Below are 144179 nucleotides of genomic sequence, written 5' to 3'. Positions count from 1 at the left end.
GTAGAGGGCCTTTAACTTTATAGAAACCAAATCTTTCATCATATGGAGATTACAGCTCCTTGTTTTGCTTTGAATCTCTTCTTTTTTCTCAGTTTACAACTGAAAATATTAGAAAATGTCAATGGTAGAAAAGCAATAGTATATTGCCTACAAGGTGTGTAGAAATACAAGAAACCCACAGAGAACTGTTTCCTGGTGGAATCCTTCCTCAGGGAGACAGCAGCAAAGACCATTGGTTGCATTCAACTGTCAGCAGTCTGAACAGAAAGAGAATAGAGGCTCTCTTTTGGGAGTCCTGAATAAAATACTTTACTTAGTCATTTTCATCTTTGTTATGACCAATACTGAAAGGAAGAATATAAAAGAAGACAGACTTAACTTTTTCAGTTTTACTATATTTGTTGCATCGTGGTAAGGAAGGTACAAAAAAAAAAAAAAAAACAGCTCACTTTACAGCAAGGTAGCCAGGAGACCAACCCAGTCTGCTGGCACTTGGATGGCTTTATCCTTATTCTCCTTTTATTTTGCCCAGGTCTACAGCTTATAAGATGCTGTCACCCATGTTAAGAATATGCCATCTCTCCTCAAGTATTCCTCTCTGAATACAGGTTCTGAGTATTTCTCCTAGATCTATTCAGAGATGTCTCTCAATAACTTAGATGGCGCTGAATCCATTCAATTTGTTCTCTAGGATTAATACATGCATGCCACTTCACCATTAAATCTGGTAGATATGTACCTGGCATCTATTCTTCCTTGGAGCAGAGACCAGTTCAGCTTCTTGTAATTTATGTGTTCATGGAGATAGAACTAGAGAGAAGTAGATTCCCAATAATATACTTGGGTACTGTTAGCAAAGCAAGAGATAATGACTCCATGCAAACAAAATGCAAAGACCTCTTTTCTTCTCTGTACCTCACTATTCAGTCATCTCTCTAACTTTTCTTTTATATCTTCTCCCTTCAAGTTCCTGTAGCTCTAATGTAGTTATATACAAAGACATAACCATGAGTATATTCCAGTAGAAAGACTAAAATGTTCTTTTCTCAACTAGGGAACCCTTCTCTAGATAGCTCTGGTATGTTATCTCCTTCTCAAATCTAGATTTTCCTCTTTTTGCTTTGCATTATAGGAATCTAGTTATATAAAAATCCAGTCTGGGGGTCCCTCTGAGAAATCTCATCTATTGTTCTCTGCATGCCATATATATATATATATGGCATATATATACATATATATGCCATATATATATATATATTTCCTATCATAACTAACAATAATAATGATTGAACAATTATCAGGCCAGATGTTCAGAATCATGGATTTCTCTTCTTGTTTTTACCACATACTGTTTGGGCCACCTTGAACAAATCTATTAATCTTTCTGAGACCCTAATCTTTCACTGTGTGAAACTGTGTCCTCCTCCGTACGTGGTTACTGAGAAAATGTATGTGAAATTATTCTAAAAATGTAAAGCACCCTAACAATTAATGAATTTTTTCTAATTAGCAAGTGAACCATTTATGTTATATGATTTCAATGTGTTTAGGTTTCACAGAACAGTTATTATAAAATGGTAAGTAGATATGATTTTAGGAATACCTGCTATAATTATGCATGTGCAGAAATATTCACATCTTGGTGACTTCTAATTCCTCCATCTATATGTAAATTTTAACTTTAGGACTTTTCACCTCCACATAAATTATCGATAATACAATAAGCCATTATGTTAGTAAATTCATAATATTGTATTAATTGCTTGATCAGCAAAAGGGGGTTTCCAGAAAATATTTGCAAGGAAAAGAAACAGAAGTATATGATAAAGTCTTAACATAAACTAGCCTGAGAAGTAATTGAAAAGGGAACAGATTAGCAAGAAAAAAATTACTTTTGTAGAGATACTAAGCCATTGCCAAATTTACTTCCAGCTTTACTTGGAACTAATTTCATAGCACACATCGATTTTATTACATCTATTTTTATTAATTCTCTATTTTCACATTCAAATTAAGATATAAAACCAGGCATTAAAAAATAGTGTATTTGTTCACATAATTGTTTCCTATCTGAAATGCGGGAAAAAGAAAGAAGTCCATGACTCTTTGAAGCTTCACTTCTGCTATATTAACAATTAAATGGTTCACATATATTTTTGGTAGAATTACTTTAAAACATGGTTTGACTCCCTAATTTATCTAGAATCTCTTAACTCTTATGTTAAAAAATACCTCTGTGAAAGTTGTTTGATTTTTTTTAATCCCGAAATATATGTTTCTATCTTCTATCATTTGGTTTTCTATCTTGGCCTTTCTGATTGGGAACATAAAATATAACAATTGTGTAAATTTGCATTTACCTCAAATCTAAAGATATTGAACATGTTAAGTGTTTCTTAGCCAGTTGTGCTTTATTATTTGAGAACTTTTTATGTAGTTCATGCCCTACTTTTTAATTGAGTTGTTTGGTTGTAAAGAATGTAATTCTTTACATTCTTGCTCAAAGATTCTAAAAATGAGTTATAGCTTTCCAAGAATAAATTTTAAGCATAAATTTACTGGACGGAGGCATGCCAAAAGAGTTGACAAAGGCCCATTTCTGTACAAGTTTCTGAGGGTACCTTCAGAAAATATTGACATGAGCTGGTAAACTAAGGAAGAGCCATTCTCCTTGTACATGCATACACAATAATCGTCTGGAGAGAGGTGGAACAAACAGGTGAAGAGAAGAGGATTCTCTCTCCCCACTGCCATAAGGCATCCTTCTTGTCCATCCTTAGACTCCTGGTTCTTCAGACTTTAAGCTCTAAGACTTGTGTGAACATTCTCCTGGGGTTTTAGGTCTTCAGCCCAGTGTACTGATGCTATTGACATCTTTGATTCTGATGCTTTTGAATTTGAACTGAGTCATGATATTCATATTATACAGTCTCCAGCTTACAAAACACCTTGAGAGAGCTTTGCAACTTGCATAGCTCCCTAACTCAACTGTTCTAGTAGACTACACACACACACACACACACACACACACACACACACACACACACACACACACACACCAGCTAGAGACAGAACAGGGAGAGACAGAGATCTCCCAACCTACGATGACTTAACTTTTCTTTGCTCTATGAGAGGTTTATCAGATGTTAAGTGCATCTTTGACTTGTGGAGATTATTTGCTTGTTTACAGTTGGATTATCCTGTTATAATCTCAAAACTCAAGGAGCAAAGGATCATCTGCCTTCCTCTATGTTATATGTCTCTGCTCTCCCTCTTGTTCTCTGCACTTGCTCCACACAGCCAACAAACATTCCATTGGCTTCATGTCTCTAAAAAACTCATGAATAGAAGAAACTAATCTCTGTTTCTCCACTCCCATAAAGTTACTGCTGTTAATAAACTGGAACAAAAACACGTTCATAGACCCATGCCAGGATATTTCACAGGCAACCACAAACAGCACATGGTCATCAGATTGCAGGAGAACATTGGGTAGCCCCTATCCAGAAGGGATATTTTTGTTGCACTGCTATTAAAGAAAGAAAAATGTGTTCTCATCCCTTTTGATGAAATTAATTTTAGCTATATTTGAAAAGGGAAAATATGAATCTTTTAAAATCCAGGATTGTGTGTTTTTAAAGTTGTTCTCCCATGTTATATTAAACTGGAGCTCCAAATCTCTGAAAACAATAAAGAGAAATTGTCATTCAGATTTGACTGTAAGTCTTCTTATATAGGGAGGTCCTTGTATGCACTGACGAAAACATTATTTATGACAGAGTTGGCCTACTATCCTACCAGGATTATACTTCCACAAAGAAAGATTATGCCTAGAAAAGGACTACCCAATTTAGTTTATATTTCCCAAAAGGAAGATTATGTCACACAATGTAGAGATATTGAGACAAGTCCCATTGTTGTTTAAATATTATTGGTGTTGTTTCTGTGTATAGGTGCATGATGAATGGGTATGAATGGCTGTGCACAATCCATGTGTAGATCTCAGAGGCCAACTTTGCAAGATTTTTCCCTGCCTACCCTTCCTTCTCATCTAATAATAGGTTACACCTTATCCTGCAACCACCTTGCTGCATAATGACATCATCCTACAAATACCAAGAGTAATTTCATTCAAGTGCTGCAGTGTCCCAAAGAAAATGGGTGTAGATAGCAAACTGAGTTTATAGGGCGTCTGGGAATTTGCTGAAGAAACAGAGAAGCAGCATCATGTTCTGTACATCTGATATTATCAAAGATCTAAAGGCAGACCTGGCAAAGCTAACAACATTTTTAGTGGTGTCAAAATATTCTTTATACTTCATTGAGAACTTATGGGGTTCCATGTATAGGATGATGTCATTACGCAGCAAGGCAGGTCCAGGATAAGGTGAAGCCTGTCATTGGATGAGAAGGAAGAGTAGATAGAGAAAGTCTAGGATGGAGGGAGAGGAACAAACAGGAGAAAATGGAGGCAGAGGAGGAGGACTCCAATCCGGATGGTATAGGTCAATTTTATCTTGTCTAGGTGGGCAGTTTCTATCTTTACCAATTTGCAGTGAGTTTATTCTGTAGATGTGGATTGAATATTTCACATATAAATATGATTGTTGGGTTAGGGTTTGTTGAGTCTTGATATTACTGGGTAGCTGGGACCAGAGTTTCTGGCTGGCCAGGGCAACTAGCAAAGGGAGCAGAGAGACTGTTGGGGCTAGAAGACAGCTGGGCTAACGTGTCATGGTGCCACACTGGAACTAGCCATTGCTGAGACAAATGAATAAATTAATGTTCATTCTGTATGGCCCTACGGTGCCAGAACTAATGCCAGAGAGTGACTGCCCGGGTCCAAGAGAACATGGAGCAGTGATGCGCAGGTACCAGTCACGTCTATTTATTAATTTTTACCTCAACATCCATGAACATGCAAGTCAGACATAAAGCTAAAGAAAATGAGGCTAAGAAAGCATTTTCAGCTTGGAAAATTTAGGGTTACATTTCAAGAAAATAAGACAGTCCTCAACTTTACAAAACATTAAACAACAGACAAGCAGAAAAGGAGAAATCATAATCACAACAATATAGAAGTAGAAATTTCTACTTATGTTAAACAATTCTATAGTTTTCTATCTTGTGATCTTATGAACTTTACAGGTTGACCATCATCTTTAATTTAGGATTAAAACAATTCAGTATTATCTCACATTCAAAACTGAGAAGCATGAAGCAGAATGGTGATCTCTGTCTGCAGATGAACGACAGAGCCTGGGGATTTAGTGTTTAAGGCATGCGGCCATACTCACTGCAACCACAGGCAGCGTTCAGGGCACATGTAGTCTGCCAGGCAGTGAAGGAATGAAACAGGATAAAAATAAAAATAAGATGACTGTGTCAGGCCAGAAAGGTATAACGTCAACTCTTTTGAATTTCATAGCAGGTAAGAATAGGTTTAATATTGGAATTAATTAATTAATCAAAATATATTTAAAAATAATAAAGAGCATATTGAGGGAAAAACCAATTCTAACTGTCTAACATTAAGTAATATAATAGTTAAAGTAAACCAGAGGGGACATAGGAGCAATTAAAACGCAGAAGACTGCAGAATCAAGCTATAAAGTTGATAAATTTTTTAAAGGAATACATAAAAGTTTAGTCAGTAAGTGATTGTACCTTTAATACATGGATAGTTGTGGGTCAGTGCAATCAAGGCTCAGGATCAGAAATTATTCTTTGGCATAATACAATTTTACAGAATTTTAAAAACTAAGATAAAGCTGCATACACTAGAAAATAAATATCTCCACAACATGAGTTGTAAAGCATAAATCTATTGTATATATTTGTATTCTTAGGATGAAAACGTTTTTAGGGTTAATTCATATGGGGGAAATACCAGCTGTGATGTATGTTCTCAGTTGTCAACATGACTACATCTGGAATTACCTAAAACCCAAACTAAAAGGTACACTTGTGAGAGGTGTTTCTTTTTCTTTTCTTTTTTCCTTTCTTTCTTTTTTTGCCACTTTAAGCTACAATTTTAAGTTTAATTTTGCTATGCAGCAGTATTTAACAAATACAGTGTCCAAATCAACTAAATATTGCTTAATGGTATTTTCTCCCTTCCCAGTTTCCCCTCCACAAATCCCCATGCACCCCCCACTTCTATTACAGTGCTCATTCACCCACTCCTCACTCCTCCCCACCCTAGCATTCTCCTACACTGGGGCATCTAGCCTTCACAGGACCAAGCCCCCACCCCCACCCCGAAATCGATGCAAGATAAGGCAATCCTCTGTAGCTGGAACCATGTGTCATCTATGCGCACTCTTTGGTTGGCGGTTTAGTCCTTGGGAATTCTAGGGGGTCTGGTTGGTTGGTATTGTTGTTCTTCCTATGGGGTTACAAATCACTTTAGCTCCTCCTGTCCTTTCCCTAACTCTTCCCTTGGAGTACCCATGCTCAGTCTTATGGTTGGCTACGAACGTCTGCATCTGTATTGGTCAGGGTCTGGCACAGACTCTCAGGGGACAGCTATTCCAGGTTCCTATCAGCAAGCACTTCTTGGCATTAGCAATAGTGCTTGGGCTTGGCGGCTGCATATGCGATGGATTCCTAGGTGGGGCAGTCTCTGGATGGCCTTTCCTTCAGTCTCTGCTCCATTCTTTGTCTTTGTATTTCCTTTAGATAGGTGCAATTCTGGGTTAAAATTTTCGAGATGTGTGGGTGACCCCATCCCTCAACTGGGGGCCAAACCTAACCTCTGAATATGGTCTCTGTACAGGTTCTCTCTCCCCTTTGTTGGGTATTTCAGTTGGGTATTCCTTCCCATTGTGTCCTGGAAGCCTCTTGCTTTCCTGACATCTGGGAATTTCTGGTGGCTATCCCCAGTTTCCCATCCCCTACTGCTACACACCTCTGTTCATTTTCCTGACCCTCTATACCTCTCCCTGGTCTCCTCTCATACTTGATTCAGCCCCAATTTTTGCCCTCCCCTTCATCTCTCCCTCCCAGGTCCCTTCCTCCTTCTATATCCAGTGATCACTTTGTTCCCCTTTCTAAGTAGGACTGAAGCATCCACACTTTGGTCTTCTTTCTTTTTGAGCTTTATATGGTCTGTAAGTTGTACCACGGGTATCCTGATATCCACTTATCAGTGAGTACATACCGTGTGTGTTCTTTTGTGACTAGGTTACCTCACTCAGGAAATTTCCTGAACAGAACACCAATGGCCCAGGCTCAAAAATCAACTATAAACAAATGAGATTTCATAAAATTAAAAAGCTTCTGTAGGGCAAAGAATACTGTCATTAGAACAAAACAGCAACTACATATTGGGAAAAGATCTTTATCAATCCTACATTCAATAGAGGACTAATATCCAATATATACAAAGAACTCAAGAAGTGAGACTCCAGAGAACCAAATAATCCCATTAAAAATGGGATACAAAGCTAAACAAAAGATTTTCAACTGAGGAATATCAAATGGCTGAGAAGCACCTAAAGAAATGGTCAACCTAAAGAAATATTCAACATCTTTAGTCATAAGGGAAATGCAAATCAATACAGCCCTGAGATTTCACCTCACACCAGTGAGAATGGCTAAGATCAAAAACTCAGATGACAGCAGATGCTGGCGAGGATGCGGAGAAAGAGGAACACTCCTCCATTGTTGGTGGGATTGCAGACTGCTACAACCATTCTGGAAATCAGTCTGGAGGTTCCTCAGAAAATTGGATATTGAACTGCCTGAGGATCCAGCTATACCTCTCTTGAGCATACACCCAAAAGATGCCCCAACATATAAAAAAAACACGTGCTCCACTATGTTCATAGCAGCCTTATTTATAATAGCCAGAAGCTGGAAAGAACCCAGATGCCCTTCAACAGAGGAATGGATATAGAAAATGTGGTACATCTACACAATGGAATATTACTCAGCTATCAAAAACAATGACTTTATGAAATTCGTAGGCAAATGGTTGGAACTGGAAAATATCATCCTGAGTGAGCTAACCCAATCACAGAAAGACATACATGATATGCACTCATTGATAAGTGGCTATTAGCCCAAATGCTTGAATTACCCTAGATGCCTAGAACAAATGAAACTCAAGACGGATGATCAAAATGTGAATGCTTCACTCCTTCTTTAAAAGGGGAATAAGAATACCCGTGGCAGGGAATAGAGAGGCAAAGATTAAAACATAGACAGAAGGAACACCCATTCAGAGCCTGCCCCACATGTGGCCCACACATATACAGCCATACAATTAGACAAGATAGATGAAGCAAAGAAGTGCAGGCCGACAGGAGCCAGATGTAGATCTCTCCTGAGAGACACAGCCAGAATACAGCAAATACAGAGGCGAATGCCAACAGCAAACCACTGAACTGAGAATAGGACCCCTGTTGAAGGAATCAGAGAAAGAACTGGAAGAGCTTGAAGGGGCTTGAGACCCCATATGTACAACAATGCCAAGCAACCAGAGCTTCCAGGGACTAAGCCACTACCTAAAGACTATACATGGACTGACCCTGGACTCTGATCACATAGGTAGCAATGAATATCCTAGTAAGAGCACCAGTGGAAGGGGAAGCCCTGGGTCCTGCTAAGACTGAACCCCCAGTGAACAGATTGTTGGCGGGAGGGCGGCAATGGGGGGAGGGTGGGGAGGGGGAGGGATTAGGGGGATGTTTGCCCGGAAACCGGGAAAGGGAATAACACTCCAAATGTATATAAGAAATACTCAAGTTAATAAAAAAAAAGAAAGAAAGAAAGAAAGAAAGAAAGAAAGAAAGAAAGAAAGAAAGAAAGAAATGTTCAACATCCTTACTCAACAGGGAAATGCAAATCAAAACAAACATGAGATTTCTATTTCACATCAGTTAGAGTGGCTAAGATCCAAAACTCAGGTAACAGCAGATGCTTGCAAGGACGTAGAAAAAGAGAACACTTCTCCATTGCTGGTGGTATTGTAAGCTGGTTACAACCATTCTGGAAATAGATCTGGTGATTCCTCAGAAAATTGGTCATAGCACTACCTGAGGACCCAGCTATACCACTTGTGAGAATATACCCAAAAACGTTCCAACATGTAACAAGGACACATGCCCCACTATGTTCATAGCAGTTTTATTTATAATAACCAGAAGCTGGAAACAACCCAATTGTACCTCAACATAGGAATGGATTCTATGGAAATGTGGTCCATTTACACAATGGAGTACTACTCAGCTATTAAAAACAATGACTTCATGAATTTTGCAGACAAATGGATGGAGAGATTTTTCTTGATTGAATCATCTGAGGTAGGAAGACCTACCTTAAATCTGAGCAAGACCTTCTGATGGTAGATTATATAAAGGGTGTGGGAAAAGTAAGCTCCTTCTCTCTCTGCCTACTAGCCCTCCTTCTCATTAGAAAGTTTACTCCTTCACTGTATTGTAGTCTACTTCTTTAGAATTCTAGTACATACTGGAGACTACCTGAGAGATCCAGTTTCTTGGACCAAACGACCATTGGGTTCTTGACTTTCTGATGGGAGATAAATATTGTTGGAATAGTCAGATCACAAAGCATAAGGCATTCTAATAAATCCTATTTAGATGTATAGATAGCTTTATACATAGATAGATAGATAGATATATGATATGATATATGATATGATATAGATGAGTGACTGATAGATATTCTAACAATAATTGCTAGATGAAAGTTAGATCAATGCTAGATAGATAGATGGTAGATATAATATGATAGAAAGAAATGATAGACTGATAGATATTATATCAATACCAATATTCTTCTGTTACTTTAGTGTAGAATTAACAATATTGTAAATATGCAATAATATGCATACACAACATTTGTTTCTGGTATAACCACTCAATATTGTTTTCTGTTATTTTAAAATACAATTCACAATATTTTCCTTCTACTATGCAATAAAACATCAGAATTTGTTCCTTGCAATTATAATTTCTATCATTTAATATCTCTCTCTTCCTCTCCCCTTTCCCTTGCCCCCTCCCCTTCACCCTCCTCCCTCCCAATCTATCTCTCTCTCTCTCTCTCTCTCTCCCCCTTTCTCTGAAAGTGTGTGGGTGTGTCTCCTTTGTAGTCTCAGTAACCATTTTTTTCCCTGTTAGGATTTTGTCTAAGCTCTGGCCCACAGTTTTCTGGCAATAGCCAGGTATGCCTGACTCACTATGAAAGGGGCTACTTGCCCCCTCCACCCTCTCTTGCTATTGCTGTTGCCTTCCTGCTCCTGCTCTGTCCCCTTGCCCCTTCCCACCTCTCTTCCCATTCCCTTCCCCCATCTCTCTTCATGTGCTCATTACAGGCCTCTACTCCTTTACTTCTCTATTCTCTCTCTCTCTCTCTCTCTCTCTCTGACTTTTTCTGTCTATACCCTCTCAATTCCCCTCTCCATGCCCTGAATAAACTCTATCTTTGTGTGACTGACCCACATGTTAGCATGGACCCACAGTGGTAACCCCCTTCTACCCCCCCTCACCACACCTCCACCAAAACATATCCCACCTCTGTTTATCTTTTAGTAAACATATCACTGCTTCTAGAACATGTTTTAGATTTCTCATGAGTGAGATCACATGCTATTTATCTATTTGTCCTTGGGCTTTCCATTAGATATTACAACCTCCAATTTCAGCCATATTGTCAACAAATGTGAGATTTTATTCAGTGTTTTCATTGTTGAATGGGACCCATTCTATGCATTCTTCATCTATTTGTCTCTTGATGAGTACACAGGTTGATTCTCTATCTTAGTTTGTTGTAGTGTTACAACAGACACAGAAATTCTTTGACATATTAATGTAATCTCCATTAGATGTATTGCCCAGTAGTGGGTGGGTACATCACATGATGGCTCTTACTCTTTATTTCTTAAAACCACTCTGCTGTTTTCATAATAGATGTACTAGTTTCTACTCCAGCCATAACTACATGCCCTATGCTACTTTCTTTGTGTCTTCCCCAGCCCTTGTTATTCTTTGTCTATGTAGTAACATATTCCATTCTAACTACAGCAAGTGAAGGGCAACCTGTGCAGTTTTTATTTGCATTACTTCAGGAATTATTGAGGTTGGGAAATTTTTCATGTATCTGCCAGCCATTTGTATGTCTTCTTTGGAGAAATTTCTATAAAGATCTTTTGCCCAACTTAAACAAGCTATTTATATCTTGCTATATAAAGACCGAATGCCAGATGTATAGCTTTCAATTATTTTCTCCCATTTTGAAAGAAAGCTTTGCTTATAGACAGCAGTTAACTGTCCTATGAAAATAAGAATTATCAATCATAAGGCTTCCAAGTATTTTTTAATTAAAATTATTTCAAAACCTTGTAATTAAATATTTAAAACAGCAAATCATATAAGCCTTTGTGACACTGTCCAATAAACCTGTTGATACTGTCCTATATTTCAGTCATTAAGCATGCAAACACAAGGCAGACTATAATTAAAGAGATAAATGCCAAAAGCATTTTTGGTATCATTGTGAAGAATTTTCTGAAGGATGAATTCTTTGAGGTTTTCTGAATGAATAAGAGTCATCATCCCCTTTTAAAGAAGGAGGGGAAACGGCGGCGCAGATCTTCCTGGTTGCTGCCCCCGCAGAGAGCTCGTGGAACTTGAGCCTTGGAACCACAGGTAAGACCAACCTTTCTGCTTCGAGTGACCTGCCTGGTGAGCTCGGGACACACAGAGGCAGAATTCCTTTAGGACCGGGCACTCCCTGTGTTTACCGGGAGTCCCACACCCGTGGATCCCGGCCTGCAGCAGCTCTCTGCTCCCAGACCCCGTGGGAGAGAGACCTCACCACCTGGTCAGGTGGGCACTCCTGAGGCTGCAGAGCGGAAGAGACCACCAACACTGCCCACCCCTGCCAACATCCCTGGCCCAAGAGGAAACTGTATAAGGCCTCTGGGTTCCCGTGGGGGAAGGCTCAGGAGCTGCAGGACCCCTGCGCCTGAGACACCCCCGGAACCTGAAGGAACAGACCTGATAAACAGTTCTCTGCACCCAAATCCCATGGGAGGGAGAGCTAAACCTTCAGAGAGGCAGACACGCCTGGGAAACCAGAAGAGACTGCACGCTGCACACATTACTGATTCCAGAGGAAAACACCAAACGCCATCTGGAACCCTGGTGCACTGAAGCACCCAGAAACGGTAGCGCAGATCTTCCTGGTTGCTGCCGCCACAGAGAGCTCGTGGGCAGCACCCCACGAGCAAACTTGAGCCTTGGGACCACAGGTAAGACCAAATTTTTTGCTGAAAGTGACCTGTCTGGTGAACTCAAGACACAGGCCCACAGGAACAGCTGAAGACCTGTAGAGAGGAAAAACTACACGCCCGAAAGCAGAACACTTTGTCCCCATAACAGGCTGAAAGAAAACAGGAAAACAGGTCAACAGCACTCCTGACACACAGGCTTATAGGACAGTCTAGCCACTGTCAGGAATAGCAAAACAAAGCAACACTAGAGATAATCTGATGGCGTGAGGCAAGCGCAGGAACACAAGCAACAGAAACCAAGACTACATGGCACCATCGGAGCCCAATTCTCCAATCAAAACAAACATGGGATATCCAAACACACCAGAAAAGCAAGATCTAGTTTCAAAATCATATTTGATCATGATGCTGGAGGACTTCAAGAAAGACGTGAAGAACTCACTTAGAGAAAAAGTAGAAGCCTACAGAGAGGAATTGCAAAAATCCCTGAAAGAATTCCAGGAAATCATAAATAAACAAGTAGAAGCCCATAGAGAGGAGTCACAAAAATCCCTGAAAGAATTCCAGGAAATCATAAATAAACAAGTAGAAGCCCATAGAGAGGAGTCACAAAAATCCCTGAAAGAATTCCAGGAAAACACAATCAAACAGTTGAAGGAATTAAAAATGGAAATAGAAGCAATCAAGAAAGAATACATGGAAACAACCCTGGATATAGAAAACCAAAAGAAGAGACAAGGAGCTGTACATACGAGCTTCACCAACAGAATACAAGAGATGGAAGAAAGAATCTCAGGAGCAGAAGATTCCATAGAAATCATTGACTCAACTATCAAAGATAATGTAAAGCGGAAAAAGCTACTGGTCCAAAACATACAGGAAATCCAGGACTCAATGAGAAGATCAAACCTAAGGATAATAGGTATAGAAGAGAGTGAAGTCTCCCAGCTCAAAGGACTAGTAAATATCTTCAACAAAATGATAGAAGAAAACTTTCCTAACCTAAAAGAAGAGATACCCATAGGCATACAAGAAGCCTACAGAACTCCAAATAGATTGGACCAGAAAAGAAACACCTCCCGTCACATAATAGTCAAAACACCAAACGCACAAAATAAAGAAAGAATATTAAAAGCATTAAGGGAAAAAGGTCAAGTAACATATAAAGGCAGACCTATCAGAATCACACCAGACTTTTCTCCAGAAACTATGAAGGCCAGAAGATCCTGGACTGATGTCATACAGACCCTAAGAGAACACAAATGCCAGCCCAGGTTACTGTATCCTGCAAAACTATCAATTAACATTGATGGAGAAACCAAGATATTCCATGACAAAACCAAATGTACACAATATCTTTCTACAAATCCAGCAATACAAAGGATAATAAATGGTAAAGCCCAACATAAGGAGGCAAGCTATACCCTAGAAGAACCAAGAAACTAATCGTCTTGGCAACAAAACAAAGAGAAGAAAAGCACACAAACATAAGCTCACATCCAAATATGAATATAACAGGAAGCAATAATCACTATTCCTTAATATCTCTCAACATCAATGACCTCTACTCCCCAATAAAAAGACATAGATTAACAAACTGGATACGCAACGAGGACCCTGCATTCTGCTGCCTACAGGAAACACACCTCAGAGACAAAGACCGACACTACCTCAGAGTGAAAGGCTGGAAAACAACTTTCCAAACAAATGGTCGGAAGAAGCAAGCTGGAGTAGCAATTCTAATATCAAATAAAATCAATTTTCAACTAAAAGTCATCAAAAAAGATAAGGAAGGACCCTTCATATTCATCAAAGGAAAAATCCACCAAGATGAACTCTCAATCCTAAATATCTGTGCCCCAAATTCAAGGGCACCTACATACATAAAAGAAACCTTACTAAAGCTCAAAACACACATTGCACCTCACACAATAGGAGATTTCAACACCCCACTCTCATCAATGGACAGATCATGGAAACAGAAATTAAACAGAGACGTAGACAGACTAAGAGAAGTCATGAGCCAAATGGACTTAACAGATATTTATAGAACATTCTATCCTAAAGCAAAAGGATATACCTTCTTCTCAGCTCCTCATGGCACTTTCTCCAAAACTGACCATATAATTGGTCGAAAAACAGGCCTCAAAAGATACAGAAAGATAGAAATAATCCCATGCGTGCTATCAGACCACCACGGCCTAAAACTGGTCTTCAATAACAATAAGGGAAGAATGCCCACATATACGTGGAAATTGAACAATGCTCTACTCAATGATAACCTGGTCAAGGAAGAAATAAAGAAAGAAATTAAAAACTTTTTAGAATTTAATGAAAATGAAGGTACAACATACCCAAACTTATGGGACACAATGAAAGCTGTGCTAAGAGGAAAACTCATAGTGCTGAGTGCCTGCAGAAAGAAACAGGAAAGAGCATATGTCAGCAGCTTGACAGCACACCTAAAAGCTCTAGAACAAAAAGAAGCAAATACACCCAGGAGGAGTAGAAGGCAGGAAATAATCAAACTCAGAGCTGAAATCAACCAAGTAGAAACAAAAAGGACCATAGAAAGAATCAACAGAACCAAAAGTTGGTTCTTTGAGAAAATCAACAAGATAGATAAACCCTTAGCCAGACTAATGAGAGGACACAGAGAGTGTGTCCAAATTAACAAAATCAGAAATGAAAAGGGAGACATAACTACAGATTCAGAGGAAATTCAAAAAATCATCAGATCTTACTATAAAAGGCGATATTCAACAAAACTTGAAAATCTGCAGGAAATGGACAATTTCCTAGACAGATACCAGGTACCGAAGTTAAATCAGGAACAGATAAACCAGTTAAACAACCCCATAACTCCTAAGGAAATAGAAGCAGTCATTAACGGTCTCCCAAACAAAAAGAGCCCAGGTCCATACGGGTTTAGTGCAGAATTCTATCAGACCTTCATAGAAGACCTCATACCAATATTATCCAAACTATTGCACAAAATTGAAACAGATGGAGCACTACCGAATTCCTTCTATGAAGCCACAATTACTCTTATACCTAAACCACACAAAGACACAACAAAGAAAGAGAACTTCAGATCAATTTCCCTTATGAATATCAACGCAAAAAGACTCAATAAAATTCTGGCAAACCGAATCCAAGAGCACATCAAAACAATCATCCACCATGATCAAGTAGGCTTCATCCCAGGCATGCAGGGATGGTTTAATATACGGAAAACCATCAATGTGATCCATTATATAAACAAACTGAAAGAACAAAACCACATGATCATTTCATTAGATGCTGAGAAAGCATTTCACAAAATTCAATACCCCTTCTTGATAAAAGTCCTGGAACAAATAGGAATTCAAGGCCCATACCTAAACTTAGTAAAAGCCATATACAGCAAACCAGTTGCTAACATTAAACCAAATGGAGAGAAACTTGAAGCAATCCCACTAAAATCAGGGACTAGACAAGGCTGCCCACTCTCTCCCTACTTATTCAATATAGTTCTTGAAGTTCTAGCCATAGCAATCAGACAACAAAAGGAGGTCAAGGGGATACAGATCGGAAAAGAAGAAGTCAAAATATCACTATTTGCAGATGATATGATAGTATATTTAAGTGATCCCAAAAGTTCCACCAGAGAACTACTAAAGCTGATAAACAACTTCAGCAAAGTGGCTGGGTATAAAATTAACTCAAATAAATCAGTAGCCTTCCTCTACACAAAAGAGAAACTAGCCGAGAAAGAAATTAGGGAAACGACACCCTTCATAATAGACCCAAGTAATGTAAAGTACCTCGGTGTGACTTTAACCAAGCAAGTAAAAGATTTGTACAATAAGAACTTCAAGACACTGAAGAAAGAAATTGAAGAAGACCTCAGAAGATGGAAAGATCTCCCATGCTCATGGATTGGCAAGATTAATATAGTAAAAATGGCCATTTTACCAAAAGCAATCTATAGATTCAATGCAATCCCCATCAAAATACCAATCCAATTCTTCAAAGAGTTAGACAGAACAATTTGCAAATTCATCTGGAATAACAAAAAACCCAGGATAGCTAAAACCATCCTCAACAATAAAAGGACTTCAGGGGGAATCACAATCCCTGAACTCAAGCAGTATTACAGAGCAATAGTGATAAAAACTGCATGGTGTTGGTACAGAGACAAACAGATAGACCAATGGAACAGAATTGAAGACCCAGAAATGAACCCACACACCTATGGTCACTTGATTTTTGACAAAGGAGCCAAAACCATCAAATGGAAAAAAGATACCATTTTCAGCAAATGGTGCTGGTTCAACTGGAGGTCAACATGTAGAAGAATGTAGATCGATCCATGCTTATCACCCTGTACAAAGCTTAAGTCCAAGTGGATCAAGGACCTCCACATCAAACCAGACACACTCAAACTAATAGAAGAAAAACTAGGGAAGCATCTGGAACACATGGGCACTGGAAAAATTTTCCTGAACAAAACCCCAATGGCTTATGCTCTAAGATCAAGAATCGACAAATGGGATCTCATAAAACTGCAAAGCTTCTGTAAGGCAAACGACACTGTGGTTAGGACAAAACGGCAACCAACAGATTGAGAAAAGATCTTTACCAATCCTACAACAGATAGAGGCCTCATGTCCAAAATATACAAAGAACTCAAGAAATAAGACCGCAGGGAGACAAATAACCTTATTAAAAAATGGGGTTCAGAGCTAAACAAAGAATTCACAGCTGAGGAATGCCGAATGGCTGAGAAACACCTAAAGAAATGTTCAACATCTTTAGTCATAAGGGAAATGCAAATCAAAACAACCCTGAGATTTCACCTCACACCAGTGAGAATGGCTAAGATCAAAAACTCAGGTGACAGCACATGCTGGTGAGGATGCAGAGAAAGAGGAACACTCCTCCATTGTTGGTGGCGTTGCAGACTGCTACAACCATTCTGGAAATCAGTCTGGAGGTTCCTCAGAAAATTGGATATTGAACTGCCTGAGGATCCAGCTATACCTCTCTTGGGTATATACCCAAAAGATGCCCCAACATATAAAAAAGACACGTGCTCCACTATGTTCATCGCAGCCTTATTTATAATAGCCAAGAGCTGGAAAGAACACAGATGCCCTTCAACAGAGGAATGGATACTGAAAATGTGGTACATCTACACAATGGAATATTACTCAGCTATCAAAAACAATGACTTTATGAAATTCGTAGGCAAATGGTTGGAACTGGAAAATATCATCCTGAGTGAGCTAACCCAATTACAGAAAGACATACATGGTATGCACTCATTGATAAGTGGCTATTAGCCCAAATGCTTGAATTACCCTAGATGCCTAGAACAAATGAAACTCAAGACGGATGATCAAAATGTGAATGCTTCACTCCTTCTTTAAAAGGGGAACAAGAATACCCTTGGCAGGGAATAGAGAGGCAAAGATTAAAACAGAGACTGGAGGAACACCCACTCAGAGCCTGCCCCACATGTGGCCCATACATATACAGCCACCCATATAGACAAGATGGATGAAGCAAAGAAGTGCAGGCCAACAGGAGCTGGATGTAGATCGCTCCTGAGAGACACAGCCAGAATACAGCAAATACAGAGGCGAATGCCAGCAGCAAACCACTGAACTGAGAATAGGACCCCCGTTGAAGGAATTAGAGAAAGAACTGGAAGAGCTTGAAGGGGCTCGAGACCCCATATGTACAACAATGCCAAGCAACCAGAACTTCCAGGGACTAAGCCACTACCTAAAGACTATACATGGACTGACCCTGGACTTTGACCTCATAGGTAGCAATGAATATCCTAGTAAGAGCACCAGTGGAAGGGGAAGCCCTGGGTCCTGCTAAGACTGAACCCCCAGTGAACTAGACTGTTGGCGGGAGGGTGGCAATGGGGGGAGGGTGGGGAGGGGAACACCCATAAGAAACGGGAGGGGGAGGGAGATGTTTGCCCGGAAACCGGGAAAGGGAATAACACTCGAAATGTATATAAGAAATACTCAAGTTAATAAAAAAACAAGAGTCATCATGATGCTTTGAATAATTGTAAAATATAAAATCCCAAATTTATTCAAAGCGTTATAGAACCTAACCTTTTACAATTCTAGGATAAACACTACAGGACTTTTCTCCAGACCTGGGTGTAGTTCTGTGATGAAGCATTTGCTGAGCATATGCAACAAAATCTTGATCAACCCTCAGCATCTAAAGAAAAGTAGCTTTATGATAAAGGATAAAAAGAAGTGTACTAATGCCTAAAGAAAAATGACAGAACTTTGATTGTCTTCTTGCTAAATGATTCTACTTGGTAGGAGTGTCTATAAAAACACATTGAAGTGCCACCATTGGTCTTGCCATGTGTGAACAATTTCTTAGAAATTCTGATCCTTGGTGGTGAGGACTGAGTGGTACAGGCTATAGGAGACACTCATTTTTGACTGTTGATTCAAATCAGCAAAGGGGAAGAAAAAGGAGAGTTGGTATGGAAACCGGCAACAGTGAAATTTAGAAATTAAAAAAAAATTCTGCCTGCCATTCCTTTTATTGATAAGACGTCCTGAAGTAAATATGAGCGACAAAATATAAAGTCTCAGTTACCACCTGCCACTCACAATGTGAGCATCTTACTCCTGAATGACTGATGTTGTAAATGTATGACAACTGAGCACAAGTCACTGTCTTCATCCTACTCTCACTTGATTAATAGCAGCCTAGAAGACAGTCTGTGTTGCATTTTGTTAAAGATAATAAATTTATGTTCCAATGTGATGCCTTTGTAATAGGACTTTTCAAGGGTGATATTGTCCTATATGACTCTCACTTACAAGAATGTATAATCCATGTGGCCACTGGATAAAGGTCTGTTAGGAAAGAAATCCATGTTCTTAGTGTCCAAATTCATGTTTGATTTCATAGGTCACCATATACACATAGGCAAAGTTAGTAGGTTATAGCTTCTGCCAGATACTTTAAATTCTCATTCTTTTATCTATGTCTGTTGAGTATTGTTAATATCTTTAGTACACCAAACAAATTTTGAAAAGACCAAAACATTTTACCATTAAGACTAGCCTTTCCTTGCCTGGGAGGATGCTGCATTTGATCTCAGAACAATTCTTGACGTGTATAAAGTGTATGCAAAATGATATTTGTCAGTGTCTCCACTATTTAGTTCTATTGGTAGACTGTCAAGATGAGACATTTGAGTATTTCCTTCTAGATTGTTTTCTTGCTAAACATGACTAGCAACTCTGTACAAATGAACTGGGTTAAAAAAGAGCATTCGGATGAATATGCTCTATGTGATGTAAGAGAATGTGTGCATAGAGTGAAAGGAATTGCCTGCATAATTCAAGGCAAAGCTCACCCTTATCTCAATGATCTGGATCGTGGAGTAGGAAAAATACAGTAAATTACTAAGATCATTGTATTATTTCTTCAACTCATTGCCCCTTCATCCTCAATGGCAAGTAGTCTCTTATTTTCATTTTACAAGCAACTCAGTTTCTAAACTAAATTGAAATAAATAAGAAAACTAATGAGAGCATTATCATTCAAATAAAGATTTGATGACCTAGAGAAATATATTGTCCCAATAGCAAAATGATATTTTGCTTTGCATTGCTGTTGTATCACAATATCATTTAATTGTTATTCAAGAGCATGCAAAGCCATGCAACTTCCTCATAAACTGAAGTGGAAAATGTTGAAGTGGAGGAGAAAAACCAGAATGCATAAATAAAATATGAAAACTTTTGTCATGTTCTATTAGGAGTTTTTGTGTTAGCATCCTATTACATTAGTACTTGTTTTCACTAATATGGTATGAAAATTGCTGCAATGACTGCACAGTCATATCTTGTTAGGCAACTCAAACTCTTAAATTATATGATTCTAATATAAAATGAAAGGAAATTCTTAAATTATGAGAAATTTCTAATGAGATGTGAAGACCTAGCTGTAAAAAGTTTACGCTGTTTTGGTGTGATTTCTTCAAAGTATTTTCATTGGAGGAGCTGGGTGGTTACAAATAAGAGGAAACTGGGCCTGAAATCACTTCTGTTGAACTATGTACTAAAAGGTAAGTTTCAAAAATATATATGAATCAATCAGTAGTATGAGTACTAGCCACATTAAGATAGGTAGCTATACTTGTTCTGGCTTTCTGTAAGAGCCACTCTGTGTAACATTTCTCTTCATAGATTGTTCTCGAATGAAAGTTACTTTTTTTTTTTTTCACTTTTTTTTTTTTTATTAACTTGAGTTTTTCTTATATACATTTCGAGTGTTATTCCCTTTCCCGGTTTCCGGGCAAACATCCCCCTCCCCCCTCCCCTTCCTTATGGGTGTTCCCCTCCCAACCCTCCCACCATTGCCGCCCTCCCCCCATAGACTAGTTCACTGGGGGTTCAGTCTTAGCAGGACCCAGGGCTTCCCCTTCCACTGGTGCTCTTACTAGGATATTCATTGCTACCTATGGGGTCAGAGTCCAGGGTCAGTCCATGTATAGTCTTTAGGTAGTGGCTTAGTCCCTGGAAGCTCTGGTTGCTTGGCATTGTTGTACTTTTGGGGTCTCGAGCCCCTTCAAGCTCTTCCAGTTCTTTCTCTGATTCCTTCAATAGGGGACCTATTCTCAGTTCAGTGGTTTGCTGCTGGCATTCGCCTCTGTATTTGCTGTATTCTGGCTGTGTCTCTCAGGAGCGATCTACATCCGGCTCCTGTCGGTCTGCACTTCTTTGCTTCATCCATCTAGTCCAATTGGGTGGCTGTATATGTATGGGCCAAATGTGGGACAGGCTCTGAATGGGTGTTCCTTCAGTCTCTGTTTTAATCTTTGCCTCTCCCTTCCCTGCCAAGGGTATTCTTTTTCCTCATTTAAAGAAGGAGTGAAGCATTCACATTTTGATCATCCGTCTTGAGTTTCGTTTGTTCTAGGGATCTAGGGTAATTCAAGCATTTGGGCTAATAGCCACTTATCAATGAGTGCATACCATGTATGTCTTTCTGTGATTGGGTTAGTTCACTCAGGATGATATTTTCCAGTTCCAACCATTTGCCTACGAATTTCATAAACTCGTTGTTTTTGATAGCTGAGTAGTATTCCATTGTGTAGATGTACCACATTTTCTGTATCCATTCCTCTGTTGAAGGGCATCTGGGTTCTTTCCATTTTCTGGCTATTATAAATAAGGCTGCGATGAACATAGTGGAGCACGTGTCTCTTTTATATGTTGAGGCATCTTTTGGGTATATGCCCAAGAGAGGTATAGCTGGATCCTCAGGCAGTTCAATGTCCAATTTTCTGAGGAACCTCCAGACTGATTTCCAGAATGGTTTTACCAGTCTGCAATCCCACCAACAATGGAGGAGTGTTCCTCTTTCTCCACAACCTCGCCAGCATCTGCTGTCACCTGAGTTTTTGATCTTAGCCAATCGCACTGGTGTGAGGTGAAATCTCAGGGTTGTTTTGATTTGCATTTCCCTTATGACTAAAGATGTTGAACATTTCTTTAGGTGTTTCTCAGCCATTCGGCATTCCTCAGCTGTGAATTCTTTGTTTAGCTCTGAACCCCAATTTTTAATAGGGTTATTTGTTTCCCTGCGGTCTAACTTCTTGAGTTCTTTGTATATTTTGGATATAAGGCCTCTATCTGTTGTAGGGTTGGTAAAGATCTTTTCCCAATCTGTTGGTTGCCGTTTTGTCCTAACCACAGTGTCCTTTGCCTTACAGAAGCTTTGCAGTTTTATGAGATCCCATTTGTCAATTCTTGATCTTAGAGCATAAGCCATTGGTGTTTTGTTCAGGAAATTTTTTCCAGTGCCCATGTGTTCCAGATGCTTCCCTAGTTTTTCTTCTATTAGTTTGAGTGTGTCTGGTTTGATGTGGAGGTCCTTGATCCACTTCGACTTAAGCTTTGTACAGGGTGATAAGCATGGATCGATCTGCATTCTTCTACATGTTGCCCTCCAGTTGAACCAGCACCATTTGCTGAAAATGCTATCTTTTTTCCATTGGATGGTTTTGGCTCCTTTGTCAAAAATCAAGTGACCATAGGTGTGTGGGTTCATTTCTGGGTCTTCAATTCTATTCCATTTGTCTATCTGTCTGTCTCTGTACCAATACCATGCAGTTTTTATCACTATTGCTCTGTAATACTGCTTGAGTTCAGGGATAGTGATTCCCCCTGAAGTCCTTTTATTGTTGAGGATAGCTTTAGCTATCCTGGGTTTTTTGTTATTCCAGATGAATTTGCAAATTGTTCTGTCTAACTCTTTGAAGAATTGGATTGGTATTTTGATGGGGATTGCATTGAATCTGTAGATTGCTTTTGGTAAAATGGCCATTTTTACTATATTAATCCTGCCAATCCATGAGCATGGGAGATCTTTCCATCTTCTGAGGTCTTCTTCAATTTCTTTCTTCAGTGACTTGAAGTTCTTATTGTACAGATCTTTTACTTGCTTGGTTAAAGTCACACCGAGGTACTTTATATTATTTGGGTCTATTATGAAGGGTGTCGTTTCCCTAATTTCTTTCTCGGCTTGTTTCTCTTTTGTATAGAGGAAGGCAACTGATTTATTTGAGTTAATTTTATACCCAGCCACTTTGCTGAAGTTGTTTATCAGCTTTAGTAGTTCTCTGGTGGAACTTTTGGGATCACTTAAATATACTATCATATCATCTGCAAATAGTGATATTTTGACCTCTTCTTTTCCGATCTGTATCCCTTTGATCTCCTTTTGTTGTCTGATTGCTCTGGCTAGAACTTCAAGAACTATATTGAATAAGGAGGGAGAGAGTGGGCAGCCTTGTCTAGTCCCTTATTTTAGTGGGATTGCTTCAAGTTTCTCTCCATTTAGTTTAATGTTAGCAACTGGTTTGCTGTATATGGCTTTTACTATGTTTAGGTATGGGCCTTGAATTCCTATTCTTTCCAGGACTTTTATCATGAAGGGGTGTTGAATTTTGTCAAATGCTTTCTCAGCATCTAATGAAATGATCATGTGGTTCTGTTCTTTCAGTTTGTTTATATAATGGATCACGTTGATGGTTTTCCGTATATTAAACCATCCCTGCATGCCTGGGATGAAGCCTACTTGATCATGGTGGATGATTGTTTTGATGTGCTCTTGAATTCGGTTTGCCAGAATTTTATTGAGTATTTTTGCGTCGATATTCATAAGGGAAATTGGTCTGAAGTTCTCTTTCTTTGTTGTGTCTTTGTGTGGTTTAGGTATAAGAGTAATTGTAGATTCGTAGAAGGAATTCGGTAGGGCTCCATCTGTTTCAATTTTGTGGAATAGTTTGGATAATATTGGTATGAGGTCTTCTATGAAGGTTTGATAGAATTCTGCACTAAACCCATCTGGACCTGGGCTCTTTTTGGTTGGGAGACCTTTAATGACTGCTTCTATTTCCTTAGGAGTTATGGGGTTGTTTAACTGGTTTATCTGTTCCTGATTTAACTTTGATACCTGGTATCTGTCTAGGAAATAATCCATTTCCTGAAGATTTTCAAATTTTGTTGAATATAGGTTTTTATAGTAAGATCTGATGATTTTTTGAATTTCCTCTGAATCTGTAGTTATGTCTCCCTTTTCATTTCTGATTTTGTTAATTTGGACGCATTCTCTGTGTCCTCTCGTTAGTCTGGCTAAGGGTTTATCTATCTTGTTGATTTTCTCAAAGAACCAACTTTTGGTCCTGTTGATTCTTTCTATGGTCCTTTTTGTTTCTACTTGGTTGATTTCAGCTCTGAGTTTGATTATTTCCTGCCTTCTACTCCTCCTGGGTGTATTTGCTTCTTTTTGTTCTAGAGCTTTTAGGTGTGCTGTCAAGCTGCTGACATATGCTCTTTCCTGTTTCTTTCTGCAGGCACTCAGCGCTATGAGTTTTCCTCTTAGCACAGCTTTCATTGTGTCCCATAAGTTTGAGTATGTTGTATCTTCATTTTCATTAAATTCTAAGAAGTTTTTAATTTCTTTCTTTATTTCTTCCTTGACCAGGTTATCATTGAGTAGAGCATTGTTCAATTTCCACGTATATGTGGGCATTCTTCCCTTATTGTTATTGAAGACCAGTTTTAGGCCGTGGTGGTCCGATAGCACGCATGGGATTATTTCTATCTTTCTGTACCTGTTGAGGCCCGTTTTTTGACCAATTATATGGTCAATTTTGGAGAAAGTACCATGAGGAGCTGAGAAGAAGGTATATCCTTTTGCTTTAGGATAGAATGTTCTATAAATATCCGTTAAGTCCATTTGGCTCATGACTTCTCTTAGTCTGTCGACATCACTGTTTAATTTCTGTTTCCATGATCTGTCCATTGATGAGAGTGGGGTGTTGAAATCTCCCACTATTATTGTGTGAGGTGCAATGTGTGTTTTGAGCTTTAGTAAGGTTTCTTTTACGTATGTAGGTGCCCTTGTATTTGGGGCATAGATATTTAGGATTGAGAGTTCATCTTGGTGGATTTTTCCTTTGATGAATATGAAGTGTCCTTCCTTATCTTTTTTGATGACTTTTAGTTGGAAATTGATTTTATTTGATATTAGAATGGCTACTCCAGCTTGCTTCTTCTGACCATTTGCTTGGAAAGTTGTTTTCCAGCCTTTCACTCTGAGGTAGTGTCTGTCTTTGTCTCTGAGGTGTGTTTCCTGTAGGCAGCAGAATGCAGGGTCCTCGTTGCGTATCCAGTTTGTTAATCTATGTCTTTTTATTGGGGAGTTGAGGCCATTGATATTGAGAGATATTAAGGAATAGTGATTATTGTTTCCCTTTATATTCATATTTGGATGTGAGGTTATGTTTGTGTGCTTTCATTCTCTTTGTTTTGTTGCCAAGACGATTAGTTTCTTGCTTCTTCTAGGGTATAGCTTGCCTCCTTATGTTGGGCTTTACCATTTATTATCCTTTGTAGTGCTGGATTTGTAGAAAGATATTGTGTAAATTTGGTTTTGTCATGGAATATCTTGGTTTCTCCATCAATGTTAATTGAGAGTTTTGCTGGATACAGTAACCTGGGCTGGCATTTGTGTTCTCTTAGGGTCTGTATGACATCAGTCCAGGATCTTCTGGCCTTCATAGTTTCTGGCGAGAAGTCTGGTGTGATTCTGATAGGTCTCCCTTTATATGTTACTTGACCTTTTTCCCTTACTGCTTTTAATATTCTTTCTTTATTTTGTGCGTTTGGTGTTTTGACAATTATGTGACGGGAGGTGTTTCTTTTCTGGTCCAATCTATTTGGAGTTCTGTAGGCTTCTTGTATGCCTATGGGTCTCTTTTTTTAGGTTAGGGAAGTTTTCTTCTATGATTTTGTTGAAGATATTTACTGGTCCTTTGAGCTGGGAGTCTTCACTCTCTTCTATACCTATTATCCTTAGGTTTGATCTTCTCATTGAGTCCTGGATTTCCTGTATGTTTTGGACCAGTAGCTTTTTCCGCTTTACATTATCTTTGACAGTTGAGTCAATGATTTCTATGGAATCTTCCGCTCCTGAGATTCTCTCTTCCATCTCTTGTATTCTGTTGGTGAAGCTTGTATCTACAGCTCCTTGTCTCTTCTTTTGGTTTTCTATATCCAGGGTTGTTTCCATGTGTTCTTTCTTGATTGCTTCTATTTCCATTTTTAATTCCTTCATCTGTTTGATTGTGTTTTCCTGGAATTCTTTCAGGGATTTTTGCCATTCCTCTCTGTAGGCCTCTACTTGTTTATTAATGATTTCCTGTGTTTCCCTAAGTGTGTTCATGTCTTTCTTGAAGTCCTCCAGCATCATGATCAAATATGATTTTGAAACTAGATCTTGCTTTTCTGGTGTGTTTGGATATTCCATGTTTGTTTTGGCGGGAGAATTGGGCTCCGATGATGGCATGCAGTCTTGGTTTCTGTTGCTTGGGTTCCTGCGCTTGCCTCTCGCCATCAGATTATCTCTAGTGTTACTTTGTTCTGCTATTTCTGACAGTGGCTAGACTGACCTATAAGCCTGTGTGTCAGGAGTGCTGTAGACCTGTTTTCCTCTCTTTCAGTCAGTTATGGGGACAGTGTGTTCTGCTTTCCGGCGTGTAGTTTTTCCTCTCTACAGGTCTTCAGCTGTTCTTGTGGGCCTGTGTCTTGAGTTCACCAGGCAGCTTTCTTGCAGCAGAAAATTTGGTCTTACCTGTGGTCCCGAGGCTCAGGTTCGCTCGTGGGGTGCTGCCCAGGGGCTCTCTGCAGCGGCAGCAACCAGGAAGACCTGTGCCGCCCCTTCCGGGAGCTTCAGTGCACCAGGGTTCCAGATGGTCTTTGGCTTTTTCCTCTGGCGTCCGAGATGTGTGTGCAGGGAGCAGTCTCTTCTGGTTTCCCAGGCTTGTCTGCCTCTCTGAAGGTTTAGCTCTCCCTCCCACGGGATTTGGGTGCAGAGAACTGTTTATCCGGTCTGTTTCCTTCAGGGTCCGGCGGTGTCTCCGGCAGGGGTCCTGCCGCTCCTGGGCCCTCCCCCACGGGAGCCCAGAGGCCTTATACAGTTTCCTCTTGGGCCAGGGATGTGGGCAGGGGTGAGCAGTGTTGGTGGTCTCTTCCGCTCTGCAGCCTCAGGAGTGCCCACCTGACCAGGCGGTTGGGTCTCTCTCTCACCGGGTCTGGGAGCAGAGAGCTGCTGCGGGCCGGGATCCGCGGGTGTGGGACTTCCGGTAAACACAGACCGTGCCCGGTCCTAGAGAAATTCTGCTTCCGTGTCCTAAGCTCACCAGGCAGCTTTCTTGCAGCAGAAAGTTTGGTCTTACCTGTGGTCCCGAGGCTCAGGTTCGCTCGTGGGGTGCTGCCCAGGGGCTCTCTGCAGCGGCAGCAACCAGGGAGACCTGTGCCGCCCCTTCCGGGAGCTTCAGTGCACCCGAAAGTTACTTTTAATGTGTGGTTTAAAGAACTAGAAGTCAGATGTTATTTTTACTTTAAATTTACTGCAAAACCACATGCTTGACATAGACTTTGTGGTAATAAACATGGCGTATGAGAAGAGGTTCTTAAAAAAATGACTAACTTAAAGTATTTCTAATGCAATAATATATCCCTCAGTAACCTAATTTATTAAAATACTGTGGATTCATCTGGAAGGCCATTTCCAGTCTGGGAATGTAAGTGTTCTTGGGGGTATGAGAACTAGTGCTGTAACAAGTGTATGTTGATATCACATAAATTTCTTTATCAACAATGTGTTTTATCTTATAGAACCCTAACAGAAATACCAAATTGAGAGATAAAGGAAATATTGGAGAAAAATTTTAAATGATTACAAAAGATATTTGCCCTTTGAAAAATAATGATTTCAAAATTCTATAAGTTGACTTATTAAATACTATGTTTGAGAAAGGACCATCACATTTTCACATGTATCTTACTATAACATTTTATACACTCTTTTTTAACGCAAGCAATAACATTATCAGTGGTGTGCCAAATAATGGTGGCTGTTTACAGGCCTTTGCTTAGATGATCTTGTTCTAACATCTATCACTTTTGCAAAAATATAAATTTATCTAAACTGGTTCTTCATAGAAGATGAAAAAGGAAACCATTTAATATTAGCTGATGAACATAGAAATGGTATTAGCTGAATTAGAATATGTTTTATAGGAATAAACTAAATAGCCTGGTTTAGGGACAGAGCAACTTTTATTTATCTATTTTTTTATTTTAAGTATTGTATAAGTTGCTCAGAGCCAGGACACTCCTACCTTTCGCACTTTATACTCTAACTCCAGGAGTCTCAGACTAATGTTCTGAATCCTCTAATGACGTTCATGAGAACCATTTCAATGTAAATAGCTATAAGACCTATGCAGTTCTGTGCACAGACCTGAAGTTCTGTGCAGAATCACTGAAACAAATTAGCAAGAGTAGCAGATGAACTAATATTAGAATATTTAAAATGATACAGGTTGAATTCAGTGCTCTTGGACTTAATCACATGCTATCCCACCTTGGCCATGCAGTTCTAGTTGGTACCTCTTCGCTTGACCCAGGAAAACAACTGGGGTATTTCTGAGGCTAGTAAGAAGAATTGGACCATTTCCAGAACTCTGTCTGATCAAAAGATTAGATTGATCTTGAGGGAATAAAACCAGTGTATCCTATCCATGAAGAGTAGCAACGTGAAGGGCTGCAACCTGATTATCTTTCATACAATATAGACTTCTTCATTTTTATGCACCACTGTTCTTCACTGCTATGACTTTTATTCTGATCTGTGATACAATTATCACAGACAATGTAGTTCATCCTAAAGTTAAGCTTTAGCCTGGGTGAATTTTCTCTTGTTTGCACTAAGTTTCTTTAAATCGTCCACACAGTGGAAATATAACGAGTACCTGAGGCCCTAGTCTTTATTCTAACCTAGTAGTAGTAGAAACCACAAAACTTGCACTGTATTATCTCCTTCAGTGAGAACACAGCCAGTCCAAACCAAATGCTTTCTTTCCTCAAAGCCTCAGCCATGCTTCCCTCTCTCATAAATTAGCTGTGTTTAGAAGAAGGCTTGGCCACATTCTATAGATTATCTTGAGGAAAGGCTCCATCATCCATAATACATTTAGGCTCTTTCTAGTGGAAGATTTATATATTTTTTTATTGATGGGTTATGAATATTGACACAGAAGATATTCATTGTTTATTGAAGGCTTGTTTACATAAAAGATCTTCACAGGCTACCCCCTAAGTCTAGAGGTCCTACACCAGTGTCAGGGAGCTGTCTGGGTATTTTTTCCCACGTATTGCACTGCCATTCTATCAACAATAGAGGCCCATTAACGTTTGGCCCTTCAAGTTACTGCAGCCCAAGCCTCAGTGGCAGGACGTCTGCCCAATATGTAAAATAACGGAATGAATGGATTCCTTGGAAACAATGATAACAAGACCTGGCTGAGCTAACTGTGACAGCATGTGGTAATTTTCCAGCCCGCTGGCCCTGTAAAGGAAACTGGAACACAAAGCGTAGACTGCGGGGCGGGCCAGCCTGAATAGCTGCAAACAAGTGCAGAATATCTGATGATGTCATACGCACAGTTTGACAGATGGGGCTGGACAATTTTTCCCCCTTCAAACGTGTTCTTAACTGTTTGTATTCCATTGGCTTTCTCACTTGAGAAGTTCAATTCTGTAATCACCTGCTTGAAAGACTAAACAAACCTTAACTGTCATGTGCTTGATTCAAGTACTACCAGTTTTATGAAGAAAAATGATATCCATTATTAGTGGCTGAATGCTGAGGGGAACAGTGGGGGAGAGGGTGTTGCTTTGGATTAATGCATCATCTCTGCTTTCAGCTGTGGGCCAGGTTTTCAGTCTAGCTCTGACTGAATCCTGCCATACATTTTGAATAGCATAATGAAGTATTGTTGTTGCCCCAGTCTAGTCATTACATCAGGGAAACAGACATCTAAAGTTATCAAAACTGATTACTAGCTGAGCTTTTGTGTCTATAAAATAAATGCATTAAAGGAAGGTTTTTTTTCCTGTCTTACGGGTGTTCTATTGGAGTCAGATGTTTTAATGTTTATAGCATTATATGTCACTGTGTATAACTTGGATTCAGGGTATATGGACAGACAGTACTCTCTCCAAATGGGTTGATATGGAGATCTCTCTCTCTCTCTCTCTCTCTCTCTCTCTCTCTCTCTCTCTCTCTCTCTGTGTGTGTGTGTGTGTGTGTGTGTGTGTGTATGTGTGTGTGTTTAGGTTGATACATGGGAGACAGAGAAAATGAAGATTGACAACATTTATAAAAATGAGACACAACTCAATTAAAATTCACCTAAAATAGTAAATGAACTGGGGTCCTTGGTTTAATTGTAATGACCCAGGCTGACTTCTTTCCATCCTTTGTGGAGGTAGCTGCCTTGGATCTCAAATGTCCTCAGCACTTTATTCATGTAGCTCTTATTTACTTGCCAAGGAATTTATGTAAATATATGTGGGCTACAGAATAGGCCTCAGATCCAGCTCCATTCTTTAATCTTTTCATCAAATAGCTGACTAAAGAGAAATAGCCAAAGGACTTTGTTTATGGAGAAGTAATATCAGCTCTCCCCCCCCCCAAAAGAGTGTGGCACACGGCCGGGCCCACAGAAACAAGCATTGAAATAGCACAGGAATAAAAATTAATGTTAAGATCTACAGAAATATCTTTCACTCTGGGAAAGCACTCCACACAAAACTACTCTCTCCGAGCTGTCCAGATTATTGAAACCTAACTGAAAACTATCCCAAATTCAACATCTCCCTCTTAGCTAAGCCAGACAGGAGTAAGGGAATATAAGCAAAAAAATGTGTTACTAACAATATTGAAAATATGTGACATCCAACTTGAACACTATCCCCAACAAATATGCTTATCTTTTAGATATGAATAGGGAATTTTATCCTGGATACTCTTGACATTATTGATCAGTTCAACCAGTAACAATTGTATTTCACACACTTATTCAATAATTATTACCTACTATATGCTTGACACTAGACTATCAATTTATTTTATTCAGATACTGAGACTAGAATTTATACTTTAAAGTTAGCATAATTCTTTATACGAAGCACACTTGTAGCAGGTTCTCCTTTTCTCAGGTTTCTGGTTCATGATTCCTACCATCCTTTGCAAGGTCATAGCTAGGTGTGAGGACCTACATAGCTGCTATAATCTGTACAGATTAATAAGCTCAGCACAGGTCACGCTGCGTACGAAGAGCAGTTCATCCCTGCCTCCCCAACTCCCCACTAACTAGCACCAAGGGCATCCCTCTACATGCTTACACCAGATGGAAGCCCCCATCTGCTACAAAAAGCCAAATTGTTTTATTAGTAGCTGTGGTGCTTACATCCCTCCAGGAGGCTAAGAAGGTGAGAGGAATGAAACAAAAGGTGGGGACAGGAAACATGAGCCCTGGCACTCACAAATCATAACCTGAATCTAGCCACAAGCTGTTCCTTACACCTACTTCTGATCCATCTATGTCAACAGCTTAGGTGGGACTCCCTGGGACCACAGCCAAGGAATTTAGTTGAGTAATTTTAGTTGAGTGTGATACTAGGTTTAAAAAAACATGAAGAATACCAAATCATCACCATTAACACTAGTTTCACCTTTACTAGTGTTAACACATTTACTTTCTCAAAGTCCTCATTGAGGTTAGCCAAATTAAGATTAGCTAAAATGACAAACAAAATAGTGTTTCACAATAAGTATATTTGAAATTTGAATATTTGAAAGAAATTAAGTTTCTGGGCTCACTTGGGATGATATAAAAATATCAGTAACAGTAATGTCATAGTGAGTCAGAACAACTTTCACACAAGCCAATACTCGGTGATGGATGAATGAAGATAGAGAAACATCAAGTTTTCCAGCAAACATACTTCATTCCTGTAAATGTGCCTGTGCCTTAGACTTTAAACTCTAGCACTACCAGAATTGAATCTGTTGAGAATTTAAACTTATTGTCAATAAGATTCATAAACACACTAACCAATATAGCTGCAAGTTACAACTCAATTCAGCTAAATATTTACTAAGAATTTACCTATAAGTACTAAAATACCTATTTTGTGTTGCAAACAGCCAACTACCTACAATAATCATGCATGTAGGAAGCATGTCATACATGTATGTATATGTGTGTTCTGCATATAAAATCTAAAGGAAATAACTACTAGAGAGAATTCTGGGATTTTGAAGAGTATGTGCTGATTCTGAGCTTTGGTTGAAATGTGAACCAACCCTTAGTGCCTTCATTGTCTGACAATCAAGCCAAATTATTTCTTACAATTTATCTGCCTTAGAATAGATCCCTTAGCTCTAAGTTTTCAGTGGCTGTTCTCTGTACATTCTTGAATTTCAGGACGTGCTTTCTCACTTCCCTTAGGTGTTTTAAAATATAAATAGACTTTTGCGTTTGGTCATTTGAAAAATAGAAAAGTTTGTTAAGTCTACAACCCAAATAGTGTAAACCAAACTATGGAAACCAAGTCACACATAATTGAAACAAAGTAATAATCTCTATTGGTCCTAGAGAGCAGTTCAGGAAAAAAAATCAGGGAAAGAAACTCAAAGACAGAAGCATAGTTTCATTCAATTCTTATTAGCTGTTTAGCATAAGTATTTGAGGGGGCTATAAGCAATCAGAATGCTTAAGTTTCCTTTTAACTGTGGCACAGTAGTTAATGTGGGCAGAAGTAGTGTACGTGTTAAAGAGACCTGAGAGAGTTGGAGAGCAGCAAATTTGTGCAGATTTCTAAGTTTGTTTGAAGACTCAGTAGCATGTTCTGCCTCTTGTTTATTTATAAAATATAAATATTATCAATATTACAAAATTCTCATTGTAACAACTAGAATGTGTTAAACTTAATAAACTATATCCTGCTTTTAACAACAATAAAAATAATAAAATTTTTCTTTCCTCAACTGCAAAATAAAATGTCTTGCTTTCATAATTCCTTTTACCCACGAAGTGCTGGTTTTATAAAGGTCCAATATTCAAACGTACCAATATTTCTTTTGCTTATTTACACAAAATATCAATAACCTGAAAGGCAAAGTTGAGGCATGGATGAAACTGTGGGGTGGATCTGATCTACTAGCCTCATGTTCAGCTCCGATTTTGTTCTGTTCTTGTTTAGTGCCCTCAAGTAAGGCAAAGGGCTTTGCTCAAGCTGCTCAGAGAAAGGGATGGCTAAGTATTTCCTCAGAGTTAAAGTCCTCTGTCAACTTCAAAGTGTCACACCATTGTTAGTCATCATTACCTTAGAAGACTGAGTTTTCAGAGAGAAACTACAGGCCCCAAAATATCTGAAATAAAAATATTTTAGATGTTTATGGCTATTAATAACCAAAGTTAAAAGCCATTAATAATCAACTTTTAACGTATTTTATTCAAAAAACATGGCCAATTTTTACAAGTCTATTCAAAATCTCTTAGAAATTCCTCTTTTGAAGAATTTATCTATAGTTTTGGTTTGTTTGTTTTATTAATCCATGTGATACATGGTGCCAGTACCCTGAGTGAACTTACTGATATCACTGCATATTCATATGCTTCTCAGACAAATTAGAAAAGCTAGAGAACAAGTCTAAGTTTACAAAGTTTATTAAACATATTCTTGCAAATCCATATGTCATTTTCAAAAGACAAACATAGAGACAAGACTGCATGCCCATAACCCCATGAGACTACAAGGCAGTAACCTATAGAAGGGAGGCACAAATGTTGAACAGAGAGGACAGGATAGGCTCTACTTGAGAAACAAAAGCGAAGTTTCATGAAAGAAGAGAAAAAATATATATTTCACCTGGATAATAATTCAATTTGCAATTAGAAAAATTCTCTTCAGGATGAGTCTACGCATAGCTTGTAAATTAAAGACCTGGATGGTTTATAATTATAGTGCAGCAAGACCCATTTATAGAAGTTTCATTTCATATAATGTGGTTTAAATAGCAATATGAGAAAAATATTTAGTGAAAGTGAATGTGAATGCTTTCTTTGCAAAAAATTTTCACTGCTGTCGTTTCTTTTTTTTTTTATTTAGTAGCTATAATGGAATCATGGTCACTTCTTCAAAATATGAAATACATGTGTGAATATATAAGATAAATTTAAAAAAAGATCTATTTGTTTCAGCTGGACACAATGTAAGTTCCCTGTAGCATTTTGGCAGGTGTGTTAACTCAACCATTAGGGACCCTCAGGTTCATGCAGAACTCCAGGGAAGGACATAACTCCTAAAGAGCCTCCTTCCCAGGACACCATTCTTTGGAGTCTTAGTGGCCCTCTTTAAAGGATGAGGTCCCTCACCCTTACCCCTCTGCCCTCCCCAGTCTGGGTCTGGGCACCATTAGTGCACTGGAGCAGTAATTTCACTAAATTGTACCTTACTGGCCCCCTATTACGAAAGGAAGTGTGAATACTGCCAAAGCCCTTTCGTAACTGGCAATGGAATCACAGGTCAGAAAACATCTTTAGCAAGCATAAATTATTAGGCGCACTATAAAAGAGAGCTGACAGATGAAACAGGCATTTCCATGAGTGAACAATGCAGCTTCAATTCAAAGACTACTGATTGGGTGTTCAGCCTCCCAGTATAAACAGCTATTCAAATTTTAAACTGTAACCATCTGAATAAAGAGAAGGATTGCCACGGACACCTCGGGTTCTTCTGAGCGCTTCAACAAGGGATGTGATATAAATAAAACGTCAACCCGTAGGTTGAGTATTTCTTCTTCCCAAGGGTACTTCATAGCCAGTGAAACAGAAGGCCAGTGTTTCAGACCACAGGCCACCCCAGGATCATGGAGGGCCTAGTTCCCTTATTGGTGCCCCAGAGCTTTGCTAGGAGATGGTCACTGAGCACATCAACCTCCCTCTCCACCCACCCTGTCTGTCTGAGTTCTCCCCAGTCTTCCCTTTTGTAAGATGTTATCTGTATTCATGGGGCGAGGCTGGTGGGGATGGAGTCACAAATGTGTAATTATAAACCTCGGAACAATGCAATGCATTCTACTCATAAGAAAAGTAGACATTGCCAGCTTCTTGTGGAGACACCACAAAGGAAGAGTGCCTCCCCCCCCCCCAACTCCCCGAGATAATGGAAGATTCAGCTAAAGAGAACAGCACTGTATCTGCTATGCTGAAAGACTCAAATCCTTGAGGTTTTAAGCCTCCTAGAATCTGTTGAGAAACTGATAAGAACCTGAGACCATGTGCAGTCTTTGGTTGTTTGTAAATCTGATTCAGTTGCAGGCATTGGCCTCTGAATAATGATGAGAGACACGAGAATATCTAGTGCATGCTTAGAGAAAAGCTTAGCTCTCAAACAAACAGGACACATTAGATAATAGTTTAGATATTAAACACATCGACTTACATTGGGACTCCTTGAGTCTGGGAAGATCCAAAAAGTAGTTTTAAGTATAAATTACAGAGAGTTATCTATTCTACTGGCCTGAAGGACCTCAGGTTTGTGCCTACTCAGAAGACCTACATGCTAAGCCCTCTACCCACAACCTATCTTTTAGGTACCAGTTTGGGTCTCATTTTCTATGTTAGAGGAAACCTGTTGCCACAGAACTTTTACTTGTCAGCAGTAGCTTCGCGATTAAGTTTCTAGTATTTGACCCTGCAAAGTCTACCAACGCTAATGTTATCCACCCTTACATCTTCCAGATCTGTGGAGAGCCAATTGTCTTTAATGAAAGTACACAAGCAATTCATTTACACTGAAGACCTAGGCAGGAGAAGTTAAATTGTAGCATGCTTTTTTCTCATCTTGATGTGTTTGTTTCACATAATTGTGAAAGACATTGTAAGTGGAAAAGCTTGCTATTTGAAAAATCTGCCCTCACAGATTTCTCTATATTGATTCACGTTATAAAAGCAAATGAACCTCTCTGCCAAGAAGCGCAGTTTTCTAACTTCCATGCCTCCTCAAGGATGTTGGTTACACTGATTTTATGTGCTAAGAAAAAAATCCGCTGTGTATTAATAAGCAAAGAGTCCTGCTGCTGAGAACTACTGTGAAGTGTGACACTAAAGGCGGGGGGATTTTTAAGAAGGAGAAAAGTGAATACATGTGCAATTAGATATGCTTTTAATGACCTGTGATCTCAGGCTGAGCTGGCTTCATTCAGTCTCCTTCCCATAACTACAGTTGCAGTAAGAGTCTATATGAATTAAAGAGCAGCTCTGGGCCACCATTGAGAACTATTGGAGAGAAGTCACAACATGTTTGAGTCCTTTGTTATTAAAAGCACTCAGGCATCAGTCTATGATAGTGATAGCTAAAATCCAGCCTGCAGCTGGCCAGAATAGGCTGAGTCTAATGCCAACTTCAGTCCAGCTATTGACATTTTGATGAGAAATTATCAATTTTTTTAATGTCTTCAAATAGATGAAATTTTCTAAACCAGTGATTTCTGTTTTAAATCCAAAAGCAAAAAAAAAAGGTAGTTCATTCCTTACCATAGTAGAGTTGCTATACTAAATTTCTTTCTGCTACATATATTCAAATATACCAATAGGTAGATGTTCTTATCTAGAAGATTTTTCAGAAAAATTGATGATCTAAACAATTGATTTTACAGACAAGGCAATTATATAATAAGTTTTTATACCAAAATGTAACTTTAATTCTTTATTAAAATAGCTTTAAATCAGCTGCATTTTTCTCTGCCCTAAATTATTTGTATCAAGTCTCTGTAGGGGCTTGTCTATGATGCCCCAAACTTCCACTGTACTTTGTCAGAATGATTATCATTGTTGCATTATAGACACTCGGTATTTTCTCCTTTCTTCATCAGTAGTTCTTAACTCTGAGCAAACAAAATTTAGAGTGTGGCAGAATATACACATAAGCCACATTCTTGTGAGGCTGAAGCAGGAGGATGCAATTTTGAGGCCAGGCTGAGATAAATGAGTAGGCTCTAAACAAAATACTTTTTCTATGAAGTTGAAAAACACCTGCTCCAAGCCACTATCACTTAAAGCTCTTTGCATTCGCAAATGTTCTAGAGGTGTGAAAAAAATGGCTCTAGTTGGATACTGGTAGTTCCCCAGTACTTAGCTCTACTGTAAACAAGCCTATACTCCTCTTTGTTGTTTCATGTAAAATAATAGTACTTCAAATTCACAATGAACAAATAAGTGATCTGCATACTATTGTCATGGGCGGTATTTGACTTTGCCAACAGACATTACAAAGGGGTTCCAGAACCCTTCCTCCTTTGAAGTTAACCCTGGACAATCAGTTTCTCAAAGCTGATAAAATTCTGGAATTAGTTCAGTCTTTCTTTGTAAATATAAAGCATTTTACTTAACTTCTCCAAAACACCACCTGAAATCCTTTAAAACCTGAGTGCATTCAGAGGGCAAGCTGATGTGACCTCCTACTTTCCTGGTCAACAGCACAAAATTGTTCATGGATAAAGTTTATCTCACAAACAGGGAAATGTTGACTTTTGAATTAGCTCATAGGATAAATATTTTTCTGTCTTAGCAAAATTATTTATTTCCCTCTTAGATTAAAAAGAGCACTTGGGTATCTCTAAGGATTATTATTTCAATTTCAGATCTCTAGTAGAAAATCAGAGACATTATTTTGATCAGTACCAATATTAAAATCAAAGTTCCACATGTGATTGTAACACCATTTAAATGCTATTTACATATCAGTGATAATCACATTGGATTATTGCAAGCATGTAAATGTGTTCTTCCTTTCTTTCAAGACTTCAAGGCAAGTTTCTTTCAGTTAAAGACAGAATTCACAGAACACATTGGCACTTTCTTAATAGGAACTATTGATGATTATTACCAGCTGCAGTCTTGTGCCTGTTCATCTTCTCCAGGTAGGAACCAGGATTTTCAACCTACTCTAAAAGGACAAGACACCCAGCTTTCTAAGCCTTTTAATTCTTTTTTCTAGAAGTGTACTCTGCTGGGATTTAGAATTCATACACAGCTTATGTGGTTTCCCACAGCTTTCTACTTTTTTACACTCCCCTTTATTCCTAATAAAACTTTGGTTCTAAGTATGAAGGTATTTAAGTGCTTCTGGTTCTTTATTCCCAACCTCACTGTTTCTCCTTGAATCATATCTGTTTGAAAGTCACTGGATATTTTCTGGACATCCACATCTTTATGGTAAGACTTTTGCCCACTTCTTGAAGTTATTCTACTTTCAGGATCTCAGGATCTGTCTCTCTCTCTCTCTCTCTCTCTCTCTCTCTCTCTCTCTCTCTCTCATTCTCTCACTTTCTAATGCATTTTATACTTTCTTTCTTCTCTTGGTAAATGTCTTCCAACCCTTCCTTCCCTTCCCACTATTTCCTGAAGAAATTAATAAATATCTATATACTCCCTTTGTTAGCCTTCCATCATCTCATGCCTACTCCTCACCCCAGCCATGGTTACACATTTCCTGAAGTAAATTGGATTACTCACTGTATCCAATTGTCATTGACAGACATTCAAGTTCATATCCCCTCAAGCCTGTTTTAATATATTGGCTTGAATTTCAACTTTCAGAATTTCATTTGACAAGCCACTATTTAAATCCTTATGGATGATAATAATCCTAGAAATAACTCCTACTTAAAGTATATTTCATTTACGGGGAATATATTATCTAAATAAAAAGTGCATTAATTTTTCTAACTCTTTTATGACCCCACAAAAAACATAATTATTCCCATTTTGCATATAAAGTCATTGAGGTAAGACAACGACTACTTTCCTTGTGACAAAATAGAGCAGGGAAGAAATAAATGTCTAATTCCCAGTTATTTGCTGAACCATGATAAAAGAGAAAAGTACTTAAAGTCAAGAAATTCAGTAACCCTTTATGCAATGACTTACCATTTCCTTCCTTGAAGTGATTATCGTGAATATTTATTCAAAAAATTCTAAGACATCTTATGTATGTCATGCTACCCAAAGGAAGAAATGTCAAAGGATAGAGAATAAGAAAAATGCCATGAAGAACAGGATCCACTGAGGTAATTAAAATGGAGTTTATCCATTTAGATGTAAAATTTAAATGGAAATTTTTGACATAATGCAACCTAAGGATGAAGACTCTCTGGAGATGCTTCTAAGATCTGAATCTGTGCTTTTTGAGAGCACGAAGATCTGGATGAACTTTCTTTCACCCCTTTCCTCAGTACTGGTCCTTCCTTGAGAGGTTATGTCATAAGAGGAGAAAAGAAAAAAGGAATAAAACACAAATATTCATATTTGATTCAGGAACTTGTGAATGGAGGAGTTGACAGTGATTCTTCAGTTAGCTATATAGCATCACAAATAATGTATGTTTGCATATAGTAAAGAAAAAATACAAACAACCTTTCAGCTAGAAACAGCTTTGGTTATAGTTTATGATCATTGTAACACTCAGCATTCAGGAAGGAAAGCTCTAGAAACATCTCTTACTTCAGTAGACATTGATACTTAGTACACAATGATATTTGCTTTGGTTTCATGCTCTCTTGACCATTTGAAACACATTAAATAATTGTTTCCACAGCCTTCTCCTGATAAGTAGCCTGTTCCCTTCCAAAAGAGATTTCCTCATTTCTAGATACTGTCTATAGCCACAGATTTGCTTATAGTTCCCACTCATGAATATGTAAAATATTCATACTGTCTCAATGAAAATTCTTATTTTTCCTATTCTTATTAGAATTTTCAATATCATTGTTATCATTATCATTTTATCATTATTATTGTTAATCATTATTACCTACATCAATGTGTCACTGAAATCATAGAAGTCTTATTTCTTTCTCAAGGCCAATAGACATTCACCCCATCTTTGACATCTGATACCATATCATGTTCAACTTCTGTGACACAGTAAAGAAAATCTGAGTGCCCATTCTGCCATGTTGCATTCAGTTCTTGTATAAGTCAACATGATATTCTCCTGAGTTTCTCTCCATACACCTAGGAAGCCTTATTAATAAAAATCCTGGAGCTACAAAGATTGCCCAGTAGGTAAAGTACTTTGCATACAAGCATAAGGATCCAAATTTGAATCTCCATCAATCACATAAAAGCTAAGGAAAACACTGTGAATTTGTACCATAGTACTGCAGAGAGACAGAGACAGAGACAGGAATAACCCATGGGCTTGAAGCTCATCAGTTCTAGCCTAAATAGCATACTTCAAGTTCAATAAAATATCTTATTCAAAAAATAAGATAGAAAAGTAACCAAGGAGATACCAGTGGTTAACCTCTGTTCTGTATATAAGTTCAAATGTTATATTAATTTTTAATAAATCCCAGCACAGGATTGCTAACTCTCAATGGTTTATTTTCTATAATGAAAGACATACACATAGACTTTATATTTTAATATGCCTTAAGCAGCACAAGAACTGAGCAACTGCCTAGCCTCCATTCTGCTAGATAATTCCAGTTACTATTTACCAATTTCTATGTTCCATCTTGGCTGCTCTTATCTCCAATTAGTCAACCATCTGGTCTATGTTTTCTTGGCCCAGAGCCCTGGGGAGCTTTCCTTGCTTCTCTGCCCCATAGGGATCTCTGTGTCTTTCCTCACTCCACACTCTCCTAAATCATGGAAGATAGATCTCTCTCTCTCTCTCTCTCTCTCTCTCTCTCTCTCTCTCTCTCTCTCTCTCTCCTCCTTCCTTGCACCGGAGACAGGAAACCCTAAATCCCCCCTCTGTCCCTTCTTCCCAGCCAGTTATTGGCTTCTGGCATTTTTGTTTACCAATAAGAATTAACTGGAGACAGGTTTTTATAAGTTATATGTAAAACCTTTCACACTGTTTTGGGGGACCCAATGATCATTTGAATACAAGAACCTACATTTCACCCTTTTCTCCAATTAAAAAGGCTCATTTTGTTTCCAGTTTGCATCTGTGCGCCAGAGATAATCCTGTACCACAGCTCTCTGTACCCATATCCTGAATGGAAAGAGTTGCTCTCCCAGAAGTGCTGCCACACCTAAGTTCACAGGTAAGATCGCCACTACTGCTCCAATACTTGGCCTAAGTGGGACCCACTTGAGACCGCAGGACACAGGAACCACAAAACAGCTGGGGACAGGATCCTTCCAGTTTCCATCTGTGCCTTAGAGCTAACCTAGTGCCACAGATCTCCTGTCCAAGTGGTGCCCAGGGAGAGCTAGGCTCCCAGGAGTTCTGACATACCTGAGATCACAGGCTCACAGGCTCACAGGCTCACAGGCTCACAGGCTCATAGGAGGGACAAAATATAGTCAGAGACAGCAAGACCAGCTAACACTGGAGATAACCAGATGACAGTAGGCAAGCTAAAGAACATAAACAACAGAAATCATGGCTACTTGGCATCATCAGAACTGAGTTCCACCACTAAAGCAAGCTCAGGATACCCCAACATTTTGAAAAAGCAAGATTCTTGATTTAAAATCAAATCTCATGATGACAGATTTTAATAAGGACTTAATAAATCCCTTAAAGAAATACAGAAGAACACAAATATACAGGTAGAAGCCCTTAAAGAGGAAACACAAAAATTGCTTTAAAATATACAAGAAAACACAACTAAATATCTTCAACAAAATTATAGAAGAAAACTTCCCTAACCTAAACAAAGGATGTCCATGAACATACAAGAAGACTACAGATTGCACAAGAAAAAACTTCCTCCTGTCAAAGCACCAAATGCACAAAACAAAAAAAGAATATTAAAAGCAGTAAGGGAAAAAGGTTAAGTAACATATAAAGGCAGACCTGTCAGAATTACACCAGCATTCTCCACAAAGACTGCAAAAGCCAGAAGATCCTGGGCAGATGTCATACAGACTCTAAGAGAACAGAAATGCCAGCCCAGGCTACTATATCCAGCAAAACTACCAAAAATAGAAAAACCAAGATATTCCATGACAAAACCAAATTTACACAATATCTTTCCACAAATACAGCATTACAAAGTATGAAAAACTCTAACACTGTTGGGAGCGATGCCCTTAAAAGCCTCCATTATTAATGCTAATACTATAGTTAGAGTTAAGTATGACTGAGTTCGTGGAAAATCCCCAGCCAGCTGCAGAAGACTAATAATAATAATCTGGTGGTCAGGATGCCTAGTGATATGACAAACTTGTGACCTTTCTGAGAAACCAACATCCCGTTGACTTCAGCTGACCACAGGAGCCAGTGTCCTTGGCCTGAGTAAATGTTTCCCACTTCCCCCCACCCCCTGTTACCCCTGCTAGGGTATAAACTCAGCCTTGGGAGAAAATAAAGTTTGTCACCTTGATCAGACTATTGTTTTGGCATCCTTCTTCTCATCTCTTGTTTTCCATTCTCTCCTAGGTAGTCACCAACCTCCTCTGACTGCCCTGTGAGCAGGGACAAACTGGCTCCCAAGGTGGGGCAGTTTGGGAGTTTCCTGGTGAAGACCATCATCCCTGCGAACAGACAGGCCTGTCTTCTCTTCCCTCAGTGTGGGAGGGGGTTGCTCCCCCTCTGGCTATCAGAGCCTTTGTTCCCCCTTCTGGCTACTGTGGACTGCCTGACCTTGGTTCAGCCACTTGGTGTGTTTCTCCCTGGGCGATGCAGATCTCAGTGAGTGATCTCAGTGGTGAGTGATGGGACAAGCATTCTACAGTCACCTTTTATGACATGACTCAAAGGAGTCACTCAAGACACAAGGAATAGGGTTAAGAAAAAAAAAAGGAAATTTAAAGAAATTCTTAGACTTGGTGGGAAATATTTGTTCATGATTCCCACAGGAGAAATGCAAAAAGATAGCACAGAGTTAGTGACTGTTTTAAAGACTATTATGAACCTTTTGGCCCTGAAAAAAATTCCAGTTGCTGTCTTCAATTACTGGGCTCTTATTAATGATATCCTTAGGACTATAGCTGCAGCAGTCAGTTCCTGCCCCTGTGGTCAAAATGCCCCAGGTTATGGGGCAGGGGAGCCCATAAAGTAGTTCCAGAAAGAGTCTGCAGCAGACTGCAAGGAACTTTGTTTTGCCAGACAGAATTCAGAACAGGATTTGGCTATGTTTATGCTAGGATAATATCAAGAGAAAGTCTTGGCTCGGGCTCTTCAGCTACTCCAACTGGAGGCTGTGGCCAAGGTCAGGGTCAATGTTTTCTTTTCCATGGACCTCTAACCAGTGAGACAGCTTGGTGAAGGGCTGGGGACTGCGACTGCAGTCCTGGAAATCAGAGACATGAGGAGGGCTGTAATTCTTTTAAAGATCAGTATTCCAGTGTTAGCAGTCTCTTTATTGGATGTAAGAGGCAAGAAGCCCAGCTCAACTGTGACTCCTGCCTCAGGAATGGCAGCAGAAAGAGTCCTTATAGCCCCAGGCAAGTCAGTTATCTCTGACTATAGCTTACTCTCTGATACCTGAGGCTTCAATAAGATCACAACCCACTGGGCGAGTCTCCCTTCAATACTCTAGAGGCTCAGATGCTATTTTCTCCTGGTCTCCTGACTCAAGTTCACCAGGCATTTCTGACAGCCTGGAAGAAACTTCCCCACTAAATCTAGCTTTTCTTCCATGCTCACCAAGGTGCTCCAGGGAGCTGATAAACCATATAATTCTTTTGTAAGTCACTTGGCATCTAGCACACAGATCTTAACCATCTCTTTTTGTTATTAGTTCTTACTAGAAGCCTAGCGTCATTTAGAGGCTGGGTCTCTTGAGAGGCAGAGCCACCAAGCTGACACTGAAGTGAGGTACTCCTTAAAGGGGAATCTAAGTCCAGAGAGACAGCCGGTAAAAGACTCCAGCTGCCCCTCTGTTCGACTTTCTGTTTCACAGGCACAAAGTTTGTGTTTATTTTTACACTGGCCTTTTCGTCACAAGAAAGCTTCCTCATTGAGCTGTGTGACTAAATGCTATTTGTCACTTGATCTGGTTGTTCCACCAGCTCTCACTGGGCCACCCCCTAGCTTTCTTTCCTGGCTCCTTTCCCCTGTTCTTAAGAATTTTATTACCTAATACACTGAGTCATTTGACTTCTCATACCTCCCATCCTACTAATATGCATGTTCCAGTTTCCCATTGAGAAGGTACTAATACTAAAACAAGGGGGTGGTACATCCTCCTAAATATAAAATTTACCTCCGTGGGTCGAAACCAGGATTGGACACATGGATGTATTTGAGGCCTTAGAATGTTTCAGTCAGGTGCTGATATGGGGATTATATTTACCATAAAATTGTTAAAAGAGCCTGTGCATTCCTACTCCCGGTTTCTGGGCACTCACCCCAAGAAGGAGCCAAAACGGCACAGGGCAGACATGACTTCATCTACAGCCTGCACTCCACTGAGAGGAGCTGCTGGTTTAAAGAGCTGCACTGCTTTGAGTCCATTGCCATCACACAAGAAAAATTGGAAGCTCTACCACCCACTCCAGGACAGCTGAGATATGTATTCTTCCACAAAGTGATACCTTTCATAGGGTTCGACTTTTTGGATAATGCAATTATGATTGTTGCAGGAACTCAAATTGAATTGTCTATTGAAATTATTTGGGAGAATTTCAACAATGGCAGTCAACATGTTATCTTTTCCTTCTATGTATCAACATATTATTTAACTTTCATTCATTGATACTGTACTGTACTGACTTGGAAGGTTTGCTTAACATAACATGCACGAGATACCTATTTATGTCTTTATTTTTTTTGTGACAGTTATAATTCAGTGCTGAGATTTCTCCAAATTATTTAAGATGTTTAATATCAGTTAAAGTTTTAATTTCCGGTCTGGTGGCATCCCTTCTGTGATATTTCATTTACAATCATATAAATTCATTCAATTTTTAAACTTCCACATCTATCCAAAATGGATCAGTGTTTTAAGTATATCTGACTATTTTAATTTTGACCCACACTGTCTTTAAGAGTCAGAGGTTAATCAGAAAGAACAAGTGTCTGGCTCCCATTTTACATAAACCATACATGCTAACAAGTGTACTTATTTCTGATTGGCTTTTTACCTTTAATTTCCCAACTTTGAGCAATCAAAGTGAATTCTGGTTTATGAAAGAAAGGCAGTGCTTGGAAACTTCCTGTGTCTTAGGAATGGTTAAAGAGAGCATGTAAAATGTCAGAGAAGGCTTAGAAAAGAGAAAGCGAGAAAGAGAAAAAGCTGAGAGCCGGTATCAACATTGGTTCTCCACCTGCCCTTGGTTGTCAACCCTGCTTCCCTCCTTGTCTGTCCCCCTAGTAGGCCTTCTTTTGCTTATATCTTTTGGTCCTTGGGCATTTAATCATTGAACCAGCTTTGTTAAACAACAGGTAGATAATATAGCAGCAAAACCTATTCAGGTATATTATCATTGGCTAGCCATGGAGAATGCCTTTGATGAGGACCAAGCTCACCTACACATCTCCTCGAAGCCCAGGCAAGGACCTTTTTGTCCTTGAGCCAAATGAGGCCAATATTCTTTTCTTGCTTGTTGTCCTGATACCTTTGCTGAAACACCCCTGCATGCTGAGCTGGACAGTCAATAACGCGTAAGACAGTGATATACTCAGGAATAAAGGGCTTAAGATGGGGTTCCACCATTAGCTGCTGCCTTATCCCATGATAGACTCTGGCCACGAGATCCTTTTGGCCATGTGACAAATATCACTCCAATCTAAGACAGACACAGCTCCTGAGGGACTCATTTCAGGACAGCACAGCCATTGGTCACCTTTTCATTTGATTATAAGGAAGGGGGAGACATTGGGAGCGATGCCCTTAAGACCCTCCATTATTGATGTTAATATTATAGTTAGAGTTAAGTATGATTGGATTCATAAAAAATCTCCAGCCAGCTGCAGAAGACTACTACAAATCTGGTGGTCAGGATGCCTACTTTTGACCTTTCTGAGAAATCAACATCCTGTTGACTTCAACTGACCACAGGAGCCAGTGACCTTGGCCTGAGTAAATGATTCCCACTTTACCCACTCTGTTTCCCCTGCTAGGGAATAAATTCAGCCTTGTGAAAAAAATTGTCACCTTGATCAGACTCTTGTCTTGGCATCCTTCTTCGAATTTCTTGTCCCCAACCTCTGCTGACTGCTCTGCAGTCTGGGGCACAACACAAGAAGGGAAAGTACACACAAGAAAAACAAAAAAAAATATTCTTAAAGAAACTAGCCACACAAACATAATTCCATCTCTAACAAGGAAAATAAAAGGAAGCGACAATCACTGGTCTTTAATATTTCTTTACATCAATTGACTTAATTTCCCAATAAAAAGATATAGACTAACAGACTGGATATGTAAACAGGACCCAACATTTTGTGACATACAGGGAAGGTACCTCAATGACAAAGATAGACACTAACTACCTCAGAGTAAAAGGCTGGAGAACAATTTTCCAAGCAAATGGTCCCAAGAAACAAGCTGGAATAGCCATTCTAATATCGAATAAAATGGACATTCAAACAAAAGATATTTTTAAAAAAAGGTGAAGATATGCATCAAAAAAAATCTAGGAAGATGAACTCTCAATTCTGACCATCTATGCTCCAAATGCTAGAGCAACCACATGCATAAAAGAAACGTTACTAAAGATCAAAGGACATATTGCACCTTACACAATCGGAGTGGGAGACTTCAACACACCACTCTCATCAATGGACAGATCATGGAAACAGAAACTAAACAGAACCACAGTGAAACTAACAGAAGTTATGAACCAAAGGGACTTAATAGATATTTATAGAACATTCCATCCTAAAACCAAAGAATATACATTCTTCTCAGCACCTTATTGTACCTTCTCAAAATTGCCCATATAATTGGTCACAAAACAGTCTTCAACAGATTCAAGAAGATCGAAATAACCCCATGCATCTTATCAGATCACCATGAAATAAAGCTGGTCTTCAAAAACAGCAAAGAGCACACATACACATGAAAGCTGAACAATGCTCTACTCAATGATAACTTGGTCAAGGAAGAAATAAAGACAAAATAAAGACTTTTGAAAATGTAATGAAAATGAAGGCACAATACACCCAAACATGGGACACAAGGAACACAGTGCTAAGAGGAAAACTCAGAGTTCTGAGTGCCTCCAAAAAGAAACTGAGCATAAACAGCTTGACAGCACAGCTGAAAGCTCTAGAACAAAAAGAAGCAAATACAATGAAGAGGATTAGATGGCAGGAAATAGTCAAACTTAGGGCTGAAATCAACCAAGTAGAAACAAAGAGAACTATACAAAGAATCAACAAAATCAAGAATTGTTTCTTTGAGAAAATCAACAAGATATATAAACATTTAGCCAGACTAACCAGAGGCTACAGAGAGTATATCCAAATTAATAAAATAAAAAATGAAAAGGGAGACATAATAACAGAAACCAAGGAAATTAAAAAATCCTCAGATCCTACTACAAAAGCCTATACTCAACAAAACTGGAAAATCTGGATGAAATTTTTAGACAGATACTAGGCACCAAAGTTAAATGAAGATCAGATAAACCATCTAAACAGTCCCATAACCCTAAAGAAATAGAAGCAATCATTAAAAGTGTCCCAACGAAAAAAATGCCCAGGACCATATGGGTTTAGTGCAGAATTCTATGAGACCTTCAAAGAAGACCTAATACCAGTACTGTCCAAACTACTCCACAAAATAGAAACAGAGGGAACACTACCCAATTCCTTCCATGAAGCCTCAATTACACTTACACCTAAACCACACAAAGACACTACAAAGAAAGAGAACTTCACTCAAATTTCCCCAATGAATATCGACGTAAAAATACTCAATTAACTTCTTACAAAACGAATCCAAGAACACATCAAAATGATCATTCACCATAGTCAAGGAGCGTTCATCCGAAGGATGCAGAGATAATTCAATACATTGAAATCCATCAACATAATCCACTATATAAAGAAGCTCAAACAAAAAAAACACCTGATCATTTCATTAGATGCTGGGAAAATATTTGAATAAATTCAAGACCCTTTTCATATTAAAAGTCCCGGAAAGATCAAGAATTCAAGCACACCAATAGCCAACAAAAAACTAAATGGAGAGAAATTTGAAGCAATCTCACTAAAATCAGGGACTAGACAAAGCTGCCTACTCTCTCCCTAGCTATTCAACATAGTACTTAGTGTCCTAGCCAGAGCAATTCCACAACAAAAAGAAACCAAAAGGATACAAATTGGAAAGGAAGAAATCAACATATCACTATTTGCAGATGATTTGATAGCATACTTAAGAGACCCCCAAATTCCACCAGAGAACAACTAAACCTGATAAACACCTTCAGCAAAGTGGCTGAATATAAAAGTAATTCAAACAAATCAGTAGCCTTCCTCTACTCAAAGGATAAACAGGCTGAGGAAAAAGACACCCTGCACAGTAGTCACAAATAATATAAAATACCTTGTTGTGACTCTAACCAAGCAAGTGAAAGATCTGTATGACAAGAACTTCAAGTGTCTGAAGAAAAAAAATTGAAGACGATCTCAGAAGGTGGAAAGATTTCCCATGCTCATGGAATGGCCGGAGTAATATAGGAAAAATGGCCAGCTTACCAAAAGCAATAACAAAAAAAAAAAAAAAAAAAAAAAAGAAAAGAAAAGGATAGCGTAAACTATTTTCAACAGTAAAAGAATTTCAGAGAATCATCACCCCTGACCTCAAGCTGTATAATAGAACAATCATGGTATAAAACAGCATTTTATTCATACAGAGACAGCCAGGTAGAATTGGAATAGAATTGAAGTGAACCCACACACCTGTGATCATTTGATCTTTGACAAAGAAGCTGAAACCAAGCAATGGAAAAAAAAAAACAACAGCAGCATTTTCAACAAATGGTGCTGTTTCAACTGGCAGTCAGCATGTAGAAGAATGCAAATCAATCCAAAGCTCAAGTGCAGGTGGATCAAGGACCTCCACATAAAACCAGATACACTCAAACTAAGAGCAGAAAAAGTGTGGAAGACCCTCAGACACATGGGTACAGGGGAACATTTTCTGAACAGAACACTAATGACTTATACTCTATGATCAAAAATCAACATATGAAATAAAAGGTGGTGGGGAGAATCAACAAATGGGACTTCATAAAATTGCAAAACTTCTGTAAGGCAAAGGACACTGGCCAATAGGACAAAACAACCAACACACTGGGAAAAGATCTTTTCCAATTGTACACCCAAAAGATATTTACAAAGAACTCAAGAAGTTAGACTCCATAGAACCAAATAATCCTATTAAAAATCCGGTACAGAGCTAAACAAATAATTCTCAACTGAGGAATATTGAATGTCCAAGAAGCAACTAAAGAAATGTTCTACATCCTTAGGCATCAGGGAAATGCAAATCAAAACAACATTGAGATTCTGCCTCACACCAGTCAGAATAGCTAAGATCAAAAACTCAGGTGACAGCAAATGCAGGCAAGGATGTGCAGAAATAGGAACACTCCTCTCCATTGTTGGTTGGATTGCAAGCCAGTACAACCACTGTGGAATCCAGTTTGGTGGTTTCTCAGAAAATGGATGTAGTGGTACCTGAAGACATAAGTATACCACTCCTGGGCCTATACCCAAAACATGTGCCAACATATAACAAGAATACATGCTCAACTATGTTCATAGAAGCCTTATTCATAATATTCAGAAGCTAGAAATAACCTAGTTGTCCTTCAACAGAGAAATGGATACAGAAAATGTGGTAAATTTACACAATGAAATATATTACTCAGCTATTAAAAATAATGACTTCATGAAATTCATAGGCAAATGGATGGAACTAGAAAATAACATCCTGAGTGAGGTAACCCTGTCACAAAAGTACACACATGGTATGCATTCACTGATAGTTGGATATTAACCCAAGAGCTTAGAATACCCAAGATACAATTCACAGACCCTATGAAGATGAAGGAGAAGGAAGACCAAAATGTAAATGCATCAGTCCTTCTTAGAAGGGGAAACAAAATGTTCATGGGAGAAAATACAGTGGAAAACAGTGGTGTAGGGAATGAAGGATAGGTCATCCAGTGACTGCCCCACCTCAGGAACCATCCCATATGCAACTACCAAGCCCAGTAACTATTGCTGATGCCAAGAAGTGCTTGCTGACTGGAGCCTGATATGGATGTTTCCTGAGAGGCTCTACCACAGCCTTACTGATACAGATAAGATGCTTGCAGCTAACCCTCAGACTTAGCACTGAGATCCCTGTGGAGGAGGAAAAAATGGTCTGAAGGAGCTGAAGGCATTTGCAATCCCATAGAAAGAACAACATTGACCAACCAGACTTCCCAGAGCACCCAGGGATTAAACTACCAACCAAAAAGTACACGTGGTAGGGACCCCTGACTCCAGCCATATATGTAGCAGAGGACGGCATAGTCTGATATTAATGAAGGAGAAGTACTTGGTCCTGTGAAGGCTCCATTCCCCATGTAGGAGAAGGCCAGGGCAGTAATGTCATAATGGATGGGTGTGAGGGGGAGACCCCTCATAGAAGAAGGGGGAAGAGAATGGGAGAGTGGGGAAGGAAACAGGAAAGAGGATAAAAATTAAATTATAAATACATAAATTATGCAATAAAAAATCAAAAATGAAAGAAAGAAGAGAGAGAGAAAGAAAGAAAGAGAGAAAGAAAGAAATGAAGAAAGAAAGGAAGAAAGAAAGGAAGAGAGAAAAAGAGAGAGAAGCAGTCTTTAAAAGTCTCCAGACCAAAAAGATAAGCCCAGGAACAGAAGGTTTTAGTTCAGAACTCTATCAGACTTTCAAAGGAGTCCTAATACCAATACTCTTTAAACTATTCTGCAAAATAAAAATAGAAAGAACACTACCAAACTCATTTTATGAAACCACAGTTACTCTTATAACTAAACCAAACAAAGCACCAACAAAGAGAACTTCATGCCAATTTCCCTTATGAATATTGATGAAAAATATTGAATAACATTCTTACAAAACAAATCCAAGAAAACATCAAAGTGATCATTCAAGATGATCAAATAGGCTTTATCCCAGATATGCACTATAAAAAATCCATCAGCATAATCCACTATATAAACAAACTCAAAAGACAAAAAACATATGGTCATCTCATTAGATGTTGAAAAAGAATTCAAATAAATTCAACACCCCTTCATATTAAAAGTTAAGAAATGAGCAGGAATTCAAGGCCCATATCTAAGCATAGTAAAAACAATATATAGAAAATCAGTAGTCAACATCAAACTAAATGGAGAGAAACTTGAAGCAATCCCACTAAAATTAGGGACTAGGCAATGTTGCCTACTCTCTCCCTATCTATTCAGTATAATACTCGAATTTCTATTCAGAGAATTACAAAATGAAAAGATGTCAAAGGGGTATAAATTGGAAAGGAAAAAGTCAAAATATCACTATTTGGATATGATATGATAGTATACTTGAGTGACCCAAAAATTTCCACAGAGAACTCAGAACTGATAAATAACTTCAGCAATGTGGCTGGATATAAAATTAACTCAAACAAATCATTACTCTTCATTAACTGAAAGAATAAATAGCCTGAGAAAGAAATTAAGGAAGTGACACTCTTCACAATAATAACAAATAATATAAAATACCTTCGTGTAATTCTAACCAAGCAAGTTAGAAAGCTGTATGACAAGAACTTCAAGCCTCTTAAGAAAGAAATTAAAGAAGACATTAGAACATGGAAAGATCTCCCGTCTCATTGATTGTTAGTATTAATATAGTAAAAATGGCCATCTTGCAGAAAGCAATCCACAGATTCAATGCAATCCCCATCAGAATTCCAGCTCAATTCTTTATAGAATTAGAAAAAGCAATTTGCACACTCATTTGGAATAACCAAAAAACAAGGATATTGATAATTATTCTCTACGATAGTAGAACTTCTTGGGAGGAACACCATCTCTGACCTCAAGCTGTATTACAGAGCAATCATGACAAAAAAAAATGCATGGTATTGTTACAGAAACAGGTACATGGATCAGTGGAATAGAATTGAAGACCCAGAAATGAATCCACGTAACTATGGTCACTTGATTTTTGACAAAGAAACTAAAACCATCCAGTGGAAGAAAGGAAACATATTCATCAAGTGATGCTGGCTCAAGTGGTGTTGAGTATGTAGAAGAATGCAAAATGATCTGTTCTTATCTTCTTGCACAAAGCTCAAGTCCAAGATCAAGGACCTCCATATAAAACCAGATACACTGAAACTAACAAAAGAGAAAGTGGGGAAGAGTCTCAAACACATGGCTACAGGGGAAATTTTCTTGAATAGAACACCCATGGTTCAGGCTCTAAGATCAACAATGGGCAAATAGAACTTCACAAAATTTCAATGCTTCTGTAAGGCAAAAGATACTGTCAATAGGACAAAATGGCAACCAACATATTGGGAAAAGATCTTTTCCAATCCTATATCCACTAGAGGGCTAATATTGAATATATACAAAGAATTAATGTTAGATTCCACTAAATAGAGAATTCACGACAGAGGAATATTGAATGGCCAAGAAGCACCTAAGAAAATATTTAACATCCTTAGTCATCACGGAAATACAAATCAAAATGACCTTAAGATTACACCTCAGACTAGTCAGAATGACTAAGATCAAAAATTCAGTTTACAGACGATGCTAACAAGGATGTGGAGGAGAAGAAACATTCCTCCATTGCTGGTGGGATTCCAAGCTAATAAAACTAGTCTGGCAGTTCCTCATAAAGTTGAAAATAGTTCTACAAGAGTACTCTGCTATACTACTACTGTAGATGCTCCAACATATAACAAGGACACATGCCCCAGTATGTTCATAGCAGCCTTATAGTAGTCAGAAACTGGAAACAATCTAGATGTCCCTCAACAAAGGAGTGGATACAGATAATTTGGTACATTTTCACATTAGAGTACTACTCAGCAATTAAAAACAATGACTTTTTGAAAATTTTAGGCAAATTGATGGAACTAGAAAATACCATTCTGAGTGAGATAACCCAGTCACAAAAGAGCACACACTGTATATACTCACTGATAAGTGTAAATTAGGCAAAATGCTCAGAATACCCATGATACAACTCATAAACCATATGAAACTCAAGAAGAAGAAAGATCAAAATGGCGATGCTCCTGTCCTATTTAGAAGGAAGAACAAAATAATCACAGGAGGTCAAAGGCGGGAGGGACTTGGGATTAAGAGAGGAAAGGGAGGGTGGAAAGCAGGGGCAGTTCAGGTATGGAAAGAAATTGGTGTGATGAACAAAGGGTCACCAAATTGAACAGAGGTATGTAGCAATGGGGGATGTGAATCTGGTGGTAGCCACCAGAAAATTCCTGATGCCAGGAAAGCAAGAGGCTCCCAGGACCCAACAAGGAGGACATTAGCTTAAAAACCCAACAAGAGAGAGAGAACCTGTAGAAATCATATCCCCAGGTTAGGCTTGGCCCCACTCATCTCCAAAATTTCAAGCAGAATTATTCCTATCTAAATAAAATATAGGGACAAGAGTGGAGCAGAGACTGAAGTAAAGGCCAGTCAGAGACTGCCCTACCAGGAGATTCATTCTATATACAGATACCAAACCCAGACACTACTGGTGATGCCAAGAAGTGCTTGCTGACAGGAACCTGATATAGCTGTCTCCTGAGAGGGTCTACCATAGTTTGAAGAATACAGTAGAGGATGCTCACAGCCAATCATCAGACCAAGCATGGCGACCCCAATGGAGGAGTCAGGGAAAGGACTATAGGCACTGAACGGGCCTTCAACCCCATAGGAAGAATAATAATATCAACCAACCAGATTCCCCAGATTTCCCACAGACTAAACCATTAACATGGAGGGACCCCTGGCTCCTGTTGTATATGTAGCAGAGGATTGTCTTATCTAGCATCAGTGGGTGGGGAGGCCCTTAGTCCTGTGAAGACTCAATGCCCCCATGTAGGGGAATGCTAGGGCGGTGAGGTGAGAGTGTGTGGAATTGGAGAGCACTATCAAAGAAGCAGGGGGAAGAGAGGTGGGATAGGGGATTTGTGGAGAGGAAACTGGTAAAGGGTATAACATTTGAAATATAAATAAATAAAATATCCAATAAAAAAAGAAAAAGGTTTCAGGTTAGCAGGAAAAGGGGAGCACTTTTTTCTCAGATAAAAATCGAACACAATTATAACAATTACATAAGTTATAAGGTATGATATACACCTAAAACATCTAGTCCATCATATTTGCCAATATAGAGTATTCTTTTGTTTATCCTAACTTAAAGTGTTTAAAATTCTGTGGATCTCTGATTTTTTAAGACCATCTATAACTGAATTGTTAAACATTCATTATGCTAACTATTGCTATTAGAATAATCTTGAAAACTTTTTATTGTAATTAAATCAGAATCTAATATTACCAAGAGTTTACTATCTGACCTTTAGTTTGTATTACTTAATTAGCCTTAATAGTTTGGGATAGCAACTATTAGGTCTGGGTCTAAGCCTGGTATTCTTAAATAAGTAGAATAGGCACAATGCCTATCTAAGAATAACAAAATTAATTTTATATATGAAGATTTATGTACATGAAAACCTTAAATCTGTATCAATATTTAATTTTGTACCAATGTAAGAAAATAGAACTTCAAATCTGCATCAAAATATAAAGATGTCTTTCAATGTAAGATTACGGCTATAAAATGTTTTGTTTAAGACTACACTCAGTAATCCATCCCCATATATCTAATTTCTTATAATATTACTGTATCCACATCTTTTCTTTGCAACCCCCATCCCTTTACCTAAGAAAAAAGGACAGAAAAGAGGAAAGGAAAAATAGAAATTCCAAGTTTAATTTTTCTATTTAACTTTCTCCGTCTGAAATTATGACCATTTCCAAATTATCTCTTAAAATGACAACTTATCTATAATTAAAAAAATAACCAGACACCCAAACCCAAGGAATTAGAATGACAACTCTCTACAACTTCTTCCTACTGCGCTAGAAGAAAGAATTTTTTAGGGGGTTGGGAGGAGTAGAAAATTTGAAAATTTTGTTAGACATAAGAAAGCTAGCTTTAGCATTTGTTATCTAGTCTTTATATGCTTAGACAGTTCAGGGCTTAACTGAAGTCCTGAGTAGATAAATCTAAAAGGTTGAATGAGCCAAGGTCATCAGGAATCAGTAGCTACTCCCAAAGCTGTTCTGGGAATAAGTCTCTGGAAACAGCTTCAGGTGAGGTAGGATCAGGCTGGGAGCTGAAACAGTAGGTCATTCTAGCATTCCTGAGAATGAATCCTGTCAAAGCTGAATCTTGGTGTTTCTGCAATATATGAATCTTACACCTAAAATTTTAGTTCTATAAAATATGTGTATGGATTGTGCAAATACATGCATACACAATACAAACACACAGGGACAGGCACATAGTTAAACTTAAAACAAAATCCAAATTGTCATAAGAAGCATTTTTCTGAGTGTCTGATAAATTGTGTTACCTTTAATAAATGAAAGGAAGACAGCACAGAGAATGGAATTTTAGATAAAAATAATATATTCCTAGTGTGGAAACAGGAGTGTAGTGGTCAGATATATTTTTTCAAAATTTCTCAAGATTCAAGCGTTAAATAAAATAGATCAAATTGATTCAGGACTCTCTTACATTTCACTTCCCAATTCTCATTTTCTCAGAACACTTTTAAAATTATTTGGCCTTAATACCTACTCTGATACAATTATATCCTTTATAGTCATTAAGAATTCTCTTGGATCAAGAATCGACAAATGGGATCTCATAAAACTGCAAAGCTTCTGTAAGGCAAAGGACACTGTTGTTAGGACAAAACGACAACCAATAGATTGGGAAAAGATCTTTACCAGTCCTACAACTGATAGAGGGCTTATATCCAAAATATATAAAGAATTCATGAAGTTAGACTGCAGGGACACAAATAACCCTATTAAAAAATGGGATTCAGAGCTAAACAAAGAATTCGGAGCTGAGGAATGTCGAATACCTGAGAAGCACCTAAAGAAATGTTCAACATCTTTAGTCATAAGGGAAATGCAAATCAAAACAACCCTGAGATTCCACCTCACACCAGTCAGAATGGCTAAGATAAAAAACTCAGGTGACAGCAGATGCTGCCGAGGATGTGAAGAAAGAGAAACACTCCTCCATTGTTGGTGGGATTGCAGACTGGTACAACCATTCTGGAAATCAGTCTGGAGGTTCCTCAGAAAATTGAACATTGCACTACCTGAGGACCCAGCTATACCTCTCTTGGGCACATACCCACAAGATGCCCCAACATATAACAAAGACACATGCTCCACTATGTTCATAGCACCCTTATTTATAATAGCCAGAAGATGGAAAGAACCCAGATGCCCTTCAATAGAGGAATGGATACAGAAAATGTGGTACATCTACACAATGGAATATTACTCAGCTATCAAAAACAATGACTTTATGAAATTCATAGGCAAATGGACGGAACTGGAAAATATCATCCTGAGTCAGGTAACCCAATCACAGAAAAACACACATGGTATGCACTCATTGATAAATGGATATTAGCCCAAATGATCGAATTACCCTAGATGCACAGAACACATGAAACTCAAGAAGGATGACCAAAATGCGAATGCTTCACTCCTTCTTTAAAAGGGGAACAAGAATACCTTTGGGAGGGAATAGGGAGGTAAAGTTTAGAACAGAGGCAGAAGGAACGCCCATTCAGAGCCTGCCCCACATGTGGCCCATTCATATACAGCCACCAAACTAGATAAGATGGATGAAGCAAAGAAGTGCAGGCTGACAGGAACTGGATGTAGATCTCTCCTGAGAGACAGAGCCAAAATATGGGAAATACAGAGGCGAATGCCAGCAGCAAACCACTGAACTGAGAACAGAACCCCCGTTGAAGGGATCAGAGAAAGGACTGAAAGAGCTTGAGGGGCTTGAGACCCTATATGAACAACAATGCCAAGCAACCAGAGCTTCCAGGGACTAAGTCACTACCCAAAGCCCATACATGGACTGACCCTGGGCTCCAACTGCAAAGGTAGCAATGAATAGCGTAATAAGGGCACCAGTGGAAGGGGAAGACCTTGGTCCTGCCAAGACTGCAACCCTGGTGAATGTTGGGGGTGAATGTGATTGTTGGGGGGAGGGCAGTAATGTGGGGAGGATGGGAAGTGGGAAGGGTTAGTGGGATGTTTGCCAGGAAACCGGGAAAGGGAATAACAACTGAAATGTAAATAAGAAATAACCAAGTTAAAAAAGATGGAGGACAAAAAATAAAAGAAAAAAGAATTCTCTTGGGATTGGATTGGTTGAAAAGAAAAAAATCTTGTCTAACAGTATATGCATATATTTTGTGCAAACATGTAGGTCCTTCTTGCAAAGTAAGAACAAAAGATAAAACAGAGGAGAACTTTTTATATCTGCTTGACAAGAAACCATTTCATTAGTTTTCTGTTGAGATATCATCTAAATTCCACTCCACGTGTAGACACTCATAGCTTTTTGCTATGAACATAAAAATCCATTAGTGCTGTCGGGCTGATCACATCCCCAAAAGGTCAAGCTCCACTGGAGAGTGGTTTTCTGCATCATTTGTCATTTTCTTAGGGTCCCTCTCACCTCATCCTCAGCATATGTGTCCCTCATATTGGACTTGACATCGACTCTGAAAGCATGTTTACCCCTGTCTCTCTAAATATATACAATAACTTAACTTGCTTTGAATAATTAAAAACAGTTTTTTTATGAAGAGAAATGCCTGTGATTTTAAATTGTATCAATATTTAGTTTTTCTTCCATATCATTTGTAATTTCTTTCCAAATGTGTCTAAGCAAAAATGGGCCAATATCATTAATCTTTAATGAGGTAAAAATGGAAAGTTCTCAATAATCTCCTTTTAAAAGAATGTGAGAGCTAGAAGACTGACCTTAAAGAGTTCTTTGAAAATGAACACTACTGCCACTCAGTTACATCTAGTGTCTTCTTAATTTTAGTCAATGCCTAAAGAACACAGTGGTAGGGCCCATGAATGAATAGCTTCAAATTATGTTATGACACTTCCTCCATTTTGTTTCAAGAAAGTTGTATTTTATTAATTGAAGGGAGTTGATGGCTGAGTGAATGCAATTACCCCTTCTTTATCTCCATTGTCTTTGGGTTTCATAACTTCCTACCCAAACTAAGTGCTCACCATTTCCCAATAATGCTTTGTTTTTTCTATTTCCAGATCTCAACTTTCTGTCTAGATCATTGCAGATACTCGGGGTGTAATTCAAAGAGCTAATTTTTTTTAGAAAGTTTTTATTCATGTAAGTCCGTCTATAAGAATAAAAACACTCTGTAACTTTCCAAATATCCTCCTTTACAATCATGTACATCTCCAGGCTAAGAAGCCTCTTGTCCTGGTCGGGTTTTGTTTGTTTATTTGTTTGTTTCATTGATAGATTTGTTTGTTGTTTTGTATTATTTTTATAGAATAGCTAGAGATTTAGAAGCATAATTCCAGCTTTTTACAACTTCAAGACAATTCCTTTGAACCTTATCCATAGTGGATTGTCCTAATGTTCTTATTGGATTTTGGTGGAAATTGTTTTCCTACTGTTATTTTTAATAAAAATGCATAAATTGCTTTCCTCCTTATGGCAAAGCGTTCTCAGTGGTCACAAGACACTCAGGAACAAGATTGGAACAGACACCATCAGACCCTGAAAACCTTATCTGCTTTAGAGTCTATGTCCTAAACCTTCTTTTAAGGTTTGGGAAGCACATGAGATATCAATGACTGTATTTGCTTTTTAGAAATATCTCCACCTTGAGCCTTCGAGAGGACTTGTCAGATAAAGGTATATGTTTCTAAGCCTGAGAGTTTATTTGTGAAATGGGATGATCATGTCGCCTAATGTAATTTTTTTAATATTAAAGGAGATCTCAAATAGGGGATGTTTAGTGCAGTCCCTAAAACAAATATGTGGCAGAGAGTGTCATTTGGTGCTTAGGGAGTTCAGAACCCCCACAGTAGAATGACAGAACAGAGTCCTGCAAGTTGTCCTCTGACCTCTACACATACATTGTGGCATATTCACCTGCACTTGAGCATTTGCACACACACACACACACACACACACACACACACACACACACACACGCATGAATAAACAAATTTGAAAAATTAAATCCCTGCTTTAGCATGGCAAATGATGGGCTATGGTAGAAATGGACTTTACCATCCAAAGCTGTTTCCAGCAACTCCATTTTCTAAGCTTATGAACAGTGTGGCTAAAATGACTTTCCTGTCACTGCTTGTGAAATAAACACAAGAAAGGGTTCCTGAAATGTATCCCAGGATTACTCACATCTTCAAGGAACACTAGCTGCCATTCCCTCACTCTGTTAAAGCATGCTATTTTAACAAGTTGACATTTCAAAATGTCCAAAATTTATCATTTTAATGGCATTAGCCATCAAGTCCCATGTCCAGCTTCCCAAGACACAATTCAGAAAATCATCAAAACATAACCATTCACACAGTTCGGTTTTCTGACTCACAAATGAGAATGTCAAAGTCAAATACAATGGCACTGCCATTCCCCTGTGAAATTCTAAAACATAGCTGTTCTTAAAACAGAGAGTGCTTAGAATCCCTCTAAATTTGTTGACCAGGCAGGAAGCACTAACCCAGATCTTTCTGAATGAAGAATTACTACTGCTTTGTAAAATCAGCATGTCTCTTGCGTGACACTGATGACCAGCTTGTCTGAACAGTCCCTTAGAGCTCTAGATAACGTGTTCTGTGTGGTTGTCAATCTCCCACTCACTTACTGTCTGCTTGTCACTCCAGCTCTACCATGGTCCCTATGCACCAAGTAATGCTGCACATTCTGCTTCAAGAACTACAGTAAACATCCCACATTCATTAATTAACCTATTCATACTTTTATAGTCAATTAGACAACATCATTAAAGATTAAAAACAAACAAACAAACAAACAAACCTAATAACCTGAGCTCCTTGACCTTAAATTTGAACGTCCAGGTGATTAGGCAGAGATAGGTTTGAAGAATGTTTGCTGCTTAGTAAACAATAAGTACTAAGTGATCCAATACATCCCAATCTTTCTCCTCCTACTTAATCACTTTTAAAGTGTAAGTGAATTTGCCAATCTTCATCAAGGAGCTCTGTGTTCCTAGAGAGCCAAAAGCTTTGTATTCGCATGATCTAACATTTTTGGTGTTTAGCAGCAGAATAAATGAATAACTGAGTCCTACTAAAATTCACAATTAGAAAGTACATTTGTTTGTACTAGCCTGCTCCATTGACTGGTTTTGTGTAAACTTGACACAAGCTAGAGTCATCAAAGAGAAAGGAGCCTCAGTTGAAAAAAACGCCTCCATGAGATCCAGCAGTAGGGTATTTTCTCAATTAGTGACCAATGGCGTAGGGCCCAGCCAACAGTGTATTGGGTATCCCTGGGCTAGCAGTCCTGGGTTCTATAAGAAATCAGGCTGAAAAAGTCTTGAGAAGCAAGCCAATAAGTAAGCACCCCTCTATGGCCTCTGCATCACTCCTGCTTTCAACTTTGGCTCTATTTGAATTCCTGTCGTGAATCTCTTCTATGTGAAAGACCCCCGAAGTGGGGAGACCCTCACTCAAGTCTCAGGATGACGCAACCCCCCAAGAACTCATGAGAGACCGATCTTGATGCAATCAACAAGAGGTTTATTGAAAGGGACGACAGAAACCAGTGCACTGGGGTTGAGACTCATATCCCATGCAGGGGTAGAGGAGTTCGACCTTGAATGGTTGGAAGAAGGTGTATTTAAAGGAAAAACCATACCGAATCACAAGGAAGAACCTCCTGTTTCTCATGATTGTTCTTTAAGATTTTAATCTAACTTTATGGTTAATCAGTTCCTGTTATTATGGTCAGCTAGTTCCTATAACAAAGTGGCTGAACCAGCTGGTACAATTACTCTTTCTGTGATCAGCTAGTTTCTGGAACAGGTAGTTCCAGGACCCACTTTTGGCTTCAACTTTTGTCTAGGGGGCAATTTTAAGCTTTTTCCTTTCATATGTTAAACAATAATATGGAAGTTGAGCCAAATGAACCCTTTCCTCCCCAACTTGCTTATTTTGTCATGCTATTTCTTTACAACAATAGAGACCCTAAGTCACCTGTGATTGTACAAAGTCACCAATTGAGTGGTTTGAACAGTAAATGTATTGACTCATAGCTCTGTAAGCAGGTTGATGACATTCTAACCTCTGAGAACTGTAAGAGAAGAATCTTGCTTTCTTCCCACTTTAGCCATTCCTATCTGTTTCATTGCTTCTCTTGGTGGATGCTTCTAGGTCCAACTTAAATTAAATACATTTTGTACTGGATTATCTCAGTAAAGAATCTGCCTCCAAGTGATAGCAAGATCCCTAACCAAAGGTAACTAAGGTGCTTCTCACACAGGACACTGCTGGCCCATACCATAGTTCATCTTTGGAAGGGCTTCATCTGACAAAGGCAATACACTGAGAATAGAAGTGGATGGGCATGATAGGAGTCCAGAAAGGTAGATTTTCTGTTCCTGACATGTGACCTCACCTCACATATTCAGGAAGTTAAATCCACTAGAAATGGCATCATTTCTACACGACACTCAGAACTCTAGACCGCACCCTACCAAAGTAGGCCTTCAATAGTCACAAGTAGAAAAATATCCTGGCATCATATTTATAACTGTTTTAATAACACCACCTTTGAGAATCCATCAAGAATATTTTCTGTCCCCCTCAATTATTCTGTCCAGATCCTATTTGCCTTGAAAACTTGGCTTCCATTCACAGGACAACTCAGTTCAATGATTCCTAAACTTGAGAAGGGAGAAAATTGTAAGACTCCAGTGTCTTTTTCTGCCTGGACCACTCACTGGCCTTGTTATTAAAGAATAACTTTATATGACTTTAAAACTTTTTTCTTTCCCCCACTTGCTTTTTAAGTTTTGAAACAGAACATGACATTGTAGTCCAGGCTGGTCTGGAACTTACTACGTAGCCAAGGCTGTTCTTAGACCTATGGTTTTCTTCTCAAGTTCTGGGATAAAATATATGCAACACCATGTAGATAAACAATTGCTTCCTAGTGGGCAGAATAAAAAAATCTTCTATAATATCAGTTATAACAACACTATGAGGGGGAAATATACATAATAATTCCCAGGCTTCTAGGCTTAGTCACAAATGGCTCTCACACCAATAGAAGAGCTGTCATTATCTACCTTGCAGATGTCCATGCTGTCTTATAAAGGCATGGTCTCCGTTCCTTACTTTCCACCATGGAAGAAAGAAGACTTCTGCATGTCATGGATTGAGCCATTTCTGGTGCCCTGCTCACCTCTGTCTTTGTCTCTCTGACTGTCTCTGTCTCTTTGTGTCTGTGTCTTTTGCACTGTCTCTCTGTCTCTCTGTCTCTCTGTCTCTCTGTCTCTCTGTCTGTCTCTCTCTCTCTCTCTCTCTCTCTCTCTCTCTCTCTCTCTCTCCTACATCATGAGTACCTGTCAAGAACATTAGCACAATTATGGATGCATACATCATAATGGAAGCCTAGAAGAGATTCAAGTGGGTCAACTTATCCACATCATTTTTTGTGAAGCAGCAGCATCAAATTTTCAATTGATTTGGATCCCATAATCTCTTCTACAAATTGGTTTCATTCCCCAGTCGATCTTGCTGTTAATTTTTCTCCAATCTTTCATATGCTTCTTGTTCAAATTTAAATCCAATATTTCTATTCTTATCTTTCCTAGCTAATGACAATTGTCTCTTCCTCTTTGGGAGACTCCCAAGGTGTGTATAGAACAGCATTCACATTTTCATATGTTTTCTGTGATATATTAAAAATTTATCACAGATTCTAAAGAAGACAACCTGATTTTAATTTAAATACACATACAATTTAGTTCTGCCTCAGGAATACCTTGGATGTTTATTTTCAATATTTATCTTCTATGGGGAAATGTAAAAGTGTTTCTTGAATACTACTTCAAAAATGTGTGTTATCAAAACTATATCACTAGCCTTCTATGGAATAACTTGACTGTGGAAATTAAAGCCATGTAGCCAGCAAAGAGATTATTCAACTACTCCAATACGTCCCAGGATGACATAGCTCCAAACTTCCATGTCCTTTAATAAATTACTGTAACTTGATCTGCCTTCATCTGTACAGTATGAATAGAAAATTCTGTTTTCCATGTTGTCAATAATTGCAAAAGTCAGAGCTCTCAGTTTCATCCACAATACAACCAGCCAGTTAGCAGATATTTATCAAGAATTTACGGTGTAAACAACACTGCTAGAGACAAAATGGAGGTCTAACAAAAAAAATACATTTTCACATTTTCCTTTCCTATTTCCATAATTCCAGAATAATTTCAGTGACTAATGTCTCCACTAGTTCTTTTTCTGATCCCTTAAATTCATATCATATTCACCCTAAATCAATTCTTATATCAAATAAACACATTGAAATCCATAGGAAATTTCTCCTGGGTAAGGAGAATGATCTTGGATCCTTTGCTTCCTATGTCTCCCCCCACACTCCTATCTGTCGTTCTCATGGTATAAATGGAAAATTTACCCACAGAATTATCCAACACACCAACTCACTGCTGAACTGTGACAAGTCTCTGTTATCTCACCTGACCATCCAGAAAACTCCAGGAGATATTCCAGTCCCTTCACAGTACAGCTTGAACTTTGTTATCCAGAGAACCATTAGCTTACAATTCCACATCAACATATATTAGATAAATAAGATGTCTCAGGAATTGAGGGATATATAGTTAGTGTCCCTTAAAGAAGCCAATTTTCCTGATCTGTTTCTTCCCTTTTAAATCTGTTTCTTTTTTCCCTTACTTTCTTTTTATATTTTGTATTAAGTTTGTTTTTAAAATTTGCATACATATACATTATGTATTCTGAGGCCTCTCTGAACCAACCATATATTAATAAGCATACTTAGGAGACAGTTTGACCCAATATCAATTTAGCTAAACGATCATGTTTAATTACTACTTATGATATATGCAACCATGGTTTTTTGATCAAGAACCTCAGACAGGAAGTCCTTCTTGTAGAAAGACCTTCATATCCAGTTGAAGAGCAGTTGGTTACCTCCATACTGCACAGTTGATGCACTAGCAAAAAAGACTTTAAATGAAAATAATTGATAGAAAAATAAACATAATTAATACTTGCTGAGTAACAGGGAAGACATTTTGGTGACAAAATAAAATATAACAAGATAAAACTATCACATCAACTTTGGACAAGGCAACCCAAAAGAAGTAAAATATCCCCATGAGCAGGTATAAGAATCAGGGAACTGCTTGCTCACATACCCAGGAGACCCATAAAAACTCTAAACTGAAAGGTATAATATATATGAGAAGGACCTACCTGGTAGAGGATAGTGTAGGCCCTGTGTGTGTTGCTTCAGTCTCTGTGTTTATGAGCTTTGCTTAGTTCATTCAGACAGCCTTGCTCTCTTGGTGCCCTTCCTCTCCTCTGGCTCTTACATTGTTTCTGCCTCCACTTCTTCTGGGTTCCCTGAGCTCTGAGGCTCTGAGGGGAGAGATTTGATAGAAACATACTATTTGTAATGATATGTTCCAAGGAGAGTCTCTCTCTCTCTCTCTCTCTCTCTCTCTCTCTCTCTCTCTCTCTCTCTCTCTCTCCACATAACGCATGGCTTTGAGTCTCTACATCTGTTCCTGTCTGCTTCAGGAGGAAGTTTCTCTGATATTCACTGAATAAGGCACTGATTGGTCTTAGTCTCTAAGAACTAAGAAGTGCAGGGTATGGGTTCCATTTCATGGATTTGGCCTTAAGTCAAATCACACACTGGCTGGCTAGTCCCAAAAGTTCTGTACCACCATTTCCTAGCATATTTTGCAGACAGGACAGATTGTAGGTCAAAGATTTTGTGGCTGTTTTGGTGTTTACATTTCTCTTGTGATAGCCTGAAGAGTACCTTCCCACACCAAAGACACTATAACACAGGGTGAAGGCACCACCTACACAACAGCTTTACTTCTTCATGTTCAGTGAACTGTGTGGCCGCTGTCCTCAACAACAGAGACCCTTGGTCAGTTTGCAGAGTACAAGCCATTGTCTTTGAAATAGCCTGGGATTTTGAGAATTTCCATGGGACTCCCTTGGGCAAAAAAAAACTTTTTGGTTACATCACTCAGGATAATTTTGTCTAGTTCCACCCATTTGCATGCCACTTTCATGATGTCATTCTCTTAACTATATTGTGTAAATGTAGCACTTTTTTTCATCCATTCTTCTGTTGAGGGCCATCTAGGTTGTTTCCAGTTTCTGGCTATTATGACTAGAGCAACAGTGAACATGGTTAAGTAAGTGTCCTTGTGGTAGTATGAAACATCCTTTTGCTATTTACCCAAAAATGATATAAATAGTTTATGAGCAAGATAAATTCCAGCTCTCTGAAGAATGACATATTAATGGGTAATACTATTTATGCTCAGAAAAACTCTGTCACTGGGGGAGAAGGGTTATTTTACAAATTCTTTTACACATCTCTTTTCTGAACACAAACAGAACAATGGCAAAGTATTAGCAATCATTCTAGTATTTTGACAACAGTTCAGATCGTCTCAGATAATTGTGAAAGATTATTGTTAAAAGAAACAACAAAAAAAGCCTCTCCCTTTCTTCTGCAGTTTATTTTAGGCTATGTCCACAGTGGAATCAATTTCCTATTGAACGGTCTTCTAGTCATTACTATGTGTCTCAAAGAAAGTACCAAAAGAGATGGTTTTAAATGTGTTTCTAATAAAAATTACTAAATAAAAATCCCTAATGCTTAATAATTTTATAAAATATATAATATACTTATATATTTTGTATTAATAATAATGCACTGCAGTGGAAATTTTTAAGACAGAATATAGTCATCACAAAATAATCAAGTTTTTTATTTCAGTTATAAAGATTTGTGAGCATAAAGTAGAAATATAGCTCCAAGGATATGCAAAAAATATATTAAGATGGAATTGAGATATTGTCAATTATATTTATTTACTTGATATTTATTTAAATATGGTATCTACAAAATATGAGTTTAAAGAACTACAAAAATAATTGTTGTCCAAAATTGACCATTTTAATTCCCCTTAAATAGAGTGTGTTTGGTAAATTCTATACAAATATAATCATGTACTATATGATTTTTAATTTTCTTTCACACAGCAATACATTTGTCAAAACATATAGATTTATATAGTATGTAAAGTGCCAAGATACATATTAAAATTTGATTTGAAATTCTGATTTTTATAGTATAAGGGAAATGCTATAATTAAATCTAAAGATGTAAAGGAGAATTTGAATATCAACATAAAATCACACAAGATTTGTTATCTCAGTCCCTAGACTTCAGTTTAACCACACATAAGATAGTTAAAAATCTCTTGTTCTTATAGGAATACATGCAGCTATACAGAAAGTATCACCAGATCTCCTGTCACCCACACATGCAGTCATTGCCACAACTGACTTCCAAGTGGCCATATTCATTGTCACAATATCCTCTGAAATTTCTTCTCCACATGGATTAAAGTTTGAAACCCAATCAAATAAATGAATATGTATCCCAGATGCTTCTATATATAAGTTTATCTTGCTTTAGCTTGTTGTCAGAGTATGTGATCTCAGCACTCATCGATTACTAGAAATAATGTCCCACCACCAGACTCCTATCCAACTCTGTAATTTAAGGTTGCCCTTAACATTTTTACCCTCAGAAAAAATGAAGGGGGAAAATTTATTTTAGAATTCTTTTATACATCTTTTTTTCTGAACACAAAAAGAACGATGACAGAGTGTTATTATTATTATTATTATTATTATTATTATTATTATTATTCATTACCAGACTGAGGAAAAATACCCTAAAAAAGAAGAAAGTAGTTTTTGAAAAAGAGGTTTTGTGTGTGTGTGTGTGTCTGTGTGTGTGTGTGTGTGTGTGTGTGTGTTATTAGGTTGAATAATGTGCCTTATACATGCATGGAAGAAACACAAAGAGGGTAGACAACTAGATATCATGAATCTGTTAATGACATACAGACTATCATAAACAATCCTGATCACCATTTCCTAGCCAGGTAGGCTGAATTAGCATGAGTGAAATAAATTGTATACATGATTTAATCCTATTTTCAGATAATGAGCTGAAGTCTCAGGAGATTAAGTGATTTGTCCAAGGATTTTGGGAGAATTCTTCCAGAACTTCTATTCTGACATGAATTAGTCTGATTCCACAGCCATCTTGCTCTATTCCATTGTCTCTTTAACATATTCTAATCTTATTATGATATCTCAAATATGCTTTCTTCCTAAGAAGAAATAATTTCCTATTTTAGCTTCCCCGAGCCTTGGGATCTATACTGTAAATTTGAATTGATAATAATCATTTACTTTTAAATGAGTCAATGAAGAGAAAGTGCTTGGAGCAACAGTCAATAAGTGTCATTTTGTTGTTGTAATTTTAAACCACTCATTCATTGATTTGTGATACAAAGAGAAATTCAGCATGTGACAGGTAGAGCAGTGTGTCAGGGGAGTATCATCCCTTATGAGTAAGGAACGTATTGATACCTCCCTTTTATCATCATTACCATTGCTCCTTGTCATTCCTAAGAACTTAACTCCCTCCCCACCAAAAAAAGACAATTCAGAAAGAAATACTAATCATAAATTAGGGCCTTTTTTATTTTAGTCTTTAAAAAGCTTATTAAAAACCTGTAGAGTCATGACACATCTCAAGAAAAAAAAAAAAAAAGAACAAGAAATCACCTGTGTTTTCCATGGTTCAACTACTTTTTCATCAAATAAATGTCTCACAGTATCCTATGTGAAAAGAACCAACTTTTTCCTACAGTTGCTTAAGTTGTCAAATCTATTAAAATTATAAATATTTTCCATTGCCTTAGCAATAATATCTGACACCCTCCAACTTACACTGTGCACACAATTACTAGCATCTTTAATTTACTAGTGCATATTTGTTCATTAGGCCTATGTTACATAATAAAGTTGTCACATTCATGATAAGGAAGAAAGGTTCACCTCAAAGGACAAAGGTAAACATCTTGATCTTCATAGTTGGAAGAGGAAGAACTTCCCCAGGAACATGAAGTACCACCCAGTAGAAATTAATTAAATTTGCTATATCCAGAGTGAATTGGAAGAAAGAACTATGATAGAATATTAATATAGATTTGTGCTATGGAAACACCTACCACAAAGATTAAGAAGAAAGCAAAACCCACACATATGCACATGTTAACATGCCTCTCACCAAAATATGTAGACATCACATAAAGTAACCACATAAGATAGGTGAAAATGTCTACTTTGCTGAAATGAAATATTTATATTCCCAAGATGTATGGTCTATATAACTAAAGCAAAGGATAGATTCCAAACCAATTACTAATTTACAAGAAAAAAATTATGTAGTCATGAGAAAGGACATTGGACTTAGCTTTATGGGGCCTGAATGCTCACAATGTTATTCAAAGAATGAGAGCACAAGTATCTCTTAAAAATTCAATCTGAGGACCCAAAGTAGAATAACTAATTCATATAAGATTTGTGGTTCTATTTGTAGCAGGGTGTGTCTGTGTAAGTAGAAGGTCCAGTGTTCTCCATTTGTTCAGTGCCTTAGAAATACCAGGGAACATACCTAAACATTATAAAAGTAATACTCCTTCCACCTGGTCCTTTCTGCTGGGACAGACTGCTAGCTAGTATGCTCCCTGGAAGACACCATATCCTGAGGCATACCAAAAGATCTGCTGCACTAAAAGCATTTGATGCCAAATCCTAAGGCATCCCAGGAACAGCTGCAATCAGGGCATCTGACACCACAGCCAGAGACATCCCTGGAGAGCCACACTATTTGGGACACCACAACTTGAAGGTATCCCAGGAGTTCCTCTGTACCTAGGGCAACTGAACAGCCAGTACCATGATCTGAAGAATGTGGCATGAAGGGAAACTGAACCAAAAATCTGAAAGACTCCATGCAGTTCTGCTGCACACAAGGAAATAGAAATCACAGTCCATAGCACCCCCGGAAGAACAGTTTCACACAGAACAACAGCTTGACTGCTCCTTTGAAGACCCAACAGTCTGAAGGCCTTCCAGGAGATCTACTGCAGACAGGGTGATAGATTAGCAGCTTCTCTGCACCTCTGAAGACCATTCAGTTGGAAGGCCTCACAGAGGGTCTGATACAGTCAGGGACACAGGCCTACCAAGAGACCTGAAACAACCCAGGAACAAACAAGGCAGACTCCAGACAAAGTCACCCAGACCAGCAAACACCAGGGATAAGCCAATAGTGAGAGACAAGCACAAGACCATAAACAATGAAGACAATATACATGGGCATCATCAGAACCCAGTTCTCCTACTACAACAAGTCCTGAATAGACCAACACACCAAAAATCCGGAGGCTGACCTTCTATTATCTCATGAATATAATAGAGTACTTTAAGAAGGATATAAATAACTCACTGAAAGAAATACAGGAAAACAGGTAAACAGGTAGAAGCCCTTAAAGAGGGAACAAATAAATCCCTTCAAGAAATAAAGCAAAACACATTAAAAACAGGTGAAGGAATTGCATGAAGTAGTCCAAGACCTAAAAGTAGAAATAGAAACAATAAAGGAAACACAAAAGGAGGCAAACTTGGAAACAAAAACCTAAGAATGAGGTCAAGAATTACATATGTAAGTATCAACATCATAATACAAGAAATAGGAAAGAGAATCTCAGGTGTAGAAGATACTATAGAAAAGATTAAAACAACTGTCAAAAAAATTCAAAACATAAAAACCTCCTAAAGGAAAACATTCAGGAAATTCGGGTCACAATGAAAACACAAAGTCTAAAAATAATTGGAATAAAGGAGAGTGAAGATTCCCAGCTCAAAGGACCTGAAAACATCTTCAACAAAATCATAGAAGAAAAATTCCCCAACCTAAAGAAAGGTACAAAAAGCCTATAGAAACCAAACAAAAGGGACCAGGAAAGAAAATACACCTGTCACATAATTATCAAAACACTAAACACACAGGAGAAAGAATATTAAAAGCTACAAAGTGAAAGGACCAAGTAACATACTAAGGTAGACCTTTCATAATTGCACCAGACATCTCAAACAGAGACTATGAAAGTCAGAAGATCCTGGTCAGAAGTTAGGCAAACTCTAATAGAACACAAATGCCAGCCCAGGCTACTATACCCAGCAAAATTCTCAATCAACATAAATGGAGAAAACAAAATATTCTAGGACAAAACCAAAGTCAAGCAGTACCTATCTACCAATCCAGTCCTACAGAGGATCCTAGAAGAAAAACTCCAACACAAGGAAGGTACCTATACCTAAGAAAAGACAAGATATTAAGCATCTCACAACAAAGTCAAAAGAAGAAAACCACAAGCACACAAAGCCACCCACAAAAACAAATATAACAGGAACCAACAGTCATCTGTCTTTAAAATCTCCCAATATTAATAGACTCAACTCACCTATAAAAGACATAAGCTAACGGACTGGTTATGCATTTTGCTGCATATGAGAAACACACCTCTATAACAAAGACAGCCACTATCTCAGAATAAAAGGATGGAAAACAGTCTTCCAAGCAAAAGGTCCCAAGAAACAAGCTGGAGTTGCTATCCTAAAATCCAATAAAATAGACTTTCAGCCAAAAGTTATCAAGTGTGATGAGAAAGGACATATCATATTCATCAAGGGGAAAATCCACCAAGAAAATGTCTCAATTGTGAACCCCAAATGCAAAGGGACCCACATTCATAAAAGGAACTTTAATAAATCTCAAAACACACATTAAACCCCATACAATAATAGTGTAAGACTTCAACACCCCACTCTCAACCAATGGACAGGTTATAGAGATGGAAACTAATCAGAGACACAGTGAAACTAATAGAGGTTATGAACCAAATGAATTTAACAGATATCTACAGAACATTTTACCCTGAAACAAAAGAATACACCTTCTTCTCAGCAACTCATGTTTCCTTCTCCAAAACTGATCATATAATTGGTCATAATATAGGCCTCAAAAGATACAAGAAGAATGAAATAATCACACGCAACCTATCAGATCAACACAGACTAAGGCAGGTCTTCAATAACAATAAAAACAACAGAAAGCCCATATACACATGGAAACTGAACAGCTATTTACTTAATAAGAACTTTGGTCAGGGAAGAAATAAAGCAATTAAAGACTTCATGAAATTTAATCTACATCATAGCCAAACTTATGGGACACAATGAAACCAATGCTAAGAGGAAAATTCATAGTACTAAGTGCCTTGTTAAAGAAACTGAAGAGATCTTACACTAGCAAATTAACAGCATACCTGAGAGCTCTATAACAAAAGAAGCAAACTCACCTAAGAAGGGTAGGCATCAGGAAATAGTCAAACTCAGGGCTAAAATCAACCAAATACACACAGAGCAAATAATACAAAGAATCAACAAAACCAAAAGCTGGTTCTTTAAGATAATCAACAAGATAGATAAATCCTACCCAAACTAACTAAAAGACCCAGAGGCAGTATTCAAATTCACAAAATCAGAAATGAAAAGAGAGACATATCAATAGAAACTGGGGAAACACAAAAAGTCATCTGATCTTACTATAAAAGCCTATAGTCAACAAAACTGGCAAAATCAAAAATGAGTGCTTTTCTAGACAGATACCACATACCAAGGTTAAAAACAAGAGCAGGTAAACCATCTAAATAGGTCCATTTCCCATAAGGAAATGAAGATGCTATTAAAAAACTCCTGAACAACAACAACAACAAATGTCCAGGGCCAGATAGATTTAGTGCAGAATTCTACCAGAACATCAATGAAGACCTCACACCAATATTCCTCAAAATATTCCATAAAATAGAAACAGAAGGAACACTACCTACTTGATTCTATGAAGCCGCAATTACTGTGATACCTAAGCCACACAAGGACCCAATCCAAAAGGGGAGCTTCAGACCAATCTTGCTTAGGAATACTGATGCAAAAATACACAATAAAAGTCTTGCAAATTGAACCCAAGAACACATCAAAAGCATTAGTCACCATGATCAAGTAGGCTTCACCCCAGGGATGTTCAATAAATGAAAATCTATTAATGTAATTCACTATATAAACAAAATCAAAGAAAAAATCACACGATCATCTCCTTAGATGCAAAAAAAGCATTTTGACAAAATACAACACCCCTTCATGTTAAAGGATTGGAGTCATGAATTTAAGGTCTATACCTAAACATAATAAAAATAGTTTACTACAAACCAATAGCCAATATCAAATTAAATTGAGAGATACTTGAAACAATTCCATTAAAATTGGGGAAAAGACAAGGATGCCCACTGTCCCCATATCTATTGTATATAGTACTTGAAATTCTAACTAGAATAATAAGACAGCAAAAGAGATCAGAGTGATTCAAATTAGCAAATATGAAATAAAGGCATCACTATTTGCAGATTTGATATGATAGTATACACAAGAAACCCCCAAAATTCTACCAGAGAACTTCTCCAGGTGATAAACAACATCAGCAATGTAGGTGTATATAAAATTAACTCAAATCAGTTGCCTTCCTTTATACAAATGATAAATAGGCTGAGAAAGAAATTAGGGAAACAATTCCCTTCACAATGGCCACAAATAATATAAAATATCTTGTGGTAACTCTAAGGAAACAAGTGAAAGATCTGCATAACAATAACTTCAAGTCTTTCAAGAAAGAAATTGAAAATCTCAGAAAATGGAGCGATCTCCATGCTCATGGATTGGCAGAATTAAAATAGTAAAAATGGCCATCCTACCAAAGGGAATCAACAGATTCAATGCCATCCCCATTAAAATGTGAGCACAATTCTTCAAAGACACAGAAAAAGCAATTCTCAAATTCATCTGAAAGGGCAAAAAACCCAGAATAGCAAAAGCAATTCTTATTTTTTTATTGGATATTTTCTTTTTATTTACATTTCAAATGTTATCCCCTTTCCTGGTTTCCCCTCCAAAAACCCACTATCCTGTCTCCACTTCACCTGTTTCTATGAGGCTGGTCCCCCACTGAACAACTCACTCCCTCCAGCCTGCCATTCCCCTACACTGGAGGATCAAGCCTTCACAGGACCAGGGCCTTGCCTCTGATTGATGTCATACAAAGACAATGCTCTGTTACATATGTGCTGGAGCAATATATCCATCCCTATGTACTCTTGGGGTGATGGTTTAGTCTGAGAGCTCTTGTTGGTCTGTGAGATCTTGTTGGTTGATATTGTTGTTGTTATGGGATTGCAATGCCCTTCAGCTCCTTCAGACCTTTAACTCCTCCATTAGGAGGAGTACAATGGTTCTCAGTACAATGGTTGGCTGAAAGCGTCTGACTTTGTATTTGTCAGGCTCTGGGAGAGCCTCTCAGGAAACTGCTTTATCAGCCTCCTGTCAACAAACACTTCTTGGCATCTGCAATAGTGTCTAGGTTTGGTGTCTGTATATGGGATGGATCCCCAGGTGGGTCAGTCTCTGGCCTTTCCTTCAGTCTCTGTTCTACACTTTGTCTCTGTATTTCATACTGAGTAGTTTTGTTCCCCCTTCTAAGAAGGACTGAAGCATCCGCACTTTGGTCTTTCTTCTTCTTGAGTCTGTGGTCTGTGAGTTGTATTTTGGATATTCCAAGCTTTTGGGCTAATAGCCATATATCACTGAATGCTGATATACATCATGTGTGGTTTTTGTGATTGGGTTACTTCACTCAAAATGATATTTTCAAATTCCATCCATTTGCCTAAGAATTTCATGAAGTCATTGTTTTTCATAGCTGAGAAGCATTCTATTGTGTAAATGTACCACATTTTCTGTATCCATTCCTCTGCTGAAGGACGTTTGGGTTCTTTAAATCTTAGCACTACTATAAGGCATGTGTCATTATTATTATATGTTGGAGCATTTTTTGGGTATATGCCCAGGAGTAGTATAGCTAGGTCCTCAAGTAGCACTATGTCATATTTTCTGAGGAGCCTACAGACTAATATCTAGAGTGGTCGTAGCAGCTTGCAATTTCACTAACAATGGAGGAGTGTTTCTTTTTCTAGACATCCTCACCAGTATCTACTCCCACCTCAGTTTTTGATCTTAATCATTCTGACTGGTATGATGGGTAATCACAGGAATTTTTTGATTTGCATTTCCCTGAAGACTAAGAATGTTGAACATTTCTTTAGATTTCCTGGTCATTTAATATTCCTCAGATGAGAATTGTTTGTTTAGCTCTGTACCCGAGTTTTAATGGGGTTATTTGTTTCTCCGGAGTCTTACTTCTTGAGTTCTTTGTATATACTAGATACACTATCAGATGTAGGACTGGTAAAGATCTTTTCCCAATCTGTTGGTTGCTGTTTTGTCCTAATGAGAGTGTCCTTTGCCTTACAGAAGCTTTTCAATATTATGAAATCCCATTTATCTATTCTTAATCTTAGAGCATAAGCCATTGGTGTTTTGTTCAGGAAATTTTCCCCTGTGCTCATGTGTTCAAGGCACTTCCCATTATCTCTTCTATTAGTTTGAGTGTATCTGGTTTTATGTGGAGGTCTGTGATACACTTAGACTTGAGCTTTTGTACAAGGTAATGAGAAAGTAATGATTTGCATTCTTCAACATGCTGACTTCCAGTTAAACCAGTGCCATCTTTTGAAAATGCTATCTTTTTTCCACTGGACGGGTTTGCCTCCTTTGTCAAAGGTAAAGTAACCATAGGTGTGTGGGTTAATTTCTGGGTCTTCAATTCTTTTCTGTTGATCTACCTGCCCGTCTGTACCAATAGCATGCAGTTATTATACTAACAGCTGGAGGTTAGAGATGGTGATTCCCTCAGAAATTTTTTTTATTGTTGAGAATGGTTTTCACTGTCCTGTTTTTTGTTGTTGTTGTTGTTGTTGTTGTTGTTGTTGTTTTGTTCTGTTTTGTTTTTTGGTTATTCCAAATGAATTTGCAAATTGCTCTTTCTAACTCTGAGAGGAATTAAATTGGACTTTTGATGGGGATTGCATTGAATCTGTAGATTGTTTATGGCAAAATGGCCATTTTTATTATATTAATCATGCCAATCAATGAGCATGGGAGATCTTTCTATCTTCTGAGATTTTCTTCAGTTTCTTTCTTCAGAGACTTGAAGTTCTTGTAATATAGAACTTTCCCTTCCTTGGTTAAAGTTACACTATAATATTTTATATCATTTGTGACTTTTGTGAAGATGTCATTTCCCTAATTTCTTTCTCAGCCTGTTTATCTTTTACGTAGAGGAAGGCTACTGATTTCTTTGAGTTAATTTTATATCCAGCCACTTTGCTGATGTTCTTTATCAGGTTTAGTAGTTCTCTGATGGAACTTTTGGGGTCACCTAAGTATCACATCATCTGCAAATAGTGATATTGTAACTTCTTCCTCACCAATTTGGGCACCTTTTCTTGTCTGATTCCTCTGTCTAAGACTTCAAGTACTATACTGAATAGGAAGAGAGAGAGAGTGGGCAGCCTTTTCTAGTCCCTAATTTTAGTAGGATTGCTTCAAGTTTCTCTATGTTTAGTTTGATGTGTTGGCTACTGGTTTTCTCTAAATTGTTTTTACTATGATTAGGTGTGGGCCTTGAACTCCTGATCTTTCCAAAACTTTTAACATGACAGCACATTGAATTTTGTCAAATATTTCTCAGCATGTAATGATTTTTTTCTTTGAGTTTCTTTATATAGTGGATTAAGTTGATGGAATTCCTTATATTAAACCACCCCTGCATCTCTATTATGAAGCCTACTTGATCATCTTGATTGATCACTTTGATGTGTTCTTAAATTTATTTTGTGAAAATGTTATTCTATATTTTCTCATCAATATTCATAAGAAAAATTATCTGAAGCTCTCAGTGTTGATTCTTCATGTGGTATAGTTATAAGCATAATTGTGGCTTCACAGAACTAACGATAGTGTTCCTTCTGTTTCTGTATTGTGAAATAGTTTGCAGTATTGGTCTTCTACTAAGGTCTGATAGAATTCTGCACTAATCCAATATGATCCTGAGCGTCTTTTAGGTTGGTGGACTTTTGATCACTGCTTTTATTTCTTTCTTGGATAAGTGACTGTTTAGATGATTTATCTAATTCTTATTAAGCTTTAGTACCTGGTATTTGCCTAGAAAATTGTCAGTTAATTCAGATTTTCCAGTTTGGTTGAGTATAGGCTTTTGTAGTAGGAGCTGATTTTTTTTTATTTCTTCAGTTTCTGTTTTTATGCCTCTTTTTTCATTTCTGGTTCTGTTAATTTGGATACTTTCTGTATGCCCTCTGTTTAGTCTGGTATGGGTTTATCTATTTGTTGATTTTCTCAAAGAAACATCTCCTGGTTTTGTACATTCTTTGTATAGTTCGTTGTGTTTCTAGTTGGTTGTTTTCAGGCTTGAGTTTAATTATTTCCTGCCATCTAATCCTCTTTTGTGTATTTGCTTCTTTTGTTCTAAAGCTTTCAGATGTGTTGTCAAGCTGTTAGTGTATGCTCTCTCCAGTCTCTTTTTGGAGGCACTCAGAGCTCTGAGTTTTCCTTTTAGCACTGCTTTCATTGTGTCCCAAAAGTTTGGGCATGTTGTGCCATCACTTTCATTACATTCTAAAAAGTCTTTAATTTTTTTCTTTCTTCCTTTTCTAAGTTGACATTGAATAGAGCATCGTTTAGCTTCCAGGTATATGTGGGTTTTCTGTCGTTGTTTTCGTTGTTATTGAAGACCTACCTTATTCTGCATTGATCTGATAGGATGCATGGGATTACTTCAAACTTGCTGAATCTGTTGAGGTCTGTTTTGTGACTGATTATATAGTGACTTTTGGAAGAGGTACCATGAGGTGCTGAGAGAAGGTATACTCTTTTGTTTTAGGATGAAATGTTCTATAGATATCTATTAAATCCATTTGGTTCATAACTTCTGTTAGTTTCTCTGTGTCTCTGTTTAATTTCTGTTTCCATGATATAACAATTGAATAGTTTGGGGTGTTGAGGTCTCCCCCTGTAATTGTGTGTGGTGCAATGTGTGCTTTGAGCTTTAGTAAAGATTCTTTTGTGAATGTGGGTACCCTTGCATTTGGAATGTAGATATTCAGAACTGAGAGTTCATCTTGGGGGATTTTTTCCTTTGATCACTATGAAGTGTCTTTGCTTAGCTTTTAAAATAACTTTTGGTTGAAAGCTGATTTTACTTGATATTAGAATGGAGACTCCAGCTTGTTTCTTGAGGCTATTTGGTTGGGAATTTTTTTCCCAGACTTTGACTCTAAGGAAGTGTCTGTCTCTGTCACTAAGGTATGTTCCATTGATGTGGCAAAATGCTGGGTCCTATTTACTTATCCAGGGTGTTATTCTATGTATTTTTATTGGAGAATGAAGTACATTGATATTGAGAGATATTAGCAACCAATGATTGTTGTTTCCATTTAATTTTTTTGTTAGAGGTGGAGTTATGTTCATCTGGCTAACTTCTTTCGATTTAGTTGAAAGATCATTTCCTTGCCTTTTCTAGGGTGTAGTTTTTTTTTCCTCCATCTTTATGAAATTGGGTATTTCTTATTTACATTTCAATTGATATTCCCTTTCCAGCTTCCAGGCCAACATCCTGCTAACTTGCTCTCCCTCTGCTTTTGTATAGATTTTCCCCTCCCCATGCTCACCCCATTACCGCCCTCCCCACAACAATCCCGTTCACTGGGGGTTCAGTCCTGGCAGGACTAAGGGCTTCCCCTTCCACTGGTGCTCTTACTAGGCTATTCATTGCTACCTACACAGTTGGAGCCCAGGGTCAGTCCATGTATAGTCTTTGGGTAGTGGCTTAGTCCCTGGAAGCGCTGATTGGTTGGCATTGTTGTTCATCAGGGGTCTCAAGCCCCTTCAAGCTCTTTCAGTCCTTTCTCTGATTCCTTCAACAGGAGTCCCATTCTCAGTTCAGTGGTTTGCTGCAGGCATTCACCTATGTATTTGCCTTATTCTGGCTGTGTCTCTCAGGAGAGATCTACATCTGGTTCCTGTCAGACTGCACTTCTTTGCTTCATCCATCTAATCTAGTTTGGTGGCTGTATATGTATGGGCCACATGTGGGGCAGGCTCTGAATGGGCGTTCCTTCAGCATCGGTTCTAAACTTTGCCTCCCTATTCCCTCCCAAGGGTATTCTTGTTCACCTTTTAAAGAAGGAGTGAAGCATAAACATTTTGGTAATCCTTCTTGAGTTTCATGTGTTCTGTGCATCTAGGGTTATTCGAACATTTGGACTAATAGCCATTTATCAATGAGTGCATACCCTGTGTGTTTTTCTGTGATTGGGTTACCTCACTCAGGATGATATCTTCCAGTTCCATCCATTTGCCTATGAATTTCATAAAGTCATTGTTTTTGATAGCTGAGTAATATTCCATTGTGTAGATGTACCACATTTTCTGTATCCATTCCTCTGTTGAAGGGCATCTGTGTTCTTTCCAGCATCTGGCTATTATAAATAAGACTGCTATGAACATAGTGGAGCATGTGTCTTTGCTGCATGTTGGGGCATCTTTTGGTTATATGCCCAAGAGAGGTATAGCTGGGTCCTCAGGTAGTTCAATGTCCAATTTTCTGAGGAACCTCCAGATTGATTTCCAGAATGGTTGTACCAGTCTGCAATCCCACCAACAATGGAGGATTGTTCCTCTTTCTCCACATCCTCGCCAGCATCTGCTGTCACCTGAGTGTTTGATCTTAGTCACTCTGACTGGTGTGAGGTGGAATCTCAGGGTTGTTTTGATTTGCATTTCCCTTATGACTAAAGATGTTGAACATTTCTTTGGGTGTTTCTCAGCCATTCGGCATTCCTCAACTGTGTATTCTTTGTTTAGCTCTGAACCCCATTTTTAATAGGGTTATTTGTGTCCCTGCAGTCTAACTTCGTGAATTTTTTGTATATTTTGGATATAATATATTGTCTATCAGTTGTAGGATTGGTAAAGATCTTTTCTCAATCTGTTGGTTGCCATTTTGTCCTAACAGTGTATTTCGCCTTACAGAAGCTTTGTCATTTTATGAGATACCATTTGTCGATTCTTGATCTTAGAGCATATACCAGTGGTGCTTTGTCCAGGAAATTTTCTCCAGTGCCCATATGTTTGAGATTCTTCTCCACTTTTTCTTCTGTTAGTTTGAGTGTATCTGGTTTGATGTGGAGGTCTTTGATCCACTTGGACTTAAGCTTTGTACAGGGTGATAAGCATGGATAGATTTGCATTCTTCTACATGTTGACCTCCAGTTGAACCAGCACCATTTGCTAAAAAACCTATCGTTTTTCCATTGGATGGTTTTGGCTCCTTTGTCAAAAATCAAGTGACCATAGGTGTGTGGGTTCATTTCTGGGTCTTCAATTCTATTCCACTAGTCTATCTGCCTGTCTCTGTACCAATACCATACAGTTTTTATCACTATTGCTCTGTAATACTGCTTGAGTTCAGGGATAGTGATTCCCCCTGAAGTCCTTTTATTGTTGAGGATAGTTTTAGCTATCCTGGGTTTTCTGTTATTCCAGATGAATTTGCAAATTGTTCTGTTTAACTCTTTGAAGAATTGGGTTGGTATTTTGATGGGGATTGCATTGAATCTGTAGATCACTTTTGGTAAAATGGCCATTTTTACTATATTTATCCTGCCAATGCATGAGCATGGGAGCTCTTTCCATCTTCTGAGATATTCTTCAAATTCTTTCTTAAGAGGCTTGAAGTTCTTATCACACAGATCTTTTACTTGTTTGGTTAAAGTCATACCGAGGTATTTTATATTATTTGGGTCTATTATGAATGGTGTCATTTCCCTAATTTCTTTCTAGGCTTGTTTCTCTTCTGTATAGAGAAAGGCTACTGATTTATTTGAGTTAATTTTATACCCAGTCACTTTGCTGAAGGTGTTTATCAGGTTTAGTAGTTCTCTGGTGGAACTTTTGTGATCACTTAAATATACAATCATATTGTCTGCAAATAGTGATATTTTGACTTCTTCTTTTCCAATCTATATCCCTTTGACCTCCTTTTGTTGTCTGATTGCTGTGGCTAGGAATTTGAGAACTATATTGAATAAGTAGGGAGAGAGTGGGCAGCCTGGTCTAGTCCCTGACTTTAGTGGGATTGCTTCTAGTTTCTCTCCATTTAGTTTAATGCTATCTACTGGTTTGCTATATATGGCTTTTACTATGTTTAGGTTTGGGCCTTGAATTCCTGTTCTTTCCAGGACTTTTATCATGAAGGGGTGTTGAATTTTGTCAAATGCTTTCTCAGCATCTTATGAAACGATAATGTGGTTTTTATCTTTCAGTTTGTTTATATAGTGGATTATGTTGATGGTTTTCTGTATATTAAACCATCCATGCATACCTAGGATGAAGCCTAATTGATCATGATGGATGATTGCTTTGATGTGCTCTTAGATTCGTTTATAAGAGTTTTATTGAGTATTTTTGCGTCGATATTCATAAGGGAAATTGGTCTGAAGTTCTCTTTCTTTGTTGGGTCTTTGTGTGGTTTAGGTATAAGAGTAATTGTAGCTTCATAGAAGGAATTCGGTAGTGCTCCATCTGTTTCAATTTTGTGGAATAGTTTGGATAGTATTGGTATGAGGTCTTCTATGAATGTCTGATAGAATTCTGCACTGAACCCATCTGGACCTGGGCCCTTTTTGGTTGGGAGATTTTTAATGACTGCTTCTATTTCTTTAGGAGTTATGGGGCTGTTTAACTGGTTTATTTGTTCCTGATTTAATTTTGGTTAAGAAGCTCAACATACAGCCAGATATACTGAATCTGTAGATGAGTAAGTGGGGAAATAGCCTTGAATTCTTTGGCACAGTAGAAGATTTTCTGAACAGAAAACTGATATCACAGGCACTAAGAAGAGCAAGTAATAAATGGGGCTTCATGAAACTAAAAAGCTTCTGTATAATAAAGGATAACATCAATCATATAAATTAGCAGTTACAGAATGCAAGGTTTTTTAATCAACTATGTATCTGATAGATGTGTAAAATCCAAAACACATAAAAAAACTCAAGAAGTTGGACATCAAGAAAATAAATACCCCAATTAAAATTGGGTATGTGCCTAAACAAAAACTTCTCAGAAGTAAAAATATAAATGCTGGGAAGTATGTAAGGAAATGTTTAGCATCTTTGGCACAGTAAAGTGCAAAGCAAAACTACTTTGCAATTTTATCTTGCACCAATTTAGAATGGCCAAGACCAACAAAACAAATGAAAGAATATGCTGGCAAGAATATGGATTAAGAGAAACACTCATCCAAGGCAAAAACTTGTATAGCCATTGTGAAGTTCAAAGGGAATGAATGGAGTGAGGAAAAAGTCATTCTGATCAAAGTCACCTAGACCCAAGAAAGACAAATACAATATGTATTCACTTACATGTGACTATTACCATTTAAGTCACTGGTAAACAGTCTACAGTGCATTTAACTAGAGAAGAGGCAGTGAGTAAAGGACTAAGGTGAAGGGGTGGATCTCCCTAGGAAGTGAAATAGAGTGGACAGTTGTAAGTGAACAAAGGCAGGAGGGACTAAAATAGGAGGATCAAACACGAGGATTCTGTCTTACCCCTAAAATTATTCATAGTTTTAACCGTACCTTCCCATTTGATTCCCTACTTCCAGGGTCCTGTTCCCTACCCTTCTCTTCATATATGTATATCATGTCTATCTAAATAAAATATCTAAATAATGGGAGAGACAGAACCCCAACTGTACATCTCTTATCATCATATGAAGCTTCCAATACTAGGAGTGTGTTACATCTAATTGAGTTGTTGGTTAAATGAGTCACACAAGAATCCCCAAACAACCTAAGCTATTACACAGGCCATTGGGTTCTCTGCACACACTGATAAGACCCTGTTGCTACACAGTTCATTGACTATGGAGAAGCTAAGCTAGTGCCCACCTAGTGTGTGTGGTACTGGTAGGTGATCTGCGTTCTGCCAAACTAGAGAAGAAAAGACCAACCCAACTACAACCTTTAGATCTTCAATGGTGACCACCTGCAAGACTGGTGCAACCCTAACACAAGGTTAGTAGGAGTAACCAACCAGGATCTGATGTGACTTGAGGCCTATTCCATGACATGAAAGCTATATCTGACACTGATTGTGCAGCCAAGAACCCAAGCCTAGATAGGTCAGATCTAAGGGAAATTAAAATAATATTGTTCTGCTAAGAGAAAAATAAAATGACTCCTAATGATATTTTCCTATATTCATAGATCAGGGTAAAAGCATAAGAGACAGAAGGGATGGAGAATACTGAAAAGAAAAGCAAGCAAGCAAACAAACAAAACCAAGGTATTCTAGATGCAACTGTGCTGGTGCACATACAAGTTGTCAGAGACTATGGCAGCATACACAGGGACTACACAGGTCTGTACCAGATAGGGTCCTTGAAATGAGAGAAGTAAACGTATCCCTCCATTCCTAACCCTGAAGAAATCTATAGTTGATCATCACTTGCAAATGAAAAAATTGTTTTCCCCAAGGTAGTCTCACTGAGGAATCAAACCACATTTGAGGGTAGGCCCCAGCCCAGCAGTGGTAAATAGTCAAAACAAAGTGAACTCAATGGAACTCGTTGGAAGTTCCTTCTCCCATAAAGTTCTATCAGGACATTTAAAACAAAAAAACAAAAACAAAAACTTACATGTCTTTTTCATATTTATTATATGTTTTTATGTGTTTTCTGTGTAAGAGAACATGTATGTCTCCTTGTCTGTATGCATTTCTCATACTTTTTCGTCAGCTCTTCTCTTCTGTTTGCTTGATTTGTCCTATTTTTTCACCTGAATTTATTTTATTATTATTCCTTAAATTATGGTTTGTTTTCTAATTAAAGATAGAAAAGGTGTGGATCCTGGTGAGAAGGAAGGTGAGGAAGAACTGGGAAGAGTTGAATCAGGACAAAGCCTATTCAGAATATATTGTATAAAATGTATTTCCAATAAAAAATGCTTTGTGTCATGGAAAGGGGGATTATTTTGAAAGAAAACTTCCAGGAGAATTTAAAGAATATAAAAATGATTTACAAAATGCAATAGTGAATCTGGGGAACTTTCCTTTCAAAATATTTCTAAACTCTGCTCTATCTGAGATTGAAGGAAAGACCATTCAGAGACAGCCTCACCTGGAGGTCCATCTCACATACAGACAAGAAACTCAGACACTATTGCAGATAGTGCATGCTGACAGGAGACTGATATAGCTGTCTTCTGAGAGGCTGTGCCAGAGACTGACAAATACAGAGGCAGATGCTCACAGCCAGTAATAGGACTGAGCATGGGGATCCCAATGGAGGATTTAGAGAAAGGATTCAAGGAGCTGACGGGGTTTGCAACACCATAGAAAGAACAACAATATCAACCAACTAGACACCTCAGAGCTCCAGGGATTAAACCACCAACCAAAGAGTACATATGGAGCAACCCATAGCTATAGCTGCATATGTAGCAGAGGGTGGCCTTTGTCAGATATCAATCAGAGGAGAGGCCTTTGGTCCTATGAAGGCTCAATGCCCCAGTGTAGGGGAATGCCAGGGTGGGGAAGCAGGAGAGAGTAGGTGGGTGGGGGAATACCCTAATAGAAGCAGAAGAAGGGGGAATGGGATAGGGAGTTTCTGGAGAAGAAACCAGGAAAGGGGATAACATTTGAATTATAAATAAATAAAATATCTAAAAATATCTCTGAGCTCAAATACAAAAAAAGTGTTCTAAGCAAGTCTAGAAAGAATTTGAATCTCTCAAGGAAAAGAAATTTGTTTTAGTATGTTGAAATAAACAAAATAATTTAAGTTATGACTGAGAGGTGAATAAATAAGTAGAAGGAAGGTCAGGTCAGATGATACTACATGTAGCGTTATATACTAATGTCTGTCAGAGTATTTTTGAGCCCCATCATGACATCAGCAGAGTCCACAGCAGGACTGTGTATGTACTTCAATGATGGCATGATTGGAAAACTCAGTCTAATTGCTTTTTAATGCCTGCAAATTTTCTGAAGAAAACAATGTTATAAAGTATGATAACAAATGGTAACATCTTAATTAATCCATCTTAATTATTACATCTTAATAATAGAAATTCATTAAATGCATCATGTATATTGTATAGTACATGAAATAATTCACAGATGTGCATTACATTATTATAGTTAAATGCATTATATTTTGACAATTGAGTTATGTATACATGTATTATGCACATGTCACACAAACATCAGATTTTGGCAGTATTTTTAGGTACCAATGCAGGGTATTGAGGTAAGCTACACACTATTGAGCATCCTTAGTACCCTAGCTTCCCTACTAATCACTCTCTCCCATTTATATCTCTTTTTTTTTAGTTGTGATCCATTGTCCCTCTGGATTTGAGATGTACCATGTGTGCATCATGGGATTGGAACATACTTGGAGTCTGCCTTTTTCAAAACAATTCTAAGATGTGTTTTAGCATGCAGAAGATTTGCTGGGAAACACTGCCCAGCACAGTTCATATAAAAAAAAGTAGAAAGAAGAAATGAGCAGAGGGAAAGTTGGAAAGTGATGCACACCTTCATAAGAAGCCTTGGGTTTTGTTTTGTTTTGTTGTTGTTTTGTATTTATTTCCTACAAGAGATTCTAAGTGAGATGAACCTTCCAATTAGTCCTGAACATGGCAAGGGGACTGAGCTTTTGTACCTCAGACTGCCAGTCATGGCATGATGGGTATGAAAGAATGACTACAGGAAAGGGCGGCACAGATCTTCCTGGTTGCTGCCGCCACGGAGAGCTCATAAGCAACAACGCGCGAGCAAACATGAGCCTCAGGCCCACAGGTAAGACCAACTTTTCTGCTGCTAGCGACCTGCCTGGTGAACTCAGGATACACAGAGGCAAAATTCCTCTAGGACCGGACACTTCCAGTATTTAGCTGGAGCCCCAAACCCACGGATCCCTGCCCGCAGCAGCTCGCTGCTCCCAAACCCCGTGGGAGAAAGACCTCACCTCCTGGACAGGTGGGCACACCTGAGACTGCAGAGCGGAAGAGACCAGCAACACTGCCCACCCCTGCCCATATCCCTGGCCCAAGAGGAAACTGTATACAGCCTCTGGGTTCCCTTGGATAAGGGCACAGGAGCAGGAAATCTGCTGCCTCTAAGAGACCACCGGAACCTGAAGGAACCGACCAGATAAACAGTTCTCTGCACCCAAATTCCATGGGAGGAAGAGCTAAACCTTCAGAGAGGCAGACACACCTGGGAAACCAGAAGAGAGTGCACTCTGCACACATTACTGATTCCAGAGGAAAACACCAAATGCCATCTGGAACCCTGGTGCACAGAAGCTACCGGAAAGGGCAGTGCAGGTCCTCCTGGTTGCTGCCCTCACAAAGAGCTCATAAGCAACACCCCACAAGCAAACTTGAGCCTCGGGACCACAGGTAAGACCAACTTTTCTGCTGCAAGCGACCTGCCTGGTGAACTCAAGACACAGGCCCACAGGAGGAGCTGAAGACCTGTAGATAGGAAAAACTACACGCCCGAAAGCAGAACACTGTCCCCATAACTGCCTGAAAGAAAACAGGTAAACAGGTCTACAGCACTCCTGACACACAGGCTTATAGGACAGTCTAGCCACTGTCAGAAATAGCAGAACAAAGTAAACCTAGAGATAATCTGATGGCGAGAGGCAAGCACAGGAACCCAAGCAACAGAAACCAAGACTACATGGCATCATCGAAGCCCAATTCTCCCACCAAAGCAAACACAGAATATCCAAACACACCAGAAAAGCAAGATCTAGTTTCAAAATCATATTTGATCATGATGCTGGAGGACTTCAAGAAAGACGTGAAGAACTCCCTTAGACAAAAACAGGAAAACATTAATAAACAAGTAGAAGCCTATAGAGAGGAATCGCAAAAATCCCTGAAAGAATTCCAGGAGAACATAAATAAACAAGTAGAAGCCCATAGAGAGGAGTCAAAAAAAATCCCTGAAAGAATTCCAGGAAAACACAATCAAACAGTTGAAGGAATTAAAAATGGAAATAGAAGCAATCAAGAAAGAACCCATGGAAACAGCCCTGGATATAGAAAACCAAAAGAAGAGACAAGGAGCTGTAGATACAAGCTTCAACAACAGAATACAAGAGATGGAAGAGAGAATCTCAGGAGCAGAAGATTCCATAGAAATCATTGACTCAACTGTCAAAGATAATGTAAAACAGAAAAAGCTACTGGTCCAAAACATACAGGAAATCCAGGACTCAATGAGAAGATCAAACCTAAGGATAATAGGTATAGAAGAGAGTGAAGACTCCCAGCTCAAAGGACCAGTAAATATCTTCAACAAAATCATAGAAGAAAACTTCCCTAACCTAAAGAAAGAGATACCCATAAGCATACAAGAAGCCTACAGAACTCCAAATAGATTGGACCAGAAAAGAAACTCTTCTCGTCACATAATAGTCAGAACACCAAACGCACAAAATAAAGAAAGAATATTAAAAGCAATAAGGGAAAAAGGTTAAGTAACATATAAAGGCAGACCTATCAGAATCACACCAGACTTTTCGCCAGAAACTATGAAAGCCAGAAGATCCTGGACAGATGTCATACAGACCCTAAGAGACCACAAATGCCAGCCCAGGTTACTGTATCCTGAAAAACTCTCAATTAACATAAATGAAGAAACCAAGATATTCCATGACAAAACCAAATTTCCACAATATCTCTTTACAAATCCAGCACTACAAAGGATAATAAATGGTAAAGCCCAACATAAGGAGGCAAGCTATACCCTAGAAGAAGCAAGAAACTAATCGTCTTGGCAACAAAACAAAGAGAAGAAAAGCACAGAAATATAACCTCATATCCAAATATGAATATAACAGGAAGCAATAATCACTATTCCTTAATATCTCTCAACATCAATGGCCTCAACTCCCCAATAAAAAGACATAGATTAACAAACTGGATACGCAATGAGGACCCTGTATTCTGCTGCCTGCAAGAAACACACCTCAGAGACAAAGACAGAAACTACTCAGAGTGAAAGGCTGGAAAACAACATTCCAAGCAAATGGTCAGAAGAAGCAAGCTAGAGTAGCCATTCTAATATCAAATAAAATCAATTTTCAGCTAAAAGTCATCAAAAAATAAGGAAGGACACTTCATATTCATCAAAGGAAAAATCCACCAAGATGAACTCTCAATCCTAAATATCTATGCCGCAAATAAAAGGGCACCTACATACGTAAAAGAAACCTTACTAAAGCTCAAAACACACATTGTACCTCACACAATAATAGTAGGAGATTTCAACACCCCACTCTCATCAATGGACAGATCATGGAAACAGAAATTAAACAGAGACGTAGACAGACTAAGAGAAGTCATGAGCCAAATGGACTTAACAGATATTTATAGAACATTCTATCCTAAAGCAAAAGGATATACCTTCTTCTCAGCTCCTCATGGTACTTTCTCCAAAATTGACCATATAATTGGTCAAAAAACGGGCCTCAACAGGTACAGAAAATAGAAATAATCCCATGCGTGCTATCAGACCACCACGGCCTAAAACTGGTCTTCAATAACAATAAGGGAAGAATGCCCACATATACGTGAAAATTGAACAATGCTCTACTCAATGATAACCTGGTCAAGGAAGAAATAAAGAAATAAATTAAAGACTTTTTAGAATATAATGAAAATGAAGGTACAACATACCCAAACTTATGGGACACAATGAAAGCTGTGCTAAGAGGAAAACTCATAGCGCTGAGTGCCTGCAGAAAGAAACAGGAAAGAGCATATGTCACCAGCTTGACAGCACACCTAAAAGCCCTAGAACAAAAAGAAGCAAATACACCCAGGAGGAGTAGAAGGCAGGAAATAATCAAACTCAGAGCTGAAATCAACCAAGTAGAAACAAAAAGGACCATAGAAAGAATCAACAGAACCAAAAGTTGGTTCTTTGAGAAAATCAACAAGATAGATAAACCCTTACCCAGACTAACGAGAGGACACAGAGAGTGTGTCCAAATTAACAAAATCAGAAATGAAAAGGGAGACATTACTACAGATTCAGAGGAAATTCAAAAAATCATCAGATCTTACTATAAAACCCTATATTCAACAAAACTTGAAAATCTGCAAGAAATGGACAATTTCCTAGACAGATACCAGATACCGAAGTTAAATCAGGAACAGATAAATCAGTTAAACAACCCCATAACTCCTAAGGAAATAGAAGCAGTCATTAAAGGTCTCCCAATCAAAAGGAGCACAGGTCCAGAGGGGTTTAGTGCAGAATTCTATCAGACCATCATAGAAGACCTCATACCAATATTATCCAAACTATTCCACAAAATTGAAACAGATGGATAACGACCGAATTCCTTCTATGAAGCCACAATTACTCTTATACCTAAACCACACAAAGACCCAACAAAGAAAGAGAACTTCAGACCAATTTCCCTTATGAATATCGACGCAAAAATACTCAATAAAATTCTGGCAAACCGAATCCAAGAGCACATCAAAACAATCATCTACCAGGATCAAGTAGGTTTCATTCCAGGCAAGCAGGAATGGTTTAATATATGGAAAACCATCAACATGATCCATTATATAAAAAAACTGAAAGAACAAAACCACATGATCATTTCATTAGATGCTGAGAAAGCATTTGACAAAATTCTACACCCGTTCATGATAAAAGTCCTGGAAAGAATAGGAATTCAATGCCCATACCTAAACATAGTAAAAGCCATATACAGCAAACCAGTTGCTAACATTAAACTAAATGGAGTGAAACTTGAAGCAATCCCACTAAAATCAGTGACTAGACAAGGCTGCCAACTCTTTCCCTACTTCTTCAATATAGTTCTTGAAGTTCTAGTCAGAGCAATCTGACAACAAAAGGAGGTCAAGGGGGTACAGATCGGAAAAGAAGAAATCAAAATATCACTATTTGCAGATGATATGATAGTATATTTAAGTGATCCCAAAAGTTCCACCAGAGAACTTCGAAAGCTGATAAACAACTTCAGCAAAGTGGCTGGGTATAAAATTAACTCAAATAAATCAGTACCCTTCCTCTACACAAAAGAGAAACAAGCCGAGAAAGAAATTAGGGAAACGACACCCTTCATTATAGACCCAAATAATATAAAGTATGTCAGTGTGGTCAGTGTGACTTTAACCAAGCAAGTAAAAGATCTGTACAATAAGAACTTCAAGCCTCTGAAGAAAGAAATTGAAGAAGACCTCAGAAGATGGAAAGAGCTCCCATGCTCATGGATTGGCAAGATTAATATAGTAAAAATGGTCATTTTACCAAAAGCGATCTACAAATTCAGTGCAATCCCCACCAAAATACCAATCCAATTCTTCAAAGAGTTAGACAGAACAATTTGCAAATTCATCTGGAATAAAAAATAACCCAGGATAGCTAAAACTACCCTCAACAATAAAAGGACTTCAGGGGGAATCACTATCCCTGAACTCAAGCAGTATTGCAGAGCAATAGTGATAAAAACTGCATGGTATTGGTACAGAGACAGACAGATAGACCAATGGAACAGAATTGAAGACCCAGAAATGAACCCACACACCTATGGTCACTTGATTTTTGACAAAGGAGCCAAAACAATCCAATGGAAAAAAGATAGCATTTTCAGCAAATGGTGCTGGTTCAACTGGAGGTCAACATGTAGAAGAATGCAGATCAATCCATGCTTATCACCCTGTACAAAGCTTAAGTCCAAGTAGATCAAGGACCTCCACATCAAACCAGATACACTCAAACTAATAGAAGAAAAACTAGGGAAGCATCTGCAACACATGGGCACTGGAAAAAATTTCCTGAACAAAACGCCAATGGCTTATGCTCTAAGATCAAGAATCGACAAATGGGATCTCATAAAACTGCAAAGCTTCTGTAAGGCAAAGGACACTGTGGTTAGGACAAAATGGCAACCAACAGATTGGGAAAAGATCTTTACCAATCCTACAACAGATAGAGGCCTTATATCCAAAATATACAAAGAACTCAAGAAGTTAGACCGCAGGGAGTCAAATAACCCTATTAAAAAATGGGGTTCAGAGCTAAACAAAGAATTCACAGCTGAGGAATGCCGAATGGCTGAGAAACACCTAAAGAAATGTTCAACATCTTTAGTCATAAAGGAAATGCAAATCAAAACAACCCTGAGATTTCACCTCACACCAGTGAGAATGGCTAAGATCAAAAACTCAGGTGACAGCAGATGCTGGTGAGGATGTGGAGAAAGAGGAAAACTCCTCCATTGTTGGTGGGGTTGCAGACTGGTACAACCATTCTGGAAATCAGTCTGGAGGTTCCTCAGAAAATTGGACATTGAACTGCCTGAGGATCCAGCTATACCTCTCTTGGGCATATACCCAAAAGATGCCCCAACATATAAAAAAGACACGTGCTCCACTATGTTCATCGCAGCCTTATTTATAATAGCCAGAAGCTGGAAAGAACCCAGATGCCCTTCAACAGAGGAATGGATACAGAAAATGTGGTACATCTACACAATGGAATATTACTCAGCTATCAAAAACAATGACTTTATGAAATTCGTAGACAAATTGTTGGAACTGGAAAATATCATCCTGAGTGAGGTAACCCAATCACAGAATAACACGCATGGTATGCACTCATTGATAAGTGGCTATTAGCCCAAATGCTTGAATTACCCTAGATGCCTAGAACAAATGAAACTCAAGACGGATGATCAAAATGTGAATGCTTCACTCCTTCTTTAAAAGGGGAACAAGAATACCCTTGGCAGGGAATAGAGAGGCAAAGATTAAAACAGACACAGAAGGAACACCCATTCAGAGCCTGCTCCACATGTGGCCCATACATATACAGCCATCCAATTAGACAAGATGGATGAAACAAAGAAGGGCAGGCTGACAGGAACCGGACATAGATCTCTCCTGAGTGACACAGCCAGAATACAGCAAATACCGAGGCGAATGCCAGCAGCAAACCACTGAACTGAGAATAGGAACCCCATTGAAGGAATCAGAGAAAGAACTGGAAGAGCTCGAAGGGGCTCGAGACCCCTTATGAACAACAATGCCAAGCAACCAGAGCTTCCAGGGACTAAGCCACTACCTAAAGACTATACATGGACTGACCCTGGACTCTGATCTCATAGAAAGCAATGAATATCCTAGTAAGAGCACCAGTGGAAGGGGAAGCCCTTGGTCCTGCTAAGACTGAACCCCCAGTGAACTAGATTGTTGGGGGGATGGCAGCAATGGGGGGAGGATGGGAAGGGGAACACCCATAATGAATGGGAGGGGGAGGGATTAGGGGTTTATTTGCCCGGAAACCGGGAAAGGGAAAAACACTAGAAATGTAAATAAGAAATACTCAAGTTAATAAAAAAAAGAAAAATGTTAAAAAAAAAGAAAAATTGAAAAAAAAAGAAAGAATGACTACTTTGATTGGCCAGAAACAATTCCTGGGAAGGGAGTTTCTCTGTTGGCTAGCGTAACCGACTTAACAACTGGGCATTGTGTGATTTGGTTCTAAGTAGGGGCATCAGGATCCTTCCCTGAGTGAAGTCTGGGAAGCACACTCAGTGTTTCTAATGTTTTTGTAATACAGGCGATGGGCTACCCATACTCTCTGACATGATTTTTCTATTCTATACTCAAATGAATTTCTCTAATTACCTCAACCTTGAGAACATTTCATTTAAAAGTTATGGGGAAAAAAGATTAGAAATTTCAAAATTAAAAATGAAATTACAGATCATTTTTTTAATGAATTTCCAAATTTACATTTTTAAAATTAAAAAATGTCACATTTTAATAATAGTAGTAAAATGAAATGGTTATTAGAGAGAAAGAACTGGAAAGTTAAAGACCCACTTTCTAAGGCAGCTGTAGTGGGTGGTATGGTATACTGTAAGACGTGTCTCAGTTTTGTGTTATTTACTTCTTGTACTGCCTATTAATTGCTCACAAATAAGTTGTCTCTAGAAAATTATCTTGACTGGATAAAAAAAATCTGAGACTACACTGAAAGGCTGAGACAACACCCAAGTTCCCCATATGACCAGCTAAGGCCTCTTCTGCCACTACATGGCAATTCCATCACTTTCCTTGCCCAGAGTCACTTACTTTACCCATTTATGTATAATGATGGGTTCTTTTCCTGTCAATTTGATCATGTTAAGAGAAGCTCTCAGAGCTGGTGAAGCTGTTTCTGAATATGTGCCTGTGAGGATGTTTCAAAAAAGGAGGATATTATCACCTGATTTAGTAGACTCAGTAATAAAAAATCTACCCTCACCAACATTGGAGACCTGCATTTAATCTACTAAGAACCCAGATGGAATACTGTCTTTATGAAGAAACAGATCCATCTTCTTCATTCAGACCATGAAATGTTTGGTTCTTAGATCTTCAGCCTTAAGGATTTAGGTATAGACGTTTGGAAATCTAAACTTCATAGAAACCCTGAACCCTCCTGTCCACAGACAATGCTCCTTCATGGCTGCTATTTGATTCCTGTGGATTGTTGTTTATATGCAGGTGAAGCCAGTCACAAGATTAGGCAAGGCCTGTTATTGGGCATTGCAAAAGTAAGGTGGACACAGAGTTTGGGAGAGAGGAGAGAGAGGAGGAAAAGGAAGAAAAACAAAGATAGAGGCAGAGGAGGATGACCCAGATCTGTGTGACCTTAAAGGGCCACAGGTAGTCATGAATATTTCATAAGGGATGGATGTTTATAGGACAATTTGTCCTATCTAGGTGGGAAGTTTACAGCAATATTAATTGGTTCAGAGTTTACTGTGTGGACATTTTGTGGGGTGAGAATTTATTGATCTAAATCTAATTGATTACAAGCCTTTAGAGTTTTGATTTTAACGTGTTACTGGGAGTTGTGACACTAACTACAGGGGGTGGATGACTGAATAGGTCTGGCTTGGCATGGACCTGCACCATGGGAACTAGAAGGGCAGTCACTTCTGAGGCTAGCCATAGAGATGAGATTACCCCAGGGCCAAGAGAGTAGTCAGTGGCAGAATGGGATAGAGATCAAGAGCTTGGCAAGTCAGGTAGAGATGTTTTACGAACTCTGGGCCAGAGAGTCTGCCAAGTCTGGCTAACTGAAATGAAAATACCTTGCAGACGCCAGAAATAGAGTGGGGTGGTGCTTTTTCTATTTTTGTGCATTGAGGAAGTAACACAGAAATAATTGAAGAACCCAGAAAGATATATAGCAGTGAGAGGCAGGATCCACACAGGATAGAAAGACACCCATTTTTCCCTTTTATTTTAAATAGATTTTCTGTCATATAAGATATAATGATTATGGTTTCCAATTCTTCTTTTCCCATACATCCACCCCACTTCCCATCCCATCCGGGTCCACCTGTTTTCTGGCTCTAAGAAAAGGCTTCTTATGAATAATAATAATAATAATAATAATAATAATAATAATAATAACAGATTATAATAGAACAAAACAATCAGAAGGAAAATAAACAGAAAAACACCTTCCACTCTCCATCTGCATCCAGAGCTGGGCTGTCCCTCAACCCTCCAGATCCAAAACCTGCCTACAGAGAGCTGGTCTCCCAGGAGGGCTCTTATTCCTAGGACCACAAGCTGACAGGCCCAGAAATGGGACAAGCTCCAGTCACAGACAGCAAGACCAACTAAAATCAGAGATGACCAGATGGCAAGAGACAAGTGCAAGAAACTAAGCAACAGAAACAAAGACGGCTTGGTATCATGAGAATCCAATTCTCCCACCACAGCAATTACTGGATACACAAAAATACCTTACAGAATTAGAGGAAAATGCAAACAGCTGAAGGAATTAAACAAAACCAATCAGGATCTAAAAATGAAAATAGAAATAATAAAGAAATCACAAAGAAAGATGACCCTGGAGATAGAAAACCTAGAAAAGAAATAAAGAGGCACAGATGCAAGCATCACAAAAAGAATACAAGAGATAGAAGAGAGAATCTCAAGTGTACAAGATACTAAAGAAAACATTGACACAACAGTCAAAGAAAATGCGAAGCAAAAAGGCTCCTAATACTAAACATCCAGGAAATGAACTTAAACAATGAGAAGACCAAACCTAAGTATAATAGTTATAGAAGAGAGCGAAGATACCCAATTTAAATGGCCTATAAATATGTTCAACAAAATAATAGAAGAAAACTTCCCTAACCTAGAGAAAGAGATGCCAATGAACATATAAGAAGCCTATAGAACTCAAAATAGATTGACCAAAAAAGAAAATCTTCCTACCACATAACAGCCAAAACACCAAATGCACAAAACAAAGAAAGAATATTAAAAGCATTAAGGAAAAAATGTTAAGTAGCATATAAAGGCAGACCTTCAGAATTACACCAGATTTCTCAACAGAGACTAGGAGCACTAGAAGATGCTGGACTGATGTCATGCAGACCCTAAGAGAACACAAATGCCAGCGCAGGTTACTGTATCCAGCAAAACTCTCAATTACCATAGATGGAGAAACAAAGATATTCCACGACAAAACCAAATTTTGCACAATATCTTTCCACAAATCCAGCCCTACAAAGAATAATAGACAGAAGACTCCAACAGAAGGAGAGAAACTACACCCTAGTGTAGCAAGAAAGTAATTTTCTTTCAACAAACCCAAAAGAAAATAGCCACAAAGACATAACTGTATGTCTAACAACAAAAATAACAGGAAACAGCAATCACTGTTTCTTAATAACTCAACATCAATGGACTCAATTCCCCAATAAAAAGACATAGACTAACCGAGTGAATACAGTAAACAGAACTCAGTAAACACACTTCAGTGAAAAGACAGACACTGCCACCAAGTAAAAGGCTGGAAAACAATTTTCTAAGCAAATGGTCCCAAGAAGCAAGCTGGAGTAGCCATTGTAATATCAAATAAAACTGACCTTCAAACAAATGTTATTTCACAAAGCTAAGGAAAGACACTTCATAGTCATCAAAGAAAAAAATACACCAAGAAGAACTCTCAAATCTGAATATCTATGCTCCACATGCAAGGGTACCCACATTCATAAAAGAAACTTTACTAAAGCTCAAAGCACAGATTGCCCCACAAACAATAACAGTGGGAGACTTCAACATCCCACTCTCATAAATGGACAGATCATGAAACAGAAACTAAACTAAGAAAGAGTGAAACAAGCAGAAGCTCTAACCAAACTGATTTAACAAATAACTATAGAACATTTCACATTAAAACAAAAGAATAGAACTTCTCTCAGATAGGGCCTCTGGGAACAGGAAGATAGGGGTACTCAAGCTGCAGGTCTCCTGTGATTCAGACACCACCGGGATCTGAGGGGACCTGGTCAAACAGCTCCCTGCACCCAAATCTCGTGGGAGGGAGAGCTAGACCTTCAGAGGGGCAGACACGCCTGGCAAGCCAAAGGAAACTTCTCTTTGCCCACATTTCTGACTCTAGAGGAAAACGTCTAGCGCCATCTGGGCCCCCTGTACACAGGGTCCCAAGAGAAGGCGGGGCAGGCCCTTCTGGTTGCTGCCCTCACAGAGAGTTGACACCCGGCTATGAGAAGTGACACAAGGCTTGAGACCAGAGGTAAGACCAACTTTTCTGCTCCAAGTGACCTGACTGGGCGACTCAGGGTTCACAAAAGCAAAATTCCTCCAGGACCTGACACTTCTGGTTTCTAGCTGGGGACCGAACCTTGCTGATCCCGCCCCATAGCTCCCTGCTCCCAAACCCCATGGGAGACAGAGCTCACCTCCCTGACAGGTGAGCACTCCTGAGACTGCAGGGCAGGAGAGATCAACAGTACTGCCCACCCCTGCCACACCCCTGGCCCAAGAGGAAACTGTATAGGGCCTCTGAGAACAGGAAGATAGGGGCACTCAAGCTGCAGGTCCCATGTGATCCAGACACCACACTGACCTGAAGGGACCCGGTCAAACAGCTCCCTGCACCCAAATCCCTTGGGAGGGATCTGCCTGGTGGACTCAGGACACACGCCCACAGGAACACCTGAAGACCAGTAGACAGGAACGACTACACACCTGGAAGCAGAACACTCTTTTCCCATAACTGAAAGGGAAAGGAAAACAGGTCTATAGCACTCCTGACACACAAGGATATAGGACAGTCTAACCACTGTCAGAAATAGCAGAACAAGGTAACATCAGAGACAACGTGATGGTGAAAGGAACCCAAGCAACAGAAACCAAGACTACATGGCACCATAGGAGGCCAATTCCCCCACCAAAGCAAACACTGAATGTCCAAACACAGCAGAAAAGCAAGATTTAGATTTAAAATCACATTTGATCATGATGATGGAGGATTTCAAGAAAGACATAAAGAACTCCCTTAGAAAAATGCAGGAAAACACAAATAAACAAGCCTAGACTATAGAAAGGAAATGCGAAAATCCCTGTAAGAATTAAAAGAAAATATAATCAAACAGGTGAAGGAGTTAAAAATGGAAATAGAAACAATAAAGAAAGCAAAAAGGAGACAACCCTGGATATAAAAAACCAAAGGGAGAGACAAGGAGACATAGATACAAGCATCACCAACAGAATGCAAGAGATAGAAGAGAGAAACTCAGGAGCAGAAGATTCCATAAAAATCATCAACACAATTGTCAAAGATAATGTAAAACAGAAAAAGCTACTGGCCCTAAATATACAGGAAATTCAGGACACAATGAGAAGATCAAACCTAAGGATAATAGGTATAGAAGAGAGTGAAGACTCCCAACTCAAAGGACCTGAAAATATCTTCAACAAAATCATAGAAGAAAACTTCCCTAATCTAAAGAAAAGGATGCCCATAAACATACAAGAAGCCTACAGAACTCCAAATAGATTGGATCAGAAAAGAATCTCCTCCCGTCACATAATAGTCAAAACACCAAATGCACAAAATAAAGAAAGAATATTAAAAGCAGTAAGGGAAAAAGATCAAGTAACATATAAAGGCAGACCTCTCAGAATTACACCAGACTTCTCATCAGAGACTATGAAAGCCAGAGGATCCTGGACACATGTCATACAGACCCTAAGAGAACACAAATGCCAACCCAGGTTACTGTATCCAGCAAAACTCTCAATTAGTATAGATGGAGAAACAAAGATATTCCATGACAAAACCAAATTTATACAATATCTTTCTACAAGTCCAGCCCTACAAAGGATAATAAAGGGTAAAGCCCAACACAAGGAGGCAAGCTACACCCTAGAAAAAGCAAGAAACTAATCATCTTGCAACAACAACAAAGAGAGAGAGAGAGAGAGAGAGAGAGAGAGAGAGAGAGAGAGAGAAGACAGCACAAACATAATCTCACATCCGAACACAAATATAACAGGAAGCAACAATCACTAATATCTCCCAACACCACGGCCTCAATTCCCCAATAAAAAGACACAGATTAACAAACTGGATATACAATGAGGACCCAACATTCTGCTACCTACAGGAAGCACACCTCAGAGACAAAGAAAGACAATACCTCAGAGTGAAAGGCTGGAAAACAACTTTCCAAGCAAATGGTCAGAAAAAGCAAGCTGGAGTAGTCATTCTAATATTGAATAAAATCAATATTCAAACAAAAGTCAGCAAAAAAGATAAGGAAGGGCACTTCATATTCATCGAAGGAAAAATCCACCAAGATGAACTCTCAATCCTAAATATCTATGCTCCATATCCAAGGGCACCTACATACATAAAAGAAACCTTAGTAAAGCTCAAAGCACACATTGCACCTCACACAATAATAGTAAGAGATTCCAACACCCCACTCTTATCAACAAACAGATCATGGAAACAGAAATTAAACAGAGACATAGACAGACTAAGAGAAGTCATGAACCAAATGGACTTAACAGATATTTATAGAACATTCTATCCTAAAACAAAACAATGTATCTTCTTCTCACTACCACATTGTACTTACTCCAAAATTGACCATAAAGTTGGTCATAAAATAGACCTCAACAGATACAGAAAGTTAGAAATAATCCCCTGCTTCCTCTCAGACCACCACGGGCTAAAGCTGGTCTTCAATAACAGTAAGGAAAGAATGCCCACATATACATGGAAGTTGAACAATGATCTATTCAATGATAACCTGGTCAAGGAAGAAATAAAAAAAGAAATTAAAGCCTTCTTAGAATTTAAGGAAAATGAAGGTACAACATACCCAAACTTATGGGACACAATGAAAGCTGTGCTAAGAGGAAAATGCATAGCTCTGCGTGCCTGCAAAAAGAAACAGGAGAGAGTATATATCAGTAGCTTGACAGCATACTTAAAGCTCTAGAACAATAATCAAACTCAGAGTTGAAATCAACCAAAAGGGCTATACAAACAATCAACAGAATCAAAAGCTGGTTCTTTGAGAAAATAAACAAGATACATAAACCCTTAGCCAGACTAACCAGAAGAAACAGAGAGTGTGTCCAAATTAACAAAACCAGAAATGAAAAGGGAGACATACAAGGGAGCCAGAGGATATTCAAAAAATCATCAGATCCTACTACAAAAGCCTATACTCAACAAAACTTGGAAATCAGGAGGAAATGGGCAACTTTAGACAGATACAAGGTACCGAAGTTAAATCAGGAACAAATAATCCATTTAAACAACCCCATAACTCCTAATGAAGTAGAAAGAGTCATTAAAAGTCTCCCAAACAAAAAGAGCCCAGGTCCAGATGGGTTCAGTGCAGAATTCTATCAGACCTTCATAGAAGACCTCATACCAATACTATCCAAACTATTCCACAAAATTGAAACAGGTGAAGCACTACCGAATTCCTTCTATGGAGCCACAATTAATCTTATACCTAAAACACACAAAGACCCAACAAAAAAAGGAAACTTCAGACCAATTTCCCTTATGAATATCGATGCAAAGATACTCAATAAAATTCTTGCAAACTGATCCAAGAGCACATTAAAACAATCATCCATCATGATCAAGTATGCTTCATTCCAGGGATGCAGGCACGGTTTAATATAAGGAAAACCATCAACGTAATCTACTATATAAACAAACTGAAAGAACAAAACCACATGATCATTTCATTAGATGCTGAGAAAGCATTTGAAAAAATTCAACACCCCTTCATGATAAAAGTCCTGGAAAGACCAGGAATTCAAGGCCTATACCTCAATATAGTAAAAGTCATATACAGCAAACCAATAAGTAATATTAAACTAAATGGAAAGAAACTTGAAGCAATCCAACTAAAATCAGGGACTAGACAAGGCTGCACACTCTCTCCCTACTTATTCAGTATAGTTCTCAAAGCTGTAGCCAGAGCAATAACACAGTAAAAGGAGGTCAAAGGGACACAGATTAGAAAGGAAGAAGTCAAAATATAACTATTTGCAGACGATATGATAGTATATTTAAGTGATCCCAAAAGTTCCAGCAGAGAATTACTAAATCTGATAAACACATTCAGCAAAGTGGCTGGGTATAAAATTAACTCAAATAAATCATTAGCCTTCCTCTACACAAAAGTGAAACAAGCAGAGAAAGAAATAAGGGAAATGACACCTTTCATAATAGTCCCAAATAATATAAAATACCTCGGTGTGACTTTAACCAAGCAAGTGAAAGATCTGTATGATAAGAACTTCAAGCCTCTGCAGAAAGAAATTGAAGAAGATCTCAGAAGATGGAAAGATCTCCCATGCTCATGGATAGGCAGGATTATTATAGTAAAAATGGCCATTTTACCAAAAGCAATCTACAGATTCAATGCAATCCCCATCAAAATACCAATCCAATTCTTCAGAGAGTTAGACAGAACAATTTGCAAATTTATCTGGAATAACAAAAGACCCAGGATAGCTAAAACTATCCTCAACAATAAATGGACTTCTGTGGGAATCACTATCCCTGAACTCAAGCAGTATTACAGAGCAATAGTGATAAAAACTGCCTGGTATTGGTACAGAGACAGACAGATAGACCAGTGAAATGGAATTGAAGACGCAAAAATGAACCCACAAACTTATGGTCACTTGATTTTTGACAAAAGAGACAATACCATCCAAGGGAAAAAAGAGCATTTTCAGCAAATGGTGCTGGTTCAACTGGAGGTCAGCATGTAGAAGAATGGAGATCGATCCATACTTATCACCTTGTAAAAGCTTAAGTCCAAGTGGATCAAGGACCTCCACATCAAACCAGATACACTCAAACTAATAGAAGAAAAAGTGGGGAAGAATCTCAAACACATGGGCACTAGAGAAAATTTCCTGAACAAAACACCAAGGGATTATGCTCTAAGATCAAGAATCAACAAATGGGATCTCATAAAACTACAAAGCTTCTGTAAGGCAAAGGACACTATTGTTAGGACAAAATGGCAACCAACAGATTGGGAAAAGATCTTTACCAATCCTAAACTGATAGCTGGGTTATATCCAAAATATACAAAGAACTCACAAAGTTAGACTGCAAGGAGAAAAATAACCCTATTATAAATGGGGTTCAGAGCTAAACAAAGTATTCACAGCTGAGGAATGCCGAATGGCTGAGAAACACCTAAAGAAATGTTCAACATCTTTAGTCATAAGGGAAATGCAAATCAAAACAACCCTGAGATTCCACCTCACACCAGTCAGAATGGCTAAGATCAAACACTCAGGTGACAGCAGATGCTGGCGAGGATGTGGAGAAAGAGGAACACTCCTTCATTGTTAGTGGGATTGCAGACTGGGACAAACATTCTGGAAATCAGTCTGGAGGTTTCTCAGAAAATTGGACATTGAACTACCTAAGGGCCCAGCTATACCTCTCTTGGGCATATATCCAAAAGATGCTCCAACATATAACAAAGACATGTGCTCCACTATGTTTGTAGCAGCCTTATTTATAATAGCCAGAAGCTGGAAAGAACCCAGATGCCCTTCAACAGAGGAATGGATACAGAAAATGTGGTACATCTACACAATGGAATATTACTCAGCTATCAAAAGCAATGACTTTATGAAATTCATAGGCAAATAAATGGAACTGGAAAATATCATCCTAACTGAGGTAACCCAATCACAGAAAAACACACAGGGTATGCAGTCATTGATAAGTGGATATTAGCCCAAAAACTTGACTTACCCTAGATGCACAGAACACATGAAACTCAAGAAGGATGACCAAAATGTGAATGCTTCACTCCTTCTTTAAAAGGGGAACAAGAAAACCCTTGGCAGGGAATAGGGAGGCAAAGTTTAGAACAGAGACAGAAGGAACACCCATTCAGAGCCTGCCCCACATGTGGCCCATACATATACGTCCACCCAATTAGACAAGATGGATGAAGCAAAGAAGGGCAGGCTGACAGGAACGGGATGTAGATCTCTCCTGAGAGACACAGCCAGAATACAGCAAATACATAGGTGAATGCCAGCAGCAATCCACTGAACTGAGAATGGGACCCCCGTTGAAGGAATCAGAGAAAGGACTGGAAGAGCTTGAAGGCGCTTGAGACCTCATATGAACAACAATGCCAAGCAACCAGAGCTTCCAGGGACTAAGCCACTACCCAAAGACTGTACATGGACTGATCCTGGGCTCCAACCTCATAATTAGCAATGAATAGCCTAGTAAGAGCACCAGTGGAAGGGGAAGCCCTTGGTCCTGCCAAGGCTGAACCCCCAGTGAACGTGATTTTTGGAGGGAGGTTGGTAATGGGGGGAGGATGCGGAGGGGAACACTTATATAAAAGGGGAGGGGGAGGAATTAGGGAGGTGTTGGTCTGGTAACTGGGAAAGGGAATAACAATCGAAATGTAAATAAGAAATGCCAAAGTTTAAAAAGATGGGGAAAAAAAGAAATAACCAAGTTAATAAAGATGGAGCGAAAAAAAAAGAACTTTTCTCAGCACCTCATTGTACCTTTCTCCAATATTGACCATATAATGAGTCACAATACAGGCCTCAACAAATGCAAGAAGAATGAAATAATCCCATGATTCCTTTCAGATCACCATGAACTAAGATTGGCCTCAAAAACAACAAAAATGACAGAAATGCCACATACACATGGAAGCTGAATGATGCTCTACTCAATGACAACTTGGTAAAGGAAGAAATTAAAGACTTTTGAAAATTTAATGAAAATGAAGGAACAACATACCCAAATTTATGGGACACAACAAAAGCAGTACTAAAAGGAAAACTCATAGCTCTGAATGCCTACAAAAAGGAACAGGAGACATAATATACTAACAGCTTGACAACACACCTGAATGCTCCAGAACAAAAAGAAGCAAATACACACAAAAGGATTAGATGGCAGGAAATCAAACTCAGGGCTGAAATCAACTAAGTAGAAACAAACAAACAAACAAGCAAATAAAACTATATAAAGAATCAACAAAACCAGGAACTGTTTCTTTGAGAAAATCAACAAGATAGTTGAACTCTTAGCCAGACTAACCAGAGAGTACAGGAACAGTATCCAAATTAACAAAATCAGAAAGGAAAAAGGGAGACATAACAAAAGAAACTGAGTAAATTAAAAAAAAATTATCAGATACTACTACAAAAGCCTATACTCAGCAAAACTGGAAAATCTGGAGGAAATGGACAATTTTCTAGACAGATAACAGGTACCAAAGTTAAATCAGGATCAGATAAACCATCTAAATAGTCCCATAAATGCTAATTAAATAGAAGCAGTCATAAAAAGTCTGCTAACAAAAAAAGTAAAATGAAATAAAATAAAACAGGAACAGATAGGTTTAGTCAGGTTTAGTGCAGACTTCTATCAGACCTTCCCAGAAGACCTAATACCAATGCTCTTCAAACAATTCCATAAAATAGAAAAGGAAAGAATACCACCCAATTTGTCCTTTGAAGCTATAGTTACACTGACACCTAAACAACACAAAAACCCTACAAAGAGAACATCAGACCAATTTCCCTTAAGAATAGTGATGCAAAAATACTCAAGAAAATTTGCACAAACTTAATCCAAAAACACATCAAAAGGATCATTCACCATGATCAAGTAGGCTTTTTTAATAGGGTGGAAATAGAAAATATCATTCTGAGTGAGGTAACCCAATCACAAAAGAACACACTGGTATGCATTCACTGATAAGTGAGCCCAAAAGCTTAAAATACCCAAGAAACAATTCTCTCATTGAGGCCAGATCAGGCAGTCTTCTACTGTACATGTATTGGGGACCTCAGACCAGCTAGTGTATGCTGCCTGGTTGGTGGCTCAGTGTCTGAGAGATCTCAGGGCTCCAGGTTTGTTGAGAATGCTGGTTTTCCTATGGAGTCCCTCTCTTCCTCGACTTCTTCCAGTCTTTCCCTAATTCAACCAGCAGGGTCCCCAGCTTCAGACTATTGATGGGTGTAAAAATCTGCTTCTGTCTCAGTCATCTGCTTGTTGAGCTTCTTGGAGGGTAGCCATGTTGGCTCCTGTCATACATGTTCTTTTGAATCTGAGGTACCTCACTCATCCATTTCTCTGCAAAACTCATGATAACCTTGTTCTTATTTGCTAACTAGCATTCCAATATGTAAATGAAACACATTTTCTGTAACAATTCTTCCATTGTGGGACATCTGGGTTGTTTCCAGCTTCTTACTATCACAAATAAGGCCACTATGAAGATAGTGGAACACGTGCCCTTGTAGCCAGAAACACTGAATGTAATATAAGAGAAAGTGGGAAAGATTGTTGAAATCATGGGCATGGGGGTGGGGGGGATTTCCTAAACAGAACTACAATGGTTCATGCTCTAAGATCAATAATTAATAAATGGGACCTCATGAAAGTGAAAAGCTTCTGTAGGGCAAAGGACATAGACAATGAGACAAATTGGCAACCTTTAGGTTGGAAAAATTATCTTCAGTAACCCCACACCCAGTAGAGGGCAAATATCCAAGATAATACAAAGAACTCAAGTTAACCTCCAAAAAAAAAAAAAAAACTGGGTATAGAACCAATCAGAGAATTCACAACAAAGGAATCTCAAATGGCTGAGAAGCCCTTAAAGAAATGTTCAAAGTTCTTAGGGATCAGAGAAATGAAAATGAAAATGACCTGCGATCCCACCTTTCACCAATCAGAATGGCTAAGATCAAAAACTCAGGTGACAGCACATGTTGGCAAGAAGATGGAGAAAGAGGAACACTCCTCCATTGCTGTTGGGATTGCAAACTGATACAACTACTCTGGATATCTTTCCGGGAGTTCCTCAGAAAATTGGAAATAAATCCTGCTAATTTTTTTAAAGCCCTAGGTGACCTTGTGAGACATGCAATGTCCAAGGATGCCTTTGAGTTCATTTTCTGTTGGATATTTACTGTTGTGTATGCTGCCTACTTTTAACTAGTTTGTTTCTCCAGTGAGAGTCCAAGGAGAAAACTGACTTTTTATTTGTGAGGGGTTATCAATAGCTTCTGAATTAGAGATGGGAGCATCTGCCCACCTCTTTCATCTCCAGAGCACATCAGGCGCAGAACCCTGGTCCCTCTGCCTACTGCCTCAGTCTCTCTGGATTCATGTATATATAGCTCCTGTTTTATCTAGAAAACCTTGTTTCTTTGGTGTCCTCCATCCCTACTGGTTCCTACACTCTTTTCCACCTTCTCTTAGGCAGGATTCTCTGAGCCCTCAAAGGGGTAGGAGAATTTGATAGAGAAATACAGTTCATGGTTGAGTGTTTCAAGATCTCTCTCTCTCTCTCTTTCTATTGTCACAATGTGTGTCCCTGTATTGTTCCCATCTCCTGCAGAAGGAAGCTTCTCTAATAATGGCTGAGCTAGGTATCGATCTATGAGTAGAGCAGAATATCATTAGGAATCATTTTATTGTTATATTATTTTAGAAGTACAGTAGTATTTTTTCCTCCTAGGTCTCTGGGCTATCTAGTTGTAGATTCTTGGTCACCCAACCAGTGTACATTATGAGTTCCCTTTCATAGACTGGGCCTTAAACCGAATCAGATATTGGTTCATTACTCATACAAACTTTGACAGGCCATTGCTCCTGAACATCATCCACTTACATAAGTGGAGATTTGTTGCTATAAAAATATTCTTCCATGATTCCAAATTTAACTTTCTTTCAAGAACTTTGGTCAAGATTGTTCCATACTAAGAAATGCTAGGGCTAGCACGGAAAAGGTAAACAAAAGGATCATATGACAAATGGGAGTATTGGGGTTGGCAGGCTGAGAAATAAACCAGTGAACTATATACCATGAGAGGGATTGAGCAAACTGTGATGGGTAGGCTATGAAGAGGTACCAAAATAGAATTCTTGAGCAGCTCAGTGATGGCTATGCAATAAAGGCCAGGCCTGATGAGAGGGGGTGCAATTATAGCACCTCCCTCAGTAACATTATTAGAGATCCTGCTGACTAGAAATAATGGAGGCCAGGTGGTGATCCTGTTGCTGGTGCTGAACCAGCAGAAGCAAGTCAAAAACTATTATCATCAAGAGGGTTTAATTACAGGAGCTATGCAAATGGTTCCAAGAACATACTATTCCAAGAGAAAAGAACTGAATGGATTAAAAACAACACTCCTTAAGTTATACAAAACACAAAAAGTAAATCATGGATCATGGTAACAAGCTCTGCTTCTGATCCCTTCAAAGGCTAAGCTTATATACTTGTCCATGTCCTCAAACCAAAAACTGAAATAAATTTGAAGAATCCTGGGTTTCTATAAGACATAAATTTAGAATGTCATTGCAAGTGTTAGGCTCAGTAAGTCCCTAGTATCATTGTTTCTGTCTCCAGTTATACAACTGGACTTGACCTGCAGGTGTATGGTTGAATGTCCAATTGTACTCTGTTCAATTACACTAAGTAATCTATAGAACCTCTACTTTTGGTTACTGGAATGGAAGAAAAAGCTATCATAGTAGAATTATGCAACATTCTTTCAGGCTATGAAACAACTCATAGTCTCAAGGTCTTGAGGAATCATAAGCATATCACACTGCCTGTTTAAGATTTGAAACAGTGCTTAAACTGGCATGGCTTTATAGTAATTTAAGGTAGGTAATACAGGTATCTTAAAGTAACCATGTTTCATGTGTAGAATCTGTCTACTGGGAAGAAACATATCATCTCCTGTGTTAGTAATAAAGTGATTGCTGGCACCCATCTTTATGACAATGATGACTAGATAATGAATGCACATAGTTGCAAATTGGGAGATTTTTCACAGGCTTCCAAAAGTCAAAATAATCACTCAGAAGTCGAAGTATTTGATTAATTACACAGTTATTTCCTCTGTAGTTTTCATCTCATAAAAATTTTCAAGGTCATCTAGTTTAACACTTTATTTTTACAAATGAAGAAACTGAGGCAAAAAAATGACAAATTTGCCTAATACATTTGCAATTTAAATTTGAACAATGCCTAATTTGCATCCAATTATATTCCCATAAAAATAAGTCTTATCAATTCCATATTTAACAATTAAAAACTAAAATCAATCAAATCTAAAATGCAATCATAAAAGGAGAGTCATATATTAAATCATAAAATATAGAACAGGTGATTAAACAAAGAGTCATTTGTTCAGCCATCTCCTTATCTGGAAACATAGTTCACATGTCACATGGCTTTAAGTCTTTATTTCTTCTAACAAAATCCTTTACACAAACTCATAATAATACAAAGTTGCTAAAATTTATGTCTCCATTTGTCCTGACTAATTTATAGACTGCACATTATTACTTTTAATCATTTTATGAGTATAGTGTTTTATGGCTAGAAAAGACCTCAAGGTTATCATTGATTTGGTAGGATTGTCTCTAAGCTCTACAAATCCAAAACTTGATGGTCTGATAAGTCAGAGAAAAAAAATAACTTACTCCTCCCAAACCTATATAAGGCTAATGGCCACCATAAAAGCAAGAAATCAGTCAAGCAAAGACTTCAAATGATCAGGTCCTACATAGTCTTTCAATATTAATTTTTCTTGGCCTCTTTTTTGAACCTCGTGCTCTCCTTTCTGGCTTAATTTACACATCACACTCCTGACTCACCTTAGACCTCTCTAAATACCACAGTCTCCTCCATATCACTGCATCTTGATGCTTAGATGTTAAATTTTCTGCGTTTGTATTCTTGTTGGCTTCCATTCTTCATACTGTGTGAGAGGAATTCTTAACAGTGAAGATGTGAATAAAAAATAAATAAAACCTTATTCCCATTCACCCAAATTCCGTGTTCTCTTCAATTTTAAAGACATACAACAAACTAAAGAAATATTAGAATATCTGTCATTCTATAGCTATCTTTTGAAATCACAAACTTCTTTAATACTTGATAATTAAATTGTTTTAGGGGTCCCCAACTATCATTTATTGGTCATTAATTCTTTCATATCACTGTAAGGACTAGGGATAAAATAAATTAGTAAACTGCTTGTCATTCAAATATGATGGTCTGAGTTAATGAGTTACATCTCAAAAATCTACTAAACAATGTGTGTGTTTATGCATGTACATGAGCACACATGCAGGCATGTACACACATGCACACATGCACACACACATACTATGTGATAAAAATCCAGTAAAAAATATGTACCTGAGAACGTGTAAAACTGTAAGTACAAACGTATAGGACAGAGTGAGATTTCATGGAAGTACAGAGGAGAAAATGTGCACATTTATTCTCATAAATTGGGGAGCATTTTATTAAAGTAGCATTTATTATTGGCCTTGAAAGATGTATAGGAGTTGTCCTGGTGAGAAAAATGGCCATCAATTTGACAGGCTACAGAGTAAAAGCATGTGTAGGGCTCCGGGTTGTGAATAGACAGAATGAGTGACGTGTTCCAAGTAGCAGAGAATAGAAATGAGTAATTAAATGAAGAGGGTAATGGGCAAACAATGAAACATCATACATCAACAAAAAGCTACCAGTGGCTAAATGCAAGTACGTTTTTATTTCTCCTATAAAATATACAATTTGAATATGAATTGATAAAAAGACAGTGGATGTTTGCATGGAAGTGGGAAAAAGGGAACATTTATTTACTATTGGTCAGAGTACAGACTGTTATTTATAGCCACTATAGGAATTAGTATGGAGGCTTCTCAAAAAGCTAGAAGCTGATCCAGCTTTACCATGAGTGAGTATATTTCCAGAGGACTCTATATTTTACTACACAGATACCTATTTACCCACGCTTATTGCTGTTCTATTCATAAAACCACAAAATGGAGAAAGACTGACCATTAGTTAATGAACATATTGTGAAAATATGTCACACACATACAATGAATACTATTCAGCTGTTTAGGGGGAACAAAAATATTCATAGGAGAAAATGCGGAGATAAAGTTTGGAGCAGAGACTGAAGAAAAGGCCAGCCAGAGACTGACCAATCAGAGAATCCAGCCCATATACATATAACCACCAAACCCAGACAATATTGCTGATGCTGAGAAGTGCGTGCTGACAGGAGCCTGATGTAACATCTTTTGAGAGGCTCTGCCAGAGCATGACAAATACAGAGGAGGATGCTAGCAGCCAACCATTGAACTGAGAATGGAGTCCCCAATGGATGAATTAGAGAAAGCATTGAAGAAGCTGAAGGAGTTTGCAATCCTATAAGAACAACCAGAGTTCCCAGGGACTAAACCACCATTCAAAGAGTACACATGGACAGATGCATGGCTACAGCTGCAGAGGATGGCCTTGTTAGGCATCGATGGGAAAAGAAACCTTTTGGTCCTGCCAAGACTCGATGCCCCAGTGTAGAGAAATGTCAGGGCAGGGAGGCAGGAAGGTGTGGGTGGGTGGAGAAGCACCCTCATAGAAGCAGGGGGAGGGAGAATGGGATATAGGGTTATCGATGGGACACCAAGAAAAGGCATAACATTTGAAATGTAAGTAAAAAATATCCAATAAAAAAATAGTGAAACCTCCAGACTGCAGGTAAATGAATGCAGCTGGAAAGTAGTCATTCTTGGGGTATAACCCACAACTGCAAAACAAATGGCACATCTTGTCTTTCATACTGGATGCCAGCTTTGAATCTTCAAATATGTGTGTCTAAATTGAAATATCTGTAGAAGTCATGAACGTGGTAAGCGATCATGAGGGTACTTTAAGGAAAACAGGATAGAACACAGGTGAAAACAGCAACAACAGAACAAGCAGTGTTAAATGGGGCAGGGAATCTGAGGCAAACAGTAGAGGAAGGGGAATAAAGAGAGAGAGTAAGAAAGATCTTTTGAAAAAACTCATGAAAATCTACTACTGACTACTGTAGAAGGTTCCTAAATATATGTGCATATAAATATATAAGTAGAGTTTAAGTGGAACTACCCTGTAATGGGGAACACCCCACTCAGAAGCTATCAAGTGAACAGCTGCTTATTGCCATTATAGACTACCTCTTTTTGAATTGTTCTTCATCAGTGGAATCTTATAGACCTCCCAAACATTACAGGGTAATTCCGTTGTTCTTACTTACCTTACCTTAATGGTAAATTCCTATTGCTGAAGATGCATATCTAAGTCATAGGGCATGAAGAAATCAAGCTGGTATTGACCAAGAAGCTTCAGCCCTATTGGCTAGCTCTTACTATGTTAGAAGTTGTTATGCTTGCGACCAGGATAGAATCATAATCAACAGTTTTGCCCAGCCATAAATATTGTAAGCTACAATTCAGATTGGCCTGGCAAGATATGCTTACTGGTGATATGATGGCATGAATGCATGGGAGCATTAGACAGTATCTTCTTGGATTTAAAGTCCACTCCAAAAGCTATAACTCACAACTGGTACTGTTAACCAGGGCAAAATATTGTGGCTGGCTAGGTCATAGGCCCTAGGGGAGAACTTAAAATTATTCCATTAACTGCCTTAGTTCTTACATCTATACCCATATATTAGGATATTCCACAATTCTATTTAGAGAAGCTTCTTTTTGCAGTAGATGGCAATTAATACAGAGACTCATGTCTGGTCAGTGTGAAGAGAACAAAAGACTGTGGAGTGTTCATCTCTAAATGGTACAGCCATGGTAGGGACAGGGGGCATTGCAAAATCCAGAGATTTTTGCAGGAAACCATATTTGCAGGACATGGTAGAACTATTGGATACATGAAATCACAGGGGTTATGACTGCATGTTCAAAACCAACTCAAATCAAGCCAGTCAACATTCTAGCTCAGAAGAGGGAGAAGCTCATGACCTTCACTACTAAGTGAGGAATTATTGACAGTTGATGGCTTCTAGGGGAAGGAAAATAAGTTTTCCTTAAGGGTGTGTCCACTATGCTCCAGAGGATGGCCCCACCACCAATGAATATATGAGCAACACAAATGAGACTCTGTAGTTGTTTACGGTTCTCAGAATACACAAACTGAGAAGGAGGTAGGAGTTTGGGTGCATCAAGCAAGAAGAGTCGGAGGGAGGAGTGAGAGATGAATCAAACATACCACATGGAATTCTTTTTTTTTTTTTTTCCGGAGCTGGGGACCGAACCCAGGGCCTTGCGCTTCCTAGGTAAGCGCTCTACCACTGAGCTAAATCCCCAGCCCCAGAATTCTTAAAGAAATAATAAAATGACATGAATAGTTGAAACATGATAAGCACTATACCCACCTTAAGATCATTAAAATTTAAAAAAAACTGACAGTGTCACATGAAATATGAGAAATTGGAAATTTCAAACATGGGTGGAGAAAAGAGGATAACTACAAAGAGTCATGGAAGAGAATTAGGGGCTGAATAATTTTCCTGAAATATAAAGTATAATTTACTGAATATAAAGTCTATTTCAAGGGATGTGGTATGGAAATAAAACTAGAATATAAGAGCATTTCTATTTTCAATTTTTAAAAAATTAAAAATTTGTTATTTTTAATTAAACTGATAAACATGATAAAGAATGAGCAGAATAAAATTATATTAAATGGCAATTTATAGGTTAGAAATTTTAATTACAATGAAATATGAATTTGCTACACTCTATGGTAGGTAGTCAGTGAACTTAAGGATAATTTCAGAGTTTTCTGTGGATGTTGTAAATAGATTTCCTTTCCTACAGCACTTATTACAGTAATTATCCTAATGTGTTTACTCTCCAATTTTTGTTACTTTGGTCAAAATTTTTATGAGCCCTTTCTTTTCCTTTTATTGTTCAATTTTTCTTTACTAACATATATTACATAATATTTTACTCAATAAATAGTTTATTATAAATTAATTAAATAGCATTTATAAATGTGATCACAGCTTCACATATAAGATATTATATCATGATTTTAGCTATTTCATTATGTAAATGTTAGCTTCCAAATAATGAAATCCATTACAGTAATGTTATGATAGAAATAGATAGATGAGATAGGTGATAGATAGATAGATAGATAGATAGATAGATAGATAGATAGATAGATAGATGATAGATAGATAGATAGATAGATAGATAGATAGATAGATAGATAGATAGATATTTCATAGTTTGGGGGTAAGATTAGTTAATAAGTTTTTATTGTTATATTTTTTGACTATGTAGCATCTCATCTACTTTTTCAAAGTTCTCTATGTTTATTGTTCACACTAAACATTCAACTTCTCTATGTAAAAATGGTATCTACAGGAAACAATGGTTCAATTCACTATAAATTCACAAACAGCACTGACTCAGTAAAACTCCACATCAGACCTTTCCTCCCATTTTCTCATGAGAGAACTTCTAGTTTATGAATACAAGTCTAGGACACAATAAAAAGTAAGTTCAAGGACAACAGTACTGCGTTTCTGGGTTAATACACACTGAATTTGGGAAGCCATCTTTGCCCGAGTTCTCACCCTGTCTTCTGAAAAGCAGGCTTGCTTTTGCCCCACAGAAAACACTGCGGACTTCGTCTCAGGCTACATTTCTCTTCTATTTATGTACGGTTTGTCACAGGAGCTCTGTCCGATTTGTCCTACACAATTATTTCTCTTGGGAGTCAGCCCCACCTCCCCTCGGGCTTAAGGAGGACCCCCAACCAGAGGCTGTGAATGGACCCTAAGGTCCACTTTCTGACCTTGTCTCTACACTGTACATGACTGTTTAATTTCCTTTTTAAGACAAATTAATTGTTGCATGCTCTAATGAGACTGCAAAGGCTCCTGCTCCAATCTGGTAGCTGGGAAGAGGTTACCCAGAGGTTGTCCAGATTGATGGTTCCAGGGTGGGTGACCTAAAGATGAACTTTGACTAAACTTTGTTCTTTGTGCACTTGGCAGTCTGCACTTGGAAAGTGGTAATTGTGCACAAGAGATGGTTTAAAACTCCAGGCTAAGATTGTGTTTGGAGGTTAGCCTTTGGGAAAGGAAAGAGGAACTCTTGGCCAATATTTTCAAAGCCAGTGGTATAAATTGTTTTTCTAAGTGTTTTTTTTCTTCTTTATTACATTCAACTTACATTCCAAAATAGAAAGCATTAGCCCAAATAGAACTGGATTTTTCTTTTCATTTCCTTTCATCTAGGCGCTATAAAAGTTAGATTAAATTGAACCCAATCTAATACAAGGCAAGTTATATATGTTCATAACTCAAGAATTTCAGTAAAATGCTTACAAATTTTCATTGGTTTCTGTAACCTATAGGCCATGAACTAAACCTACTTTAGTGATTAGATACAATTTATGCCCGGTTTACATTGATACTGAAGAGAGCTACATTAAAAGTGATTAAACTGCAACCTAGGAGTACAAGAGTAAAACATGGAGATTCTTTCTAAAGTAATTATTTGGCAAGACACATATAGGAGGATTTTTTTCATTACTCATGTTTAAAAAAACAGAAATTCTAAAGTAACATATTTAGCCTTAATGTAGTCTGGCACTGGTACTCAGGGTGGACTCTGTGTGTTCCATAATAACATAGAAGTGTTTCTACTTAAAGTTACATGAATAAAAATACCAGTTTTACTTTATGTAACATGTGCCATATATTTCTATTGGCTAATTCATTAAATATGATATTGTCATAAATAATCATGATTAGAAATATTATCTTCTTATGAGAAAGGAGAAAATTAGCTTAGAAAGTGGCTCAAATTATTTTAATTAAACACCAGTCTTGAGCCAGCTACTAAACAAGGAGTGGAGACAGAAGCATCATGAATTCAAAGCTAACTTGGTCTTTCCCTAGAGCTGAGTGATAGTTCAGTGGGTAAAGCGCTTGTCTTTTAAGTATGAAGACTTGAATTATATTCTCCTGGTCCCGTTCAGGGAAAACTTGGTGTAGGGCTATGCATATGTAGTTCCAGCAAGGGGAAGATGATACAGACAAGAGGATCCTGGGGCCTGAGGGTCAGCCAGCCTAGCCTACTGTACAAGCTCCAGCCAATGAAAGAACCAACAAAATGGATGACACCCAAAGAATCCCAGCTGAGGTTGCCCCCAGCCTTCATACACACTGGCACATGTGCAAATGCACAAACACACACACACACACACACACACACACACACACTACACAGAGAGAGACAGAGACAGAGATACAGAGAGAGACAGAGAGGGAGGAGGGAGGGAGAGAGAGACAGAGAGATACAGAGAGGGAGGAGGGAGGGGGGGAGAGAGAGAGACAGAGAGGGAGGAGGGAGGGAGGGAGAGAGAGAAAGAGAGAGACAGAGAGGGAGGAGGGAGGGAGGGAGAGAGAGATAGAGAGAGAGAGAAAGAGAGAGAGAGAGAGAGAGAGAGAGAGAGAGAGAGAGAGAGAGAGAGAGAGAGAGAGAGATCAACATTTCTTACTTGCTGGCCCTCTTCAATTTTCTTCATTCCTTCTTCAGTTTTCAAAGTGACAAATACAGTCAAGGTGTCTCCTGACCTTCTTCAGAATCATAGCGGCATGTGCTAAAAACAATCCCTTCAGAGACTGCATGTGCTACTTTGACAAAAAGGCAGGAGAAGAGTTCACAAATAAATTGCATTTGACCAGACACACTGAAACTATAAGCTGTCATTATGACATTTGATGCATTCTTTATCAAATCTATTCTTTTAAAACTTCATACATGTATACAATAAAATATGACCATCTCTCATCCCTTCTGACTCCCTTGAATCTCCTGATCTCTCTCACTTAGGTGTCTGTTTCTTTTTGTTTTAACCCAGTAGATTCAATGAGTGCTGGTCATATGTCCATGCGTATAGGGCCAACCATTACATTGCAGAGCAGCCTACAAGTAGCCGCAATCTCAAAAAGAGAATGCTTCCTCATTCTCTGGCAGCTACCAACTACCAGTAACTCTCCAGTTATGAATCAGAGCCTTATAAGATCCTCTCCACTCAGAATGGAAGTTCCATTGGCTTGATCCAGTGGATATGCAGGGTAACCACAGTTGTTATGAGTTCCTGTGTATACCAATCATGCTATGTACAGACACAGCATCTTAAAGCATTCCTTCCTATCATCTAGCCTTTATAGTTTTTCCCACCCACTCTTCCACGATGTTCAGCACATTCTTGGAGACAGATAAAAGTAGACGTGAGAGAGTCTCAGTCTTGCCAGTCTCAAGAGGTGCTAAGAAAAAAGTGGAATGCTTCCTTATTTGAACTAGGACTTTCTTATGCATTAAATATCTATTTCCAGTTTTCTTTTTAATTAGTTTATTTACTTTACATCCTAATCACAGCTTTTTCTTCTTTCTTTCCTCCCAGTCCCACCTGCATGTCACCTCCCTTTATCAGGTAACCAGTTATCCTTCTGTCCTCCCTTTTTCCTCAGAAAAGGCTCCGAAAAAGGAAGGCCCCCTACAGATATCAACCCACCTTGGCATATCAAGTTTCAATAGGTCTAGGTGGATCTTCTCATATTTCAACTAGTCAAGGCAGCCCATTTAGAGGACAAAGGTCTAAAGGTGGGCAACAGAGTCAGATACAGCTCCTGTTCCCAGTGTTAGAAGTTTCACATGAAGACAAGGTACACAACTGTTTCATATGTTCATATGTTTCATATGTATGTATGTTTCATATAAAAGGTTAGGTCCATCCATGTATGGTCTCTATTTGGTGGTACAGTCTCTGTGGGCCCTTATGGAACCATGTTTCTTGATTATGTAATGTTTTCTTGTGTTGTCCTTGACCTCTCTGGCTCCTTCAATTCTTCCTCCCCATCTGTCATATAATAATGCCCCAAGATCTACCTAAGTTTTACTTGTGGGTCTCTGCCTCTGTTTCCATCAGCTGCTGGATGAAGTCTCTCAGACAACAGTTATGCTAGGTGCCTGTCTTGAAGTATAATAAAATATCATTAACAGTGCCAAGTGGACTTTCTTTCTCTCATAGCATGTGCCAGTGATTATTGGCCATTTCCTCAATTTCTGCTTCATTTTATCCTTGTACATCTTGTTGGCAGGAAAAATTGTGGGTCTAAGATTTTGTGGCTAGTTTGGTGTCGCAGTCCTCCCATTATCTCATTTGGGGAAAGGGTTTCTTCAATACCAATTTGACTGACTGAGTTTGACAGAGGTCAAGAAATGCCTCTTTCTAGCACATGGTCATCAATAAAACCAATCCATAGAATAAAATGATACTGTGTCTTAGTTAGGTTTGTTGTTGTGAAGAGACACCATGGCCAAGGCAACACTTATAAAGGAAAACATTTAATTGGGACTGGCTTACAGTTTCAGAGGGTTAGTCCATTATCATCATGGTGGGAGGCATGGTGGCATCCAGGCAGACACAGTACTAAAAAAGGAGCTGAGAGTTCTACATTCTTGATCCACAGACAGCAAAGAAAAGACTATCTCTGGACATAGTTTGAACATAGGAGACCTCAAACCCACCCCTAGAGTGACACACTTTTTCCACCAAGGCCACACCTACTCCAACAAGGCTACACCTCCAAATAGTGGGCTCCAGATGGACCAAGCATTCAAACACATGAATCTGTGGAGATCATACCTATTCAAACCACCACATGCTGTGAGAACTTGAAATTATATTATCCTTGGCAAGATGGAATGAAGCAAGGAAGATTAATGGAAACTTCAGTCTTCTATCTGTCCTTTCCTTCCTTTGACTTGTTCATTGAAACTCTAGGACTCAGGTTGGAAATTTAATGCACCACCAAGCATAAAGTAACAGTCTTGGAAGCAGAACTCCAGTGGCAGTGTTCCTGAAGCACGACTTTCATCTGAAAAAGCAACTGAGAGAATAATCCATAGCATATTGGCCTAGTCTCCTCTGTGAGACTAGAGCCAACGGGGAAAGCTTGAGCAAAAAGAGCAGAAGCAGACTCTCTGATGAGCAAAGACCTCCTGAGTAACATTAGAAAGGAAGCAGGCAAAAGGAACTGGGATAAAATAACCTTTTTAAATTGGAGAGGGATTATATCTGTTAAATAGAATGTCTTTCACAATTTTACATGAGGCCTCACCACCTCTTCTAGAGCCATTTCAAATCACTCCAGGTGGTACCAACTTGACTCAGAGGCTAGAAATTGAGAGATCTCTGATCTTGTATTTATCACAGTTTATAATGCTGTGAGGAATGGCGCTGTGATTATCTGCTCTCTGTTGCTTTTTGTCGCTCACAGATTTGGTTCTTTCTCCTTCTTTGGGAATTTATTCTAGTGGTGACATTCATTTTTAAGTGCCTGACTTCTTTTGGTAGGAATAAAGGATACAGTCCAACACACCTGCAGAACAGTATTGTGGACTTCAAAGGGGATAGGGAATTGACATTTTGAGAACTTTTATTACTGTAACTTGACTTTTACTACTTGTAACCACATGTCAAGATTTACAGACCCAGTGAGATACATCTGACTGAGTATAAACCTGAAAACATGAGTTCAAATCCTAGAACCATATGGTATATGGAAAGTATCAACTAAAAGCAAGTTGTCTACAGACCACCATATGTGTACTCTAGAATTTATGCATGCACCCACACACACCCAAACATACATATACACACAATACATAAAAAAATGTAATTAAAACTAAAACTGTAACTGTCTCTATTCCCACACTTTCCATAGAAAGGGCTATAATCTCTGAGATTATCTCTACTGACCACAGAGTTATTTCTTCTAAAACCATTTAGGGAGCAGAGCCACCAGTAAGGCTTAAACCACAAAACTAACAAAACACATCAGGCAAAGGGGAATTTCATTTCCTTCAATGACCAGTGTCACTGAGCACAGGTCACCAGTGTCGCTGAGCACAGGTCACCAGCAATTTGGTGCAAACTGTCTGGAATTAATTTCTTCATAACAAATAATTCTAGTAAAGTAGTTTTATAACATCAGTTCTTACAATATTTTCAGTTTATTCAAGGCTAAAATAGAAAAAAAAACTTTGACAGTCTAAGGTCTCAATCTTACGATTATAGGAATCTACTCCACAAAGCATGTTTTTAAATTGTTAAGCTCAGTAAGTAACTTGGAGTTAGATGATCAAAATAATAAAAAAAATTGAAAACTAAGGAAATTTTCTTCTCTAAAATATGTTAGTCTATTAATCATGAAGGCAAGGAATTAATACTTGTTTTCTCAATATAAAATGTAAAGACTTTTCTTAAAAAGAGTTTGTTTTTGTTTTTTTATTTTATTTTCTCCCTTGTATTGAAAATAGATTTTCCCCCTCAGACAATATTTCCAAATTAGAGTTTCCCCCATCCACTCACTCCAACTCCTCCCTTTCTTTCCTCCCATCCTTTTCTGTATCTCATTACAAAAGTACAGGCTCCTAGAGAGAACAACCAAACATGACAAAATAAAACATAGTGAGTAAGCATAAACTATTATATCAAAATTGGACAAGACAGCCGAACAGGAGAATAACAGTCCTAAGAGCTGAAACAAAAGTCAGAAGCCACTAGCTTTTACAGGCAGGGTTCCCACAAAAACACTCAGCTAAGCCTAGAGGGATAACATACACACAGAGGACCTGGTGCAGCAACTTGTAGTTGCTGCTTCAGGCTCCGTGAGTTGAGTTCAAATGCACCTTGCTCAGATGATTCAGAGGACCTTGTTTTCCTCGTGTCTTCCATCCCCTCTGGTCCTTGAAATCTTTCTGCCTCCTCTTTCGCAGGATTCCCTGAGCTCTGAGGGAAAGGATTTGATGGAGATCTCCCATGTAGACTCCCTCTAATAATGCCTCGCTTTGGGTCTCTGAATCGTCTCCCATCTGCTGCCAGACAAAACCTCTCAGATGATGACTGGACATAGCATTGATCTGTGCATACAGTTATGTGCATAATTATGACTTATAATTTCCAAGGGTCTATGGACATCTGTATTATCACGCTCGCTCTCCTTTTCAGGTCTTTGTGCTGAATGAATACTTTGGATCTTTTTTGCTCTTCCTGTTTATGTCAGGCAGCTGTCCTTTATAGTATTTCTAGCACTGCTGAGGTGTGAAGTAACCAGAAGACAACCATGTGCAAGCTATTTATTAGAACTAGGAAAAACTCAGAACTACTCAAGCAAAATTAATCAGAAGGGATGTAATATGCCCACCTTACCATTTATATGAAAGTCAGATAATATCAATTAGCATTTATCAAATAAGAACGGGCAGGTGAGGGTGACAGCATTTTACTTGCAGGAATATAAAATGATGAATGACTCGTTCATGAAATATCTTACATCAACACTTCCCGAGTGTTCACAGTATGTGCTTAAGCAACCTCAAACATCTAAGCAAGTCAAAAAACAGTGTGGAGCCGCAGTTGGGTAGACATGAGCCCAAACACCAAGTCAGAGTCGTAATCTTGTAACTGCTCATGCCCAAGAAACAAACATTAGTAAAATGTTGACCTGGATTCCATTTAGTTTATTTTCAAGACCAAAACTGATTTCTGGGTATATGTGTCAGCCTTTCCCTAGACCTCTCTGTAGTTATGTCCCCACTTTCAAGACAGCTGGCATTATAGAGGGGAGAAAAATGAAGTCTGCAGTTTGCTGATGTGAAAAGAGTAAGATTGGGACACTCTTGGGCCAGTACTTTTCCCATGATGTTAAACTGTCTTTTGAAATATCAAACTGACAGAAATATATTGCAGCTCTATATTAGAAGAAAAGATATCCCACCAGCTGCTCATCAGATCTCCTGAGGTCTCTAGAGGCTATCATGGTCTTACACAAACACCCAGTAGTTTTAATTTCCGAAGACACAGATCTCACTCACGGGCCTCATCTTCCTTCCTGGAAAATCCAGCTTCCTTCAGGGAAAAGGAAGCATCCTTGACTTTCTAGTCTCTGGCATCATCTGGTCTGAACCCACTGAGTAAGCTCAAATTGTCCGAATTATTTGAATATTCAGTGTGTCTGTATGAGGACAGAGTTATGACTACAGAATGAAGTGTGGAAAGCAAATCCAAGTGTTGCAATTTGATTAGTTTAGGTTGTGTCCATAAATCTGAATCCTTTGTTTCCTCTTCTCATTCCATTAAAATACATAATTACCTGTATTAAATGACAATAAAATTGATTTTATATGAGATTATTTAATTCAGCTACAGTTTAAGTTTTTGTGAGTTCTTAAATGTATGTGCATGAAATAGCCACAGCTTTACTCTTAAGTTGTACTTCTCTACACCAGCAACTTAACACTGCCCCTGACACACAACTCATAGCAGAGGGAGGGACAGGATACGGAGACTCTACTGCACTAGGTGAATGACAAAGTGTACTCAAATATACAATGATGCATAGGAATCAAACACTATTAATGAAATATACTGAGAGACAGTAAAGGAAAACATTTGGTGACAAGGATACACATGCCTTCAATAGAAGTATATGGAGAAAATTGGTAACATAATGTTGTTCAATGCCAATTTTAGCCAGAGAGTTTTAAGGAGTTTTGAGGGAGATGGGTGGGAAAAGAGAAATCAAAGGAAACATCTGAGAAAAAAATCAATTTAATGAAAATATAACTGGTTTAATGTTCTGAAACATGTGTATCTTTTAATTATTGATGGTTGCATGAAAGAATTCAGTACATATTTAACTCTATTTCTAAAAACTATATAAGGCATAAAATGTGGTATATCAATATACAATTTAATTCAAAGTGTTTCTATATATATATATATTCAATTGCACTACAAAAACATGGAAGTGTATTAATTTGAGTAAATTAAATAAGAAATATTGTATACATATATGCATACAAATTTATTTTAAAGAACATTACAAATTTGGAGAAAGTTATCCAGACTCTAAACACAACTTTGGGTTTGCGTTTTGTTTGCTTGCTTGTTTTGTTTTTGAGTTTTTGTTGTTGTTGTTGTTGTTGTTGTTGTTATTGATGATGATGATGATGATGATGATGATGATGATGATGATGATGATGATGATGATGTTAATACAAGGTCTACCTGCATAGCTATGGTTGACCTGGAACTCACCATGTATACCAGGATGGTATTGACATCACTGAGATCCACCTCCTCTACCTCCTGAGTGCTGAGTTTAAGTGCTTGTGATGCCATGTCTATCATAATAATAGCATTTTAATCGAGCTACCACAAACACAAAGTTGAAAAATTCTGGCCATAACCTGATTTAAATGTAATACTCAGCATTAAAAACTTGTTACAATTTTATAAATGGATGGGTCAAAAATAAAATATTTAATACAAATCTCATTCAATTTAATTTTTATATTAGTTTGATAAAGTCACCATAATCAAGAGCTACAGTCTTGAGCATTCAAACAGGGCAAATGTGTTCTTACCGAGTATGGAGGGTCAAAGCCCAGCACTAAGGCCTGGTAAGGTTGAAGGAGAGGTGTTTCTACTGGCCTCTAATGTTTCCTGGTGATCATTAGCATTCTTTGACTTTGACATTCTCCAAATTCAATTTCCATAATCACATGACATTACTTCATGCAAATGCCTACCACCCAAGCTTGTCAATTTTGTCAGACAAGTAGAACTATATTGGATTTGATGCTATCCCAATATATGATGTTCCAAGCCAGACTGGGATATATGAGACCTTTCTTCAAAAACCCAAAACACAGAAGACAGGAAGGTAAGTAGAGATGAAGGGGGGAAATCAATAGAAATCATTTTAATTATCTGATGTAACTGAATTACCTCTATAAACACTGTACTTTCAAATCAGGTCACATAAGAAAATACTAAGCGTTAGTACTGCATGTATAAATTTTGGGTCAAGAAGACACATAATTGTTGAAAACTACAAAGTGTTAGTCAAAGAACTCTCTACATCTGGAGGACACTGAGTTCACAGCCTGTATGACTCAACAGAAACATGACTGTACAGCAGTCACAAAAGCTATAGAACACTTCATGTGTGTGATATAAAACTTATATATATATATATATAATTTTATTAAAAGAAATAGAATAGTCAAAATAATGTTGAAAAAAGTAAAAGGAATCATACCACCAAATATTAAGAATTATAAGAAAACTATAATAATTATCTATAAATGAGTGATGGAATGGATACTTAGAAAATAAAACAAAATAGAGAATGCAGAAATCAACCTACACATACTTTTCCCAATTAAATTTTTATTTAAAAATAAAAAGATGACTCCAGGAATAATAAACAATATTTTCAACAGTTGGTGTTGGAATAAATGAATATTCATCTTCCAAAGATGAATCTCAACCTAAATGACACGTCTTCTGTAAAAATTAATTCAAAATGAATCACAGATCTAAATGTCTAATTTAAAATTATAAAACATTGAGAAAAAACAGGGGAGAAATATTTTGTGATCTGACATTAGTGAAGGAGTTCTTTATATCAAACCAAAGGATCAGTTCATGAAAGAAAAAATGATAAATGGAATTTATCGGAATTTAAAATGATTACTCTTCAAAAACTTTTTTTTAAAAAGTAACAAGAAAGAAGAGGCAAGGTATGGGCGCTGAAAAAAATTGTCACATATCTAGAAAAAAACCTGTATCCTGAATGTATTCTAAAAACTTAAACATAGTTTTTAATTTTTTTAAATCCTCTGAGGATTCCATATGATGTGTTGCCCCAATTTCCCATCAAACCCCACAGGTCCACCCTGTGCCCCCCAAAACTTCTCATTCTTTTTTATTAAAAACCCCTTGACTGAATCCAATTTGTGTTGCCACTGTACTCCTGAATTAGGAAATATTAAGACTCTCTAAGACTTTCTGACTTCTTCCTGCTGTTACACCGTCTATTTAGTTGGGAAATCTTCAGGATGATGCTTGGCCTCATGTTCTTAAGATTTCTAACTTGGTGGTTCATGACTTACACAGCTACAGTGAGTGCTAACTGTACGTTAGGTCATGTTTACTCATTCACTGTGACACTGGAAATATACCCCATTATTTCTATTCCTTCCGGAAGTGCTATTAGCCACAGACTGCCTCTGCTCATCCTTTTTCTCTTAATTTTTTAAAAATATTACTTCCAGTTGTGTTACTCTCACGACTGCTCTCCGGGTTCATTTCCTCAACCTGTCATGTGCTCTATCTGTTATCCTTAACTGGGTATGATCTATTATTTAAGACTTTTAACAAGTTTTTTTAATTTCAATTACTTTCTAACTTCTACAGAATGGATTTTATCTTTCAATTGCATTTGATCTTTTTATTATAACTTTTCCCTTCATTCTTTGTTTTATATTTTGTTGTTCATGAACATATTTTCTAGTGTCTAACTACTCTAATGAATTCTTCTGATATACCCACTGCCTGTTAGTTTTCCCTGTTTCTCTCTTTGAGTGAATTATTTCTTAAAGTGGTAGTTTTAATGAAATGCCCTCAATAGGCTCCACTTGGTCCATTTGGTGATTCTCTTTGGGCAGTTATAAGAGAAATGTGATGGGCTCTTGTAGTCCTGAGTGTGACAAACACAAGCCCAAGCACAAAGAACATGGCACTGGCAGGTTTTCCCTTTCCCTTCCCTCTCCTTTGCTACACTTAGATGACGTTCCTAAATCTAGGCACAAAGCTCTAGTCCTTAGTTGGCCATTTTATTATGCCTGACTCTTCCTGACACTAATCACCAAGGTCCAACTATTAAAACATCAAAGTCCAACAATCAAAATTCATTACTTTGACTAACCTAATTAACATACCCAATCAGAATTTACCAACCATCCTAACTCATTCTAACATAAACCTTCCCTTTTTCCCTCCTGAAATGAACACTTGCAAAGTCTTTGCTGTCATTTTTTTTTTTTTTGGCCTATTGAGATTCAGACACCTTGTCTCTCTGCCTTGTTTTAATAAAGAATCTCTTTGCACTTGATTTGCAATTGGTAATTGGTGCTTGGGTGTGGTTTGTGCATAACCTAGGATCCAGAGGTGAGAACCTTGAGGTACCCAGGTCCCTCTAATATAGCCTCACTGGAAGAAGCTTCTCATTGAAGGCAGGCTTTGAGAGCTTAAAGACATGAGTCTTCCAGTTTGCTCTTACTGCTTCATACTTTCTGGTTCACAATGTGAACTCCCACCACAACACATTCCTCTTTGGAACTGCATTTAATTCATTTAATTTAATATAATTTAATATAATTCATAGAGCAATCAAAAAGTGTGTAATATAATTTGTTACTTTTATTTATATCATGAGCTTCTCTTCAGCAAAGCTTTGACCTTAGGAATTGCAACTCAGTATATGCAATATCCTCTAAACAAAGTTTATTTTCTTCCGTTAGGTATCACTTCAAACAGTATCACTGGTTACTCCATAATTTCCCATTTGGAAATTTAGCTTTTCATACTTCCTTGAACCTCTAGTTATAGTTACACATGCTGAGGTGAGGGAAGCAGGACCAAACAAAAGAAAATGATTAATCTTTTTTTATTCCTACTTTCAACATCAAGAAGCCTAACTTTCAGTATGCTTCCAGAGACATGTCCAAACCCTAAATTGAGGCCTTCATTTGAGCATTGGAAATTGAGCCTTTACGTTGTCATGAGTTGTGATATCAACAATCACAAATTTGTCACCCATCCTTAACCCCAGGAGTAATGGATTCTACACATATCCACTGGTTGCTTGTTTGCCTGTGAGTTCAGCCTTACCTTTAAATGGAAGTCAATTATGTTTTACTTTCCTGCACTTACATCTTTTCTAGTTTGCCCTTTGTTTTTATTCTAGCTAATTTGTCACTAGGGTATAGAAAATATCATCCTGAGTGAGGTAACCCAATCACAAAAAAACACCACACATGGTATGCATTCACTGATCAGTGGATATTAGTCCAAAAGCTTGGATTACCCAAGATACCATCCACAGACCACATGAAGCTCAAGAAGAAAGCCGACCAAAATCCGTACATAGAAGGGGGAACAAGCATAATCATAGGAGGAAATATGGAGACAAAGTTTGGATCAGAGACAGAAGGAAAGACCATCCAGAGACTGCCCTGCCTGGGGATCCAGCTCAAAAACAGCCAACAGACAATATTGCTGATGCCAAAAAGTGCTTGCTGACAGGAGCCTGACATAGCTGTTTCCTGAGAAGCTCTGCAAGAGCCTTATTAATAAAGAGGCAGATACTAGCAGTCAACCATTGAACTGAGCACAGGGTACCCACTGGAGGAGCTAGAGAAAGCACTGAAGGAACTGAAGGGGTCTGCAACCCCATAAGAACAACAACGACCAACCAACCAGAGCTTCCAGGGACTAAACAATCATCCAAAGAATACACATGGACAGCCCCTTGACTCCAGATGCATATGTAGCAGAGGATGGCCTTGTTAGGCACCAATGGAAAAAGAAGCCCTTGGTCCTGCCAAGGCTCAATGCCCCGGTGTAGGGAAATGTCAGGGTGGAGAGACAGAAAGGGGTAGGTAGATGGATGGGGGAACACATTCATAGAAGAACGGGAGCTGGGATATGGGGCTTATGGATGGGAAACTGAGAAAGGGGATAACATTTGAAATGTAAATTGAAAAATATCTAATAAAATATGTGGCCCCTAAAATATAAACAGAAGAGACTAATCCTCATTTCACCAAGTCATTGAACCTTTTCTCTCCTTTACTTATTTGCAAAATGCATGTGACAATCCGATCTGTTCTGTTGGGTTATGAGATTAGATTAATTAATACCTATCAAGTGCTCATAACAGTATTTTGACATTTAATAAACACTGAATTTAATAAACAAAGCATTTGTGTGTGAAAATGAAAGTAAATAAGAAAACACCGGGAGCCTATGGATATTAATGTACATATTTAAAATAAGAAAATTCCACTTTTCTTTGAAAGATGAGTAAAGGATGAGTAAGAACCACAGGTATCTTTCTTTAAAATTTTTGGGTTAGTATGTGTGAAGGTGGACAGCAATATCCACTGAGTCCAGTTTCTATCCCTCAGTTTATCTCTTTTCCTGTCATCCTCGTTCAACCTGTTGTTCATATGTCTCACAATCATCTAAGCAAAAAAATTGTGTATGGCAACTAAAATATTACCATGTCTCACCATTTACCATTTAGAGAAGCTTTTATGGTGTTCATAGAAAACACAAATCTCTAAAGAAAATTAGCCCATTAAAGGTTTAAAGAGATTTGCTTTTATTATCTCTCTTCTAACTCCCCTGGAACAGCATGTTGGAGTACTGGTTCTTCGTCATTCATCGGCCACCACCAGTCTAGTAGAAGGCAACTTCAAGAAGAAGATACACAGGTTCCAAGATGTCTCAAGTCCTTCTTATAAATATGTTAAGCTTATACCTACACTTCTCCTTTAATTTGAAAGAATTTCTAAGTCTTGTGTTTTCACTTCTTGTTCTAGTTAAGAAATTCTCAGTCATCTTCCTCCAGGCTTTGTGAATCTTTATTCTCCCATAAAATGTTTTAAAAATTGCTTCCATAAACATTCCCTAGAAATATGGAGAAATGGCTAGACTTGAGGTAATGCCTATCTGATCTTTAATGATTTAATGTCAAAGGAACAAAGGAAAAAATGTAAAAGAAATTCACAACACTGATCCATGATCAGCTAAGGAAGCTCAGCCAATGCACACAGGAGTGGAAATAGGAGAGACTGTGAGAAGTGAACACAGGCGTGAATCCTATGAACTCAGGACCAAAATGAGAGACTATATCCCAAAATCAGATGTTTTAAGTCCTGCTGACTTGGGATACTTTTTAAATAATGCAATGCTTGGGTTAGTCTGGACACTGGTGTCTGGAACAAGGAGAGAACCAAGGTGTTGTAAAGTTCCTGAGAATTCTATGCTTGCTGCTCAGAACATGAGCATTCCATGTCATGGATGTTCATGTGTATTTCATGTCATATAAGAACTAAGACAGGTAATAACTATAACTGAGTAAAATTTTTTCTTTCATTAGTACCAGAGAGACAAAGTAAATATTACTGTCCTGGAATGCACAATAATAAGCATGAATCACCTCTTACTTGAGATATTTTATTTAATAAGAAAGAGTAATGTGTTATTGTTCTGATGGTACTGCAAATGATTATAAAAGTTACCCATGGGGATCCGGTAGATAAGAGCACTGGAGCTGCAGGTCCCCTGCGCCCAAGACACGACCAGAACGTGAAGGGACCGACCGGATCAACAGTTCTCTGCACCCAAATCCCGTGGGAGGCAGAGTTAAATCTTCAGAGAGGCAGACATGCCTGGGAAGCCAGAAAAGACTACACTCTGCCAACATTTCTGACTCCAGAGGAAAACACCAAACGCCATCTGGGACCCTGGTGTGTAGAGAGCGGCGCGGCGAAACAAAGATGGCGCCAACATCCAGCCTTGTCTGGATATAAACGACTTACTGCGCATGTGCAGGCTTGTCCCCTTGCTAGGGCTCCCTCTAGTGGTGAACAGCGGTACTGCACATGTGCAGTTTATTCACCAGGTGTTAGTTGACCGTTAATATGCTAATGAGGTGATTCATTCTCCGCCAATCCCTGGAGGACAAGTAGTGGGGTGATCCAAGCCCCACCAATCCCTGAGAGATAATTAGCATACTGTTGTCTATATAAGCCGAGCGATTTTGCTGCTCGGAGTCCCTGTTCAAGAGAGCTGTAACACTAAGAGAGCTGTAACACTAAGAAGAGCTGTAACACAGTAAAGGCTTGCTCGCAGAAGAATCCTGTTGCCGCGCGTCGTTCTTGCTGGCGGGACATTGGGCGCGCGACACTGGTGCACAGGGGCTCCCGGAAAGGGCAGTGAAGGTCCTGCTGGTTGCTGCCCTCACAGAGAGCTCATAAGCAACATCCCATGGGCAAACATGAGCCTCGGGACCACAGGTAAGAACAACGTTTCTGCTCCAAGTGACCTGCCTGGTGAACTCAAGACACAGGCCCGCAGAAACAGCTGAAGACCTGTAGATAGAAAAAACTACACGCCTGAAAAGAGAGCACTCTGTTCCCATAACTGGCTGAAAGAAAACAGGAAAACAGGTCTACAGCACTCATGACACACAGGTCTATAGGACAGTCTAGCCACTGTCAGAAATAGCAGAACAAAGTAACACTAGAAATAATCTGATGGCAACAGGCAAGTGCTAGAACCCAAGCAAAAGAAACCAAGACTATATGGCATCATCAGAGCCCAATTCTCCCACCAAAGCAAACACTGAATATCCAAACACACCAGAAAAACAAGATCTAGATTTAAAATCATATTTGATCATGATGCTGGAGGACTTCAAGAAAAACATGAAGAACTCCCTTAGAAAAACTCAGGAAAACATGAATAAACAAGTAGAAGCTTATAGAGAAGAATCACAAAAATCCCTGAAAGAATTCCAGGAAAACACAATCAAACAGTTGAAGGAATTAAAAATGGAAATAGAAGCAATCAAGAAAGAACACAGGGAAACAACCCTGGATATAGAAAAACAAAGGAAGAGACAAAGAGCCTTAGATATAAGGATCACCAACAGAGTGCAAGAGATAGAAAAGAGAATCTCAGGAACAGAAGATTTCACAGACATCATCGACACAACTGTCAAAGATAATGTAAAACAGAAAAGGCTACTTGTCCAAAACATACAGGAAATCCAGGACTCAATGAGAAGACCAAACCTAAGGATAATAGGTATAGAACAGAGTGAAGACTCCCAGCTCAAAGGACCAGTAAATATCTTCAACGAAATCATAGAAGAAAACTTCCCTAACCTAAAGAAAGAGATACCCATAAGCATACAAGAAGCCTACAGAACTCCAAATAGATTGGACCAGAAAAGAAACTCCTGCCGTCACATAATAGTCAAAATAACAAATTCAAAAGATAAAGAAAGAATATTAAAAGCAGTAAGGGAAAAAAGGTCAAGTAACATATAAGGGCAGAACTATCAGAATCACACCAGACTTCTAGCCAGAGACTATGAAAGCCAGAAGATCCTGGACAGATGTCATACAGACCCTAAGAGAACACAAATGCCAGCCCAGGTTACTGTATCCTGCAAAACTCTCATAGATGGAGCAACCAAGATATTCCATGACAAAACCAAATTTACACAATATCTTTCTACAAAATCCAGCCCTACAAAGGATAATAAATGGGAAAGCCCAACAAAAGGAGGCAAGCTACACCCTAGAAAAAGGAAGAAACTAATTGTCTTGGCAACAAAACAAAGAGAAGAAAAGCACACAAACATAACCTCACATCCAAATATGAATATAACAGAAAGCAATAATCAGTATTCCTTAATATCTCTCAACATCAGTGGTCTCAACTCCCCAATAAAAAGACATAGATTAGGACCCTGCATTCTGCTGCCTACAGGAAACACACCTCAGAGACAAAGACAGACACTACCTCAGCGTGAAAGGCTGGAAAACAAATTTCCAAGCAAATGGTCAGAAGAAGCAAGCTGGAGTAGCCATTCTAATATCAAATAAAATCAATTTTCAACTAAAAGTCATCAAAAAAGATAAGGAAGGACACTTCATATTCATCAAAGGAAAAATCTACCAAGATGAACTCTCAATCTTAAATACCTATGCTCCAAATTCAAGGGCACCTACATACGTAAAAGAAACCTTACTAAAGCTCAAAACACACATTGCACCTCACACAATAATAGTAGGAGATTTCAACACCTCACTCTCATCAGTTGACAGGTTATGGAAACAGAAATTAAACAGAGACTTAGACAGACTAAGAGAAGTCATGAATCAAATGGACCTAACAGATATTTACAGAACATTCTATCCTAAAGCAAAAGGATAAACATTCTTCTCAGCACCTCATGGTACTTTCTCCAAAATTAACCATATAATTGGTCCAAAAACAGGCCTCAACAGATACAGAAAGATAGAAATAATCCCATGTCTCCTATCAGATCACCACAGGCTAAAGCTGGTCTTCAATAACAATAAAGGAAGAACGCCCACATATACATGGAAGTTGAACAATGCTCTATTCAACGATAAGCTGGTCAGGAAAGAAATAAAGAAAGAAATTAAAGACTTTTTAGAATTTAATGAAAATGAAGGTACAACATACCCAAAGTTATGGGACACAATGAAAGCTGTACTAAGAGGAAAACTCATAGCGCTGAGTGCCTGCAGAAAGAAACAGGAGAGAATATATTTCAGCAACTTGACAGCACACCTGAAAGCTCTAGAACAAAAGAAGCAAATACACCCAGGAGGAGTAGAAGGCAGAAAATAATCAAACTCACAACTGAAATCAACCAAGTATAAACAAAAAAGACCATAGAAAGAATCAACAGAACGAAAAGTTGGTTCTATGAGAAAATCAACAAGATAGATAAATCCTTAGCTAGATTAACAAGAGAACGAAGAGAGTGTGTCCAAATAAAAAAAATCAGAAATGAAAAGGCAGACATAACTACAGAATTAGAGGAAATTCAAAAAATCATCAGATCTTACCACAAAAGCCCATATTCAACAAAACTTGAAAATCTGCAGGAAATGGACAATTTCCTAGACAGATACCAGGTACCGAAGTTAAATCAGGAACAGATAAACCATCTAAACAACCCCATAACTCCTAAGGAAATAGAAGCAGTCATTAAAGGTCTCCCAACCAAAAAGAGCCCAGGTCCAGACAGATTTAGTGCAGAATTCTATCAGACCTTCATAGAAGACCTCATACCAATACTATCCAAACTATTCCACAAAATTGAAACAGATGGAGGACTACCGATTTCCTTCTATGAAGCCACAATTACTCTTACACCTAAACCACACAAAGACCCAACAAAGAAAGAGAACTTCAGACCAATTTCCCTTATGAATATCGATGCAAAAATGCTCAATAAAATTCTGGCAAACCGAATCCAAGAGCACATCAAAACAATCATCCACCATGATCAAGTAGGCTTAATCCCAGGCATGCAGGGATGGTTTAATATACAGAAAACCATCAATGTGATCCATTATATAAACAAACTGACAGAACAAAACCACATGATCATTTCATTAGATGCTGACAAAGCATTTGGCAAAATTCAACACCCCTTCATGATAAAAGTCTTGGAAAGAATAGGAATTCAAGGCCCATACCTAAACATAGTAAAAAGCCATATACAGCAAACCAGTCGCTAACATGAAACAAAATGGAGAGAAACTTGAAGAAATCCCACTAAAATCAGGGACTAGAAAAGGCTGCCCACTCTCTCCATCCTTATTCAATATAGTTCTTGAAGTTCTAGCCAGAGCAATCAGACAACAAACGGAGATCAAGGGGATACAGATTGGAAAAGAAAAGTCAAAATATCACTATTTGCAGATGATATGATAGTATATTTAAGTGATCCCAAAACTTCCACCAGATAACTACTAAAGCTGATAAACAACTTCAGCAAAGTGGCTGGGTATAAAATTAACTCAAATAAATCAGTAGCCTTCCTCTACACAAAAGAGAAACAAGTCGAGAAAGAAATTAGGGAAAGACACCCTTCATAATAGACCCAATTAATATAAAGTACCTCGGTGTGACTTTAACCAAGCAAGTAAAAGATCTGTACAATAAGAACTTCAAGCCTCTGAAGAAAGAAATTGAAGAAGACCTCAGAAGATGGAAAGATCTCCCATGCTCATGGATTGGCAGGATTAATACAGTAAAAATGTCCATTTTACCAAAAGCGATCTACAGATTCAATGCAATCCCCATCAAAATACCAATCCAATTCTTCAAACACTTAGACAGAACAGTTTGCAAATTCATCTGGAATAACAAAAAACCCAGGATAGCTAAAGTTATCCTCAACAATAAAAGTATTTCAGGGGGAATCACTATCCCTGAACTCAAGCATTATTACAGAGCAATAGTGATAAAAATCTGCATGGTATTGGTACAGAGACAGACAGATAGACGAATGGAATAGAATTGAAGACGCAGAAATGAACCCATACACCTATGGGCACTTAATTTTTGACAAAGGATCCAAAACTATCCAATGGAAAAAAGATAGCATTTTCAGCAAATGGTGCTGGTTCAACTGGAGGGCAACATGTAGAAGAATGCAGATCGATCCATCCTTATCACCCTGTACAAAGTTTAAGTCTAAGTGGATCAAGGACCTCCACATCAAACCAGACACACTCAAACTAATAGAAGAAAAACTAGGGAAGCATCTGGAACACATGGGCACTGGAAAAAATTTCCTGAACAAAACACCAATGGCTTATGCTCTAATATCAAGAATCGACAAATGGGATCTCATAAAACTGCAAAGCTTCTGTAAGGCAAAGGACACTGTGGTTAGGACAAAACGGCAACCAACAGATTGGGAAAAGATCTTTACCAATCCTACAACAGATAGAGGCCTTATATCCAAAATATACAAAGAACTCAAGAAGTTAGACCGCAGGGAAACAAATAACCCTATTAAAAAATGGGGTTCAGAGCTAAACAAAGAATTCACAGCTGAGGAATGCCGAATGGCTGAGAAACACCTAAAGAAATGTTCAACATCTTTAGTCATAAGGGAAATGCAAATCAAAACAACCCTGAGATTTCACCTCACTCCAGTGAGAATGGCTAAGATCAAAAACTCAGGTGACAGCAGATGCTGGCGAGGATGTGGAGAAAGAGGAACATTCCTCCACTGTTGCTGGGATTGCAGACTGGTAAAACCATTCTGGAAATCAGTCTGGAGATTCCTCAGAAAATTGGACATTGAACTGCCTGAGGATCCAGCTATACCTCTCTTGGGCATATACCCAAAAGATGCTTCAACATATAAAAGAGACACGGGCTCCACTATGTTCATCGCAGCCTTATTTATAATAGCCAGAAACTGGAAAGAACCCAGATGCCCTTCAACAGAGGAATGGATACAGAAAATGTGGTACATCTACACAATGGAATATTACTCAGCTATCAAAAACAACGAGTTTATGAAATTCATAGGCAAATGGTTGGAACTGGAAAATATCATCCTGAGTGAGCTAACCCAATCACAGAAAGACATACATGGTATGCACTCATTGATAAGTGGCTATTAGCCCAAATGCTTGAATTACCCTAGATCCCTAGAACAAACGAAACTCAAGACGGATGATCAAAATGTGAATGCTTCACTCCTTCTTTAAATGAGGAAAAAGAATACCCTTGGCAGGGAAGGGAGAGGCAAAGATTAAAACAGAGACTGAAGGAACACCCATTCAGAGCCTGCCCCACATGTGGCCCATACATATACAGCCACCCAATTAGACAAGATGGATGAAGCAAAGAACTGCAGACCGACAGGAGCAGGATGTAGATCGCTCCTGAGAGACACAGCCGGAATACAGCAAATACAGAGGCGAATGCCAGCAGCAAACCACTGAACTGAGAATAGGTCCCCCGTTGAAGGAATCAGAGAAAGAACTGGAAGAGCTTGAAGGGGCTCGAGACCCCAAAAGTACAACAATGTCAAGCAACCAGAGCTTCCAGGGACTAAGCCACTACCTAAAGACTATACATGGACTGACCCTGGACTCTGACCCCATAGGTAGCAATGAATATTCTAGTAAGAGCACCAGTGGAAGGGGAAGCCCTGGGTCCTGCTAAGACTGAACCCCCAGTGAACTAGACTATGGGGGGAGGGCGGCAATGGGGGGAGGGTTGGGAGGGGAACACCCATAAGGAAGGGGAGGGGGGAGGGGGACGTTTGCCCGGAAACCGGGAAAGGGAATAACACTTGAAATGTATATAAAAAATACTCAAGTTAATAAAAAAAAAAGATTAAATGCAAAAAATTAAAAAAAAACTGCAAAGCTTCTGTAAGGCAAAGGACACTGTGGTTAGGACAAAACGGCAACCAACAGATTGGGAAAAGATCTTTACCAATCCTACAACAGATAGAGGCCTTATATCCAAAATATACAAAGAACTCAAGAAGTTAGACCGCAGGGAGACAAATAACCCTATTAAAAAACGGGGTTCAGAGCTAAACAAACAATTCACAGCTGAGGAATGCCGAATGGCTGAGAAACACCTAAAGAAATGTTCAACATCTTTAGTCATAAGGGAAATGCAAATCAAAACAACCCTGAGATTTCACCTCACACCAGTGAGAATGGCTAAGATCAAAAACTCAGGTGACAGCAAATGCTGGCGAGGATGCGGAGAAAGAGGAACACTCCTCCATTGTTGGTGGGATTGCAGACTGGTACAACCATTCTGGAAATCAGACTGGAGGTTTCTCAGAAAATTGGACATTGAACTACCTAAGGACCCAGCTATATATCCAAAAGATGCTTCAACATATAACAAAGACATATGCTCCACTCTGTTCATAGCAGCCTTATTTATAATAGCCAGAAGCTGGAAAGAACCCAGATGCCCTTCAACAGAGGAATGGATACAGAAAATGTGGTACATCTACACAATGGAATATTACTCAGCTATCAAAAACAATGACTTTATGAAATTCATAGGCAAATGGTTGGAACTGGAAAATATCATCCTGAGTGAGCTAACCCAATCACAGAAAGACATACATGGTATGCACTCTTTGATAGTGGCTATTAGCCCAAATGCTTGAATTACCCTAGATGCCTAAAACAAATGAAACTCAAGGCGGATGATCAAAATGTGAATGCTTCACTCCTTCTTTAAAAGGGGAACAAGAATACCGTTGGCAGGGAATAGAGAGGCAAAGATTAAAACAGACACAGAAGGAACACCCATTCAGAGCCTGCCCCACATGTGGCCCATACATATACAGCCATCCAATTAGACAAGATGGATGAAGCGAAGAAGTGCAGGCCAACAGGAGCCGGATGTACATTGCTCCTGAGAGACACAGCCAGAATACCGCAAATACAGAGGCGAATGCCAGCAGCAAACCACTGAACTGAGAACGGGACCCCCGTTGAAGGAATCAGAGAAAGAACTCGAAGAGCTTGAAGGGGCTCGAGACCCTATATGAACAACAGTGCCAACCAACCGGAGCTTCCAGTGACTAAGCTACTACCCAAAGACCCTGGGCTCCAACCTCATAGGTAGCAATGAATATTCTAGTAAGAGCACCAGTGGAAGGGGAAGCCCTTGGTCCTGCTAAGACTGAACCCCCAGTGAACGTGATTGTTGGGGGGAGGGCGGTAATGGGAGGAGGATGGGTAGGAGGACACCCATAAAGAAGAGGAGTGGGAGGGGTTAGTGGGATGTTGGCCCGGAAACCAGGAAAGGTAATAACATTTGAAATGTAAATAAGAAATACTCAAGGAAAAAAAATGTTACCCATGAAAAGAATGCAAAAAATTATTCACTATTTGTTCAAAATTTCTTGAATTATACAAACATTATCTAAGGTGTATTTATTTCTCTGGATGACTGGAGTGATAATCTTCAATTTTTGTCTGTTTTATTGGTGTGGATTCTGAGAAAGTGCCTTTCTATGTAGCAAAGAAGGCCTCAAACTTTCAAATCTTTGAGAATCAAACTCAGTTTTCATTTCTGAGATGGTGTTTCCCTAAGTATCTCAGAATTGACTTCCAACTTGTAAATATTTCTAAACCAGCCTCCCAAAGAGTTAGAGCCTCCAATTTTTTAACTCATACCCTGTCGCTAATATTGTTTACATTTTATTTTTCTGAGCATGTTTATAGACACATGAAAATCAGAAGACAACTTTGGGGAATTAGATTTTGTCCTCCACCATACGGTTTCTGGGAATTTAACACAGAACATCAGGCATGGCAGTGAGTGCCTCTACTCACTAAACCATCTTGACCAACCACAGTCACAAATTTTGTTAAGTCCAGCACTATACAGATGTTCATTAAATAATTACATTTATAAGGATTGTTGGTTATTTTGGTTGATGCTTTGTAATACATTCTTGTGTAGACCAGGACTACCGTGAATTCTTGATCCTCCTGCCCCTACCTCACAAGTACTTTGATTATAGTTGTGTACTGCCACAGTAAGATTACTTATATTTATTAATTTATATGTATATAAAAGTATTATTTGATATATTTATTATGTCTTGTATTAACTGAAATGTTTTTGGTATTTTAATAATGGGCTTTCAAGACAGCCCTGGCCAACCTGGAATTCACAATGTAGATAAGGCTGGCCTCAAACCCTCAGAGATCTACCTGCTTCTGCCTCCCGCATGCTGGGATTAAAAATGTAAGCCATCACCCCTGACCAACTGCATTTCAAAGTACAAAATTTACTCGGAAATTTCACACAGAACAAGTACTAATCACCTCAATACTTCCAATGTGTTTTCTGTCTATCTTCTTGTCATTGCTTAAGTTTGTTAAGTGTCAGATAGAGAAACCTACAACACAGGAAAATAATTATCAAATTTTTCATTTACTTATGCATGTATCATCAACACAAGTTTTGATTTCTGTTGGTTTGCTTATTGGTTTATTTCATGCCAGATATTTTGACCCTTCCTATGCACTTGGTGAATCATTTCCTTAAGAGAAACAGCAATTTCTTCATGCAAAGATTAGCTGTAATAAGTTTCTCAATCTATTCTGACTATTCTAACAAAATGTCTTATACAAAATGACTTTTAAGAGGCAGAACCTTAATTTTGCAGTTCTGAGAGCTCATAAAGCTCTTCATATTTAAAGTTCCCTTGGGATCAAGTTTCCTACAGCAGGCCCTTCATCCTAATGATTGACACTTTTAAAGTCACTAAGAAAATTCATAGGCAAATGGTTGGAACTAGAAAATATTATCTTGAGTGCAGTAACCCAGTCACAAAAGAACACACATGTAATGTATTCCCTGATAAGTGAATTTTAGGGAAAAATATCCAGAATATCCATGATACAACTCATAGACTCAAGAAGAAGGAAAACCAGAGTGTGGATACATCAGTCCTACATAGAAGGGGGAACAAAATAGTGATAGGAGGAAAGGGAGGAAAGGACTTGGGACAGATGGGGAAAAGGAGGGGAATGCAGGACAGGATCACATGTGGGAGAAGATGGAGGAGAAGTACAGAGGGTCAGGAAAGTCAAGAGGTGTTTAGCAGTGAGGGATGGGGAACTGAGGTAGCTACTAGGAATTCACAGATGACAAGAAAGCAAGAGGCTCCCAGGACACAACTAGGATGACATTAGCTGAAATACCCAACAAAGGGGAGAGAGAACCTGTAGAGACCATATCCAGAGGTTAGGCACAGCCCTCAGTTGAGGGATGGGGCCACACACACACATCTCAAAAATATTAACACAGAATTGTTCCTGTCTAAAGAAATGCAGGGGAAAAGAGTGTGGCAAAGACTGAAGGAAAGACCATCCAGAGACTGCCTTATTTAAGGATCCATCCCGTCTGCAGATACCAAACCCAAACATTATTTCTGACCCCAAGATGTGCTTGCTGACAGGAGCCTGGTACGGCTGTACCATGAGAGGCTCTTCCAGAGCCTGACAAATACAGATAGGGATACTTGTAGCCAACCATCAGACTGAGCATGGGGACCCCATAGAAAAGTTAGGGGAACAACTGAAGGAACTGAAGGGGCTTGCCACCCCATAGGAAGAACAACAATATCAACCAATTAAACTGCCTCAGAGTTCTAAAGGACTAAACCACCAACCAAGAGTTCACATGGAGGGACTCATGGCTCCAGATGCTTATGGCAGAGGATTGCATTATCTGGCATGGTGGGAGGGGAGGCTGTTGATCCTGTGAAGACTAGATGCCCCAATATAGGGCACTTCTAGGGCAGTGAGGCAGGAGTAGGAGGTTGGGTGAGGCTCCCTCATAGAAGCAAGGGATAGGAAGGATGGAATAGGGGGCTTGTGAAGGGGAAACTAAGAAGGGAGATAACACTTGAAATGTAAGTAAATAAAATAACCAACTTAAAAAAGAGAATTATATGTAGACAATAGGCCAGAGTGCTTAGGGACTTTACAGTCACCAGCAGTATCCCCATAAAAGTTTCTGTGGGTAGGTAAAAGAGCTTGTTTCCCCATTAATAACACTTCCATTAGTGCAAGCCACACATTTTTAGAGCGCTAAATGATACCTTTCCATCTGGTCCTTTCTTCTGGGACAGACTGCTAGCTAGTCTGCTCTTTGGAAGAGGCTATAGCTTGAGGCATACCAGAAGATCTGCTGCACTCAGAGCATTTGATAAGTAACCCCCCCCCCACGAAGTCCCACAGCTGCCACTGAGAGCCCAGTGGACTCCAGGACCCACCATCCCCATAACTACCACCACCACCCGCCCAGTGAATACCAATCCCCTTCTGCCCGGTTCTTTCTGCTGGGACAAACTTCTAGCTAGTCTGCTCTCCAGAAGTGGCTATATCCTGAGACATACCAGAGGATCCACTGCAGTCAGAGCATTGGGTAAAAACTCAACAGAAGTCCCACAGCTGTCAATGGGAGCCCAGTGGACTCAGGGACACATATAACCCCCATAAACCTCTCACCCACTAAATACCAATCCCCTTCTATCTGGTCCTTTCTGCTGGGACAGACTGCTAGCTAGTCTGCTTCCTGGAAGACTTTATATTCTGAGGCATACTATAGGATCTTCTGCACTCAGAACATTTGCTACCACATCCTGAGGCATCCCAAGAGATTTGTGGCACCCAGGGCAACTGACACTACAAATGGAGACATCCCAGGAGATCCACTGCATTCAGGACATCACAGCTTGAAGGCATCGCAGGAGTTCTTCTGTACACAGGACAACTGGGCAATTGACACCACAGTCTGAAGACCTCCCAGGGGCTCTGTGGCATGCAGGGCAACTGACCTATAAGACTGAAAGCCTCCAGGGAGTGTGGCTGCACACAAAGAAACAGAAACCACAGTCCATACTGCCCCCCATTTCCCCCTTAGAACAGCTTCACACAGGACAACAGCTTGACTGCTCTTCTGAAGACCCAACAGCCTGAAGAACTGCCAGGAGATCAGCTGCAACTGGAACAACAGATCAGCAGCCTCTCGGCACCTCTGAAAACTCTTGGGTTGGAAGGCCCCACAGAAGGTCTGCTACAGCCAGGGCTGCAGGACTACCAGAAAACCTGAAGTAACACAGAAAAAAAAGAGGCAGATTCAAGACAGAGTGACCCAGACCAGCAAACACTAGGGATTATCATATGGTGAGAGGCAAGAGCAAGACCATAAGCAACAGAAGCCAATATGTAAGGGCATCATCAAAACACTGTTCTCCCACCACAGGAAGCCCTGAATATACCAACACACAAGAAAAATCAGTAAGCTGGCCTAAATTCCTATAGCATAATAATAATAGGGTTCTTTAATGAGGATATAAATAAATCACTGAAAGAAATACAGAAAAACACAAGTAAACAGGTAGAAGCACTTAAGTATGAAACAAAAAAAAATCCCTTAATGAAACACAGGAGAACACAATCAAACAAATAAAGGAATTGCATAAAGTGGTCCATGACCTAAAAGTGGAAGTAGAAACAATAAAGAAAACTCAAATAGATGTAAACCTGGAAATGGAAAACTTAGGAAAGAGGCAAGTAATTACAGATATAAGAATCACCAACCAAATACAAGAGATAGAAGGAGAAAATCTCAGATATATAAGATACTGTAGAAGAGATTGACACAATGGTCAAAGAAAATTCAAAACATTAAAAACTCCAAACCCAAAACATCCAGGATATACAGGACACAATGAGAAGACCAAATCTAAGAATAATTGGAACAGAGGAGAATGAAGATTCCCAGCACAAAGGACTTGGAATTCTGTCTTTAACAAAATCATACAAGAAAACTTCCCTAACCTAAAGAAAGAGATGGCCATCAAGGTACAAGAAGCCTACAGAATGCCAAACAAATGGTGGCACCAGAAAATAAAATCTCTTGCTCACATAATAATCAAAACACTAAACACACAGGAGAAAGAATATTAAAAGCTGCAAGGGAAAAGGGCCAAGTAACATACAAAGGCAGGCCTATCAGAATTATACCAGACCAGTAAAAGCCAGAAAAGCCTGGTCAGAGGTCATGCAGACTCTAATTGAACACAAATGAAAACCCAGGCTACTATACCCAGAAAAACTCCCAATCAACGTAGATGGAGAAACCAAAATATTCCAGGACAAAACCAAAATCAAACAGTATCTATTTACCAATGCAGCCATACAGAGGACCCTAGAAGGAAGAGTCCAACACAAGGAAGGTACCTACACTTAAGAAAAGACAACATATTAAGCATCTCACAACAAAGCCAAAAAAAGAGAACCATAAGCACATACAAAATAAATATAACAGGAACCAACAGTCCTCTGTCTTTACCATCTCTCAATATAAATAAATTCAACTCACCTACTTAAAAAGATATAAGTTAACAGACTGGATGCTCAAACAAGATCCAGCATTTTACTGCATTCAATAAACACACCTCAATAACAGAGACAGACACTATCTCAGAGTGAAAGGATAGAAAAAGGTCTTCCAAGCAAATGGTCCCAAGAAACAAACTGGAGTGGCCTTCCTGATATCCAGTAAAATAGACATTGAAACAAAAGTTATCAAGCATGATGAGGAAGGACACTTCATATTCTTTAAAGGGAAAAAAATCTCAATTCTGTACATCTATGCTTCAAATGCAAGTGTACTCACATTCATAAAAAGAACATTAATGAAGCTCAAAACACACTGAAGCCCACAAAATAAGAGTGGGAGACTTCATCACCCCATTTTCACCAAAGGACAGGTCATTGAAACAGAAACTAAACAGAGACCCAGTGAAATTAATAGATGTTATGGACCAAATGGATTTAATATATATCTATAGAACATTTCACCCTAACACAAAAGAATACAGCTTCTCAGCACCTCATGGCACCTTCTCCAAAATTGACCATATAATAATACAAAACAATCCTCAACAGATACAAGAAGATTGAAATAATCCTTTGCATCCTATCCTATCACCATGGCATAAAGCTGGTCTTCAGTTACAGGAAAAGCAACAGAAAATCCACATACATGTGGAAACTGAACAACTCTATTGAATGATAATTTGGTCAGGGATCAAATAACGGAAGAATTAAAGACATCCTAGTATTTATTGAAAATGTTGACACATCATACCCAAACTTATAGAACACGATGAAAGCAGTGCTAAGAGGAAAATTCATACCACTAAGTGCAGTGGTAAAGAAACTGAGAGATCTTACACTAGCAACTTAATAGCACACTTCTGTAGCACACTACAGAAAAAAAAAGAAAGAAAGAAAGAAAGAAAGAAACTCAGGGAAGAGGAGTAGACTCAGGGCTAAAATCAACCAAATAGAAACAAAGAGAACAATATAAAGAATCAACAAAACCAAAAGCTGGTTCTTTGAGAGAATCAAAAACATTCTCCCCCTAACTAAAGGGTCCACAGGCAGTACCCAAATTAACAAAATCAGAAATGAAAAGGGAAACATAACAACAGAAACTGTGGAAATTCAAAAAGTCATCAGATCCTACTACAAAAGCCTATACTCAACAAAACTGAAAAAATTTATAAGAAATGGATAGTTTTCTTTTTTTTCCATCTTTATTAACTTGAGTATTTCTTATTTACATTTCGATTGTTATTCCCCTTCCTGGTTTCCCGGCCAACATCCCCCTCGCCCTCCCCCTCCCCCTCCTTATTGGTGTTCCCCTCCCCATCCTCCCCCCATTACCGCCCTCCCCCCAACAATCACGTTCACTGGGGGTTCAGTCTTAGCAGGACCAAGGGCTTCCCCTTTCACTGGTGCTCTTACTAGGCTATTTATTGCTACCTATGAGGTTGGAGCCCAGGGTCAGTCCATGTATAGTCTTTGGGTAGTAGCTTAGTCCCTGGAAGCTCCGGTTGGTTGGCACTGTTGTTCATATGGGGTCTCAAGCCCCTTCAAGCTCTTCCAGTTCTTTCTCTGATTCCTTCAACGGGTGTCCCATTCTCAGTTCAGTGGTTTGCTGCTGGCATTTGCCTATGTATTTGCTGTATTCTGGATAGTTTTCTAGACAGGTACCACATGCCAAAGTTAAATCAAGAGGAGGTAAACTTTCTAAACAGGCCCATATCCCACAAGGAAAGAGAAGACTTCATTAAAACCCTCCCACCCAAGAAAAGCCAAGGACCAGATAGATTTAGTTCAACTCTACCAGATCTTCAAAACCTGATACCAATATTCCTAAAACTTTTGCATAAAATAGAAACAGAAGGATTACTACTTAATTCATACTATGAAGTCACAATTAGTCTGCTACCTAAACCATACAAGCACCCTATCAAAAAAAATAGCTTCATACCAATCTCACTTATGAGTATCAATGCAAAAGTACTCAATAAAATTCTTACAAAAAGAATCCAAGAACACATCAAACCCATCATTCACTATGATCAATTAGGCTTATCCCAGGAAAGCAAAGTTCATTCAATATACAAAAAATTAACATAATTTACCATATAAACAACCTCAGAGGAAAAAAAATCACAGGATCATCTCCTTAGATGCAGAAAAAGCATATGACATGTTAAAAGTATTGGAGAAATCAGGAATTCAAAGCCCATACCTAAACATAATAAAAGCAATTTACTGCAAACCAACAGCCAATATCAAATTAAATGAAGAGATACTTGAAGCAATCCCACTAAAATCGGGGACAAAAATGACCACTCTCCCCATATTTATTCAATATAGTACTCAAAGTGCTAGCTAGAACAATAAGATAACAAAAAGAGATCAAGGGGAAACAAATTGGCAAAGAGGAATTAAAGGTATTACAATTTGCAGATGATATGATTATATATATATATATATATATATATGTATATATATATATATATATGCGACCCCAAAAATTCTACCAGAGAACTTCTCCAGCTGATAAACAACTTCAGCAAAGTGGCTGGATATAAAATTAACTCAAATAAGTCAGTAGTTTTCCTTTATACAAATGATAAACAGACTGAGGAAGAAATTTGGAAAACAATGCCATTCACAATAGCCACAGATAACATAAAATATCTTGTGTTAACTCTGACAAAACAATTGAAAAATATGTATAATAACAACTTCAAGTCTCTCAAGAAAGAAATCAAAGAAGATCTCAGAAAATGGAGAGATGCCCCATGCTCATGGATTGGGAGAATTAGCATAGTAAAAATGGCCATCCTACCAAAAGCAACCTACAGATTCAGTGCAATTCCCATCAAAATCCCAACACAATTCTTCAAGGACATGGAAAGAGCAATTCTCAAAATCATCTGGAAAGGCAAAACAAAAAAAAAAACACAAAATAGTGAAAATGATTCTCAACAATAAAAGAATGGCTGGGGGAATCACCATTCCTGACCTCAAGCTCTACTACAGAGCAATTGTGATTAAAAAAAACTTCATGGTATTAATACAGAGACAAACAGATTGATCAATGGAATAGAATTGAAGACCCAGAAATAAAACCACACACTTACACACACCTGAATTTTCACAAAGAAGGCAAAAATATACAATTTTTTAAAAATGAGTATCTTCCATAAATGATGCTGATCTAAGTGTCTGTATGTAGAAAAGTGAAAATAGACCCATATTTTTCACCATGCTTAAAGCTCAAGTCAAAGTAGATAAAAAACCTCAACATAAAACCAGATATTAACTATAGAATGGAAAGTGGGAAAGAGCCTTGAACTCATTGGCACAGGGGGAAATTCCCTAAACAACTCCAATGGCTCATGCTCTGATATAAAGAATTGATAAATGAAACTAGAAAGCTTCTGTAAGATAAAGGACATAGTCAATATAACAAATCAGCATCCTACAGATAGGGAATAAAACCTTCATTAACCCTACATCTGATAGAAGGTTAATATCCATAATATATAAAGAACTCAAGAAGCTAAACACACACACACACACACACACACACACACAACACAATCAAAATATAGGATATAGAACTAAAGTGATAATTCACAGCAGAGGAATTTCAAATGGCTGAGAAGGACCTATAAAAAATTTCAAAGTCCTTAGTGATCAGAAAAGTGCAAATCTAAACAACACTGAGTTTTCACCTTGCACCCATTATAATGGCTAAGATAAAAAACTCAGGTGACAGAACACATTGGTGAGGATGTGGAGAAAGAGGAACACTCCTCCATTGCCGGTGGGATTGCAAAGTGGTACAACCACTCTGGAAATCAATTTGGAGGTTCCTTAGAAATTTAGAAATAGACCTACCTAAAGACTCAGAAATATCACTCTTGGGAGTATACCCAAAAGATGCCCCACCATACCATAGGGGCACATTTTCCTCTTTGTTCTTAGCAGCCTTATTTGTGATAGCCAGAAGCTGGAAATAACCCAGAGGTCTGATGACAGAAAAATGGATACAGAAAATGTGGTTCATTTACACAATGGAATACTATTCAACTATTAAGAAAAAGGATATCCTGAGTTTTGCAGACAAATGAATGGAACTCAAAAATGTCACCCTGAATGAGGTAACCAGACCCAAAAGGACATGTATGGTATGTTCTCACTAATAATTGGATATTAACCAAATAAAAAAGTACAGAATACCTAAGATAGAGTCCACAGAACTCAAGAAAGGACAACAAGCTGAAGGGCCCAAGTAGGACACCTCAGTCACACTTGGGAGGGAGAAGAAAGCAACCACAATGAAGGAAGAAGAGAAGAACAGGGGAAGTAAAGGAAATGGGTGTCAAGAGATGAATGGGGAACATGATCTGGTATGGGGTGGGGGAGACTGAAGCCCTGAGGGCCAGCAGAAAGAAT

This window comes from Rattus norvegicus, chromosome 2 (assembly GCF_036323735.1).
Source record: "Rattus norvegicus strain BN/NHsdMcwi chromosome 2, GRCr8, whole genome shotgun sequence".
NCBI lineage: Eukaryota > Metazoa > Chordata > Mammalia > Rodentia > Muridae > Rattus > Rattus norvegicus.
The sequence above is the reverse complement of the archived record's forward strand: the minus strand, read 5'-3'. Positions refer to the sequence as shown.